This window comes from Peromyscus eremicus, unplaced genomic scaffold (genome assembly GCF_949786415.1).
Source record: "Peromyscus eremicus unplaced genomic scaffold, PerEre_H2_v1 PerEre#2#chrX_unloc_2, whole genome shotgun sequence".
Lineage (NCBI taxonomy): Eukaryota > Metazoa > Chordata > Mammalia > Rodentia > Cricetidae > Peromyscus > Peromyscus eremicus.
In genome coordinates, this window is record NW_026734289.1 from 2,159,534 (window position 1) to 2,303,712 (window position 144,179).

Here is a 144,179-nt window from a genome sequence, read left to right on the forward strand (position 1 = left end):
ATTGGGTGAGATTGAGTTAACTCTCAGAATCATGAGGAAATTCAAGGGCTTCAAAGCCCAACAGAAGATCCCCCATAAGACTAGGACAGGAAAATTTTCTCCAGCATAAGGCAAACTAAGAATTAAACCCTCATGGACAATCCAACCCCAAGAGAGAAGCTTGGAGAACTACAGGTAAATTTGCTAGTATCAACCTTGTTAGTGAGTACAAAAATAAAGCCTCAGAATTCATAACCACAAACAGGTACATATGAGTAAGTCTAATTCACACTAACTTAATTGTGCCACAAAACCTCAAATCAAGAATTTAATTCATATAAATTCCAGACTCACAGAAGAAAACTCAAATCTTTTAGAGGAATGTCCTTTCTCTCAGCTCTCAAACATTCCATTCAATTTTTTCTGAGAAATGATCATGTTATATATACAAAAATTCTTACCTAATTTAGAAAACAAGACTGAAAAAGACAATAGAAAATTTAGGCTAGTGGATCATTATACATTAGAATTATTAGATATAAAACATAAAACGTAGTTAAATATAGCTTATTGAAAACAAAACGTTTAAACATAAGAATAAATACCAGGCAAATAGGAAAAAGTATATACTTTCTGGAAAATTAAGATGATTTAAATAACCTCAACATTTTAAAGATAGTAGAACACATAGTGAGTACTTATGATATTTTGTTGAATGAATACATGATTATAAAAAAGTATTACCCTAATCACAAAAACACTTGAAATGATATGAAAATGTTGTGTTTTGCTAAATGGGTCCATTACCAATGAAAACTCGAGGATCAGATATTGGGTAAAACCTTAGGGATCAAAGAAGCACAGGAGGAGTGAACAGCTGACCTTCCCTTTCTTACCAGAGACCCACCCAGCACACCTTCTATCCACATGTCCCAGGTCAAAGAGAGCTCTTTAACTCCAAGTCCCTCCCTCCTCCTTCCTGTCCAACTTCCCTATCTGTACTCCTGGCTTCTCTATGGCTAATTCCAGTCAGTTAGCCACTGGTTCCACCCCCTCATTCAACATTAACACTATTAACATAGTCTAAGAGTGTCACAGTGTGATCCAATATCCTGCAACAAGAGAAGATATATAGATATCTCTGGCTCCAGAGAACAAGCATAGACAAAAGGACAAATAGATTGCTATCTACACCTTGTCCATAACAAGTCTAGAGTATGCAACACATCCAGTGAAGACTTCCTAAGTTTAATAAATATCAGAGAGTAGCTGAGATTATGAAATAGTGAGGAGAGAATTTCTAAAGAGAAGGAAAGCTTAAAGCAGATGACAGTATTCCTGAAGAGAGTGAGTGAGAGAGGGAGAGAGTTGTTTCAAATGGCTGATTCACTGAAGTAGAATAGTTAGGTGAGAATTTGAATGTTGCCTCTCTAAAAGCTAAACATTTAAGTCAATACTAAGAAAATTAAATACTTCTGCTTTCTGTTTACTTTGTATGTCTCCTGTCTTATTAACAAAATGTCAACTACATTGGAAATGCTTTTTCTTGAATATTACTAAGGACCAGCCTTAATAATCGTCTTCCCAGGGGCCCATAAGAGAAGCTACAAATGGCGAGAATTATTTTGGGGCAAAGAATCTAAGTACACCGAGCTCTTTTGTCTGTCTACCTTATTCCTCTGGGATAAAATTCTGTCTACACAGCTTCAGTTCTGCTCTCATGCCTAGCTCCTTTCTTGCCTGATTTCTCTCTACATTTACCTGCTGTCCTCTAAGCTCTCTCTTAATTCTCTCATCTTAGTTCCGCCCCATCTAGGCCCTCATCCATCTAGTTCTTCCCCATTTCAGCTCCTCTCCCATCTCCTTCTTTCTCATCTTGTTCCTCCTCATCTTGTTCTTCCCCATCTGGCTCTTCCTCATCTTCCATCTCTTCCTCTATTACTCTCTTCTAGCCCTTCAATCCAGTTCTTTCCCATCTCAATCCATCCCTCTCCAGTTCTTACCCATCTAGTTCTTCCATTCTCTTTTCTCTTTTAAATCTAGTCCTTCTCTGAAAATAAAACTGCCCTTTTATCCCTTTGACTTTTATCTCTTCAAGATATCTCTGCTCCCACAGTTTCTGGCAAGTATGCTCGGTCGATAGGCAACTTGACTAGGCAACTTTCATCACAGTTAGATGTACCTGTAAGTTGGAACCCTTTAGTTCTGAGTTAATTGTTAAGGGTGGATCTAAAACTAGAGGTAAGATTTTGGAAAGGAGAAGGTTAAACTTAATTAGCACATCTGTGACGCCTTCTCAAACAGATAGTCTAGATGCTTAATTCTGTTCTTAAAGAGTACAGAGGTATGTCTGATAAGACTTTCATCCATCTGGGGATGGTCCTGGCCAGATGCTGCTTATGACAATAAGTACAGAAAGGCCTGAAATTAGGAATCCTGGCTGTTACTGCCCAGAAGGTTCTCTAAATATCCCTTTAGTAGAGGGGAAATTGTGCTAAAAGAATGATGGAAAAGCTACAATAGCACATGAGATATTCATAGTAGGAAACAGCAAATAATCAAAAGCCAATATCACCAAGACTCTTGAGCCTCAGCTTGACCTCTGGAAGGCCCTTGGCTTCTTCCAGGTATTAGCTTGTCATAATCAGCTGAAATCCTACTTCATGTATTTTTGCGGTTTGCAGCAGCTCTTCCAACCTTCCAGTCTCTTCAATATAGAGAGACAAGAAATAGACAAGAAAGAGGAGAAAGATGCTGTGTACTAGAAGGCAGTTAAGCACACACCCTGACACAAAAGGCTGGTACTCTATAGGTTTCCATTCTGAGTCCAGAGAATTCTGCTGGCTTAGAGTTCTATCCTGGCCTCTGTTCCCTGTATATTCACACAGATAACTGGTCTAGGAAGAGCTACTCTAAAGAATTTAAAAGGAACCAATGCATATGCACATATGCTACAAGTGGAAACAAAGGCAAGAAAGGGGGAAATAAATAGCATGATGGATAGGACCTACTCAAAGAAACAAATTGCACTGCAATAAAGTCAAATAATGAGTGAACACAGTGCTAATAATTTTTAAAAGTTAATGGGGAAAATCCATTTCCATAAATTGTGCACGCACGCGCACATACTCACACACACACACACACACACACACACACACACACACACACACACACACTCTCAGAACAAAATTAAATTGCTCAAGAAATGTTAAAACAATAGAAAATTTTGTAATGATTTCAGAGAGCTCAGGAAAAAATGAAAAGGAGAAAAACAGAAACAGATATTAATGAAGATAGAATAAAGGAGAAAAGACATAACTAAGATCATGAGAGGTAGATTGGATTATAGAAGGAGAGAAGGAGAAAGGGGAAGATTGGTTGGAGAAAAGCAATATAAAAATTAAAGAAAAATATAAAAGAGGTAGGAACTTAATTTTGTAAGATAGACATTGGAGATCCAATACATATTGATTTTCCAGAAAAAGGGACAAGGACAAAATGGAACAAAAATTATTCAAATCTGTGTTAGACAGTTTCCTTAGTTTCAACATGTTTGATTATTTGAACCGAATATCAAATTGGATCAAAGGATATATGATTCATTTGATGTTTTAAAACACTTGATCAAAAAACACATGGCATGCTATGAAAAATGATATTGAACAATAAATTTATTGATTTACAAGGCACAAAAAGATATATATTGAAACCGACCAAAATCATACATGTAGAAGGAGATCATATTGACTTCAAATCTTCATCTAGAAGCACTAATCATCAATGAACAAGGCAATCTTTAAAAGACAATATGTTGCAAGTGTTGCTTACATAGAAAGCCAAATATTTTAGATATAGATGAATCCAAAGAATATCCTTCTTTTTCCCCATAAATATATGTATATATTTCCCATTTATTGACAATGGATCTTTTTCTCACATAATATATCCTGATTAAGGTTTCTCTTCCCTCTAATCCTGTAGTGATATTTTATTTGTGCTGAAATGTGGTGATATTTTATTTGCATGTTAATAAAGTTTGCCTGGAGATCACAGGAAATAGCATGAAGTTTTAAGTAGACACAAAAGTCAGGCAGAGGTAGCACACTCCCTTAAGCTGATCACTTGGCAGGCAGGGTCTCTATTTGTTCAAGGTCACGCTAGGGAACAGAGCCAAGCATGGTGACACACACCTTTAATCTCAGTACCAACCACAGAGATCCTGGAGGTCTGTACAGATAGGTAGTAACAAGCAAGTGAGCTAGCTGGGCTAATAGTCAATGAGAGGGCAGAAGAGCAGGGCAATAAAAGCCTGGGTTGACAGGAAGTCATGGCATTTTGGAAGCTACAGAGCTGGTGAGGTAAGGTGGTTGGTGGCTCTCACTATTTCCCTGATCTCTAAGGCTTTCACCCTTATATTTGGCTCCATGTTCTTTATTTAATAAGACCACTTAGAAATTCGTCTACATAATCCTCCCAGTTTCTTTCCACCTCCTTCTCATCCGATCCACCCCCTTTTTGTCTCTCATTAGAAAACAAACAGACATCTAGGGGATAATAATAAAATGAAATATAAAAAAACAACTAACACATCAGAATAAGACCAACAAACAAAGGGGAAAGCATCCCCAAAAGAGCAAACAGACACACAGAAAACTACTTGAGCAGAACATTATTTGACACATAGACTTGGAGGATAGGAGACTTGACCTCCCAATCCGGTGCTGCTGTAGGGTTGCCTTGCTGCTCTGTAACATTCTGGGATACATCATGAGGACAGAAAGGCCAGGTGAGGGGGCAAGAGCAGGAAGGGAGGAGCGAGGGAAGTTTCCCTATCTGCAGTTCCACATGTCAGCGCCATCACAGTAGCAATCACTTTGAACTCAAGCTTCCTAAGGGACGTTCAGTTTCAGACAAGTACCTCTGTTTTCTTTTCTGAAGTAGTTAAATGTTGAAGGATCCACTGGGAAAGGCCAACTTACAACTACAATCCATTTTTAAGAATCCATACAGTACTGGAGACAGACGTTAAAGTGATTAGGATTCATTAGAGGAACATCGCCTCTTTAGTGTTTCAGCCCATCTGTGGGTATTGTCTTTTTTTCTTTTTTCATTCCTTTATTTTATTGAAAATATTTTTCTCATATATTATATCCTGATTAAGATTTCCCCTCCCCTACTTCTCCTATTTTTCTCCCAACCTCCCTCCCATCCTGATCCACTCACTTTCTGTCTCTCATTAAAACGCAATTCCTTCTTAAAGTACGTGAAGAGGATTCATTTAACAAATTAAAGGGATTTATAAATAAGAGCAAATTTCTGGTAAGCTTTAGCTCTACTGAAACAAAAGTTTAAAAATAAGATACTTGTGAAAATAATGATGATAAAATACAGCATAAACGTTAGAAAAAGTGGCAAACTAAAATTAATGTCTTCTCAAAATAAAGCCATAAAATTGAAACCAAGTATAACTACATACTTTCTAAGAATTGGTTTTTGTTTATTTATTTGTTTGTTTGTTTGTTTGTTTTGAGAAAGAACTTAAAGTTGGATAAGTAGGGAAGGGTAGAGGATTTGGAAGGACTTGTGGGATGGGAAAATCATGATCAAAGTATAAATTTAAATATTGTTTTAAATAATAAAACGTATAACAAGAAAACAAAATGCCAATCCAGAGCCTGGAGAACAGAGGCAAAATGGTTCCCTGGTGTGGTAGCTTCTTTCTCTACTGCTGTGACAAAGCACAGACCAAAACAATTCTGGGAAAGGGTTTATTTGGCTTACAGGTGACAGTCCACTGTGGAAGGAAGTCAAGGCAGGAACTTGAGCACAGAAATCTGGAGGCCGAATCTGAAGCAGAAATCATGAATGGATGTTGCTTGCTGGCTTCTGCTCTGCCTTACTATGCTACCTTTCTTATATAACCTATGGCCACCTACCTAGGCAAGGGACCACTCACAGTGGGCTAGACCTTTCCTCTATCAATCAGCAGTCAAGAAGATGTCCCACACACATGCCCAAAGGCTAGCTAATAAAGGCAGTTCTTAAACAAATGTTCCTTCTTCCCAACTTGACAAACAAAACCAAAAATCAGACAGTATATCTGGCATATACAAGCGTCTGGTCTTGAATTCCAGTACTAGGACACAAAAATGAAAAGAAATGGTCATATTTTTTAAAAATTGTATCAGTTGCTTGTTAAGACACATAGCAACAGGGACACACAACCATTTCTAATAGAAATTCAAAATAAGAATGCCACTTTAGAAATGGTGTGACAACCACTTACCATGCCAAACATTGACATACCTTTCTCCAAAGTATTGACCCCCCAACACACATACCTACAAGGATGGAGGTATGCCAAAGGAAGAAAAAATGTCTCTATCAAATTGCAGCAATATACACAATAAAATGAATATAGACATATTGAATGATAATACAAAGTATAGAATAAACATGTATGCATCCACACTGATATAAATAAATGTGAATGCTGGAACTTGGATTTAAGTTGCTTCCGACAGGCTCATATGTTTAAGAACTTGGTTCCCATATAGTACTGCTGTGGAGTATTTGGAAGACGGGTCTCCTAGCTGGTGGATATGGATCACTAGGGGTGGGTTAAAGGACAGAGCCTATGCAGATTCTGGTCCTCTTTCTGCTTTCTGATACGTTAAGACCTTAACACGTCTGTCACATCTTCTCCCACCATACCATTCTACCTAGTCTTTTCTGTCATGGTCTGAGTGCTGACTCTGAAACCAGGAGCCCCAGAGTGAAATTCAATCAGATGCTTTCTAAGGCAGGGATGGTCTTTGAGGTTTTCTTCTAACATCAAGAGGGGTTTTCTCAGCTGCTTGATGCTCTTGTTTGTAAAGAGGAACTATCCATTGTTTTCACTTGCTACCAGCACTATTGTGGCTAATCTTCTCTTGATTGCTTGCCAGCAAGATCTACATTTTAATAGGTCCTTGCATTTGAGTCTTCTCATTCTTGCTTCAGAATAGTTAGTCCCCTTAGGAAGCATTATAGAGCTCTCTGTTCTAACAGCCTAACTCCCAGCATTGGCAGGCATTGTTTATTACTGCTCTGTGGATGGAGGCAGAAGTCTATTATTCTCCCACCTGTACCTTTTAGTGTCAGGACAAAGTCATCCCTAGACCCCTGGCTCCTCTTTACCTCTCAGTATGAAGTATTTTCCTTATAAACCAGCTTAGGTAAGGTTTAGGAGGACCATCGTTCTTGGCCAGTTTATGGAGAAAGTTGCCCAGTTGCAATGGGCCAAGTATCCCAACCATCAGCTCCCTTGGACCTCACATTCATTCTCTTCCTGCTCTCTGCAGTTCTCAGAGCCCCCTAACCTCATAGGCCCTCAAGTGCCACCACCAGCCCTAAGCGCCGCCTTGTGGTTTTTACACAGAAACTCTTCCCCAAACTTCCCATCACCCTTACATGGATCCTAGGAAACGATCTAATGATCAACTTACAGTTAAAATGTGAACTTTTTATGGTTAACTATCTTGATCTTTGTATAAATATTTTCTGTATAAACAAAAATGAAAAGAATTTATACTAACTTATGGTGCCTTCTATCACCAGTAACTATTATTCTAAATAATGGTATTTGGGTTTACAAATCAGGTTTAGCAGTTTTTCTCCTTTAAGAAATGATCAGCCACAATGAAAGTCACAATTATGGTACCCCTCCTCTCCATTAAATGACCTCAGCAACTATCATTCTATAACAATTAGATATCAGTACTTTAATACTGAGTACGTACATGAATCCCTGAAGAATGATGTTCAAATGTAAACTGCTTGGTAGGTCTGCAGTAGAGAATTCTAACTTGTTCCCAGGGGAAACTTTACTTAGAATAACACTGCATAAAAATTAATCTAAAGGAGACTTGATCCTTGACTGAAAATTGGTAGTCTTTAGTTCCATTTGTCTACTACACCAAGGATGCTAAGTTATTTACCTTTGGGATGGACTTTTAAAATATTACTAAATTCAAAAATGATCCCTGACCTGTATTTCCCCTCTTGAAAACCCCTGACCCACACAAACCATAACACTGACAAAAACGAAGATACAGAAGGCAACAGAAAGCTTAGCAAGTAAAGGAGTTTGCTGTGCTAGCCCAACAACCATAGTGTAAGCGCCAAGTCCCAGGGTGGAAGGACAGAACTGACTCTTGAAAGTTGTCCTTGAACCTCTACATGAGGTCCTACACACGTGTGCGTGCACACACACAGATACACACACACATACAGACACAGACACAGACAGACAGACAGACAGACAGACACACACACACACACACACACACACACATGCACACACAAATAGCACGTTGCAGAAATCCAGCAGCAGTCTACAAGACTCCACCTACCAGGGTGAGCAGTACAGCTCCCAGGATGGACTTAGATCTGCTGACCCAAGCTTCCAGGTCAAGGCAGCGAGCAAAGAAGGGCCTCCCAGGTTGACCCCGGACCTGCTAGAGCAGTGGGATGGTGGTGTCCCAGAACCAAGAGCACACGGGAAGTTGTGACACCAAGTGAGACTATCGCCCAACTCAATGGCACCCTAGTCCCAGCACCGGGTTCCCACCTGGCAGAAGACTGCTCCCGGATGGACACAAGGGAAAGGAACAGGCAGCTGTGTACACTGATCAGGACTCCAGGGTGGGGGGCCAGAGCTTCCTGTCCCATGCTCCGATGGTCTAATATTGAGATGGGAGTGGAGAAGGGCTTCCTTCCAAAACCTTGGCCTCCTTGGTGAAGTGCATTCAAGTGGATGCTGCCCCACATCATCCAAAGCAGGGAACACTGGGGCCAGGACATCCACAACCTCGCCTCAACAGGCAGGCCGTCCAGGTACCTGAGGTGGAGACAAGGACACATCAAAAGAAGAAACATTGCACCCACCTGCCCTCTTGCCTACCAAAACTTGGGACCGGTCCCTACCTTAACCGTCTCCTAGGCAGCACCAGGCAACCATTCTGACTTACCTCTAGCTCTGTCACAATCTCTCTCCTCTGCACAGCCCTCCACCTCCCACCCCTATGATCCCACCTCCTGACCCTACCCTACACCAACTACCAGGCACCACTCAGGAAACTTCTTTTCCTGTTCTGTAACTTCCCCAAAACCTGTCAGGCAAGGAACTCTCTGTATCCTCTGTGGACAACCACCTACCTGTGGCAGGGCCTAGGAACACACAGGACTCGGCTCTCTCAACAGATTCCAAGTGGACCGAGGACAGGTAACATAGAATCTGAGGGACAAGAAGCAATTCTCACTCTTAACACCAGGATGCCTACAGCACACACCCACCGTGTGTGTCCTTATGGATTTCCCTAAACATTCCAGGTGTCCTCACACAAATTTCTCTCCACGGGCTCAGACCTATGGAACACAAAAAAGTGTCCACAGACAGAGTGGGTCTGCCCACCAGCCTGCATGAAAAAAAAAAACACCAACAAACTAGAGAACACCCAACACCCCACAGGCAGATTCTCATTTGCTCTCGCCTTACTTTCTCTCTCTCTCATTTATCTATCCTCCTCTACCTCCACCTCCACCTCTATATCTGTCTCCCTATATCCCTCGCTCCAATGTACAATCCCATCCCTGGTATCCATGGTAGCTAGGCCATGTTCAGGTGGTGGAGTGGAGGCCATGAGTTCCTAGACCTGCCTGGCAGGCCACTCCAAACGACAGTCCTGCCACCTTCCTGATGGTTCCTACACAGTGCACTCATCCACCATGCCCCGGCATGCCCCTGAGCCCTAAGCCACAAATGATGAACCACTCCAAACCTAGTGCTCACCTGAACTGGAGCTGAAGGATGGAGCCCTAAAAGGCTCCCCTACATGCAAACCTGTCATTCCCCTACATCCCAGAGCTGACCACCATAACTCTTACATACTGTGCCTCTCAGGGACTGCTATGTCTTCTCTCAGGACTAGGCCACAATAATCCCAGGTACACACACACACACACACACACACACACACACACACACACACACACAAAAGCGCTCCAGCATGCTTAGCAGTTGTAGGACTCCAGATAGTGCCCTCTGTTAATTTCAGAGCCTTCTCTAAGTATTCTTCCTGCTGAGATGATGTCTGGACATGTGAGTTCAGAACAAGAGGTTTTCGACTTTCACTCTGGGGGTTCTCCCCGGGTATAAGATAAGTCCAGCTAGGCAGGAGAAGACAGGACTATGTGTGTCCTGCATGAAACAGAGGAGGCTTGTCAGGGGAGGCAGGGGCCATAAAACCTGGCCACTATGGTACCTAAGTCCTGCCTGACCTCTTTGTGAGCTAACCTGAGTCCAAACCCTGTTCTGCCTGCTTCTACTGGAATTCACCTTGAGCCACCACACAGCCATACTGGGTACGAACAATCAGGTTGGATAGGATGATGATGGGGGGTTGAGGGGTCCAGACCCCTTACAGGGATCTGGTGATGTGTCTCTGGAGCTGGAACTTTTCTAACAGGTCCCATTCCCTGAATTCCACCTGTAGCACAGCTCAAGAGAAAAGCCAGTTGTAAAAGAAACAAAAGGCAAGGCAGATAGAAGGCCTGGCAGCCAGAGAGGAGAGGGGATGGCAGGAAGAGATAAATGGATGACAGACATTTGGCCAAGGTGGCTAGCAACCAGGCCTGAGACCCTGAGCACCTCCCAGAGATGCAGGGCAGAGTTTGTGTGGTCTCCGGAAGTGAGCTGTGGATACTGCTAGGGAGGCTCAGACAAAAGCTAGAGGGTCCCAGGGTGGCCTTGTGCACCACGGTAAGGGCAGGCCGCCTGGCAAGCAGGCAGGAAAAGTTCAACACACCGACCATGATGCAGCCCAGGCTGCACAATCCCCTGCAGAGAGGTCCTCTCCTGCTGCCATACATGGCTGCCACAGGACCTGGAGGCTGTGCTTCCATGACCTGCAAGCCAAGTCTTGTGGCCCCCACCCGGAGCCGGTCACCTGGACCCTGCTTCCTCCTCAGCTCTTCTGGGTCATGGAGTGGGCAAGAGAACCGCTTTGGTCCTGGGGGACCCAGGCAGGAGCCCTTCCTTACCCAGCCATCCTCCATTTCCAGGAAAGCACAGGGACCTGCTGGTGGAATTGGCAAACTGAATCCGCGGGATGGCAGCAGGGCACCGAGAATGCCAAGGGCCAAGGGCGAAGGGTGCTCTCTCTCCGCCCTTCACAAAGCGAAAAAAAAAAAAAAAAAAGCCAAAGCTCCAAAATGGAGGACAACCATCTAGGCTAGGACTGGACAGACATGCCACTCTAGGGCTGCTGCTAGGGATTCAGTGGTGAGCAGAAGGTGAGGGTGTGGTGTGTAGATGGGGGTAACAGACTTTAACTGGTTCCTCCATTGTAACCTCCATGCACTGCACTTCCCTGACACACTCGGCTTTGTGCCAGCCCCTGAAGGCCCTGCCTGAGGGTATGGTGGGGTGCAGGGAGAGAGGGCAGGTGGTGGAGGGTGTCATGGAGAGGGCCAAGTGGGGAGTGTGTGGATGTGGGGGCAGGCTCACTTGAGAGTCTGAGCCACACCCTAAGGAAGTCCTCCACAAACCACATCTGGACTATAGGGGAGGAGCCAAACAAACATAATAATGGGGTTGGGGTTCAGGGGAAGAGCATCGCCCCCTAGCTGCCAAACCAGGGTATTCTAACAGCTGCATCCCTGCCCTAGCCCAGCCTTCACCCCAGACACACAGACACACACACACACAAACACACACACAGACACACACATACACACACACACACACACACACACACACACAGCAGCTTTCAGAGATCCAGTGGCTGTGTACATGACTCCACCCACCAGGGTGACCAGTACAGCTTCCAGCATGGCCTTGGGTCTGCTGACCCAAGCTTCCAGGTCAAGGTGGCCCGGCAAGAGGGGCCTCCAAGGCTGTACCCGGTACTTCTAAGGCAGTGGATTGGAAGGTGTTACACCAAGGGAGACGACCACCCAACTCAATGGGACCCTCGACGCAGCTCGGGCTTCCCACCTTGAAGAAGGCCGCTCCAGGATGGACACAAGGCAAAAGGGCAGGCAGCTTTGTATGCTTGTAAGGGATGCAGAGTCAGCGGCCTTAGTCCCGTGTCCCAAATCCGATGGTCTAATACTAAGATGGGAGAAGAAGGACTTCCTTCCAAAACTTTGGCATTGGTAGTGATGAGCGTTCAGATGGATGCTGCCCCACATCATGCGAAGCAGGGACCATAAGGCCCGGGACATCCACAACCTTGCCTCAACAGGCAGGGCGTCCAGGTCCCTGAGGTGAAGACAAGAACACATCAAAAGAAGAAACATTGCACCCACCTGCCCTCTTGCCCTACCAAACCCTGGGCCCAGGCCCCCACCTTAACCGTCTCCTAGGCAGCACCAGGCAACCATTCTGACCTACATCCACCTCTGTCACAATCTCTCTCCTCTGCACAGCCCTCCACCTCCCACCCCTAACCTCCCACCTTCCAACCCTACCCTAAACCAACTACCAGGCACCACTCAGGAAACTTCTCTTTCCGTTCTCTAACTTCCTCAAGACCCTGTCAGGCATGGAACTCTCTGTATCCTCTGTGGACAACCACCTACCTGTGGCAGGGCCTAGGAACACACAGGACTCGGCTCTCTCAACAGATTCCAAGTGGACCGAGGACAGGTAACATAGAATCTGAGGGACAAGAAGCAATTCTCACTCTTAACACCAGGATGCCTACAGCACACACCCACCCTGTGTGTCCTTATGGATTTTCCTAAACATTCCAGGTGTCCTCACACAAATTTCTCTCCACGGGCCCAGACCAATGGAACAGAAAAAAGTGTCCACAGACAGAGTGGGTCTGCCCACCAGCCTGCATGAAAAAAAAAAAAAACACCAACAAACTAGAGAACACCCAACACCCCACAGGCAGATTCTCATTTGCTCTCACCTTACTTTCTCTCTCTTTCATTTATCTATCCTCCTCTACCTCCACCTCCACCTCTATCTCTGTCTTTCTCTGTCCCTCGCTCCTATGTACAGTCCCATCCCTGGTATCCAGGTTAGCTAGGCCATGTTCAGTAGGGAAATGCTTTTCACTCCTCAACAGGAAGCCTTCCTTCAATGAGCACTGAAAGTCTCCAGAGGCTCTCCTCCACACTGCTGACATCTTCCATGATGAAGCCTAGAAGAAAATCACTCTCCCTGCCACCTGGAGACAAGCCTGTCTATGCTCTTCCAAATCTCCCTCTCTACAAAGCTTCCTGGAGACTTTTGCTGTGGCTAAAAAGGGAGCTTCCTGGTGATGGGGGTGGGTGTGGAGGACCTGACTTCATGGACCTGCCTGTCAGGCCACTTTAAAGGACGGTACTGCCACCTTCCCAATGGTTCCTACACAATGCTCTTACCAACCACACTCTGGCATGCCCCTGAGCCCTAATCCACACACAGGAAGCACCACTTCAAACCTTGTACTCACCTGAGCTGGATCTGAAGGATGGAGCCCTAAAAGGCTTCCCTACATGCAAACCTGTCCTTCCTCTACATCCCAGAGCTGACCACCATAACTCGTACATACTGTGCCTCTCAGGCACTGCTATGACTTATCACAGTACTGGGCAACAATAATCCCAGGTATACACACACACACACACACACACACACACACACACACACACACATACACAAAAGCGCTCCTGCATGCTTAGCAGTTGTAGGACTCCAGATAGTTCCCTCTGTTAATTTCAGAGCCTTCTCTAAGTATTCTTCCTGCTGAGATGATGTCTGGATATGAGAATGCAGGACAAGGGGCTTTTGGACCTTTGATGGTGGGAGTTCTTCCTGGGTTTAATGCAAATGAAGCTAGGCAGGAGAAGACAGGACTATGTGTGTCCTGAATGACACAGAGGAGGCTTGTCAGGGGAAGCACGGGCTGTGAAACCTGGCCACTATGGTACCTAAGTCCTGCCTGGCCTCTTTGTGAGCACCCCTGAGTCCAAACCCTGTTCTGGATGCTTCTACTGGAATTCACCTTGAGCCACCACACTGCAATACTGGGTACGAACAATCAGGTTGGATAGGATGATGATTGGGGAGTTCAGGGTTCCAGATCCCTTACAGGGATCTGGGGATGTGGCTCTGGAGCTGGAACCTTTTCTAACAGGTCCCATTGCCTAAATTCAACCTGTAGCACAACTCAAGAGAAAATCCAATTGTAAAAGAAACAAAGAGCAAGCCAGAGAGAAGTCCAGGCAGCCAGAGAGGAGAGGGGATGGCAGGAGGAGATAAATGGATGACAGACATTTGGCCAAGGTGGCTAGCAACCAGGCCTGAGACCCTGAGCACCTCCCAGAGATGCAGGGCAGAGTTTGTGTGGTCTCCGGAAGTGAGCTGTGGATACTGCTAGGGAGGCTCAGACAAAAGCTAGGGGGTCCCGGGGTGGCCTTGTGCACCACCATAAGGGCAGGCAGGTTGGCAAGGAGGCAGGAAAAGTTCCACACAACCACCCCCATGCAGCCCAGGCTGCACAATCCCCTGCGGAGAGGTCCTCTCCTGCTCCCAGACATGGCGGCCACAGGACCCGGGAGGCTGTGCTTCCGTGAACCCCAAGCCAGCCACGTGTCGCCGGCCCGGAGCCGGTCATCTGGACCCTGCTTCCTCCTCCAGCTCTCCTGGGTCATGGAGCTGGACAGAGAACCGCTTTGGTCCTGGGGGACCCAGGCAGGAGCCCTTCCCTAGGCGGCACGCCTCCATTTCCAGGGTAGCACAGGGACCTGCTGGTGGAATTGGCAAACTGAATCCGCGGGGATGGCAGCAGGGCACCGAGAATGCCAAGGGCCAAGGGAGAAGGGTGCTCTCTCTCCGCCCTTCATGAAGCAAATAAAAAAAAAAGCCAAAGCTCCAAGATGGAGGACAACCATCTAGGCTAGGACTGGACAGACATGCCACTCTAGGGCTGCTGCTAGGGATTCAGTGGTGTGCAGAAGGTGAGGGTGTGGTGTGTAGATGGGGGTAACAGACTTTAACTGGTTCCTCCATTGTAACCTCCATGCACTGCACTTCCCTGACACACTCGGCTTTGTGCCAGCCCCTGAAGGCCCTGCCTGAGGGTATGGTGGGGTGCAGGGAGAGAGGGCAGGTGGTGGAGGATGTCATGGAGGGGGCCAAGTGGGGAGTGTGTGGATGTGGGGGCAGGCTCACTTGAGAGTCTGAGCCACACCCTAAGGAAATCCTCCACAAACCACATCTGGACTATAGGGGAGGAGCCAAAGAAACATAATAATGGGGTTGGGGTTCAGGGGCAGAGCTTCCCCCCCCAGCTGCCAAACCAGGGTATTCTAACAGCTGCATCCCTGCCCTAGCCCAGCCTTCACCCCAGACACACACACACACACAGACACACACACACACACACACACACACACACACACACACACACAGCAGCAGCTTTCAGAGATCCAGTGGCTGTGTACATGACTCCACCCACCAGGGTGACCAGTACAGCTTCCAGCATGGCCTTGGGTCTGCTGACCCAAGCTTCCAGGTCAAGGTGGCCCGGCAAGAGGGGCCTCCAAGGCTGTACCCGGTTCTTCTAAGGCAGTGGGATGGAAGGTGTTACACCAAGGGAGACGACCACCCAACTCAATGGGACCCTCGACCCAGCTCGGGCTTCCCACCTTGCAGAAGGCCGCTCCAGGATGGACAGAAGGCAAAAGGGCAGGCAGCTGTGTATGCTTGTAAGGGATGCAGAGTCAGCGGCCTTAGTCCCGTGTCCCAAATCCGATGGTCTAATAGTAAGATGGGAGAAGAAGGACTTCTTTCCAAAACCTTGGCCTTGGTAGTGATGAGCGTTCAGATGGATGCTGCCCCACATCATGCGAAGCAGGGACCATAAGGCCCAGGACATCCACAACCTTGCCTCAACAGGCAGGGCGTCCAGGTCCCTGAGGTGAAGACAAGAACACATCAAAAGAAGAAACATTGCACCCACCTGCCCTCTTGCCCTACCAAACCCTGGGCCCAGGCCCCCACCTTAACCATCTGCTAGGCAGCACCAGGCAATCATTCTGACCTACGTCCACCTCACCTCACCTGAGGTGAGCACAAGGTTTGGTGCCTCATGTGTAGTGTTTGGGGCTCAGGGCTTGCCGGGACATAGTGGATGAGAGCATTGTGTAGGAACCACTGGAAAGTTTTTGAGACCCTCCTTTGGAGTGGCCTGCCAGGCAGGTCTTTGAAGTCATGGCCTCCCCCCTCACCCAGGCACCAGGAAGGTCCCTTTTTAGCCTTAGCAAATGTCTCCAGGAGGCTTTGTAGATAGAGAGATTGGGAAGAGCATAGACAGGCATGTCTCCAGGTAGCAGGAAGAGTGATTTTCTTCTAGGCTCCGTCATGGAAGATGTCAGCAGTGTGGAAGAGGGCCTGTGGAAATTTTCAGTGCTCATGGAAGGAAGACTTCCTGTTGGGGAGTGCAAAGCATTTCCCAACTGAACATGGCCTAGCTACCGTGGATACCATGGATGGGACTTTACATAGGAGGGAGGTCTAGAGAAAGACAGAGATAGAGGTGAAGGTGGAGGTAGAGGAGGATAGAAACTGAGAGAGAGAGAAAGTGAGGCGAGAGCAAATGAGAATCTGCCTGTGGGGTGTTGGGTGTTTTCGTGATTGTTGGTGTTTTTTTTCATGTAGGCTGGTGGGCAGACCCACTCTGTCTATGGACACATTTTTCTGTTCAATAGGTATGGGCCCCTGGAGGGAATTTTGTGTGAGGACACCTGGAATGTTGTTGGAAATTCATAAGGAGACAGGGTGTGTGTGTGCTGCAGGCATCCTGGTGTTTAGAAGTTCTTGTCCCTCAGCTCTAGTTGCTGTCATCGTCACTCGGTCTGATCTGATTGAGAGAGCTGAATCTATGTGGTGCATCGACCTGCAAGGAGTAGGTGTAGATGTCACAGAAGATACAGAAAGTTCATGTCTTACAGGGTCATGGGGGAGTTATGAGAAGAGAGTTGTCTGAGATAGTTGCCTGGTAGTGTGGTGTAGGGTAGGGTAGGTGGGTGTGGAGGTGTGAGGTTAGGGGAGGTGGGAGGTGGAGGGCTGTGCAGAGGAGAGAGATTGTGACAGAGGTGGAGGTAGGGTCAGAATGGTTGCCTGGTGCTGTCTAAGAGACAGTTAAGGTGGGAGCCTGAGCCCAGGGTTTGGTAGGCAACAGGGCAGGTGGGTGCAATGTTTCTTCTTTTGATGTGTCCTTGTCTTCCACCTAAGGGCCCTGGACGGCACTGCCTGTTAGGCAGAGGATGTGGATGTCCCTGGCCCCAGTGTTCCCTGTTTTAGATGATGTGGGGCAGCATCCACCTGAACGCACTTCACCATGGCGGCCAAGGTTTTGGAAGGAAGCCCTTCTCCCTCTCCTATCTCAAGGTTAGACCCTCGAACCATGGGACACGAGTCTCAGGCCCCCAACTTGGAGCCCTGACCAGTGCACACAGCTGCCTGCCTTTTTCCTTGTGTCGGTCCAGGAGCATCCTTCTGCAAGTGCGAAGCCCATGCTGGGCCTAGGGACCTATTGATTTGGGTGGTTGTGTCCCTTGTTGTCACACCTCCCCATGTGCTCTCGGTTCTGGGACACCACCATCCCACTGCCCTAGAAGAACCGGGTACAGCCTTGGAGGCCCCTCTGGCCAGGCCCCTTGACCTGAAAGCTTGAGTCAGCAGACTCAAGGCTATCCTGGCAGCTGTACTGGTCACACCTGGTGGGTGGAGTCATGTAGACAGCTGCTGGATCTCTGAAAGCTGCTCTGTGTATCTGTGTGTGTGTGTGTGTGTGTGTGTGTGTGTGTGTGTGTGTGTCTGTGTGTCTGTGTCTGTGTGTCTGTGGTGTTGGGGTGAGGGCGGGGCGAGGGCAGGGATGCAGCTGTGATAATACCCTGGTTTGGCAACTAGGGTGCGACGATCACCTCCTGATCCCCAAATCCATGAGTATGTTTCTGAGGCTCCTCCCCTATAGTCCAGATTGGCATGTGGTTTTGTGGAGGATTCCCTTAGGGTCTGGTGCGGGCTCTAAAGAGCTTCTATGCCCACATCCACATACTCCCCACTTGGCTCCCTCCATCACACCATCCACCACACCGCCCCCCTCTCCAGGTACCACATGATACCCTCAGGGGGGGCCTTCATGACCTGGCATGCGCCCAAAGCCCAGTGTCTCAGGGCAGTGCAGGGCATGGAGGAACCTGTTATGGTCGGTAACCTCCATTGCCCACCACACCCCCACTCCACTGAACACCCTGGGATCCCTAGCAGCAGCCCTAGAGCCTCATGTCTGTCCAGTCCTGATCTACATGGTTGGCCTCCATCTTGGAGCTTGGCAGGAGAATGCTGACTTTTTTTTTTTAATTTTTTAATTTTTTTTTTTTTTTGCTTTGCGAAGGGCAGAGGGAGAGCACCCTTCGCCCTTGGCCTTTGGCATTCTCGGTGCACTGCTGCCACCACGCGGATTAAGTTTGCCGATTCCGCCGCAGCAAGTCCCTGTGCATCCCAGGAAATGGAGTTGGGCTTGCCAGGGAAGGGCTCCCGCCTGGGTCCCCCAGGACCAAAGAGGTTCTCTGGCCCGCTCCATGACAAGGGGAGAGCTGGAGGAGGAAGCAGGGTCCAGGTGACCGGCTCCAGGCAGGCGACACGAGGCTTGGCTTGCAGGTCACGGAAGCACAGCCTCCCGGATCCTACCGCCGCCATGTCTGGCAGCAGCAGAGGACCTCTCCGCAGGGGATTGTTCAGCCTGGGCTGCATTGGTGTCCTTGTGGGGAAATTTCGCCGCAGAGTGCCAACCCGCCTGCCCTTACCTTGGTGCACAAGGCCACCCAGGGAGCCCCTAACTTTTTTTGAGCCTCCCTAGCAGTATCCACAGCTCACTTCTGGAGACCACACAAACTCTGCCCTGCCTCTTTGGGAGGTTTTCAGGGTCTCAGGCCTGGTTGCTGGTAGCCACTGTGGCCAAATGTCTGTCATCCATTTATCTCCTCCTGCCATCCCCTCTCCTCTCTGGCTGCCAGGCCTTCTCTCTGGCTTGCCTTTTGTTCCTTTTACAAATGGCCTTCCACTTGAGGTGTGCTACAGGTGGAATTCAGGGACTGGGACCTGTCAGAAAAGGTTCCTGCTCCAGAGCCACATCCCCAGAATCCAACAATTGGTCCGGGATCCCCCCACCCCATCATCATCCTATGCAAGCTGGTTGTGTGTACCCAGTGATCCCAGAGCTCAAGGCAGTGTGGTGGCTCAAGGTGAATCCCAGTAGAAGCATCCAGAGCAGGGTTTGGTCTCAGGGGTGCTCACAAACAGGCCAGGCAGGACTTAGGTACCATGGAGGCCAGGTTTCACGGCCCTTGCCTCCCCTGAGAAGCTTCTTCTGTGTCATGCAGGACACACATGCAGGCCGAATACTCCTTCCTGTGTTCTCCTGCTTAGCTCACCTTTGCCCTAAACCAGGTAGAACCCCCAGGGTCAAAGGTTGGAAAGCCCCTTGTCCTGCACTGCCCTGTCCAGACACCATCTCAACAGGAAGAATACTTGGAGAAGGCTCTGAAATTAACAGAGGTCAGTATGTGGAGTCCTAGACCTGCTGTGTGCGGGCGTGTGTGTGTGTGTGTGTGTGTGTGTGTGTGTGTGTGTGTGTGTTTGGGGTTCCGGCGGGGCGAGGGCAGGGATGCAGCTGTGAGAATACCCTAGCTTGGCCGCTAGGGGCGACGCTCAGCCTCTGGTCCCCAAATCCATGAGCATGTTTCTGAGGCTCCTCCCCTATACTCCAGATTAACATGTGGTTTGTGGAAGACTCCCTTAGGGTCTGGTGCGGGCCTAAAGAGCTTCTGTGCCCACATCCACACACTCCCCACTTGGCCCCCTCCATCACACCCTCCACCACCCTCTCCAGGTACCACATGATACTCTCAGGCGGGGCCTTCTGGGCTGGTAAGCGCCCAAAGCTGAGTGTCTCAGGGCAGTGCAGGGCATAGAGGAACCTGTTAAGGTCGGTAACCTCTATCTGCCCACCGAACCCACACCCGGTGAACACACTGGGATCTCTAGCAGCAGCCCTAGAGCCTCATGTGTGTCCAATCCCTGACTACATGGTTGGCCTCAACCTTGGAACTTGGGAGGAAATCTCTGGCTTTTTTATTTTTTATTTTTATTTTTTATTTTTTTTTTTGCTTTGGGAAGGACGTTAGGAGAGCACCCTTCGCCCTTGTCCATTGGCATTCTCAGTGCACTGCTGCCATCACCCGGATTCAGTTTGCGGATTCCGCCAACAAGTCCCTGTGCTTCCTTGGAAATGGAGGCAGGCCGGCTACAGAAGGGCTCTTGTGTGGGTCCCCCAGGACTAAAGCATTTTTCTTGCCTGCTCCATGACCCAGGAGAGCTGGAGGAAGAAGCAGGGTCCAGGTGACCAGCTCCAGGCGGGCGCCAAGAGGCTTGGCTTGCAGGTCACGGAAGCACAGCCTCCCGGGTCCTGTGGCCGCCATGTCTGGCAGCACAGAGGACCTCTCCGCAGGGGATTGTCCAGCCTGGACTGCATCATAGTGTTTTTGAGGAAATTTCCTCCGAGATGGCCAGCGCACCTGCATTTACTGTGGTGCACAAGGCCACCCAGGGACCCCCTAGCTTTTGTCCGAACCTCCCCAGCAGTACCCACAGCTCACTTCCGGAGACCACACAAAGTCTGCCCTGCATCTCTGGGAGGTGCTCAGGGTCTCAGGCCTGGTTGCTAACCACCTTGGCCAAATGTCTGTCATCCATTTAACTCCTCCTGGCATCTCTCTCCTCTCTGGCTGCCAGGCCTTCTCTCTGGCTTGCCTTTTGTTCCTTTGACAGGGTTTCCCTTTGAGCTGTGCTACAGGTGGAATTCAGGGACTGGGACCTGTCCAAAAAGGTTCCTGCTGCAGAGCCCCATCCCCAGATCCCTACATGTGGTTTGCCAGCCCCGCCCCCCCATCCTCATCCTATGCAAAATGGTTGTGTGTACCCAGTAAGGCAGTGTGCTGGCTCAAAGTGAATCCCAGTAGAAGCATCCACATTGGTGTGCTCACAAAGAGGCCAGGCAGAACTTAGGTACCATGGTGGCCAGGTTTCATGGTCGCTGCCTCCCCTGACAAGCCTCCTCTGGGTCATTCAGGACAACCATGCAGACAGCATACTCCTTCCTGTGTTCTCCTGCCTAGCTCACTTTCCTTAAACCACGGAGAACTCCCAGGGTCAGAAGTCGGAAAGCCCCTTGTCCTGCACTTCCCTGTCCAGACATCATCTCAGCAGGAAGAGTACTTGGAGAAGGCTCTGAAATTAACAGAGGGTACTATCTGGAGTCTTAGAATTGCTGTGTGTGTGTGTGTGTGTGTGTGTGTGTGTGTGTGTGGTGTGTGTGTGTGTGTGTGTGTGTGTGTGTGTGTGTGTGTCTTTTGAATGTTTCTGAGTGCCTGGGTTAATGTGGTGTAGTCCAGTTTGGATCCATAAGAGGTGGCTGAGAGGCACAGTATATAAGAGTTATGGTGGTCAGATCCAGGTTGATGGGGAAGGACAGGTTGGCATGTAGGGAAGCCTTTTAGGGCGCCATCCTTCAGCTCCAGCTCAGGTGAGCACAAGGTTTGGAGTGGTGCATCCTGTGTTAGGTTTGGGTCTCAGGCGCATGTTGTGGCATGGTGGATGAGAGCATTGTGTAGGAATCATCAAAGGTGTCAGGACAGTCCTTTGGAGTGGCGTGGCAAGCATGTATGGGAAGTCAGGGCCTCCACCCAAACCCCCAGCAACAGGAAGCTCCCCTTTTAGCCTCAGGACATATCTTCAGGAAGCTTTGTAGAGAGGGAGAGTTGGAAGAGCATAGACAGGCTTGTATCCAGGTGCTAGGGAGGGTTATTTTCTTCTAGGCTCAATGATGGAAGATGTCAGCCATGAACAGGAGGTCCTCTGGAGACTTTCAGTGCTCATGGAAGGAAGGCTTCCTGTTGGGGAGTGCAAAGCATTTCCCAACTCATCATGGCCTAGCTACCCTGGATACCAGGGATGGGACTGTACATAGGAGTGAGGCCTAGAAAAAGACAGAGATAGAGGTAGAGGTGGAGGTAGAGGAGGATAGATAAATGAGAGAGAGAGAAAGTGAGGCGAGAACAAATGAGAATCTTTTGTTGTGTTGTTGGTGTTTTTTTCATGCAGGCTGTTGGGAGGACCCACTGTCTATGGACACTTTTTTCTGTTCTATGGATCTGTGCCCCTGGAGGGAATTTTGTGTGATGACACCAGGAATGTTGTGGGAAATCCATAAGGACAGACAGGGTGGGTGTGCTGCAGGCATCCTGGTGTTAAGAGTGAGAATTGCTTCTTGTCCCTCAGCTTCTATGTTACCTGTCCTCAGTCCACTTGAATCTCTTGAGAGAGCTGAATTCTGTGTGTGCCTAGGCCCTGCCACAGGTAGGTGGGTGTCCACAGAGAATACAGAGAGTTCCATGCCTGATAGGGTCTTGAGGAAGTTAGAGAACAGAAAGAGAAGTTTCCTGAGTAGTGCCTGGTAGTTGGTGTAGGGTAGGGTTGGGAGGTGGGAGGTTAGGGGTGGGAGGTGGAGGTCTGTGCAGAGCAGAGGGATTGTGACAGAGCTGGAGGTAGGTCAGAATGGTTGCCTGGTGCTGCCTAGGAGACGGTTAAGGTGGGGGCCTGGGCCCAAGGTTTTGTAGGCAAGAGGGCAGGTGGGTGAATGTTTCTTCTTTTGATGTGTCCTTGTCTCCACCTCAGGGACCTAGATGATCTGCCTTTTGAGACAAGGTTGTTGATGTCCTGTGCCCCCGGTGGACCCTGCTTCTGGTGATGTGGGGCAGCATCCACCTGAATGCTCTTCACCACGAAGCCCAAGATTTTGGAAGGAAGCCCTTCTCCTCTCCTATCTCAATATGAGACCATCAGTCTATGGGCAGTAGTCTCCTCTGGTGTCACAACTTCCCGTGTGCTCTTGGTTCTGGGACACCACCAACCCACTGCTCTAGCAGGTCCCGGGTCAGCCTTGCAGGCCCCTTCTTTGCTAGCCGCCTTGACCTGGAAGCTTGGGTCAGCAGACCTAAGGCCATCCTGGCAGCTGTACTGCTCACCCTGGTAGGTGGAATCCTGTAGACTGCTGCTGGATCTCTGAAACGTGCTATTTGTGTGTGTGTGTGCGCGTGTGTGTGTGTGTGTGTGTGTGTGTGTGTGTGTGTGTGTTTGTGTATGTGTGTGTGTATCTGTGTTTGTGTGCACATGTGTGAAGGACCTCATGTAGAGGTTCAAGGACAACTTTCAAGAGTCAGTTCTGTCCTTGTACCCTGCGACTTGGCGCTTACACTATGGTTGTTGGGCTAGCACAGCAAACTCCTTTACTTGCTAAGCTTTTTGTTGCCTTGTGTTTCTTCATTTTTGTCAGTGTTATGGGTTGTGTGGGTCAGGGGTTTTCAAGAGGGGACATACAGGTCAGGGATCATTTCTGAATTTAATATTTTAAAAGTCCATCCCAAAGGTAAATAACTTAGCATCCTTGGTGTAGTAGACGAATGGAATTAAAGACTCCAATTTTCAGTCAAGGATCAAGTCTCCTTTAGATTAATTTTTATGCAGTGTTATTCTAAGTAAAGTTTCCCCTGGGAGCAAGTTAGAATTCTCTACTGCAGACCTACCCAGCAGTTTACATTTGAACATCATTCTTCAGGGATTCATGTACGTACTCAGTATTAAAGTACTGATATCTAATTGTTATAGAATGATAGTTACTGAGGTCACTTAATGAGAGGAGGGGTACCATAATTGTGACTTTCATTGTGGCTGATCATCTCTTAAAGGAGAAAAACTGCTAAACCTGACTTGTAAACCCAAATACCATTGTTTAGAATAATTGTTACCGATGATAGAAGGCACCATAAGTTAGTATAAATTCTTTTCGTTTTTGTTTATACAGAAAATATTTATACAAAGATCAAGATCGTTATCCATTAAAAGTTCACATTTTAAGTGTAAGTTGATCATTAGATCTTTTCCTAGGATCCATGTAAGGGTGACTGGAAGTTTGGGGAAGAGTTTCTGTGTAAAAACCACAAGGCGGTGCTTAGGGCTGGTGGTGGGACTTGAAGGCCTATGAGGTTAGGGGGCTCTGAGAACTGCAGAGAGCAGGAAGAGAATGAATGTGAGGTCCAAGGGAGCTGATGGTTGGGATGCTTGGCCCTTTGCAACTGGGCAACTTTCTCCATAAACTGGCCAAGAACGATGGTCCTCCTAAACCTTACCTAAGCTGGTTTATAAGAAAAAGACTTCATACTGAGAGGTAAAGAGGAGCCAGGGAGTTTAGGGATGACTTTGTCCTGACACTAAAAGGTACAGGTGGGAGAATAATAGACTTCTGCCTCCATCTATAGAGCAGTAATAAACAATGCCTGCCAATGCTGGGAGTTAGGCTGTTAGAACAGAGGCTCTATAATGCTTCCTAAGGGGACTAACTATTCTGAAGCAAGAATGAGAAGACTCAAATGCAAGGACCTATTAAAATGTAGATCTTGCTGGCAAGCAATCAAGAGAAGATTAGTCACAATAGTGCAGGTAGCAAGTGAAAACAATGGATAGTTCCTCTTTACAAACAAGAGCATCAAGCAGCTGAGAAAACCCCTCTTGATGTTAGGAGAAAACCTCAAAGACCGTCCCTGCCTTAGAAAGCATCTGATTGAATTTCACTCTGGGGCTCCTGGTTTCAGAGTCAGCATTCAGACCATGACAGAAAAGACTAGGTAGAACAGTATGGTGGGAGAAGATGTGACAGATGTTTTCCGGGCTTAACATATCAGAAAGCAGAGAGGGGTCCAGAATCTGCGTAGGCTCTATCCTTCAAAACCCACCTCTAGTGATCTATATCCACCAGCTAGGAGACCCTGTCTTCCAAATATTCCACAGCCTCCCAAACAGCAGTACTATATGGGAACCAAGTTCTTAAACATATGAACCTGTCGGAAGCAACTTACATCCAAGTCGCAGCATTCACATTTATTTATATCAGTGTGGATGCATACATGTTTATTCTATACTTTGTGTTATCATTCAATATGTCTATATTCGTTTTATTGTGTATATTGCTGCAATTTCATAGAGACTTTTTTTTCTTCCTTTGGCATACCTCCATCCTTGTAGGTGTGTGTGTTGGGGGGGTCAATATTTTGGAGAATAGTATGTCAATGTTTGGCATGGTATGTTGTTGTCACACCATTTCTAAAGTGGCATTCTTATTTTGCATTTCTATTAGAAATGGTTGTGTGTCCCTGTTGCTATGTGTCTTAACAAGCAACTGACACAATATTTTAAAAAAGATGACCATTTCTTTTCATTTTTGTGTCCTAGTACTGGAATTCAAGACCAGACGCTTGTATATGCCAGATATACTGTCTGATTTTTGGTTTTGTTTGTCAAGTTGGAAAGAAGGAACATTTGTTTAAGAACTGCCTTGATTAGCTAGCCTTTAGGCATGTGTGTGGGACATCTTCTTGACTGCTGATTGATAGAGGAAAGGTCTAGCCCACTGTGAGTGGTCCCTTGCTTAGGTAGGTGGACATAGGCTATATAAGAAAGGTAGCATAGTAAGGCAGAGCAGAAGCCAGCAAGCAACATTCATTCATATTCTCTGCTTCAGATTCGGCCTCCAGATTTCTGTCCTCAAATTCCTGCCTTGACTTCCTTCCACAGTGGACTGTCACCTGTAAGCCAAATAAACCCTTTCCCAGAATTGTTTTGGTCTGTGCTTTGTCACAGCAGTAGAGAAACAAGCTACCACACCAGGGAACCATTTTGCCACTGTTCTCCAGGCTCTGCATTGGCATTTTGTTTTCTTGTTATACATTTTATTCTTTAAGACAATATTTAAATTCATATTTTGATCATGATTTCCCCATCCCACAAGTCCTTCCAAATCCTCTACCCTTCCCTACCCATCCAACTTTAAATTCTTTCTCAAAACAAACAAACAAACAAACAAATAAATAAACAAAAAACAATTCTTAGAAAGTATGTAGTTATACTTGGTTTCAATTTTATGGCTTTATTTTGAGAAGATACTAATTTTAGATTGCCACTTTTTCTAACATAATGTATTTTATCATCATTATTTCCACAAGTATCTTATTTTTAAACTTTTGTTTCAGTAGAGCTAAAGCTTATCAGAAATTTGCTCTTATTTATAAATCCCTTTAATTTGTTAAATGAGTCCTCTTTATGTACTTTAAGAAGGAATTGCGTTTTAATGAGAGACAGAAAGTGAGTGGAATAGGATGGGATGGAGGTTGGGAGAAAAATGGGAGAAGAGAAGGTGGGGAAATCTTAATCAGGATATATTATATGAAAAAATGGTTTCAATAAAATAAAGGACGAAAAAAAGGAAAAAAAAGACAACATACACAGATGGGCTGAAACACTGAAGAGGTGATGTTCCTAAAATGAATCCTAATCACTTTATCGTCTGTCTCCAGTACTGTATGGATTCTTAAAAATGGATTGTAGTTGTAAGTTGGCCTTTCCCAGTGGATCCTTCAACATTTAACTACTTCAGAGAAGAAAACAGAGGTACTTGTCTGAAACTGAAGGTCCCTTAGGAAGCCTGAGTTCAAAGTGATTGCTACTGTGATGGCGCTGACATGTGGAACTGCAGATAGGGAAACTTCCCTCGCTCCTCCCTTCCTGCTCTTGCCCCCTCACCTGGCCTTTCTGTCCTCATGATGTATCCCAGAATGTTACAGAGCAGCAAGGCAGCGCTACAGCAGCCCGGATTGGGAGGTCAAGTCTCCTATCCTCCAAGTCTATGTGTCAATTAATCTTCTGCTCAAGTAGTTTTCTGTGTGTCTGTTTGTTCTTTTGGGGATGCTTTCCCCTTTGTTTGTTGGTCCTATTCTGATGTGTTAGTTGTTTTTTTATATTTCATTTTATTATTATCCCCTAGATGTCTGTTTGTTTTCTAATGAGAGACAAAAAGGGGGTGGATTGAATGAGAAAGAGGTGGGAAGAAACTGGGAGGATTATGTAGACGAATTTCTAAGGGGTCTTATTAAAAAAGAACAGGGAGCCAAATATAGGGGTGAAAGCCTCAGGGATCAGAGAAATAGTGAAAGCCACCAACCGCCTTACCTCACCAGCTCTGTAGCTTTCAAAATGCCATGACTTCCTGTCTACCCAGGCTTTTATTGCCCTGCTCTTCTGCCCTCTCATTGACTCTTAGCCCAGCTAGCTCACTTGCTTGTTACTGTCTACGTGTACAGACCTCCAGGGTCTCTATGGTTGGTACTGGAATTAAAGGTGTGAGCCACCACGCTTGTATCTGTTCCCTAGCGTGACCTTGAACACACAGAGACCCTGCCTGCCAAGTGATCGGATTAAGGGCGTGTGCTACCACTGCCTGACTTTTGTGTTTACTTAAAACGGCTTGCTATTTCCTGTGATCTCCAGGCAAACTTTATTAACATGCAAATAAAATATCACCACATTTCAGCACAAATAAAATATCACGACAGGATTAGAGGGAAGAGAAACATTAATCAGGATATATTATGTGAGAAAAAGATCCAATTTCAATAAATGGGAAATATATACATATATTTATGGGGAAAAAGAAGGATATTCTTTGGATTCATGTATATCTAAAAATATTTGGCTTTCTATTTAAGCAACACTTGCAACATATTGTGTTTTAAAGATTGCCTTGTTCATTCATGATTAGTGCTTCTAGATGAAGATTTGAGGTTAATATGATCTCCTTCTACATGTATGATTTTGGTCGGTTTCAATATATATCTTTTTGTGCCTTGTAAATCAATAAATTTATTGTTCAATATCATTTTTCATAGCATGCCATGTGTTTTTTGATCAAGTGTTTTAAAACATCAAATAAATCATATATCCTTTGATCCAATTTGATATTCGGTTCAAATAATCAAACATGTTGAAACTAAGGAAACTGTCTAACACAGATTTGAGTAATTTTTGTTCCATTTTGCCCTGTCCCTTTTTCTGGAAAATCAATATGTATTGGATCTCCTATTTCTATCTTACAACATTAAGTTCCAATGTCTTTTATATTTTTCTTTCATTTTTATATTGCTTTTCTCCAACCAATCTCCCCTTTCTCCTTCTCTCTTTCTATAATCCAATCTACCTCTCATGATCTTAGTTATGTCTTTTCTCCTTAATGCTATCTTCATTAATATCTGTTTCTGTTTGTCTGTCTCCTTTTCATTTTTTCCTGAGCTCTCTGATATCATTTCAAAATTTTCTATTGTTTTAACATTTCTTGAGCAATTTAATTTTGTTCTGAGTGTGTGTGTGTGTGTGTGTGTGTGTGTGTGTGTGTGTGTAATTTATGTCAATGCATTTTTCCCATGAACTTTAAAAATTATTAGCAATGTGTTTGGTCATTATTTGACTTTATTGCAGTGCAATTTGTTTCTTTGAGTAGGTCCTATCCATCATGCTATTTATTTCCCCTTTCTTGCCTTTGTTTCCACTTGTAGCATATGTGCATATGCATTGGTTCTGTTTAAATTCTTTAGAGTAGCTCTTCCTAGACCAGTTATCTGTGTGAATACACAGGGTACAGAGGCCAGGATAGAGCTCTAAGCCAGCAGAATTCTCTGGACTCAGAGTGAAGACCTATAGAGTACCAGCCTTTTGTGTCAGGGTGTGTGCTTAACTGCCTTCTAGTACATAGCATCTTTCTCCTCTTTCTTGTCTATTTCTTGTCTCTCTCTATTGAAGAGACTGGAAAGTTGGAAGAGCTGCTGCAAGCCGCAAAAATACATGAAGAAGGATTTCAGCTGATTATGACAAGCTAATACCTGGAAGAAGCCAAGGGCCTTCCAGAGGTCAAGCTGAGGCTCAAGGAGTCTTGGTGACACTGGCTTTTGATTGTAAGCCATTTCCTGCTATGAATTTCTCGTGTGCTATTGTAGCTTTTCCATCATTCTTTGGGCACAATTTCCCCTCTATTAAAGGGATATTTAGATAACCTTCTGGGCAGTAACAGCCAGGATTCCTAATTTCAGGCCTTTCTGTACTTATTGTCATAAGCAGCATCTGGCCAGGACCATCCCCAGATGGATGAAAATATCTTATCCTAGATACCTCTGTACTCTTTAAGAACAGAATTAAGCATCTAGACTATCTGTTTGAGAAGGCCTGGCAGATGTGCTAATTAAGTTTAACCTTCTCCTTTCCAAAATCTTACCTCTAGTTTTAGATCCACCCTTAAGAATTAACTCAGAACTAAAGGGTTCCAACTTACAGGTACATCTAGCTGTGATGAAAGTTGCCTAGTCAATTTGCCTAGTGACCGAGCATACTTGCCAGAAACTGTGGGAGCAGAGACATCTTGGAGAGATAAGGGTCAAAGGGATAAAAGGGCAGTTTTATTTTCAGAGAAGGACTAGATTTAAAAGAGAAAAGAGAATGGAAGAACTAGATGGGTAAGAACTGGAGAGGAACAAATTGAGATGGGAAAGAACTGGATTGAAGGGCTAGAAGAGAGTAATAGAGGAACAAGACGGAAGATGAGGAAGAGCCAGATGGGGAAGAACAAGATGAGGAGGTACAAGATGAGAAAGGAGGAGATGGGAGAGGAGCTGAAATGGGGAAGAACTAGATGGATGAGGACATAGATGGGGCGGAACTAAGATGAGAGAGTTAAGAGAGAGCTTAGAGGTCAGCAGGTAAATGTAGAGAGAAATCAGGCAAGAAAGGAACTAGGCATGAGAGCAGAACTGAAGCTGTGTAGACAGAATTTTATCCCAGAGGAATAAGGTAGACAGACAAAAGAGCTCGATGTACTTAGATTCTTTGCCCCAAAATAATTCTCGCCATTCATAGCTTCTTTTATGGGCCCCTGGGAAGACGATTATTAAGGCTGGTCCTTAGTAATATTCAAGAAAAAGCATTTCCAATCTCGTTGACATTTTGTTAATAAGACAGGAGACATACAAAGTAAACAGAAAGCAGAAGTATTTAATTTTTCTTAGTATTGACTGAAATGTTTAGCTTTTAGAGAGGCAACATTCAAATTCTCACATGACTATTCTACTTCAGTGATTCAGCCATTAAAACAACTCTCTCCCTCTCTCCCGCTCACTCTTTCTGGGAATACTGTCATCTGCTTTAAGCTTTCCATCTCTTTAGAAATTCTCTCTTCACTATTTCATAATCTCAGCTACTCTCTGATATTTATTAAACTTAGGAAGTCTTCACTGGATGTGTTGCATACTCTAGACTTGTTATGGACAAGGTGTAGATAGCAATCTATTTGTCCTTTTGTCTATGCTTGTTCTCTGGAGCCAGAGATATCTATATATCTTCTCTTGTTGCAGGATATTTGATCACACTGTGACACTCTTAGACTATGTTAATAGTGCTAACGTTGAATGAGGGGGTGGAACCAGTGGCTAACTGACTGGAATTAGCCATAGAGAAGCCAGGAGTACAGATAGGGAAGTTGGACAGGAAGGAGGAGGGAGGGACTTGGAATTCAAGAGCTCTCTTTGACCTGGGACATGTGGATAGGTGTACTGGGTGGGTCTCTGGTAAGAAAGAGAAGGTCAGCTGGTCACTCCTCCTGTGCTTCTTTGATCCATAAGGTTTTGACCCAATATCTGATCCTCGAGTTTTCATTGGTAATGGACCCATTTAGCAAAACACAACATTCTCTTATCATTTCAAGATTTTTTGTGCTTATGGTAATACATTTTTTATAATCATTTATTCCTTCAACAAAATATCGTAAGTACTCACTATGTGTTCTACTATCTTTAAAATGTTGAGGTTATTTAAATCATCTTAATTTTCCAGAAAGTATATACTTTTCTCTATTTGCCTGGTCTTTACTCGTATGTTTAAACATTTTGTTTTCATTAAGCTATATTTAACTACGTTTTATGTTTTATATCTAATAATTCTAATGTATAATGATCCACTAGCCTAAATTTTCTATTGTCTTTTTCAGTCTTGTTTCCTAAATTAGGTAAGAATTTTTGTATATATAACATTATCATTTCTCAGAAAAAATTCAATGGAATGTTTGAGAGCTGAGAGAAAGGACATTCCTCTAAATGATTTTAGTTTTCTTCTGTGAGTCTGGAATCTATATGAATTAAATTCTTGGTTTGAGGTTTTGTGGCACAATTAAGTTAGTGTGAATTAGACTTACTCATATGTACCTCTTTGTGGTTATGAATTCTGAGGCTTTATTTTTGTACTCACTAAAAAGGTTGATACTAGCAAATTTACCTGTAGTTCTCCAGGCTTCTCTCTTGGGGTTGGATTGTCCATGAGGGTTTACTTCTTAGTTTGCCTTATGCTGGAGTAAATTTTCCTGTCCTAGTCTTATGGGGGATCTTCTGTTGGGCTTTGAAGCCCTTGAATTTCCCCATGATTCTGAGAGTTAACTCAATCTCACCCAATTCTCTTGGAAGCAAGTCAGTTGAAGTTCTCAGAGATTTTACCATCATTTATTGCTTAGACTAAATATTCTTTTGTTTTGTCAGTAAGCAGGTATCGGTGGAGACTTTAGGTTATTTTTTAGTATTTTTATGTTTTGCATTTGAAGGTTTATCCAGGTCATCTAATTCTCTATCAAGACCATTGTTCCTTTTTAATCCATCAGGACACTGTTGGTTTTAGACTGCATCACCATAAGATTCACCTTGTTTGAAGTCTCACTCTGAAATATCCACCATTAATATGTTCATGAAGAAAGATCTCATTAAAGGGAGATTGATTTAACTCATCCTGTTCTCTGACAAGAGTAATTCAATAGACACAAGTACATTAATAAGTTTTTATTTATTGGCTAAATATCAAATTACCTGACATTGTTGTTCAGCGAACAGGAGTATCATAAACTCATATTAGCAAAGTTTTTTATAGACTCAAAAGAAGACAAATATCAGATTTCAGAAGCTTTCTGGTTGTAGCGACGCCCAAGTTACTACCCATTCACCATGTCCGAGCGAGAGGCTGAGGATTAAAAAGAGAGACAAGACAGAGGGTCATTCCTCTCAGTAGAATGCCCCCTATTGAAGGAGGGGGGAGGCCTTAAATACAGACTTACAGTACAGTGGAAGAACCTGGGAGGGCAAAAGTAGGCTACAGGTGTTTTATATTCTAGCATTCCACCAATATGCAGGAATGAAACCGGCAGGGAATTAGCATAGGGAGGACATCTGATCAAGGTCAGCAAGCAAGGTAACAGCTCCCCAAAAACGGGGGCCAGGGCCCAACATCTGGTTACTGTGTTCCAAATTAATTTCTGTCTTTTCTAGGTAAAACAAAACAAAACAAACAAAAGCCCCCTATAAAAAACCCAAACCCAAAACAAAACAAAAAATAAGGTCAATGTTGGAAAAATCAGTCTGATTTCTAATCAATGAAAGTATCTGAACTCAACTCTGAACTCTGGATTCCTATTCCATTGTTTATACTACTTTGCATCTGAGGCAGTCTGTGGGAATTGCTTCATCCGCCATGTGGGTCCCAGGGATTGAACTCAGGTCATGAGGCTTGGCAGCAGGTGGGGGATTTGTAGCTTAAGTTTTTCTGCCTGGCCCACAGTCAGGGCAAATCTCTCTCACCTGCCAGTCCCACAGCCACTCAGACCCGACCAAATAAACACAGAGACTTATATTGGTTACAAACTGTATGGCCGTGGCAGGCTTCTTGCTAACTGTTCTTAAGCTTAAATTAATCCATTTCTATAAGTCTATACCTTTCCACATGGCTCGTGGCTTACCGGCATCTTCACATGCTATTTGTCATCATGGTGGCTGGCAGTGTCTCTCTGACTCAGCCTTCCACTTCCCAGCTTTATTCTCCTCCTTGTCCCGCCTACACTTCCTGCCTAGCCAATGGCCAATCAGTGTTTTATTTATTGACTAATTAGCAACACACTTGACAAACAGACCATCCCACAGCAGGGATTGTGTGCCCAGCTCCCACTTCCATGCTGGGATTTGGTCTGCCTTGGGCTTGCACAGGTTTGTTTTCTTTTTCATGGTGTTGCAGTTTGTGTGAGTTCATATGTGCATCTGCCCTACTGTGTCCAGATGTTCCTTGTATTCCTCCACCACCTCAGATTATTATACTCTTTCTTTGTCCTCTTCCTCAATGATCTCTGAACTTTGTAAGGGTAGGATGAGGAACATAGGTTCCCTTTAGGGCTGAGCATTCTTCTGTCTCTTATTCTCTGCACCTTGGCCAGTTGTGGGCCACGATGTTAACCACCATTTACTGTAAATCAAAGCTCCTTAGATGAGGGATAAGAGATACATTGATCTATGGCTGTAATGATGATTCACTTTAATACTATGTCCATTTAGCAGCATGATAGTGGTAAGTTCTCCCCTAGGGCCTATGACTGCTAGCTGTATGTTCTTGGTCTGATAACTGTGCTAGTATGGGTTTCATCTTGTGGAGAGGAACTCAAATCCAATCAAAAATGGTTGGTTACACCAATACTGTTTGAGCTACTATTACACCAATGACCATGTGTCAGGCTGATCATTGTTGTGGCTCATAGGTTTCATAGATAGGTGTGACTGATGATTACTGCTCTCCTTTGGTAGCTTGCATAGCACCTTCCAGCACATGAAAAGTAGCCAGCAGGGATGAAACATTTAGGTCATTACCAACTTGATTCTGCCATGTTCTATGACTCAAATATGGGTATCTTCAGCAATAGGGTTAGTGAAAATAAAAGACCACATTGTTATGACATTACGATTTTTTCCTATTATATAAATTAATTTTAATTCATTTTACATTTTCAATATTTTAAATAAATATTTTATAAGCTTGTATTTTAAGGTACTTTAATTTTTCACTAGTGAAATTTATTAGAATATTATGATTTTTTGCTATTATATAAATTAATTTTAAAAATTCATTTTACATTTGCCTCTATTGTGCGATTAATCTTTCTTAGATGCATCACCTAGAAGTCTAATGGCTTTCAAACGTCATTTCCATTTCTAATGATGATGTTGCTGCCTGTGGCTGGAGCAATACAGTAATGCTGAAACAGCCTCTATGCAGTCCTGTTAGTGTTGTAAAGAACCTAAAAGCTGGGACCAGTAAAATCCACAGAAATTCACTCTTGCCTTTAAGAACTTCTGAAACTGTTTTTTGTTTTAAAAAAGGGGGAGGGGAGAATAAAAAGAAAAACAACAGGGCAGGAACCTAAATTCTGAGACCAAATATGAAAGTCAAATTTGCTGGTTCTCAGTGACAATGGGGAACTTCCCAGGGAAGCGGAGGGGAGGGAGGGTGGTCAGAGATGTGTTCTCTTGTTGGCTTTATTGTGTCTCACTGATTTTCACCTTCCACATACTGCAGCACTTCTTTATTCTGCTCTTCACCATCGCCCTGCATGTCTGAGGTCCAGAGCGTCAGGTTATCAGGTAGCAGCTGCATGAAAAGCGTAGAGTCCTTAGAGCTTTCTTCACTCAGTGTGTCCAGTTCTGCAATGGCGTCATCAAAAGCTGCTTTTGCCAACCTACAGGCATGGTCGGGGGAATTAAGAATTTTATAGTGGAACATGAAAAAGTTGAGAGCAAGACCTAAACAAATGGGGTGCTTTGGAGGGGGTTCTGTCATGGTGATGGCACTAGCAGCTTAGTAACCCACGAGGGTGTTTTCTGCAGCCTCCTTCCTGTCATTTCCTGTGGCAAACTCGGCCAGATACCTGTGGTAGGCCCCTTTCATTTATAATAGAAAACCTTGGACTCGCCAGTTTTAACTGCTGGAATGAGGTGTTTGTCCAGTACATCCAGGATGTCACAACAGATTAACTTGATCTCAGTTTTAACCAATTGCTGGTACTTTCGAATCATCTTTAGTTAGTCCTCTCCTCCCTTGTTTTCTTCCTTCTCTTCAATGCTGCTAATTATTCTCCAGGTTGCTCTTCTGGCTCCAATCACATTTTATATGCAACAGATATAAGGTTTCATTCTTCAACTGTCAGCTCCAGGTCCATCCCTGCTGCTTTCTTCATTGATTCCATCATTTCATCATTTCGCCAGGCCTGCTCTGCCAGCTTTGCCTGATACACCAGATCCTCCAAATCATCCATAGTGGCAGCAGCTCCAGCAGGGTATGCACAAAGGATGGAAGCAGATAACTTCAACTCTCAGCTTCTCGCTCCTAGACCGAGCAGTAAAAATGGCGGTGCTTCGTATATTTATGTCTTACTTAATTTTTTAAAATTTTAGAAGTGAAAATACAATCACATCCTTTCCTTTTCTGTTTAATTTCATTCCATATCCTCTCCTCCTGGGTGCCTCTCAAATTTATGATCTCTATTCATTAATTTTCACACACACACACACACACACACACACACACACACACACACACACGCGCGCGCGCGCGCAAATATATAAATACAATCTTCTGAGTCTATTTAATGTTGCTTGTATATGTATATGATTTCAGAACTCACCACTTGATATTGGGAACCAGTTAAAAGGATCATCCCTGGGGAAGACTAATTCTTTAGCAGCTGTGGTTCTTTTTTTTTCTTTGTTTACAGGGGGTTTTTTTTGGTTTATTTTTACTTTTTTTTTTTTTTTTTTTGGTTTTTTGAGACAGGGTTTCTCTGTGTAGCTTTGCGCCTTTCCTGGAACTTACTTTGCAGACCAGGCTGGCCTGGAACTCACAGAGATCCGCCTGGCTCTGCCTCCCGAGTGCTGGGATTAAAGGCTTGTGCCACCACTGCCCGGCAGCCTGTGGTTCTTTGTTTAGGGTTGGAACCTTGTGAGATTTCCCGCTTTCAACTTAGCATATTGATTGGTATTGTCCCTGTTCAGTTTTTTTTTAGGCAATCATATTGTTGAAATATTGTGAAGCTTCCTTTTCATTTCTGGTTCCTACAATCTTTCCTCCTCCTCTTAATGATGCTCCCTGCACCTTAGGCACAGAAGTTGTAGAATATATATTGGGGCTAGATGCCCCACAAACACTTGTTCTCTGAATTTGAGTGGTTGTGGTTTACTGCAGTGGTCTCTCTCTGTTGCAAAGAAAAGCATTTTTGGTGAGGGGTGAGAGCGACACTTATTTGTAGTAAGTGGAGCCAAAAGGCCACAGGCAAGTGGCTTCTTCATGAATTTGTACCACAAACACTGGGCACCAGATGTAGATGAACAGTCTTATTAAATAAGAAACATAGAGTCAAATGCAGAGTTAAAAGCTTAAGAGGTCAGAGCAGTAGCTGACAGCTGAGACTTAAAACCACCTTCTTACCCTTCCTGCTGCTACTGTCCTTCCCTCAGAAAGAGATCTACTTCCTGTGTATCTGTCTTTTTATTGACTTTCTGTTCTGCCTTCTCATTGGTTGTAAACCCAACCACATGACCTCCTCATCACTGCCTGTCTATACAGACCTCCAGGTCTTCTATGGTTGGTATTGAGATTAAAGACATGTGTCTCCATGCTGGCTGTATCCTTGAACACACAGAGATCTGTCTGTCATGTGATCTGGATTAAGGGTGTCTGCCACCACTGCCGGGCTTCTGCTATGGCTTGCTATTAGCTCTGATCTCCAGGCAACTTTGTTTATTAAATACAAATAAAATCACTTTTCAGTACAAATAAAATATCACCATATTTCTCCTTTTCTATTTTAATAAAAAGAAAAAAGGACAAAAGTTATAACTAATGTAAGAAAAACTATATACAATGTTATGACATTATGATTTTTTCCTGTTACATAAATTAATTTTAATTCATTTTACATTTGTACAATATGTTAAATAAATATTTTATAAGCTTGTATTTTAAGATACTTTATATTTTTCACTAGTGAATTTTATTAGAATATTATGATTTTTTGCTATTACATAAATTAATTTTAAATCATTTTACATTTGTTCACTGTTAAATAAATATTTTATGTGTTTATGTTCTTTTCCTTGTATGTTTTCAATGTTTATTTATATTTTATTCAATTTTTAAATTTTTAAAGATGATAATACAATCACATTCTTTCCTTTTCTATTTCCTTCCCTTCTATATCCTCTCTTCATGGTTACCTTTCAAATTTATGATCTTATTTCCTTAATTATCACACACACACAGACACACACACACACACACACACACACACACACACCCATAAATATATAATTACAGCATTCCCAGTCTATTTAGTGTTTCTTGTATATGTATATGATTCAGAGCAACGACTTGATATTGGTAACCAGTTAAAAGGGTCATCCCTGGGGAAGACTAATTCTTTAGCAGTCTGTAGTTCTTTCTTTAGGGGTGAACTCTATGAGATTTCCCCCTTTCAAGTGAGCATATTGATTGGTATTGTCTTTATTCAGGTCTTGTTCAGGCAGTCATATTGTTGAAATATCATGCTTGAAGCTTCCCTTTGATTTCTGGTTCCTACAAACTTTCCTCTTCCTCTTAATAATGCTCTCTGAGCCTTAGGCAAAGGAGTTGATATATATATATATGTGTGTGTGTGTGTGTGTGTGTGTGTGTGTGTGTGTGTGTGTGTGTGTATCTTGGGGCTAGACACCCCACAATCACTTGTTCTCTGAATTTGAGTGGTTGTGATTTTGTGCAATGGTCTCTATTTTGCAAAGAGAAGCTTTTTTTGGTGAGGGGTGAGAGCTACACTATTTGTAGTAACTGGAATTCACTTAGGAATTATACTGATTTAGTCAAGTAGCAGTACTGCATTCTCCTCTAGGACGCATGACCTCACTAGCCCCAGCTAATTTCCTAGCTTTCAAGCACCTGGCATGATTTCCCTGCTGTTGAGTGGTCCTAAGTCTAATTAGAGAGCTGTTGATGAGGTTTCAGAAGCAGTGGTGGAACGTTCGTGTTATAGAGTTCCAAGGACGAATTTTAAGACAATAACAGATTCTTGAACTGAGCCATGAGTATGGTTGGAAATTGAAAGTGAACAGGAAGGGAAGTACACATTTCTGTTCACAGAAGTCCAGTGGCTTCCACGAGATGAGATGTGGTCTGAAGGATGGTGTGACTACAAGCAACTTCCAGGAAATCAAGCGCAGGGATGCTATGACTACAAGCGACTTCCACGAAAACAAGCGCCTCCTTGTTGCCATTCCAGTGATGGCAACCGTGGATTAATTAACGTGCCGAAGAGACCACCTCTGGGAGACAAGAGACCATCTCTGCTAGCCAGACCCGATGAAGGAGGCTACAGTAGATACTACTGTCACGTTGATTACCAAAAAAGTGATGAAGGCTGCTGTTTTTCTCAGAATCCAAGAAGTGGCCCACCCTACAAAAGAGGCCCTTATGGCTACCGATGGTCAAGAGATGAGTATGCCACAAGCCGACAGCCTCAATACAGGGTCATGATAAACGACTTTAGAAGAAGACGTTTATATTCTTCCCATTATTCAAGACAACGATCTCCCCATAAATGGGGCGCTCCTTTTTTGAGAGAATCACGTGTGGGCAGGAAGGACTCCCTACACAGCAGATTTGGCTCCAGTCTCAGCAGTAGAAGCAGGATGCGCTCCTTCCATCAGTCTCGACATCGATGTAAAGAGAGAGCCATCCAGTTTTTGAAAACATCAAGAGATACTGTGCCTTCAGGTTCTTCATCCAAGGTGTTAAAAAGCCCCAGCCGGCTGACTGAGAAGGAACAGGCTGATGCTGCAAGCAAGGGGGCTAATGAAAATCCCAAGAAGTCAGAAGAAAATAACTTGGCTGAAATGTCCGAGTTTGAGACGGGATCCAAGGCACCGTTATGTATCAACCAGACAGAAGAACCCGAGTCCAACACAAGAGCTGGCCCAGAATTGTGTGAAGACAGGCAGCTTAGCAGTCGCTCAAAAGCGATTGCATCAAAAATCACGGAGATTGAGAAGGTTTACCGACAAGTCTGTGAAACTTTCCGGATGGTGGTGGAAAGGCTGGTTGAAAAGGATCGTTCCTTAGAAAAATCTATACAGTTTGCAATGAAGCAGAGTTTGCATGAAATAGGTGAGCAACATGTTGAAGAACTCAAGCATTTCATTATGGAGTATGATAATTCTACTCCAGATTTTGGAGACCCTTTTTATTAGAATTAGGGCTCAGTTCAAACAAATTTTTAAAGTTTCTAGATTTTTCCCTTTGGACTTTGAAATCCTTACTATTTTGTGATGAAGAGAAATACTTTATGATAACTGACCCCGTTGCTAGTATCAAATAAACAATTACAATAGTTTTTAAAGTCTCTTAATTAGAATGTTTTCCCTATGTGTAGAATCGTCTAATCCATCTTCATACATCTCCTCCCTTCCAAATATAATGTTCAATTAATTTTTTAATGTTTGAAAAGGCAGTTCTGGAGAGCAGCTCTCTGTATTTAACTCATGATCAATGGTCTTCCATGGTGTTCTGGTCTCCGGGGTATAATTTGTAGTTAGAGGTCATTCCAGGTTTCATCATAGGCATTGTTAGCATTTTGAGTTGAGTTTCACTTGTTGCCTGCTTTTTTTCTGCTTTGCAACTTTCAGTGGTGTCAAAATATGCTGTCTTAAGGAAGTAGAACTTAGCTGTCTTGCAATATTTGCTTTGAGAATAATTCTTCTTTTGTATAGGAAAGAAGCACTTAAAAAATCTCTAAAGGACACATTAAAACAAAACCTTCTTCTCAAGTCATTGAACTTAGTTTGTCTCTTCTATGAAGTGAGGCTCTTAACTGTTCTCTCTGAACAACATTATAGATAAGACCGATAGGAGGGGGTAACTTGAGACAAAGATGCATTTTAATTTGAAATTTCTCAGAAACTCTTCTGGTAGTGATAAAAAATTAGACTATACAACAACCTGGAGTTTTGTTTTAGGCCTGTTCTTTATTAAAGAGGGACCTGACAAGGAGCTCATGATTGGGATAAAATGATAGATTTCTTGGTTAGTTTCTGTGATCTTAGTTCTGTAGACTTAGAGAAGGTCCCTCTTCACATGTGTTATCATAGGAACAAGGCAGAATAAGGCATCACACCACAGGGAATGTGCTCTAAAAAGGGAGTTCATGAGCTAGGAAACAAGGAGGACCCTTAGAGGGACACATGGATCACCTTGTGAAGGAGAAACAGAGGATATCTACATGAGTAAACTGGGGGTGAGGGGGGCAGTGGGGGAAGGGTTTGGGGATTGAGAACATGGTTAACCTAGGGAAATTGGAGTGGGAGAGTAATGAAAGAGATGTCTGGATAGAGGGTGCCATTATGGGTCTAGGGAAAAACCTGGTGTTGGAGGAATTTCCAGGAATCCACAAGGATGACCCCAGAATAAACTACTAGCAATAGTGGAGAAGGTGCCTGAACTGGCGTAACCTGGTTATCAGATCGATAAATATCCTGTCATCATAGAGCCTTCATCCAGTAACTGATGGAAGCAGGTAAAGAAATCCACAACCAAGAACCAGGCCGAGCTCCAGGAGCCAGTTGAGAGAGGGAATAAGAATGAGGAAGACGGGGTCAGGCTCATGATGGGGAAATCTACAGAGACAACTGGACCAAGTTCGTGGAAACTCACGAACTTTAGACCAACAGCTGTGGAGCCCTCATGGGACTATACTACCCTCTGCATGCGGGAGAAACTTGGTCTCTTTGAGGGGCCCCTGGCAGTGTGGTCAGGATCTATCCCTGGTGCATGATCTGGCTTTCTGGATTCCATTACCTGTGGTGGGACACCTTGCTCACTCTTGACGCATGGTGGAGGAGCTTGGTCCTGACTCAACTAAATGTACCAGGCTTTCCTGTTCCCCCATGGAAGGACTAACCCTTTTGGAGGAGGGCATGGGTCATTGGGGGGAAAGGAGGGAGGAATTGGAAGAGCGTTGAGAAGGTGATCTGTAGTTGGTATGTAAATTGAATTAAAAAATTAAAAAATAAAGCCATTTCGTGTACCCAGGATAAGACCTGGTCCCATTGCCAGAGGATGAGATGAGGAGAACTTGCGAGGAAGCAGGAGAAGGGGAGGGAGGGAGAACTGGGGTTGGTAAGTAAAATGAAAAAAAAAGTATATAAAAATTAAAATAAAAAAAGAAATGTGGCAGAAGACAGCAAGGCCAGCAGAGGTCCCCTCACTTTGTAAGTGAGTCAGTGAACAAGCGAAGAGAAAATTAGGACGTTCCACTCACTTCTTGATCCTTCCCAGCATAGCACTGAGCCAAAATATACAATTTGGGACAATAGATACATTAAAAATCATGGTTTTAATTACAACCCAATTTCATTATCTCCTTTTTTTGAGTCAAGGTTTTACAGTCTGGACCTAGCTAGATTGGAAACCATTGTGTAGACCAGGCTGGCCTCAAAATCACAGAAATCGCCCTGCCTCTGGCTCCTGCATGCTGGGATTAAGCACATGTGCTACCATCCTCAGTATTCTGTTGGTTATGGTCAAGATGTAAGAGTTATGATGCATACTTATAGGCCTAGTTTTTTTCCTTTGGGCCCTCAGCTCACAATTTTAGAAATGACATGGAGACATACTATTAATTATGAAAGGCTCAGCCTATAGCTTATGCTTGTCCCACTAGCTCCCATAACTTAACCCATTTATATCAATCTATGTTTTGCCTCATGACTTTTTACCTCTTTTCCGTCTTGCAACTCCTGTTTCCTCTCCATGTGCCCTGGTGTCTATCACATGCGTAGATTCATCTCTCTTCCTCACTTTCTGCCTGGAAGTCCTGTCCAACCTCTTTCCACCTAGCTATTGGCCATTCAGCTCTTTATTACAGATATCAGAAGGTGCCTTGACAAAGACACATCTTCACAGTGTACAAAACAATTATTCCACAGTACATACTTAATGATTTTTTGCCAAGCTGGTCTTTGTGGTACTTTGATGTCACAGCTGGTTAGGTGTATTTGTTGTTTCCTTCCCTTGGCTGATTGAACAGCACCCAGTACTGTGAAAACTAGTCCTCAGGGTGCAGACTTTTAGGTCAGTTCCAGCTTGGATCCTTCCAGTCCTGTGTCTGAAGCACATGGTATTTTCAGCAAGAGAGACAGACTTACCTCCAACTTCTGTGAGATGGTCAAGGGCAATGTCAATACCCCATATTGTTTTGGGACTTTCAAACTCCCCTTACCAACAACTCAAAAGGGAGTTTTTCATCCCTGTTACTAGAGATTTTGCTAGACAGTCTATGGCTTTTTGTAGAAACATTGACATCTGAGGTGGGGGAATTGTCATTTAAAGTACAGATGTACACACACACACACACACACACACACACACACACACACAAGTAATTTTAGATAAATAATCATTTTCTTATTTAGGGTTTCTGTTGCTGTGATGAAGCACCATGACTCAAAAATGAGTTGAGGAGGAAAGGGATTATTTGGCTTACATTCCATATCACTGTTCATCAGTCAGGACAGGAACCTGGAGGCAGGAGCTGATGCAAGGGCCATGAAGGAATACTTCTTACTAGCTTGCTCCCCATGCCTTACTCAGCCTGCTTTCGTATAGAACCCAGAACCACCAGCCCAGAGATTGTACCAACCACAGTTTGCTGGGCCATACCCACCAATCACTAACTAAGAAAATGCCCTACAGTCTTGCCTACAGCCCAATCTTTTGGACGCATTTTCTCAGTTGAGTCTCCCTCCACTCAGATGATGCTAGTTTGTGTAAAGTTGACACAAAACTAGCCAGCACAATTGCTGTGGCTTTTTTCAAGCAACCTTACTGTTATTTCCACCTCTTCCCCTCCATCCCCATTTGTATTGACTACCTTCTCTCCACTCCAATGAAAATCGCCCCTGTTTTCACTATTTCCCCTCACATCATTTGTATATTGTTATTCTTCATTCTAGGGCTCCTTCCCATGCCCTCCCCTCTGTGCTATCACTTGACTTTCATAGTTTCTGAATTTACTCAGGTTTAATATTCACATCTGAAGATTTGGAGTTAGGAATCACAGAAGAATGGGAACATGTGCCATTTGACTTTCTGTGTCTGGGTTAATTCACTTAATACAATATTTTCTAGTTCCATCCCTTTGCCTCTAGATTTCATTTTCTTTACAGATAAATAGTATTTCTAAGTGTATATGTACTGCATTCTCATTACCTCTTCATTAGTTGAAAGCTATTTAGCTTATTTCTCTTTCCTAGTCTATGTGAATAGAGTGGTAATGAACAAGACTGAGCAAGTATCTGGGGTAGGATGTCAAGAACTTTGGACACATGCCAAAGAACTTCATAGTTTGCTTATAAGGTATGAGTTTTCCTGCATATATATGCACACTACATGTATGTCATACCCACAGAGATCAGAAGAGGTGTCAGTTCTTCTGGAACTGGAGATAAAGAATGTTGTGAGCCTCTAAGTAGGTTATGGGAATTGAAGCTTGGTCCTCTGCAAGAGAAAAATGCTGTTAACCACTGAGACATGAACCATTTCTTTCTCTTTTTTTTTCATTTTTCTTTATTAAGAAATTGTCTACTCACTCCACATACCACCCACAGATCCCACCTCCTTCCTTCTCCAACCACCAGCCCTCTCTTCCAAGCCACCCGACATCCCCACCTCTCCCAAATCAAGGTCTCCCATGTGGAGTCAGTAGAGCCCAGCACACTAAGCCCGAGCAAGTCCAAGCCCCTTCCCACTGCACCAAGGCTGCACAAGGCATCACACCACAGGCACCAGATTCCCAAAAGCCTGCCCAAATTTTTTTATGAGGCTACAGTTACCCTAATATCCAAACCACACAAAGATGCAACAAAGTAAGAAAATTACAGACCAATCTCCCTCATGAACATTGATGCAAAAATACTCAATGGAATACTGGCCAACCGAATTCAGGAACACATCAAAAAATTTATCCACCATGACCAAGTAGGCTTCATCCCAGGGATGCAAGGATGGTTGAACATATGAAAGTCTGTCAATGTAATACACCATATAAACAAACTGAAAGAAAACAACCGCATGATCATCTCATTAAATGCTGAGAAAGCCTTTGACAAAATCCAACACCCCTTTTTGATAAAAGTTTTAGAGAGTTCAGCAATACAAGGAACATACCTAAACATAATAAAGGCAATTTACAGCAAGCCAAAAGCTTGATGGAGAGAAACTCAAGAGAACTTCAAGTACTATATTGAATAAATATGGAGAGAGTAAACAGCATTGTCTTGTTACTGCTTTTAGTAGAATCTCTTTGAACTTTTTGATGTTGGCTGTTTTCTTGCTGTAAATTATAAATTTACAGTAAATGTAGTATGTTCAACCATCCTTTCATGTCTTGGATGAAGCCTACTTGATTATGGTGGATACTTTTTTTTTATGTGTTCTTGGATTTGGTTTGCCAATATTTTATTGAGTATTTTTGCATCCATGTTAATGAGGGAGATTGGTCTGTAATTCTCTTTTTTTGTTGAATGTTTGTTTGGCTTGGGAATCAGAGTAACTGTAGCCTCATAAAAGGAGTTTGGTAATGTCCCTTCTGTTTCTATTGTGTGGAATAATTTGCAGAGTGTTGGTATTAACTCTTCTTTAAAAATCTGGTAGAATTCTGTGTTGAAACCATCTTGTCCTGGGATTTTTTTGGTTGGGAAATTTTTAATGTCTGTTTCTATTTCTTTAGGGGTTATTGGTCTATTCAAATTGTTTATCTGGTCTTGATTTAACTTTAGTATGTGGTACCTGTCTAGAAAAATTGTGTGTTTCCAATTTTGAAGAGTACAGGTGTTAGAAGTATGACCTGATGATTCTCTGGATTTCCTCATTGTCTGTTGTTATGTCTCCCTTTTCATTTCTGATTTTGTTAATTTGGATTCAGTCTCTCTCTCTGCCTTTTGGTTAGTTTGGATAAGGGCTTGTCTATCTTATTCATTTTCCCAAAGAACCAACTCTTTGTTTCATTGATTCTTTGGTTTGTTCTCTTTGTTTGTATTTCATTGACTCCAACTCTCAATTTGATTATTTCCTGGCATCTCTTCCTCCTGGGTGAGTTTGTTTCTTTTTGTTCTAGAGCTTATAGGTGTGCTATTTAGTCACTAGTGTGAGATTTCTCCAATTTCTTTATGTGGGCATCTAGTGCTATGAATTTTCCTCTTAGCACTGCTTTCATAGTGTCCCATAAGTTTGAGTATGTAGTACATTCATTTTCATTGAATTGTAGGAAGTCTTTAATTTCTTTCTTCATTTCTTCCTTTACCCATTGGTGATTCAGTTGAGCATTATTCAGTTCCCATGAGATTGTAGGCCTTCTGTAATTTTTGTTGTTGTTGAAATCTAACATTAAACCATGGTGGTCTGATAGACTACAGGATGTTATTCTAACTTTTTTGTATCTATTGAGATTTGCTTTGTGACTGAGTATGTGGTTGATTTTAGAGAAAGTTCCATGGGGTGCTACGGATAAGGTATATTCTTTATTGTTATGGTGGGATATTCTGTGGATATCTATTAGGTCCATTTGAGTCATAGCGTCTGTTAGATCCCTTATTTCTCTGTTAAGTTTCAATCTGGCAGATCTGTCCAGTATTGAGAGTGGGATGTTGAAGTCTCCTACTACTAATGTGTGGAGTTTGATGGGCGATTTAAGCTTTATTAATGTTTCTTGTACATATGTTGGTGCCCTTGTATTTGGGGCATAAATATTCAGATTTGAGACTTCATCTTGGTGGATCTTTCTTGTAATGAGTATGTAATGGCCTTCCCAATCTCTTTTGATTGATTTTAGTTTGAAGTCTATGTTGTTAAAATTTAGGATAGCCACACCAGCTTGGTTCTTAAGTCCATTTGATTGGAAATTCTTTTCCCAGCCTTTTACTCTGAGGTAGTGTGTTTCTTTGCAGTTGAGGTGTGTTTCTTGTATGCAGCAGCAGGATGGATCCTGTTTTCATATCCATTCTGTTAGCCTGTGTCTTTTTATGGGCAAATTGAGTCCATTGATAGTAAGAGATATTAATGACCAGTGGTTGTTAATTCCTGTTATTTTTTTGTTGGTGGTGTTTGTGTGTATGCATTTTCCTTCTTTGAGATTTGCTGCTATTTATTGCCTTTTTCTTTTTGTGGGAGCAGCTAACTTCCTTGGGTTGGAGTTTTCCTTCTAGTACTTTCTATAGGGCTGGATTTGTGGATAGGTATTGTTTAATCTGGTTTTATCATGGAATACTTTGCTTTTCTGTCTGTGGTCATTCAAAACTTTACTGGGTATAGTATTCTGGGCTGGCATCTGTGATCCCTTAGTGTTTGCAAAAGGTCTGTCTAGGACCTTCTTGCTTTCAGAATCTCCTTTGAGAAGCTGGGTGTAATACTGATAGGTCTTCCTGCATATGTTACTTGAACTTTTTCCTTTGCAGCTTGTAGATGTAACCATCGAGTTAAATAAGAAACACAGAGTCAATTGCAGAGTTAAAAGCCCAAGAGGTCAGAGCAATAGCTAAGAGCTAAAAACCTTAACCTTCACTGCTGCTGCTGTCCTCCTTAGCGAGTGCCCTACTTCCTGTGTATCTGTCTTTATATTCTTTTTTCTGTTCTGCCTTCTCATTGGTTGTATACCCAACCACATGACCTCTTTGTGACTGCCCATTTATACAGGACTCCAGGTCTTCTATGGTTCCTTTGAGATAAATGGTGAGTGTCTCCATGCTGGCTGTATCCTTGAACACACAGAGATCTACCTAGCTCTGCCTCCCAAGTGCTGGGATTAAAGGCATGCACCACCACCACCAGGCTTCTGCTATGGCTTGCTATTAGCTCTGACCCCCAGGCAAATTTACTTATTAACATAGAAATAAAATCACATTTCAGTACAAATAAAATATCCCCATATTTCCCCTTTTGTATTTTAATAAAACAGATATAATAATATAAGAAAACTATATACAAAAGTACAATAACTATATACCATATATACAAGCAATAGATACCTAAAAAATGTCTAGTGCATTTTTATTTGACTAATTCAGAGAAAATAATTCCATTATCTATCCTATTTTGGTAAGTGCAAAATGTACCTAATTCACTTTCTATCCTAACTAATCTTCAGTTATAACTAACTAAACTTCAACTCCCTCCGAGACCCAAGAAGGAAATAATATTAGCTAACAAAAATAAAAAACAGGAAGTGCATGCAAGCAACTTCCAAAACATGTGAGTTGACAGTAACAGCCAGCTGCCTGGACAGTCACCTGAGGTTTCTCCACAGTGTTGGGACATCATCTTCAGCCTATAGGCTTAGCGTATCTGACAGACTCATTTGTGAACTAGGATGTACACAATGTCAACAGTTCGACCTCACATTTGGTGAGAGCAGTCAACATACCAGAAACACCTGAATTCCAATAGTGTCATGTCATGATTCAGGATTTTAAATTCTGGAGATTGTTGATGTTTTTTTAATTCAGCTGTCCATTCTTCTTGGCTATGTGTGTGTGTGACTTCATCTCAGCATCCCATTCTTCTCCACATCCCTCTATTAAATGCCAGTCTACCACTGAGAGTTGTGATCTTAGTTACTCTTCAAATATAACTGTTTTGTAGGGGGGGAGGGGAGGGGGCAGGATGGGAGAGAACAAGGGAATCCATGGCGGATTTGTAGAATTAAATTATATTGTAAAATAAAATAAAAAGAATAACTGTTTCAGCTGCTGTTCCACTGCACATCAGAAGCCATCGGCCCACTGTCTGTTCAGTTCTCTTTGGAGAAAAGGGCACTGTACCTTTTCCCGATTGCAAAGGCCACTTCAGGGATGGTGCCATATTATCCTGGCTTCAGAAGATGCCTTTTTTTAAAGCCACAACCACACTTGTCTTGGCAAGAATTGGTAGTCCTTTGTTTTGTGTCCTGTCTGTCCATTTTGTCCTATTTGTCAGCAGTTAATTTGAGGACACTTTGTTGTCCAGTGGCTAACTTTTGCCACAATGAAAGTTAACTCCATATGCAGTTTCTTCAATGCCTATATTTTCTCTGAAGTAGATTGGTACTGTCAGGAGCCAATATGTCTCATAGTCATAACAAAAAAGAAAAATTTCCTAAGTTATTAAAACACTTTAAATGCCATATTCTGTAGCTCTCTGATGGGTTTGAAGAGGACCTGTCTATCTAAAATATATCTGCTCAATCTTGAAAACATACCTAATATGACTACAAGTTCTATTGTAATGTCTAACTACTAACTTTCACTTCTTTATATCCTGATAGTTGGTAATAATGACATTCAAGGATCAGCAAATTGCATTACATTGTTAAATGAACAGTATAAGTACAATATCTTGAACAAGATTAGAAATTTACGTATATCATTCTCTAACAATATCAATCTAAATATATATAATTTGTATACAATAAAAAAATCCAATCCAGTGTAAAGTATTTAAAACTAGTAACTGTCTTTTTTTAAACAAGAACCTTAAATCTATTCTCCTTTGTTTAGCCCTTTTCCTAACCCTTAACAACAACTTGTAACCAACCCTCCTAAACAATGAAAATTATCCCAGACACAGAACTCATTAAAAGACCAAAAATCCACCTGCTCCACACCACCTCTTTGGGAATGTGGGCATTGTATTCTTAAAATTGCTTCCTGCTGGGTGTGGGTGAATGTATCTTTGTTCTGAAAAGAAAAATTTTGGGTTAATTGTCAAATTCTAGGAAAGGTAGCTATTTCCTTTGTTGTCCAGTTTGAACATAATGCCAAAGTCAAGGACTTATCTCAAGTCCTATTTAAGTAGTCTTTGAAAGTGGATCATCTCAGCTAGCCCTCTCAAAACTGCTCTTAGCATTTTGTAGTGCAAAGCTGATCTGTAGATGATGTTTGTCAGCTTAGTGGTATTATTATTGTCCATGTGGAATTGTGGTTGCTGTGGGGCCCCATCTTCTTCCTGGAGACTTCAGTTGATGATAGGCCTGGCTGTGATTTCCTGCAAGAAAACTGATAAGAGACTCGAACACAAAGACATGTATAAGCAGCTAATTGAAGCCTTTTTTCTAGAATTAGTACTCTATATGACCATTAATGTCTTAACAAAGTTTAAAATGTACATATATACATAATATATATAAATTCTGTAAACTTTGATATAAAATTCATACTTTAAGAAAAGTTTAAAAATCAGAATAGAATCAAAGAATTGAGATTAGTAGTAATAGAATAGTCCCTTAATTAATTTGGTTTTTCTCCTGTCCCATAGCAGAAGATGGCTCTTTCTTCTGGCATGATACAGGGAGTTTACATTTTCCTTTTAACAACCTGCTTGAGTTTAAAGGAGAGAGCCATTCTCCAACTCCAAAGTCAGCTTTAAATTTTAATTGAACTGGGGGTTCAGGAAGACCAATAGTGTTAAATCTCTTTAGAGAAGAGCAGAAACAAACATTTAGGAAGACTTATAAAATTTTATAAATGATATACCAGTAGGCCATTTTACTCTTTTTCTTGGGACAGATGATTTGTCCTTTTTCTTCAGATGTCTCATTTGTCCAGTGTTCTTCAGATTCCTTAGCCTTCATTCTCCTAAAAGACAAAAACAAAAACCTCTCCCCAAGACTGATTTAGGGCAGGTTCCCTTTCGAGAAGTTATTGTCTGATTAAGTGAAAAAGTATGTGTTAAAGATGTAAGTTAGTTTAAATTGTATAGTCATGTTGGTTGATGAACTATCACCTCCTCTAAGAGGTCTCCCTTGTTCAAATCAAAACTTTATCAATTTTGATGGTATCCACAGCTTATCTTCTGTAGAAACAAAAGCAAAACCTCGTCCCCAACAGAACACATATTCTGGTTTCCATTCTGAGGTCAGCATATCCTTAAAGTATATAGGCTGATTTAATTCTGTAGTTTTTTCTGTTATGCAATGCCTCCCTGCAGCTGTTGTTCCTTTCTCATTAGGACTGAGAAAATTCAAAGTTAATAGAGCATTATGCAGTCTATTTCTGGGGGTTTTTGTTACTCCTTTCTGTTTATTTAGTATATCCTTTAGAGTTCTGTTTGATATTGCTATAACTGCTTGGACTGTAGGATTATGTGGTATACCTGTAATATGCTTTATATTGTAATAAGCAAAAAACTGTTTCATTTTAACATTGACATAGGCTGGAGCATTGTCAGTTTTAATTTGGGCAGGTATACCCATGATGGCCATAACTTCTAGTAAATGAGTGATTACAGAATCAGCTTTTTCAGATCTCAAAGCAGTTGCCCATTGAAATCCTGAATAAGTATCAATGGTATGGTGTACATATTTTAATTTTCCAAATTCTGAAAAGTGAAACACCTCCATCTGCCAGATTTCATTCCTTTGAGTACCTTTTGGGTTACATTGTTCTGGAAATGGTGTCTGTTTGTAAAAGGAAAATGTAGGACATTTCCTTATAATTTCCTTGGCTTGTTGCCAGGTAATGGAAAAATCCTTTTTTAAACCTTTACTATTGACATGATGTTTTTTATGAAATTCTGAGGCCTCCAGCACATTTCCTGTCAATAATTTATCAATCTTATCATTGCCTTGTGCTAGAGTGCCTGGCAGACCAGTATGGGATAGGATTTGAGTTATATATAAAGGATGACTCCTTTTCCTGATTCTATCTTGTAATTGAATAAATATTGAAGTTAGTTCTGAAGCACCAGGGATAAATTCTGCAGTCTCAATAGGTAATACCACTCTTTCAGCATACTGAGAGTCAGCAACTGTGTTGAGAGGTTTTGAAAAATCCATTAATACCAACAGAATAGCATACAATTCCGATTTTTGAACTGAATTATAAGGACTTTGAACCACTTTACTTAAATTTTCTGATTTGTAACCTGCCTTTCCTTGTTTGTTGGCATCTGTATAAAATGTATGAATTCCATATATGGGTATTTCCCATACAATTCAAGGCAAAATCCAATCATCTCTCTTTATTTGATTAATTCTATCGCGTTTTGGATATTTGCTATTAATTTCTCCCAAAAAATTACTGCAAGCTCTTTGCCAAGGTTCACTTTCTGTCCATAATTTTTCAATATCCTCCTTAGTTAAAGGTAGGATAATTTCTACTCAGTCTATTCCTGCTAATGGATGAAGTCTCAATTTTCCTTTCCAAATCAAGTCAGAGATTTTTTTCCACATAAGTTTTTAATTTTTTATTTGGTTTGTTTGGGAAAAATATCCATTCCAACATAATATCTTCCCTCTGCATTAATATTCCTGTAGGAGAATGCCTAGAGATTAAAATAACCAAAATGCAATCCAGCTTTGGATCAATACGATATACATGCCCTTCATGTACTTTCTTTTCTACTAAGGCCAGTTCTTTCTCAGCCTCAGGTGATAATTCTCTTGGACTACTTAAGTCCTTGTCACCTTCTAAGGTTTTGAACAAATTATTCAGTTCATCATTTTTTACCCCAACAATATTTCATAAATGAGAAATGTCTCAAAATAATCTTTGAAAGTCATTAAGAGTCTGTAGTCGATCTCTCCTAATTTGCACCTTTTGGGGTCTAATTTTTTTGTAGACCTATTTTATATCCTAAATAATTAATAGAATCTCCTCTTTGCATCTTTTCAGGAGCAATTTGTAATACCCAGTAAGGCGAAATTTTCTTTTCCTCTTCAAACATTCTTTCTAAAGTATCTGCATTTGAGTCAGCTAGTAAAATATCATCCATATAATGATAAATTAGAGATTTAGGAATTTTTTTACGTGTCACTTCCAAAGGCTGTTGTATAAAATATTGGCACAGGGTTGGGGTATTCAACATTCCCTGTGGGAGGACTCTCCATTGAAACCTCTTAACTGGTTGAGGATTATTGTAAGTAGGTACCATGAAGGCAAATCTTTCTCTGTCTTTTTCTTGTAAGGGTATTGAAAAAAAAAACAGTCTTTTAAATCAATTACTATGAGAGGCCATCCTTTTGGTAACAGAGTAGGCAAAGGAGTTCCAAGTTGTAGAGAGCCCACTGGCTGAATTTCTTTGTTAAATGTTCAAAGGTCTGTTACCATTCTCCATTTACCAGATTTCTTTTTAATATTAATTTTTAATTATTTTAATATTAATATAATAGTTTAATATTATTATGATAATTATAATAATTAAAAATATATTAACTATAATACTAATATTATAATTAATATGATAATTTAATGTAATATAATTAAGAATATTTTAATTCTCCTGTATTTTAATAACAAATACAGGAGAATTCCAAGGGCTGGTTGATTCTGCAATATGCTGAGCATGTAAGTGTTCTTCTACCAGCTCTTCTAAAGCCTGCAGTTTCTCTGTTGTTAAAGGCCATTGATGAACCCATACAGGCTTGTCTGTTAATCATTTTAAAGGTAGAGCTGTTGGTGTCTTTGGAAGCTTTTATCCTGGCACTCAAATTGACTATCTTTTTAAATAGTAAAATAAGGATAAGGAAAGTAATAATGTGCATAATCCCATCAACATTAATCTGCTCATATAGTTGTTCCATTTTCAGACTGCCTAAAATTTTATCAAACAAAGCCCAATTTTCTACCAATGTACACATAAAACCCATTTTTTTTAATGTGGAAAAAATTTTCTCTTTTAAATAGTTTTTTCCTTTAAAATATCTGATACCTTAATTGACTTACCAAGTCTGCATAGAACAGTAGAAATCTGAGGGAATTTCAAAACAGCTACCTAGTGTCCGAGGTGTGATGAGAGAGAGAGAGAGAGAGAGAGAGAGAGAGAGAGAGAGAGAGAGAGAGAACAAGAAAGCATAGCCAAGAGTTCTGTCTAAATGCTTATATCTAGCCATGTGTTCCCACTTGAGTCCAGTCGAGCCTGGGCTCAGGCTTCCTTAAGCTCCGACCAGGTGCTTTGACATTTCAGCCAACAGCAGCTCTATCTGCAGTTGCGTGTAGCTACTGCAATTAGCAGTAGTTCTGGCAGGCCTGAGGTTTTCATAGCACTGGTGTAGCTACATTCACTTGGTCAGCCCTGGGGCCTAGGCCGAGCTGTCCCCAGCTACGGAGTCAGTCAGCTGGCAGGCCACCAAGCTGCCACAACTGGCTATGTGTAACTCAGGTGTTAGCGGGGGCCCGAAAGGCCACAGGCAAGTGGCTTTTTCATGAATTTGTACCACGAACACTGGGCACCAGATGTAGATGAACAGACTTATTTAATAAGAAACATAGAGTCAAATGCAGAGTTAAAAGCTTAAGAGGTCAGAGCAGTAGCTGAGAGCTGAGACTTAAAACCACCTTCTTACCCTTCCTGCTGCTACTGTCCTTCCCCTCAGAAAGAGACCTACTTCCTGTGTATCTGTTTTTTTATTGACTTTCTGTTCTGCCTTCTCATTGGCTGTAAACCCAACCATATGACCTCCTCTTCACTGCCTGTCTATACAGACCTCCAGGACTTCTATGGTTGGTATTGAGATTAAAGATATGTGTCTCCATGCTGCCTGTGTCCTTGAACACACAGAGATCTGTCTGTCATGTGATCTGGATTAAAGGTGTTCACCCCCACTTCCAGGCTTCTGCTATGGCTTGCTATTAGCTCTGACCCCCAGGCAACTTTATTTATTAACATACAAATAAAATCACATATCAGTACAAATAAAATATCACCACAGGTGTAACTATGGAATATTAAATGCATGGTTTTAGCTGATGAGAGAAGAGTACATCAGCCCAGAGTGAGAGGAAACGGCCCCCAGCTGAAGAAACACAGAAAATTTGTATGTGAGAGAAATAATCTGTAGTCAGGTTTTAATTCTTCTAGTCCTTCTTGGCTTGTGAGTGCTGGTGAGTTTTGATCTCCTGAAGTTTATAATAACCTTCTTAAAAAGTCAAAATCTTTAGACATATTAGCAATATGATAACAGTGGTAAATTTTGTCAAAGCAAAATTATGAATCCTTGGAGTCTCAACAAAACAGCAGGATAGCCAGAAAATGGAATCTGAAATGTATCATTTACATATATCAAATTTTGTTTACTATTTGATCAAAATTAATAAAATATATTTAGGCCAGAATTATTATTATTTTTTTTTAGTAGGATTTTTTTATTTTTATTTTGCAATACAATTCAGTTCTACATATCAGCCACGGATTCCCTTGTTCTCCCCCTCCCACTCCCCTCACCTTCCCCCAGCCCGCCCCCATTCCCATCTCCTCCAGGGCAAAGCCTTCCCTGCAGACTGAGATCAACCTGGTAGACTCAGTCCAGGTAAGTCCAGTCCCATCCTCCCAGGCCGAGCCAAGCGATCCTGCATAGGCCCTAGGTTTCAAACAGCCGACTCATGCAATGAGCACAGGCTCTGGTCCCACTGCCTGGATGCCTTCCAAACAGACCAAGCCAATCAACTGTCTCACCCACTCAGAGGACCTGATCCAGTTGGGGACCCCTCAGCCATTGGTTCATATTTCATGTGTTTCCATTCATTTGGCTATTTGTCCCTGTGCTTTATCCAACCTTGGTCTCAACAATTCTCGCTCATATAAACCCTCCTCATTCTTCCTAATTGGATTCCCAGAGATCCACCCGGGGCCTAGCCATGGATCTCTGCATCCAGATCCCTCAGTAGTTGGATGAGGTTTCTAGTACGACAATTAGGGTGTTTGGCCATCCCATCACCAGAGTAGGTCAGTTCGGGCTGTATCTCAACCATTGCCAGCAGTCTGTTGTGGGGGTATCTTTGTGGATTTCTGTGGGCCTCTCTAGCACTTTGCTTCTTCCTATTCTCATGTGGTCTTCTTTTACCATGGTCTCCTATTCCTTGTTCTCCCTCTCTGTTGTTGATCCAGCTGGGATCTCCTGCCCCCCCAAGCTCTCTTTCCCTCGACCCTCACCCTTCACTACCCCCACTCATGTCCAGGCTGTTCATGTAGATCTCATTCCATATCTCTGTCATTGGGTGATCCCTTTGTCTTTCTTGGGGTCCTGTTTTCCAGGTAGCCCCCTTGTGATGTGAGTAGCAGTCTAGTCATCCTTGCAGAATTATTATTTCTAATCATATTTTTATAAGTTTTGATATCAGTGATGAACAGTTCATCAGAAGGATCTGGAATTGTATCACTTTATTCCTAAAGTCAAATCCCAATATTTAAGAATCTAGAGGTAAGTAACAGCCTGTATTCAGACTAAGAGCTTTAGAGCACCTTTGTCCTGCAGCGGCCTGCTCATATGGTGTGACCAGGCAATCCAGGATCCATAAGGCAAGTCAGTGTCCTGTGGAAATATGTAAGCATATCTTCTTCCTGATATTATGAAAAAATCCGGACATTTCCAATTACTAGGGAGAAAGTCCTAGAGACTTAGCTGTACCTTTGTGGAGAAATGACTGAGGAAAGAACTCATATAGTCTTCAGAATGTATTGATTACAAACAGAGCATGAGAAGTAATACACAGATAGCTTGAACATAAAAAAAGGTTATAATTCAAAAGTCTAGAGTTATTTTAAACAGTAAAATATTTTCTCTGTAGAAAATAGTAAAAATGATAACATTTCCCAATAAGCCCATTTAAGTCAATTAATAGCTGAATTATACGTATAAATATTGATTAGATTCTGGGATACAGAAGAAACCTATCTTCATCTGTTCAGAGAGCTATGTTTTATTTAAGTTGTGTAAGTGAGATTCCTATTCATCTTCCCCTTCACTATTTGATTTATGGCAGACATTTTTCTATAGGCTAATCCATAATCTAAAAAGATTTTAGCCTCCCCTCCTGAAAGTATGGCCAGCATTTTCTTTCATCAGCATGATACAGTACAAATTCTCATCCTAATAGTGAAATGTTTCACTAAACCTTGCCCAGTCATTGGGCAAAACCAAAACTTATTATAAGCCACAGTCATCCTAGGGTTCCCCCTGCTAGGCAGCCTCCCTGGATCTGTGGGTTGCAGATGATTTAAGATATGGGGAGATGAATATTTAAGATCTCCGTTTTGGAATAAGGATATTTTGCTTTTTAAAGTATGATGAGATCCTTCCATCATATCTTGACCTGGCAGGTAATAAGGAATGCCTGTAGTGGGAGATATGAAAAGTTGAACACCAGTTCTTAAGAGCTTTTGAAGTATATGTAAGGCCGTTGTCCATTTATGAGCACTAGGCATTCCTAAAATTAAAAAGCAGTGATACAAATGTTGTATTACTTCTCATTTCATAGCCATTAAATCATAAGGACATCGGCCTACTGGGTAAGCTCCCATAGGGAGAGAATTTGTAGTTCTTGGACAGACATATGAAAAAGTGCCAGTATATCCTGTAGAGTTATCTTCCAATCTATGTGCTCACGAATTTCATAGTTAAATATAATATAATATCACCTGTGCAATAAATGTATTGTAATATATGTACATAAATATATATACATATATATGTATACACACATGTATATATATATTATTGGGTTGGGTGACTTTGAGGAAACTATAATTGACAGTTAGTTCTGATTGTTAATCTGTACACATAATGAGGAACTCTGCCTAATAAAATGAATTCTGGATAAACAGAATTTGTATCTCCTGCACTGTATGTCAGCTTTGACATCCATTGTGGCAGGGAGAGATGGCAAGTGAAAAATAAAATGCTGACAATCTTTAGGGTGAGGAGGTATGGTAAAGGAGCAATCTTGTAAGTCTATAACAATTACTATTTTAATTTCTAGGGATGGCCGTGGGAGATGGCAAGTCAGGCTGTGAGATTACCCTTGGCTTCAATAAACTTTATTTAATTTCTTAAGGTCTTTTTTTTTTTTTTTTTGGTTTTTCAAGACAGGGTTTCTCTGTGTAGCTTTGCGCCTTTCCTAGAACTCACTTTGGAGGCCAGGCTGGCCTTGAACTCACAGAGTGCCGCCTGCCTCTGCCTCCTGAGTGCTGGGATTAAAAATGTGAGCCACCACTGCCTGGCTTCTTAAGGTCTTATAACAGTCTATAAGCCTGATTTTTTAAAAAATAACTAATATTTGGGTGATTTAAGGGCATTGTTATTTAAATGAGGGCAGCTGTAACCATGCAGTTTAGAAGGTTTCCAGCTTAAATTAGCACTTAGATTCCAGTGAGTTGTAGCAAAAAGAAAAAAAAAAGCTGTTTGTAGGACAGGATGGGGAAATCCAGTAGGATGAAAAGGGTCCCATGAGCAGGCAAAAAAGTCAGAGACACTCTCCCTCACACTCACACTGTTAGGAGTACAACAAAAACCCCAAGCTAAACACCTACAGCATGTATGCAGAGAACCTAGCACAGACCCATGCAGGCTCTGTGATTGCTGCTTCCATCTCTGTAAACTCCTGTGAGCCCTGCTCATTTGATCCAGTGGGCCTTGCTCTCCTGGTGTTCTTGACCCCATTGGTTCCTACAGTCCTTCCTCCCCTCTTCTGTGGGGTTCGCTGAGCTCCCCCTAATGTTTGTCATTGGACCTCTTTATCTGTTCCTATCAGCTGCTGGAAAATGCCTCGCTGATGATGACTGGGCAAGGCATCAATCTATGAGTATAACAGAATATCACTAGGAATCATTCCATTGACTTTATTTTAGACCAATAGTGTTTGGTTCTATGCTAGGTCTCTGAACCATCCAGCTTAGAGATCCTGGCCATCTAGGAAGTGTCTGGCATGGCCTCCCTCCTGTGTCTTGGGCCTCCAGTTAGACACTCCCACTGGATCTCTTTGCATTCTTCTGCATGCAGATATCCAGTATGACCAGCACCACTTGTTGAAGATGTTTTCTTTTTCCAGTGTATATTTCTGGCTTATTTATTGAAAAGCAGGTGTCCACAGGTATATGGATTTATGTTTGGGTTTTCAATTCAATTCCATAGACTAACATGTCTGATTTTATGCTTATACCATGTGGTTTTTATTCCTATGGCTCTGTAGTACAGCTTAAATCAGGGATGGTGATAGCCCTGGAAGTTCTTTTATGCTATCAGGATTTTTAGCTAGTCTGGCTTTTCTGTTCTCATACAAAATTGATTATTGTCCTTTCAAGGTCTGTAAATTATGGTGTTGGAATTTTTTTTTATGAGACAGGGTTTCTCTGTGTAGTTTTGGTGCCTGTTCTGCATCTTAATCTGTAGACCAGGCTGACCTCGAACTCACAGAGATATGCCTGGCTCTGCCTTCCAAATGTTGGGATTAAAGGCATGTGCCACCACCACCCGGCTTGGTGTTGGAATTTTGATGGGGATTGCATTGAACCTGTAGATTGCTTTTGGTGGGATGGCCATTTTTACTGCCTTAATTCTACCAATTCATGACCATGGGAGATCTTCCCATCCTCTGATACCTTGCTAAATTTCTTTCTTTAAAGGCTTGATATTTTTATCGTACTAGTCTTTCACTTGCTTGGTTAGTATCACTCCAATATGTTTTACATTGTTTGTGGCTATTGTGAAGCTTGTTGTTTCCTTGATTTCTTTCTCAATCAGTTTGTCAGCTGTAAATAGGAGGGCTACTAATTATTTTTCATTAATTTTGTATTATACACATTGCTGAAGGTGATTATCAGCTGTGGGAGTTCCCTGGTAGAATTTTTGGGTTGCTTGAGTATACTATCATATCATCTAGAAATAATACTTTGACTTTTGCATTTCCTATTTCTTTCCCCTTCATCTCCTTTAGCTGTTTTATTGCTATAACAAGAACTTCAAGTACTATATTGAATAGATATAGAGTGGACGACCTTGTGTGTTCCTGGTTTTATTGGGGTTACTTTGAGTTTCTCTGTATTGGACTTGATGTTGGCTAGACACATAGCACTAAATGTCCATATAAAAAAATTGGAGAAATCTCACACTAGTGACTTAACAGCACACCTATAAGCTCTAGAAGAAAAAGAAGCAAAGTCACCCAGGAGGAATAGATGCCAGGAAATAATCAAATTGAGAGCTGAAATCAATAAAATAGAAACAAAGAGAACAAATGAAACAAAGAGTTGGTTCTTTGAGAAAATCAACAAGATACACAAGCCCTTATCCAAACTCACCAAAAGGTAGAGAGAGAGCATCCAAATTATCAAAATGAGAAATGAAAAGGGAAACATAAAAACAAACGAGGAAATCCAGAGAATCATCAGGTCATACTTCAAACACCTGTACTACACAAAAATGGAAAATCTAAAAGAAATGGACAATTTTCTAGATAGGTACCACATAGCAAAGTTAAATCAAGACCAGATAAACTATTTAAATAGACCAATAACCCCTAAGGAAATAGAAAGTCATTAAAAGTCTCCCAACCAAAAAAAGCCCAGGACAAGATGGTTTCAATGCAGAATTCTGCCAAATTTTCAAAGAAGAGTTAATACCAATACTCTGCAAAGAATTCCATACAATAGAAACAGAAGGATCATTACCAAAATCCTTTTAGGAGGCTACAGTTACTCTGATTCCCAAGCCAAACATAGATGTAACAAAGAAAGAGAATTACAGACCAATCTCCCTCATGAACATTGATGCAAAAATACTCAATAAAATATTGGCAAACTGAATCTAAGAACACGTAAAAAAATTATCCACCATGATCAAGTAGGCTTCATCCCAGGAATGCAAGCATGGTCCAACATACTGATGTCTGTCAAAGTAATACACCATATAAACAAACTGAAAGAAAAAATATCACATAATCATCTCATTAGATGCTGAAAAGACCTTTGACAAAATCCAACACCACTTCATGATAAAGTTCTTGGAGCGATCAGGAATACAAGGGACATACCTAAGCATAATAAAGGCCGCCAACAGCCAATATCAAAAAACTCAAAGTGATTTCACTAAAAGCAAGAACAAGACAAGGATGTCCACTCTCCACATATTTATTCAATATAGTAATTGAAGTTCTAGCTCGAGCAATAATCAATCAATTCTCCCCAGTGCTCTCAGAGAACCAGTATATATACCCACACAGTAATTCTTTGGCAAAGCAATGCAAGGCTTGAGGTTTTCAGGGTCACAGAGAGAGGAGATAAGGATCCACACATAAAGCAATAATTGTCAGCTTCCAATTACAACCCAAAATGGGAGTGGCTAAAGGGGAGTTCTCTGGTAGTGTCAACTAAAGGCTAAGATCAATTAGGGAATTTGTGTGCTCAAACTATAATCTAGAAATGGCTAGGTAGAATGTTAGTGGTCAACAAGTCACAAGAAATTAAACTGTCTTTGGTGGCACTTTTCCAGCTCGTCCCAGCTGCAGCTGCTTTCTGATAAGAAGAGGGACATATGCTAGGTGGCTAAGCAACCTATGTCAGAGCATGTAGTATTTGGTTAGTAAAAGCACTTTCACTCAGAGTAATTGCTGAGGAGAAAATCTAGGAATAGCACCTGGTTGAGGAGGAATTCAAACTTATTTTGCACAAAAAAAAGATTGGCACCTATCTCCTCTCTTGCCTTGCAGGCAATCTCCTTGGGTGAGTGGGAAGTAACTGCCTTAACTCAGTAACTAACAAATGGCTAAAACATCATCCCAGGAATGTGAGCAGTAAATCTCTTAAATTAGGGTCTTGTGTAAGTAACCTGGGGTGAAGGTAAGATGTTTAGGATTTAATTGTTAGTGGTTCTTTTCTCTATCTGTGAGTGAGAGGAGCTAATGTTTATTTCTCTGCATTTGTCTTTGGAAAAAGGAACCTTTGCTGAAATACTTTTGTCCAGAAAATGGCCCTGGCCAGATATATATTAATGAAAATAAACACAGCTGAGGACAGTTATCCAATTACCCCAAATATATAGGGAAATTTGTGTCCAAGATTGAGATGCAATCATGAGATTACATGTACACATAACATGGAGATGCACGGTAAATGGGGAGAATCACAGCTGTTATTGCCCAAGAAGTTTATAACAAGTGACAGCCAATTCATTCAAAAGGCAGGAATTTCATAATGCATTGAGTGATGGTTTCCTGTAACAGAACCCTTAGTTTTATAGGTTGACCTTTTCAACTCTACTTGTCAATGCTGTATGCTCTCACGGACTTTTGCTTCCAGTGGCTCTCAATAACAAATGGCTCATGTCTCAGTGATTAATAGCATTTTTACTCTTGCAGAGGACCAAGCTTCAATTCCCATAACCTACTTAGAGGCTGACAACATTCTTTAACTCCAGTTCCAGAAGAACTGACACCTCTTCTGATCTCCGTGGGCATGACATACATGTAGTGTGAACACACATTCAGGCAAACACGTACTTTATAAGCAAACTATGCAGTTCTTTGGCATGTGTCCAAAGTTCTTGACATCCTACCCCAGATACTTGCTCAGTCTTGTTCATTACCACTCTATTCACATAGACTAGGAAAAGGAAATAACCTAAATAGCTTTCAACTAATGAAGAGGTAATGAGAATGCAATACATATACACTGTGGAATACTGTTCATCTGTAAAGAAAATGAAATCTAGAGGCAAAGGGATGGAACTAGAAAATATTGTATTAAGTGAATTAACCCAGACACAGAAAGTCAAATGGCACATGTTCTCATTCTTCTGTGATTCCTACCTCCAAATCTTCAGATGTGAATATGAAACCTGGAGTAAATGCAGAAACTATGAAAGTCAAGTGGTAGCACACAGGGGAGGGCATGGGAAGGAGCCCTAGAATGAAGAATAACAATATACAAATGATGTGAGGGGAAATAGTGAAAACAGGGGAGGTTTTCATTGGAGTGGAGAGAAGGTGGTCAATACAAATGGGGATGGAGGGGAAGAGGTCGAAATAACAGTAAGGATACTTGAAAAAAGCCACAGCGATTGTGCTGGCCAGTTTTGTGTCAACTTTACACAAACTAGCATCATCTGAGTGGAGGGAGCCTCAACTGAGAAAATGCCTCCATAAGATTGGGCTGTAGGCAAGCCTGTAGGGCATTTTCTTAGTTAGTGATTGGTGGGTATAGCCCAGCAAACTGTGGGGGGTACAATCTCTGGTCTGGTGTTTCTGGGTTCTATACGAAAGCAGGGTGAGTAAGCCATGGGGAGCAAGCAAGTAAGCAGTATTCCTTCATTGTCTTTGCATCAGATCTTGCCTCCAGATTCCTCTCCTGACTTCCTTCGATGATGCACAGCGATATGGAAGTGTAAGCCAAATAAACTCTTTCCTCCTCAACTTGTTTTTGGGTCATGGTGCTTCATCACAGCAACAGAAACCCTAAATAAGACAATGATTATTTATCTAAAATCACATGTATGTGTTGATGAGTGTGTGTGTGTGTGTGTGTGTGTGTGTGTATACATCTGTACTGTAAATGAAAATTCACTCAGCTGAGATGTCAATGTTTCTACAAAAAGCCATAGACTGTCTAGCAAAATCCCCAGTACCAGGGATGAAACACTCCCTTTTGCGTTGTTGGTAAGGGGAGTTTGATAGTCCCAAAACAATATGGGGTATTGACATTGCCCTTGACCATCTCTCAGAAGTTGGAGGTAAGTCTCTCTTGCTGAAAATACCATGTGCTTCAGACACCAGACTGGAAGGATCCACCTGGATCTGACCCGAAAGTCTGCACCCTGAGGACTAGTTTTCATAGTACTGGGTGCTGTGCAAGCAGCCAAGGGAAGGAAACAACAAATACACCTAACCAGCTGTGACAACAAAGTACCACAATGAAGAGCTTGGCAAAATATTGCTAAGTATATATTGTGGAATAATTGTTTTGTACACTGTGAAGATGTGTCTTTGCCAAGGCGCCTTCTGATATCTTTAATAAAGAGCTGAATGGCCAAGAGCTAGGCAGAAAGAGGTTAGACAGGACTTCGGGGCAAAAAGTGAGGAAGAGAGATGCATCTAGGTGTGTCACAGACACCAGGGGACATGGAGAGGAAAAAGGAGGTGCAAGAAGGAAGAGAGGTAAAAAGCCATGAGGCAAAACATAGATTGATATAAATGGGTTAATTTAAGTTATAGGAGCTAGTGGGACAAGCATAAGCTATAGGCTGAGCTTTTCATAATTAATAGTATGTCTATATGTCATTTTTTAAATTGTGAGCTGGAGGCCCAATGGAAAAAAAAAGTCTGCCTACAAGTATGCACCATCAACTGTTACATCTTGGCCATAACGAACAGAATACTGAGGATGGTAGCACATGTGTTTAATCCCAGCATGCAGGAGGCAGAGGCAGGGGGATCTCTGTGAGTCTGAGGCCAGCCTGGTCTACACAATGGTTTTCAGTCTAGCTAAGAGTAGACTATAAAACTTTGACTCAAAAAAAGGAGATAAAAAAAATTGGGAAGTAATTAAAACCGTGATTTTAATGTACCTATTGTCACAAATTGTATATTGTGGTTCAGTGCTATGCAGGGAAGGATCAAGAAGTGAGTGGAGTGTCCTAATTTTCTCTTTGCTTGTTCACTGACTCACTTACAAGGTGAGGGGAGCTCTGCTGGCCTTGCTGTCTTCTGCCATGTTTCTTTTTTATTTTAATTTTTTATATACGTTTTAGTATTCATTTTACTTACCAACCCCAGTTCTTCCTCCCTCCCCTTCTCCCGCTTCCCCCAAGTTCTCCTCATCCCATCCCCTAGCAATGGGAACAGATCTTATCCTGGGTACACGAAATGGCTTATTTTTTAATTTTTTAATTCATTTTACATACCAACCTCAGATCCCCCTCTCATCCCTACTGCATCTCCTTCCTCCTTCCCCCGCAATGCCCCATCCTCTCCTCCAAAAGGGTTAGTCCTTCCATGTGGGAACAGGAAAGCCTGGTACATTCAGTTGAGTCAGGACCAAGCTCCTCCACCATGCATCAAGGGTGAGCAAGGTGTCCCACCATAGGTAATGGGATCCAGAAAGCCAGATCATGCACCAGGGATAGATCCCACTGCTAGGGGCCCCTCAAAGAGACCAAGTTTCTCCTGCATGCAGAGGGTAGTAGAGTCCCATGAGGGCTCCACAGCTGTTGGTCTAAAGTTCGTGAGTTTCCACGAACTTGGTCCAGTTGTCTCTGTAGATTTCCCCATCATGATCCTGACCCCATCTTCCTCATTCTTATTCCCTCTCTTCAAGTGGCTCCTGGAGCTCAGCCTGGTGCTTGGTTGTGGATCTCTGTACTTGCTTCCTTCAGTTACTGGATGAAGGCTCTATGACAGGATATTCACCGATCTGATTACCAGGGTAGGCCAGTTCAGCTACCTTCTCCACTATTGCTAGTAGTCTAACCTGGGGTCATTCTTGTGGATTCCTGGGAATTCCCCTAGCACCAGGTTTCTCTCTCACGCCATAATGAGACCCTCTATTGATATATCTCTTTCATTACTCTTCCAATCCAACTGCCCCAGCTTGAACATGTTCTCACTCCGCATCCCCTTCCCCCACTTCCCCCCTCACCCCCAGTTTACTCATGTAGATATCCTCTGTTTCTTTTTCCCAAGGTGATTCATGTGCCCCCCTTAGGGTCTTCCTCGTTTTCTAGCTGATGAACTGCCTCTTTAGAACCCATAACCTGTGGTGTGATGCCTTACTCTGCCTTGTTTCTTTGATAACACTTGTGAAGAGGGAGATTCTCTAAGTCTACAGAACTAAGACCACGGAAATTAACAAAGAAATCTATCATTTTATCCCAATCATGAGCTCCTTGTCAGGTCCCTCTTTGATAAACAACAGGCCTAAAACAAAACTCCAGGTTGTTGTATAGTCTAATTTTTTATCACTACCAGAAGGGTTTCTGAGAAACTTCAAATTAAAATGCATTTTTATCTCAGGTTACCCCCTCCTATCAGTCTTATCTATAATGTTGTTCAGAGAGAGCAGTTAGGAGCCTCACTTCATAGAAGAGACACACTATGTTCAAAGACTTGAGAAGAAGGTTTTGTTTTAATGTATCCTTTAGAGATTTTTTAAGTGCTTCTTTCCTATACAAAAGAAGAATTAGCCGGACAGTGGTGGCGCACGCCTTTAATCCCAGCACTTGGGAGGCAGAGGCAGGCAGATCTCTGTGAGTTGGAGGCCAGCTTGGGCTACCAAGTGAGTTCCAGGAAAGGCACAAAGCTACACAGGGAAACCCTGTCTTGAAAAACCAAAAAAAAAAAAAAAAAAAGAAGAAGAAGAAGAATTATTCTCAAAGCAAATATTGCAAGACAGCTAAGTTCTACTTCCTTAAGATAGCATATTTTGACATCACTGAAAGTTACAAAGCAGAAAAAAAGCAGGCAGCAAGTCAAACTCAACTCAAAATGCTAACAATGCCTATGATGCAACCTGGAATGACCTCTAACTACAAATTATACCCCGGAGACCAGAACACCATGGAAGACTATTGATCATGAGTTAAGTACAGAGAGCTGCTCTCCAGAACTGCATTTTCAAACATTAAAAAATTATTTGAACATTATTTTTGGAAGGGAGGAAATGTCTGAAGATGGATTAGACGATTCTACACATAGGGAAAACATTCTAGTTAAGAGGCTTTAAAAACTATTGTAGATGTTTATTTGATCTTAGCAACGTTGTCAGTTATCATAAAGTATTTCTCTTTATCACAAAATAGTAAGGATTTCAAAAGTCCAAAGGGACAAATCTAGAAGCTTTAAAAATTTGTTTGAACTGAGCCCTAATTCTTCTAAACAGGGTCTCCAAAATCTGGAGTAGAATTATCATACTCCATAATGAAATGCTTGAGTTCTTCAACATGTTGCTCACCTATTTCATGCAAACTCTGCTTCATTGCAAACTGTATAGATTTTTCTAAGGAATGATCCTTTCCAACCAGCCTTTCCACCACCATCCCGAAAGTTTCACAGACTTGTCGGTAAACCTTCTCAATCTCTGTGATTTTTGATGCAATCGCTTTTGAGCGACTGCTAAGCTGGCTGTCTTCACACAATTCTGTGCCAGCTCTTGTGTTGGACTCAGGTTCTTCTGTCTGGTTGATACATAATGGAGCCTTGGATCCCGTCTCAAACTCGGACATTTCAGCCAAGTTATTTTCTTCTGACTTCTTGGGATTTTCATTAGCCCCCTTGCTTGCAGCATCAGCCTGTTCCGTCTCAGTCAGCCGGCTGGGGCTTTTTAACACCTTGGATGAAGAACCTGAAGGCACAGTATCTCTTGATGTTTTCAAAAACTGGATGGCTCTCTCTTTACATTGATGTCGAGACTGATGGAAGGAGCACATCCTGCTTCTACTGCTGAGACTGGAGCCAAATCTGCTGGGTAGGGAGTCGTTCCCGCCCACATGTGATTCTCTCAAAAAAGGAGCGCCCTGTTTATGGGGAGATCGTTGTCTTGAATAATGGGAAGAATAGAAAAGTCTTCTTCTAAAGCCGTTTATCATGGCCCTGTATTCAGGCTGTTGGCTTGTGGCATACTCATTTCTTGACCATCGGTAGCCATAAGGGCCTCTTTTGTAGGGTGGACCACTTCTTGGATTCTGAGAAAAACAGCGGCCCTCATCCCATTTTTGGTAATCCATGTGACAGTAGTATCTACTGTAGCCTCCTTCATCGGGTCTGTCTAGCAGAGATGATCTCTTGTCTCCCAGAGGCGGTCTCTTTGGCACAACCATTGCCATCACTGGGATGGTTCCAAGGAGGCGCTTGTTTTCGTGGAAGTTGCTTGTAGTCATACCATCCCTTTGCTTGATTTCCTGGAAGTGGCTTGTAGTCACACCATCCTTCAGACCACATCTCATCTCATGGAAGCCACCGGACTTCTTCAAACAGAAATGTGTACTTCACTTCCTGTTCACTTTCAATTTCTAACCATACTCATGGCTCAGTTCAAGAATCTGTTATTGTCTAAAAATTCGTCCTTGGAACTCTCCAACACGCACGTTCCACCGCTGCTGCTGAAACCCCACCAGAGCTCTCTAATTAGACTTAGGACCACTCAACAGCAGGGAAATCATGCCAGATGCTTGAAAGCTAGGAAATTAGCAGGGGCTAGTGAAGTCATGCGTCCTAGAGGAAATGCAGTACTACCACTTGACTAAATCAGTACAATTCCTAAGTGAATTCCACTTACTACAAATAAGTGTCGCTCTCACCCCTCACCAAAAATGCTTCTCTTTGCAACAAAGAGAGACCACTGCAGTAAACCACAACCACTCAAATTCAGAGAACAAGTGTTTGTGTGGCATCAAGCCCCAATATATATTCCTCAACTCCTGTGCCTAAGGTGCAGGGAGCATCATTAAGAGGAGGAGGAAAGATTGTAGGAACCAGAAATGAAAGGGAAGCTTCACGATATTTCAACAATATGATTGCCTAAAGAAAAACTGAACAGGGACAATACCAATCAATATGCTAAGTTGAAAGTAGGAAATCTCACAAGGTTCCACCCCTAAACAAAGAACCACAGGCTGCCGGGCAGTGGTGGCACAAGCCTTTAATCCCAGCACTCAGGAGGCAGAGGCAGGCGGATCTCTGTGAGTTCGAGGCCAGCCTGGTCTGCAAAGTAAGTTCCAGGAAAGGCGCAAAGCTACACAGAGAAACCCTGTCTCAAAAAACCAAAAAAAAAAAAAATAATAAATAAATAAAAATAAACAAAAAAAAACCCTGTAAACAAAGAAAAAAAAAAAAGAACCACAGCTGCTAAAGAATTAGTCTTCCCCAGGGATGATCCTTTTAACTGGTTCCCAATATCAAGTGGTCAGTTCTGAAATCATATACATATACAAGCAACATTAAATAGACTCAGAAGATTGTATTTATATATTTGCGCGCGCGCGTGTGTGTGTGTGTGTGTGTGTGTGTGTGTGTGTGTGTGTGTGTGTGTGTGAAAATTAAGGAATAGAGGTCATAAATTTGAGAGGCACCCAGGAGGAGAGGATATGGAATGAAATTAAACAGAAAAGGAAAGGATGTGATTGTATTTTCACTTCTAAAATTTTAAAAATTAAATAAGACATAAATATACAAAGCACCGCCATTTTTACTGCTCGGTCTAGGAGCGAGAAGCTGAGAGTTGAAGTTATCTGCTTCCATCCTTTGTGCATACCCTGCTGGAGCTGCTGCCACTATGGATGATTTGGAGGATCTGGTGTACCAGGCAAAGCTGGCAGAGCAGGCCTGGCGAAATGATGAAATGATGGAATCAATGAAGAAAGCAGCAGGGATGGACCTGGAGCTGACAGTTGAAGAATGAAACCTTATATCTGTTGCATATAAAAATGTGATTGGAGCCAGAAGAGCAACCTGGAGAATAATCAGCAGCATTGAAGAGAAGGAAGAAAACAAGGGAGGAGAGGACTAACTAAAGATGATTCGGAAGTACCAGCAATTGGTTAAAACTGAGATCAAGTTAATCTGTTGTGACATCCTGGATGTACTGGACAAACACCTCATTCCAGCAGCTAAAACTGGCGAGTCCAAGGTTTTCTATTATAAATGAAAGGGGCCTACCACAGGTATCTGGCCGAGTTTGCCACAGGAAATGACAGGAAGGAGGCTGCAGAAAACACCCTCGTGGGTTACTAAGCTGCTAGTGCCATCACCATGACAGAACCCCCTCCAAAGCACCCCATTTGTTTAGGTCTTGCTCTCAACTTTTTCATGTTCCACTATAAAATTCTTAATTCCCCCGACCATGCCTGTAGGTTGGCAAAAGCAGCTTTTGATGACGCCATTGCAGAACTGGACACACTGAGTGAAGAAAGCTCTAAGGACTCTACGCTTTTCATGCAGCTGCTACCTGATAACCTGATGCTCTGGACCTCAGACATGCAGGGCGATGGTGAAGAGCAGAATAAAGAAGTGCTGCAGTATGTGGAAGGTGAAAATCAGTGAGACACAATAAAGCCAACAAGAGAACACATCTCTGACCACCCTCCCTCCCCTCCGCTTCCCTGGGAAGTTCCACATTGTCACTGAGAACCAGCAAATTTGACTTTCATATTTGGTCTCAGAATTTAGGTTCCTGCCCTGTTGTTTTTCTTTTTTTTCCTCCCCTCCCCCTTTTTTAAAACAAAAAACAGTTTTCAGAAGTTCTTAAAGGCAAGAGTGAATTTCTGTGGATTTTACTGGTCCCAGCTTTTAGGTTCTTTACAACACTAACAGGACTGCATAGAGGCTGTTTCAGCATTACTGTATTGCTCCAGCCACAGGCAGCAACATCATCATTAGAAATGGAAATGACGTTTGAAAGCCATTAGACTTCTAGGTTATGCATCTAAGAAAGATTAATCGCACGATAGAGGCAAATGTAAAATGAATTTTTAAAATTATTTTATATAATAGCAAAAAATCATAATATTCTAATAAATTTCACTAGTGCAAAAATTAAAATACCTTAAAATACAAGCTTATAAAATATTTATTTAAAATATTGAAAATGTAAAATGAATTAAAATTAATTTATATAATAGGAAAAAATCGTAATGTCATAACAATGTGGTCTTTTATTTTCACTAACCCTATTGCTGAAGATACCCATATTTGAGTCATAGAACATGGCAGAATCAAGTTGGTAATGACCTAAATGTTTCATCCCTGCTGGCTACTTTTCATGTGCTGGAAGGTGCTATGCAAGCTACCAAAGGAGAGCAGTAATCATCAGTCACACCTATCTATAAAACCTATGAGCCACAACAATGATCAGCCTAACACATGGCCATTGGTGTAATAGTAGCTCAAACAGTATTGGTGTAACCAACCATTTTTGATTGGATTTGAGTTCCTCTCCACAAGATGAAACCTATACTAGCACAGTTATCAGACCAAGAACATACAGCTAGCAGTCATAGGCCCTAGGGGAGAACTTACCACTATCATGCTGCTAAATGGACATCGTATTAAACTGACTTATCATTAGAGCCGTAGAATAATGTATCTCTTATCCCTCATCTAAGGAGCTTTGATTTACAGTAAATGGTGGTTAACATCGTGGCCCACAACTGGCCAAGGTGCAGAGAATAAGAGACAGAAGAATGCTCAGCCCTAAAGGGAACCTATGTACCTCATCCTACCCTCACAAAGTTCAGAGATCATTGAGGAAGAGGACAAAGAAAGAGTATAATAATCTGAGGTGGTGGAGAAATACAAGGAACATCTGGACACAGTAGGGCAGATGCACATATGAACTCACACAAACTGCAACACCATGAAAAAGAAAACAAACCTGTGCAAGCCCAAGGCAGACCAAATCCCAGCATGGAAGTGGGAGCTGAGCACACAATCCCTGCTGTGGGATGGTCTGTTTGTCAAGTGTGTTGCTAATTAGTCAATAAATAAAACACTGATTGGCCATTGGCTAGGCAGGAAGTGTAGGCGGGACAAGGAGGAGAATAAAGCTGGGAAGTGGAAGGCTGAGTCAGAGAGACACAGCCAGCCACCACGATGAAAAATAGCATGTGAAGATGCCGGTAAGCCATGAGCCATGTGGAAAGGTATAGACTTATAGAAATGGATTAATTTAAGCTTAAGAACAGTTAGCAAGAAGCCTGCCACGGCCATACAGTTTGTAACCAATATAAGTCTCTGTGTTTACTTGGTCGGGTCTGAGTGGCTGTGGGACTGGCAGGTGAGAGAGATTTGCCCTGACTGTGGGCCAGGCAGATAAACTTAAGCTACAAATCCCCCACCTGCTGCCAAGCCTCATGACCTGAGTTCAATCCCTGGGACCCACATGGCGGATGAAGCAATTCCCACAGACTGCCTCAGATGCAAAGTAGTATAAAAATGGAATAGGAATCCAGAGTTCAGAGTTCAGATACTTTCATTGATTAGAATTCAGACTGATTTTTCCAACATTGACCTTATTTTTTGTTTTGTTTTGGGTTTGGGTTTTTTATAGGGGGCTTTTGTTTTGTTTTGTTTTGTTTTGTTTTACCTAGAAAAGACAGAAATTAATTTGGAACACAGTAACCAGATGTTGGGCCCTGGCCCCCGTTTTTGGGGAGCTGTTACCTTGCTTGCTGACCTTGATCAGATGTCCTCCCTATGCTAATTCCCTGCCGGTTTCATTCCTGCATATTGGTGGAATGCTAGAATGTAAAACACCTGTAGCCTACTTTTGCCCTCCCAGGTTTCTCCACTGTACTGTAAGTCTGTATTTAAGGCTTCCTCCCTCCTTCAATAGGGGGCATTCTACTGAGAGGAATGACCCTCTGTCTTGTCTCTCTTTTTAATCCTCAGCCTCTCGCTGGGACATGGTGAATGGGTAGTAACGCGGGCGTCGCTACAACCAGAAAGCTTCTGAAATCTGATATTTGTCTTCTTTTGAGTCTATAAAAACTTTGCTGATATGAGTTTATGTTACTCCTGTTTGCTGAATAACAATGTCAGGTAATTTGATATTTAGCCAATAAATCAAAACTTATTAATGTACTTGTGTCTATTGAATTACTCTTGTCAGAGAACAGGATGAGTTAAATCAATCTCCCTTTAATGAGATCTTTCTTGATGAACATATTAAGGGTGGATATTTCAGAGTGAGACTTCAAACAAGGTGAATCTTATGGTGATGCAGTCTAAAACCAACAGTGTCCTGATGGATTAAAAACGAACAATGGTCTTGATAGAGAATTAGATGACCTGGATAAACCTTCAAATGCAAAACATAAAAATACTAAAAAATAACCTAAGTCTCCACCGATACCTGCTTACTGACAAAACAAAAGAATATTTAGGCTAAGCAATGAATGATGGTAAGATCTCTGAGAACTTCAACTGACTTGCTTCCAAGAGAATTGGGTGAGATTGAGTTAACTCTCAGAATCATGGGGAAATTCAAGGGCTTCAAAGCCCAACAGAAGATCCCCCATAAGACTAGGACAGGAAAATTTACTCCAGCATAAGGCAAACTAAGAAGTAAACCCTCATGGACAATCCAACCCCAAGAGAGAAGCCTGGAGAACTACAGGTAAATTTGCTAGTATCAACCTTTTCAGTGAGTACAAAAATAAAGCCTCAGAATTCATAACCACAAAGAGGTACATATGAGTAAGTCTAATTCACACTAACTTAATTGTGCCACAAAACCTCAAACCAAGAATTTAATTCATATAGATTCCAGACTCACAGAAGAAAATTAAAATCATTTAGAGGAATGTCCTTTCTCTCAGCTCTCAAACATTCCATTGAATTTTTTCTGAGAAATGATAATGTTATATATAGAAAAATTCTTACCTAATTTAGGAAACAAGACTGAAAAAGACAATAGAAAATTTAGGCTAGTGGATCATTATACATTAGAATTATTAGATATGAAACATAAACTGTAGTTAAATATAGCTTAATGAAAACAAAATGTTTAAACATACAAGTAAAGACCAGGCAAATAGGGAAAAGTATATACTTTCTGGAAAATTAAGATGATTTAGATAACCTCAACATTTTAAAGATAGTAGAACACATAGTGAGTACTTACGATATTTTGTTGAAGGAATAAATGATTATAAAAAATGTATTACCATAAGCACAAAAAATCTTGAAATGATAAGAGAATGTTGTGTTTTGCTAAATGGGTCCATTGCCAATGAAAACTCGAGGATCAGATATTGGGTAAAAACCTTATGGATCAAAGAAGCACAGGAGGAGTGACCAGCTGACCTTCTCTTTCTTACCAGAGACCCACCCAGTACACCTTCTATCCACATGTCCCAGGTCAAAGAGAGCTCTTTAACTCCAAGTCCCTCCCTCCTCCTTCCTGTCCAACTTCCCTATCTGTACTCCTGGCTTCTCTATGGCTAATTCCAGTCAGTTAGCCACTGGTTCCACCCCCTCATTCAACGTTAACACTATTAACATAGTCTAAGAGTGTCACAGTGTGATCCAATATCCTGCAACAAGAGAAGATATATAGATATCTCTGGCTCCAGAGAACAAGCATAGACAAAAGGACAAATAGATTGCTATCTACACCTTGTCCATAACAAGTCTAGAGTATGCAACACATCCAGTGAAAACTTTCTAAGTTTAATAAATATCAGAGAGTAGCTGAGATTATGAAATAGTGAAGAGAGAATTTCTAAAGAGATGGAAAGCTTAAAGCAGATGACAGTATTCCTGAAGAGAGTGAGTGAGAGAGGGAGAGAGTTGTTTCAATGGCTGATTCACTGAAGTAGAATAGTCATGTGAGAATTTGAATGTTGCCTCTCTAAAAGCTAAACATTTCAGTCAATACTAAGAAAAATTAAATACTTCTGCTTTCTGTTTACTTTGTATGTCTCCTGTCTTATTAACAAAATGTCAACGAGATTGGAAATGCTTTTTCTTGAATATTACTAAGGACCAGCCTTAATAATCGTCTTCCCAGGGGCCCATAAGAGAAGCTATGAATGGCGAGAATTATTTTGGGGCAAAGAATCTAAGTACATCGAGCTCTTTTGTCTGTCTACCTTATTCCTCTGGGATAAAATTCTGTCTACACAGCTTCAGTTCTGCTCTCATGCCTAGCTCCTTTCTTGCCTGATTTCTCTCTACATTTACCTGCTGACCTCTAAGCTCTCTCTTAATTCTCTCATCTTAGTTCCGCCCCATCTAGGTCCTCATCCATCTAGTTCTTCCCCATTTCAGCTCCTCTCCCATCTCCTTTGTTCTCATCTTGTTCCTCCTCATCTTGTTCTTCTCCATCTGGCTCTTCCTCATCTTCCATCTTGTTCCTCTATTACTCTCTTCTAGCCCTTCAATCCAGTTCTTTCCCATCTCAATCCATCCCTCTCCAGTTCTTACCCATCTAGTTCTTCCATTCTCTTTTCTCTTTTAAATCTAGTCCTTCTCTGAAAATAAAACTGCCCTTTTATCCGTTTGACCCTTATCTCTCCAAGATATCTCTGCTCCCACAGTTTCTGGCAAGTATGCTCGGTCGCTAGGCAACTTGACTAGGCAACTTTCATCACAGCTAGATGTACCTGTAAGTTGGAACCCTTTAGTTCTGAGTTAATTCCTAAGGGTGGATCTAAAACTAGAGGTAAGATTTTGGAAAGGAGAAGGTTAAACTTAATTAGCACATCTGCCAGGCCTTCTCAAACAGATAGTATAGATGCTTAATTCTGTTCTTAAAGAGTACAGAGGTATCTCGGATAAGATATTTTCATCCATCTGGGGATGGTCCTGGCCAGATGTTGCTTATGATAATAATTACAGAAAGACCTGAAATTAGGAATCCTGGCTGTTACTGCCCAGAAGGTTATCTAAATATCCCTTTAATAGAGGGGAAATTGTGCCCAAAGAATGATGGAAAAGCTACAATAGCACATGAGAAATTCATAGCAGGAAATGGCTTACAATCAAAAGCCAGTATCACCAAGACTCCTTGAGCCTCAGCTTGACCTCTGGAAGGCCCTTGGCTTCTTCCAGGTATTAGCTTGTCATAATCAGCTGAAATCCTTCTTCATGTATTTTTGCGGCTTGCAGCAGCTCTTCCAACTTTCCAGTCTCTTCAATATAGAGAGACAAGAAATAGACAAGAAAGAGGAGAAAGATGCTATGTACTAGAAGGCAGTTAAGCACACACCCTGACGCAAAAGGCTGGTACTCTATAGGTCTTCACTCTGAGTCCAGAGAATTCTGCTGGCTTAGAGCTCTATCCTGGCCTCTGTACCCTGTGTATTCACACAGATAACTGGTCTAGGAAGAGCTACTCTAAAGAATTTAAAGGGAACCAATGCATATGCACATATGCTACAAGTGGAAGCAAAGGCAAGAAAGGGGGAAATAAATAGCATGATGGATAGGACCTACTCAAAGAAACAAATTGCACTGCAATAAAGTCAAATAATGACCAAACCCATTGCTAATAATTTTTAAAAGTTCATGGGGAAAATGCATTGACATAAATTGCACACACACATACACACACACACACACACACACACACACACACTCAGAACAAAATTAAATTACTCAAGAAATGTTAAAACAATAGAAAATTTTGAAATGATATCAGAGAGCTCAGGAAAAAATGAAAAGGAGACAGACAAACAGAAACAGATATTAATGAAGATAGCATAAAGGAGAAAAGACATAACTAAGATCATGAGAGGTAGATTGGATTATAGAAAGAGAGAAGGAGAAAGGGGAGATTGGTTGAAGAAAAGCAATATAAAAATGAAAGAAAAATATAAAAGACATAGGAACTTAATGTTGTAAGATAGAAATAGGAGATCCAATACATATTGATTTTCCAGAAAAAGGGACAGGGCAAAATGGAACAAAAATTACTCAAATCTGTGTTAGACAGTTTCCTTAGTTTCAACATGTTTGATTATTTGAACCGAATATCAAATTGGATCAAAGGATATATGATTTATTTGATGTTTTAAAACACTTGATCAAAAAACACATGGCATGCTATGAAAAATGATATTGAACAATAAATTTATTGATTTACAAGGCACAAAAAGATGTATATTGAAACTGACCAAAATCATACATGTAGAAGGAGATCATATTAATCTCAAATCTTCATCTAGAAGCACTAATCATGAATGAACAAGGCAATCTTTAAAACACAATATGTTGCAAGTGTTGCTTAAATAGAAAGCCAAATATTTTTAGATATACATGAATCCAAAGAATATCCTTCTTTTTCCCCATAAATATATGTATATATTTCCCATTTATTGAAATTGGATCTTTTTCTCACATAATATATCCTGATTAATGTTTCTCCTCCCTCTAATCCTGTCGTGATATTTTATTTGTGCTGAAATGTGGTGATATTTTATTTGCATGTTAATAAATTTTGCCTGGAGATCACAGGAAATAGCAAGCCGTTTTAAGTAAACACAAAAGTCAGGCAGTGGTAGCACACGCCCTTAATCTGATCACTTGGCAGGCAGCGTCTATGTGTGTTCAAGGTCACGCTAGGGAACAGATACCAGCATGGTGGCTCACATCTTTAATTCCAGTACCAACCATAGAGACCCTGGAGGTCTGTACACGTAGGCAGTAACAAGCAAGTGAGCTAGCTGGGCTAAGAGTCAATGAGGGGGCAGAAGAGCAGGGCAATAAAAGCCTGGGTAGACAGGAAGTCATGGCATTTTGGAAGCTACAGAGCTGGTGAGGTAAGGTGGTTGGTGGCTCTCACTATTTCTCTGATCTCTGAGGCTTTCACCCCTATATTTGGCTCCCTGTTCTTTTTTAATAAGACCCCTTAGAAATTCGTCTACATAATCTTCCCAGTTTCTTCCCACCTCTTTCTCATTCAATCCACCCACTTTCTGTCTCTCATTAGAAAACAGACATCTAGGGGATAATAATAAAATGAAATATAAAAAACTAAAATAAAACAACACATCAGAATAGGACCAACAAACAAAGGGGAAAGCATCCCCAAAAGAGCAAACAGACACAGAAACCTACTTGAGCAGAATATTATTTGACACATAGAATTGGAGGATAGGAGACTTGACCTCCCAATCCGGTGCTGCTGTAGGGTTGCCTTGCTGCTCTGTAACATTCTGGGATACATCATGAGGACACAAAGGCCAGGTGAGGGGGCAAGAGCAGGAAGGGAGGAGTGAGGGAAGTTTCCCTATCTGCAGTTCCACATGTCTGCGCCATCACAGTAGCAATCACTTTGAACTCAAGTTTCCTAAGGGACCTTCAGTTTCAGACAAGTACCTCTGTTTTCTTCTCTGAAGTAGTTAAATGTTGAAGGATCCACTGGGAAAGGCCAACTTACAACTACAATCCATTTTTAAGAATCCATACAGTACTGGAGACAGACGATAAAGTGATTAGGATTCATTTTAGGAACATCACCTCTTCAGTGTTTCAGCCCATCTGTGTGTGTTGTCTTTTTTTTCCTTTTTTTCGTCCTTTATTTTATTGAAAACTTTTTTTCATATAATATATCCTGATTAAGATTTCCCCACCCTCTTCTTCTCCCATTTTTCTCCCAACCTCCATCCCATCCTATTCCACTCACTTTCTGTCTCTCATTAAAATGCAATTCCTTCTTAAAGTACGTAAAGAGGACTCATTTAACAAATTAAAGGGATTTATAAATAAGAGCAAATTTCTGATAAGCTTTAGCTCTACTGAAACAAAAGTTTAAAAATAAGATACTTGTGGAAATAACGATTATAAAATACAGTATGTTAGAAAAAGTGGCAATCTAAAATTAGTATCTTCTCAAAATAAAGCCATAAAATTGAAACCAAGTATAACTACATACTTTCTAAGAATTGGTTTTTGTTTATTTATTTGTTTGTTTGTTTGTTTTGAGAAAGAATTTAAAGTTTGATGGGTAGGGAAGGGTAGAGGATTTGGAAGGACTTGTGGGATGGGGAAATCATGATCAAAATATGAATTTAAATATTGTCTTAAAGAATAAAATGTATAACAAGAAAACAAAATGCCAATGCAGAGCCTGGAGAACAGTGGCAAAATGGTTCCCTGGTGTGGTAGCTTCTTTCTCTACCTCTGTGACAAAGCACAGACCAAAACAATTCTGGGAAAGGGTTTATTTGGCTTACAGGTGACAGTCCACTGTGGAAGGAAGTCAAGGCAGGAATTTGAGGACAGAAATCTGGAGGCCGAATCTGAAGCAGAGAATATGAATGAATGTTGCTTGCTGGCTTCTGCTCTGCCTTACTATGCTACCTTTCTTATATAGCCTATGTCCACATACCTAAGCAAGGGACCACTCACAGTGGGCTAGACCTTTCCTCTATCAATCAGCAGTCAAGAAGATGTCCCACACACATGCCCAAAGGCTAGCTAATAAAGGCAGTTCTTAAACAAATGTTCCTTCTTCCCAACTTGACAAACAAAACCAAAAATCAGACAGTATATCTGGCATATACAAGCGTCTGGTCTTGAATTCCAGTACTAGGACACAAAAATGAAAAGAAATGGTCATCTTTTTTAAAATATTGTGTCAGTTGCTTGTTAAGACACATAGCAACAGGGACACACAACCATTTCTAATAGAAATTCAAAATAAGAATGCCACTTTAGAAATGGTGTGACAACACCTTACCATGCCAAACATTGACATACTATTCTCCAAAATATTGACCCCCCAACACACACACCTACAAGGATGGAGATATGCCAAAGGAAGAAAAAAAGTCTCTATGAAATTACAGCAATATACACAATAAAATGAATATAGACATATTGAATGATAACACAAAGTATAGAATAAATATATATGCATCCACACTGATATAAATAAATGTGAATGCTGCGACTTGGATGTAAGTTGCTTCCGACAGGTTCATATGTTTAAGAACTTGGTTCCTATATAGTACTGCTGTTGGGGAGGCTGTGGAATATTTGGAAGACAGGGTCTCCTAGCTGGTGGATATAGATCACTAGAGGTGGGTTTTGAAGAATAGAGCCTACCCAGATTCTGGTCCCCTTTCTGCTTTCTGATACATTAAGTCCGGAACACGTCTGTCACAACTTCTCCCATCATACTGTTCTATCTAGTCTTTTCTGTCATGGTCTGAGTGCTGACTCTGAAACCAGGAGCCCCAGAGTGAAATTCAATCAGATGCTTTCTAAGGCAGGGACAGTCTTTGAGGTTTTCTCCTAACATCAAGAGGGGTTTTCTCAGCTGCTTGATGCTCTTATTTGTAAAGAGGAACTAGCCATTGTTTTCACTTGCTACCAGCACTATTGTGGCTAATCTTCTCTTGATTGCTTGCCAGCAAGATCTACATTTTAATAGGTCCTTGCATTTGAGTCTTCTCATTCTTGCTTCAGAATAGTTAGTCCCCTTAGGAAGCATTATAGAGCTCTCTGTTCTAACAGCCTAACTCCCAGCATTGGCAGGCATTGTTTATTACTGCTCTGTGGATGGAGGCAGAAATCTATTATTCTCCCACCTGTACCTTTTAGTGTCAGGACAAAGTCATCCCTAGACTCCCTGGCTCCTCTTTACCTCCCAGTATGAAGTCTTTTCCTTATAAACCAGCTTAAGTAAGGTTTAGGAGGACCATCGTTCTTGGCCAGTTTATGGAGAAAGTTGCCCAGTTGCAATGGGCCAAGCATCCCAACCATCAGTTCCCTTGGACCTCACATTCATTCTCTTCCTGCTCTCTGCAGTTCTCAGAGCCCCCTAACCTCATAGGCCCTCAAGTCCCACCACCAGCCCTAAGCACCGCCTTGTGGTTTTTACACAGAAACTCTTCCCCAAACTTCCCATCACCCTTACATGGATCCTAGGAAACGATCTAATGATCAACTTACAGTTAAAATGTGAACTTTTTATGGTTAACGATCTTGATCTTTGTATAAATATTTTCTGTATAAACAAAAACGAAAAGAATTTATACTAACTTATGGTGCCTTCTATCACCAGTAACTATTATTCTAAATAATGGTATTTGGGTTTACAAATCAGGTTTAGCAGTTTTTCTCCTTTAAGAAATGATCAGCCACAATGAAAGTCACAATTATGGTACCCCTCCTCTCCATTAAATGACCTCAGCAGCTATCATTCTATAACAATTAGATATCAGTACTTTAATACTGAGTATGTACATGAATCCCTGAAGAATGATGTTCAAATGTAAACTGCTTGGTAGGTCTGCAGTAGAGAATTCTAACTTGTTCCCAGAAAAAACTTTACTTAGAATAACACTGCATAAAAATTAATCTAAAGGAGACTTGATCCTTGACTGAAAATTGGAGTCTTTAGTTCCATTCGTCTACTACACCAAGGATGCTAAGTTATTTACCTTTGGGATGGACTTTTAAAATATTACTAAATTCAAAAATGATCCCTGACCTGTATGTCCCCTCTTGAAAACCCCTGACCCCTGGGCTGGAGAGATGGCTCAGAGGTTAAGAGCACTGCTTGCTCTTCCAAAGGTCCTGAGTTCAATTCCCAGCAACCACATGGAGGCTCACAACCATCTGTAATGAGAACTGGCGCCCTCTTCTGGTCTGCAGAGATACATGCAGGCAGAATACTGTATACATAATAAATAAATAAATCTTTAAAAAAAAAAAACAAAAAAAAAAAAAAAAAGAAAACCCCTGACCCACACAAACCATAACACTGACAAAAATGAAGATACAGAAGGCAACAGAAAGCTTAGCAAGTAAAGGAGTTTGCTGTGCTAGCCCAACAACCATAGTGTAAGCGCCAAGTCCCAGGGTGGAAGGACAGAACTGACTCTTGAAAGTTGTCCTTGAACCTCTACATGAGGTCCTTCACACGTGTGCGCGCACACACACAGATACACACACACATACAGACACAGACACAGACAGACACACACACACACACACATACACACACAAATAGCACGTTGCAGAAATCCAGCAGCAGTCTACAAGACTCCACCTACCAGGGTGAGCAGTACAGCTGCCAGGATGGCCTTAGGTCTGCTGACCCAAGCTTCCAGGTCAAGGCGGCGAGCAAAGAAGGGCCTCCCAGGTTGACCCCGGACCTGCTAGAGCAGTGGGATGGTGGTGTCCCAGAACCAAGAGCACACGGGAAGTTGTGACACCAAGGGAGACTATCGCCCAACTCAATGGGACCCTAGTCCCAGCACCGGGTTCCCACCTGGCAGAAGACTGCTCCCGGATGGACACAAGGGAAAGGGACAGGCAGCTGTGTACACTGATCAGGACTCCAGGGTGGGGGGCCAGAGCTTCCTGTCCCATGCTCCGATGGTCTAATATTGAGATGGGAGTGGAGAAGGGCTTCCTTCCAAAACCTTGGCCTCCTTGGTGAAGTGCATTCAAGTGATTGCTGAGCCACATCATCCAAAGCAGGGAACACTGGGGCCAGGGACATCCACAACCTCGCCTCAACAGGCAGGCCGTCCAGGTACCTGAGGTGGAGACAAGGACACATCAAAAGAAGAAACATTGCACCCACCTGCCCTCTTGCCTACCAAAACTTGGGACCGGTCCCCACCTTAACCGTCTCCTAGGCAGCACCAGGCAACCATTCTGACCTACCTCCAGCTCTGTCACAATCTCTCTCCTCTGCACAGCCCTCCACCTCCCACCCCTAACCTCCCACCTCCTGACCCTACCCTACACCAACTACCAGGCACCACTCAGGAAACTTCTCTTCCTGTTCTGTAACTTCCCCAAAACCTGTCAGGCAAGGAACTCTCTGTATCCTCTGTGGACACCCACCTACCTGTGGCAGGGCCTAGGAACACACAGGACTCGGCTCTCTCAACAGATTCCAAGTGGACCGAGGACAGGTAACATAGAATCTGAGGGACAAGAAGCAATTCTCACTCTTCACACCAGGATGCCTACAGCACACACCCACTCTGTGTGTTCTTATGGATTTCCCTAAACATTCCAGGTGTCCTCACACAAATTTCTCTCCACGGGCCCAGACCCATGGAACAGAAAAAAGTGTCCACAGATAGAGTGGGTCTGCCCACCAGCCTGCATGAAAAAAACAAAACAAAAAAAAACACCAACAAACTAGAGAACACCCAACACCCCACAGGCAGATTCTCATTCGCTCTCGCCTTACTTTCTCTCTCTCTCATTTATCTATCCTCCTCTACCTCCACCTCCACCTCTATATCTGTCTCCCTATATCCCTCGCTCCTATGTACAGTCTGATCCCTGGTATCCACGGTAGCTAGGCCATGTTCAGGTGGTGGAGTGGAGGCCCTGAGTTCCTAGACCTGCCTGGCAGGCCACTCCAAACGCAGTCCTGCCACCTTTCTGATGGTTCCTACACAGTGCACTCATCCACCATGCCCCGGCATGCCCCTGAGCCCCAAGCCTCAGACGATGAACCACTCCAAACGTTTTGCTCACCTGAACTGGAGCTGAAGGATGGAGCCCTAAAAGGCTCCCCTACATGCAAACCTGTCATTCCCCTACATCCCAGAGCTGACCACCATAACTCTTACATACTGTGCCTCTCAGGGACTGTTATGACTTCTCTCAGGACTAGGCCACAATAATCCCAGGTACACACACACACACACACACACACACACACACACACACACACACACAAAAGCGCTCCTGCATGCTTAGCAGTTCTAGGACTCCAGATAGTGCCCTCTGTTAATTTCAGAGCCTTCTCTAAGTATTCTTCCTGCTGAGATGATGTCTGGACATGTGAGTTCAGAACAAGAGGTTTTTGACTTTCACTCTGGGGGTTCTCCACGGGTATAAGATAAGTCCAGCTAGGCAGGAGAAGACAGGACTATGTGTGTCCTGCATGAAACAGAGGAGGCTTGTCAGGGGAAGCAGGGGCCATAAAACCTGGCCACTATGTTACCTAAAGTCCTGCCTGGCCTCTTTGTGAGCACACCTGAGTCCAAACCCTGTTCTGTCTGCTTCTACTGGAATTCACCTTGAGCCACCACACAGCCATACTGGGTACGAACAATCAGGTTGGATAGGATGATGATGGGGGGTTGAGGGGTCCAGACCCCTTACAGGGATCTGGTGATGTGGCTCTGGAGATGGAACTTTTCTAACAGGTCCCAGTCCCTGAATTCCACCTGTAGCACAGCTCAAGAGAAAAGCCAGTTGTAAAAGAAACAAAATGCAAGCCAGAGAGAAGGTCTGGCAGCCAGAGTGGAGAGGTGATGGCAGGAGGAAATAAATGGATTACAGACATTTGGCCAAGGTGGCTAGCAACCAGGCCTGAGACCCTGAGCACCTCCCAGAGATGCAGGGCAGAGTTTGTGTGGTCTCCGGAAGTGAGCTCTGGATACTGCTAGGGAGGCTCAGACAAAAGCTAGAGGGTCCCGGGGTAGCCTTGTGCACCACAGTAAGGGCAGGTGAGCTGGCAAGCAGTCAGGAAAAGTTCCACACACCGACCATGATGCAGCCCAGGCTGCACAATCCCCTGCGGAGAGGTCCTCTCCTGCTGCCAGACATGGTGGCCACAGGACCTGGAGGCTGTGCTTCCATGACCTGCAAGCCAAGTCTAGTGGCCCCCGACCGGAGCCGGTCACCTGGACCCTGCTTCCTCCTCCAGCTCTCCTGGGTCATGGAGTGGGCAAGAGAACCGCTTTGGTGCTGGGAGACCCAGGCGGGAGCCCTTCCTTAGCCAGCCCTCCTCCATTTCCAGGGTAGCACAGGGACATGCTGGCGGAATTGGCAAACTGAATCCTCGGGATGGCAGCAGGGCACCAAGAATGCCAAGGGCCAAGTGCGAAGGGTGCTCTCTCTCCGCCTTTCACAAAGCAAAAAAAAAAAAAAAAAAAAAAAAAGCCAAAGCTCCAAGATGGAGGACAACCATCTAGGCTAGGACTGGACAGACATGCCACTCTAGGGCTGCTGCTAGGGATTCAGTGGTGTGCAGAAAGTGAGGGTGTGGTGTGTAGATGGGGGTAACAGACTTTAACTGGTTCCTCCATTGTAACCTCCATGCACTGCACTTCCCTGACACACTAGGCTTTGTGCCAGCCCCTGAAGGCCCTGCCTGAGGGTATGGTGGGGTGCAGGGAGAGAGGGCGGGTGGTGGAGGGTGTCATGGAGGGGGCCAAGTGGGGAGTGTGTGGATGTGGGGGCAGGCTCACTTGAGAGTCTGAGCCACACCCTAAGGAAGTCCTCCACAAACCACATCTGGACTATAGGGGAGGAGCCAAAGAAACATAATAATGGGGTTGGGGTTCAGGGGCAGAGCATCACCCCCTAGCTGCCAAACCAGGGTATTCTAACAGCTGCATCCCTGCCCTAGCCCAGCCTTCACCCCAGACACACAGACACACACAGACACACACTCAGACACACACAGACACACACACACACACAGCAGCTTTCAGAGATCCAGTGGCAGTCTACATGACTCCACCCACCTGGGTGACCAGTACAGCTTCCAGCATGGCCTTGGGTCTGCTGACCCAAGCTTCCAGGTCAAGGTGGCCTGGCAAGAGGGGCCTCCAAGGCTGTACCCGGTACTTCTAAGGCAGTGGATTGGAAGGTGTTACACCAAGGGAGACGACCACCCAACTCAATGGGACCCTAGACCCAGCTCGGGCTTCCCACCTTGCAGAAGGCCGCTCCAGGATGGACACAAGGCAAAAGGGCAGGCAGCTATGTATGCTTGTAAGGGATGCAGAGTCAGCGGCCTTAGTCCCGTGTCCCAAATCCGGTGGTCTAATACTAAGATGGGAGAAGAAGGACTTCCTTCCAAAACCTTGGCCTTGGTAGTGATGAGCGTTCAGATGGATGCTGCCCCACATCATGAGAAGCAGGGACCATAAGGCCTGGGATATCCACAACCTTGCCTCAACAGGCAGGGCATCCAGGTCCCTGAGGTGAAGACAAGAACACATCAAAAGAAGAAACATTGCACCCACCTGCCCTCTTGCCCTACCAAACCCTGGGCCCAGGCCCCCAACTTAACCGTCTCCTAGGCAGCACCAGGCAACCATTCTGACCTATGTCCACCTCTGTCACAATCTCTCTCCTCTGCACAGCCCTCCACCTCCCACCCCTAACCTCCCACCTCCCGACCCTATCCTATACCAAACACCAGGCACCACTCAGGAAACTTCTCTTTCCGTTCTCTAACTTCCCCAAGACCCTGTCAGGCATGGAACTCTCTGTATCCTCTGTGGACACCCACCTACCTGTGGCAGGGCCTAGGAACACACAGGACTCGGCTCTCTCAACAGATTCCAAGTGGACCGAGGACAGGTAACATAGAATCTGAGGGACAAGAAGCAATTCTCACTCTTCACACCAGGATGCCTACAGCACACACGCACCCTGTGTGTCCTTATGGATTTCCCTAAACATTCCAGGTGTCCTCACACAAATTTCTCTCCACAGGCCCAGACCCATGGAAGAGAAAAAAGTGTCCACAGACAGAGTGGGTCTGCCCACCAGCCTGCATGAAAAAAAAAAAAAAACACCAACAAACTAGAGAACACCCAACACCCCACAGGCAGATTCTCATTTGCTCTCGCCTTACTTTCTCTCTCTCTCATTTATCTATCCTCCTCTACCTCCACCTCCACCTCTATCTCTGTCTTTCTCTGTCCCTCGCTCCTATGTACAGTCCCATCCCTGGTATCCAGGTTAGCTAGGCCATGTTCAGTAGGGAAATGCTTTTCACTCCTCAACAGGAAGCCTTCCTTCAATGAGCACTGAAAGTCTCCAGAGGCTCTCCTCCACACTGCTGACATCTTCCATGATAAAGCCTAGAAGAAAATCACTCTCCCTGTCACCTGGAGACAAGCCTGTCTATGCTCTTCCAAATCTCCCTCTCTACAAAGCTTCCTGGAGACTTTTGCTGTGGCTAAAAAGGGAGCTTCCTGGTGATGGGGGTGGGTGTGGAGGACCTGACTTCATGGACCTGCCTGTCAGGCCACTTTAAAGGTCGGTACTGCCACCTTCCCAATGGTTCCTACACAATGCTCTTACCAACCACACTCTGGCATGCCCCTGAGCCCTAATCCACACACGCGAAGCACCACTCCAAACCTTGTACTCACCTGAGCTGGATCTGAAGGATGGAGCCCTAAAAGTTCCCTACATGCAAACCTGTCCTTCCTCTACATCCCAGAGCTGACGACCATAACTCGTACATACTGTGCCTCTCAGGCACTGCTATGACTTCTCAAAGTACTGGGCCACAATAATCGCAGGTATACACACACACACACACACACACACACACACACACACAGACACACACACACATACACAAAAGCGCTCCTGCATGCTTAGCAGTTGTAGGACTCCAGATAGTGCCCTCTGTTAATTTCAGAGCCTTCTCTAATTATTCTTCCTTCTGTGATGATGTCTGGACATGAGAATGCAGGACAAAGGGCTTTTGGACCTTTGATGGTGGCAGTTCTTCCCGGGTTTAATGCAAATGAAGCTAGGCAGGAGAAGACAGGACTATGTGTGTCCTGAATGACACAGAGGAGGCTTGTCAGGGGAAGCACAGGCTGTGAAACCTGGCCACAATGGTACCTATGTCCTGCCTGGCCTCTTTGTGAGCATCCCTGAGTCCAAACACTGTTCTGGATTTTTCTACTTGAGCCACCACACTGCCATACTGGGTACGAACAATCAGGTTGGATAGGATGATGATTTGGGAGTTGAGGGTTCCAGATCCATTACAGGGATCTGGGGATGTGGCTCTGGAGCTGGAACCTTTTCTAACAGGTCCCAGTGCCTAAATTCAACCTGTAGCACAACTCAAGAGAAAATCCAGTTGTAAAAGAAACAAAAGGCAAGCCAGAGAGAAGTCCAGGCAGCCAGAGAGGAGAGGGGATGGCAGGAGGAGATAAATGGATGACAGACATTTGGCCAAGGTGGCTAGCAACCAGGCCTGAGACCTTGAGCACCTCCCAGAGATGCAGGGCAGAGTTTGTGTGGTCTCTGGAAGTGAGCTGTGGATACTGCTAGGGAGGCTCAGACAAAAGGTAGGGGGTCCTGGGGTGGCCTTGTGCACCACTGTAAGGGCAGGCGGGCTGGCACGGAGGCAGGAAAAGTTCCACACACCGACCATGATGCAGCCCAGGCTGCACAATCCCCTGCGGAGAGGTCCTCTCCTGCTCCCAGACATGGCGGCCACAGGACCCGGGAGGCTGTGCTTCCGTGAACCCCAAGCCAGCCAAGTGTCGCCCGCCCGGAGCCGGTCACCTGGACCCTGCTTCCTCCTCCAGCTCTCCTGGGTCATGGAGCTGGACAGAGAACCGCTTTGGTCCTGGGGGACCCAGGCGGGAGCCCTTCCCTAGGCGGCATGCCTCCATTTCCAGGGTAGCACAGGGACCTGCTGGCGGAATTGGCAAACTGAATCCGCGGGATGGCAGCAGGGCACCGAGAATGCCAAGGGCCCAGGGCGAAGGGTGCTCTCTCTCTGCCCTTCACAAAGCAAAAAAAAAAAAAAAAAAGCCAAAGCTCCAAGATGGAGGACAACCATCTAGGCTAGGACTGGACAGACATGCCACTCTAGGGCTGCTGCTAGGGATTCAGTGGTGTGCAGAAGGTGAGAGTGTGGTGTGTAGATGGGGGTAACAGACTTTAACTGGTTCCTCCATTGTAACCTCCATGCACTGCACTTCCCTGACACACTCGGCTTTGTGCCAGCCCGTGAAGGCCCTGCCTGAGGGTATGGTGGGGTGCAGGGAGAGAGGGCAGGTGGTGAAGGGTGTCATGGAGGGGGCCAAGTGGAGAGTGTGTGGATGTGGGGGCAGGCTCACTTGAGAGTCTGAGCCACGCCCAAAGGAAGTCCTTCACAAACCACATCTGGATTATAGGGGAGGAGCCAAAGAAACATAATAATGGGGTTGGGGTTCAGGGGCAGAGCATCACCCCCTAGCTGCCAAACCAGGGATTTCTAACAGCTGCATCCCTGCCCTAGCCCAGCCTTCACCCCAGACACACAGACACACACAGACACACACACATACACACACACACACACACACACACACACACACACACACACACACACACAGCAGCTTTCAGAGATCCAGTGGCAGTCTACATGACTCCACCCACCAGGGTGACCAGTACAGCTTCCAGCATGGCCTTGGGTCTGCTGACCCAAGCTTCCAGGTCAAGGTGGCCCGGCAAGTGGGGCCTCCAAGGCTGTACCCGGTTCTTCTAAGGCAGTGGGATGGAAGGTGTTACACCAAGGGAGACGACCACCCAACTCAATGGGACCCTAGACCCAGCTCGGGCTTCCCACCTTGCAGAAGGCCGCTCCAGGATGGACACAAGGCAAAAGGGCAAGCAGATGTGTATGCTTGTAAGGGATGCAGAGTCAGCGGCCTTAGTCCCGTGTCCCAAATCCGATGGTCTAATACTAAGATGGGAGAAGAAGGACTTCCTTCCAAAACCTTGGCCTTGGTAGTGATGAGCATTCAGATGGATGCTGCCCCACATCATGCGAAGCAGGGACCATAAGGCCCGGGACATCCACAACCTTGCCTCAACAGGCAGGGCGTCCAGGTCCCTGAGGTGAAGACAAGAACACATCAAAAGAAGAAACATTGCACCCACCTGCCCTCTTGCCCTACCAAACCCTGGGCCCAGGCCCCCACCTTAACCGTCTCCTAGGCAGCACCAGGCAACCATTCTGACCTACCTCCAGCTCTGTCACAATCCCTCTGCTCTGCACAGACCTCCACCTCCCACCCCTAACCTCCCACCTCCCGACCCTACCCTACACCAAATACCAGGCACTACTCAGGAAACTTCTCTTTCTGTTCTCTAACTTCCTCAAGACCCTGTCAGGCATGGAACTCTCTGTATCCTCTGTGGATACACACCTACCTGTGGCAGGGCCTAGGCACACACAGGACTCAGCTCTCTCAAGAGATTCAAGTGGACCAAGGACAGGCAACATAGAAGCTGAGGGACATGAAACAATTCTCACTCTTAACACCAGGATGCCTTCAGCACACACCCACCCTGTCTGTCTTTATGGATTTCCCACAACATTCCCGGTGTCATCACACAAAATTCCCTCCAGGGGCACAGATCCATGGAACAGAAAAAAGTGTCCATAGACAGTGGGTCCTCCCAACAGCCTGCATGAAAAAAACACCAACAACACAACAAAAGATTCTCATTTGCTCTCGCCTCACTTTCTCTCTCTCTCATTTATCTATCCTCCTCTACCTCCACCTCTACCTCTATCTCTGTCTTTCTCTAGGCCTCACTCCTATGTACAGTCCCATCCCTGGTATCCAGGGTAGCTAGGCCATGATGAGTTGGGAAATGCTTTGCACTCCCCAACAGGAAGCCTTCCTTCCATGAGCACTGAAAGTCTCCAGAGGACCTCCTGTTCATGGCTGACATCTTCCATCATTGAGCCTAGAAGAAAATCACTCTCCCTAGCACCTGGAGACAAGCCTTTCTATGCTATTCAAACTCTCCCTCTCTACAAAGCTTTCTGAAGACATGTCCTGAGGCTAAAAGGGGAGCTTCCTGTTGCTGGGGGTTTGGGTGGAGGCCCTGACTTCCCATACATGCTTGCCACGCCACTCCAAAGGACTGTCCTGCCACCTTTGATGATTCCTACACAATGCTCTCATCCACCATGCCACAACATGCGCCTGAGACCCAAACCTAACACAGGATGCACCACTCCAAACCTTGTGCTCACCTGAGCTGGAGCTGAAGGATGGCACCCTAAAAGGCTTCCCTACATGCCAACCTGTCCTTCCCCATCAACCTGGATCTGACCACCATAACTGTTATATACTGTGCCTCTCAGCCACCTCTTATGGATCCAAACTGGACTACACCACATTAACCCAGGCACTCAGAAACATTCAAAAGACACACACACACACACACACACACACACCACACACACACACACACACACACACACACACACACACACAGCAATTCTAAGACTCCAGATAGTACCCTCTGTTAATTTCAGAGCCTTCTCCAAGTACTCTTCCTGCTGAGATGATGTCTGGACAGGGAAGTGCAGGACAAGGGGCTTTCCGACTTCTGACCCTGGGAGTTCTCCGTGGTTTAAGGAAAGTGAGCTAGGCAGGAGAACACAGGAAGGAGTATGCTGTCTGCATGGTTGTCCTGAATGACCCAGAGGAGGCTTGTCAGGGGAGGCAGCGACCATGAAACCTGGCCACCATGGTACCTAAGTTCTGCCTGGCCTCTTTGTGAGCACACCAATGTGGATGCTTCTACTGGGATTCACTTTGAGCCAGCACACTGCCTTACTGGGTACACACAACCATTTTGCATAGGATGAGGATGGGGGGGCGGGGCTGGCAAACCACATGTAGGGCTCAGGGGATGGGGCTCTGCAGCAGGAACCTTTTTGGACAGGTCCCAGTCCCTGAATTCCACCTGTAGCACAGCTCAAAGGGAAACCCTGTCAAAGGAACAAAAGGCAAGCCAGAGAGAAGGCCTGGCAGCCAGAGAGGAGAGAGATGTCAGGAGGAGTTAAATGGATGACAGACATTTGGCCAAGGTGGCTAGCAACCAGGCCTGAGACCCTGAGCACCTCCCAGAGATGGAGGGCAGAGTTTGTGTGGTCTCCGGAAGTGAGCTGTGGGTACTGCTTGGGAGATTCAGACAAAAGCTAGGGGGTCCCTGGGTGGCCTTGTGAACCACGATAAGGGCAGGCTATCTGGAACACGGGTAGGAAATTTGCCCAAAACGACCATGATGCAGCCCAGACTGCACAATCCCCTGTGGAGAGGTCCTCTCCTGCTCCCAGACATGGTGGCCACAGGACCCGGGAGGCTGTGCTTCCCTGAACCCCAAGCCAGCCACGTGGCGCCGGCCCGGAGCTGGTCCCCTGGACTCTGCTTCCTCCTCCAGCTCTCCTGGGTCATGGAGCGGGCCAGAGAACCACTTTGGTCCTGGGGGACCCAGGCGGGAGTCCTTCCCTAGGTGGCATGCCTCCCTTTCCAGGGAAGCACAGGGACTTGCTGGCGGAATCGGCAAACTGAATCCGCGTGATGGCAGCAGTGCACCGAGAATGCCAAGGGCCAAGGCAGAAGGGTGCACCCCCTCCGCCCTTGGCAAAGCCAATGAAAAAAATAAAAAAGCCAAAGCTAGTCTACAAAGCTCCAAGATGGAGGCCAACCACGTAGGCTAGGACTGGCCAGATGTGCCGCTCTAGGGCTGCTGCTAGGGATCGGAGGGTGTTCAGCAGGTGGGGATGTGGTGTGTAGATGGGCCTCACAGACCTTAACTGGTTCCTCCACTGTTTCCTCCAAGCACTGCACTGCCCTGAGACACTGGCTTTGTGCCAGCCCCTGAAGGCCCTACCTGAGGGTATAGTGGGGTGCGGGGAGAGGGGGCGGGTGGTGGAGGGTGTCATGTAGGGGGCCAAGTGGGGACTGTGTGGATGTGAGAGCCGGTGCACTGGAGAGCCTGAGCCAGACCCTAAGGGAGTCCTCTACAAACCACATGCCAATCTGAACTATAGGGGAGGAGCCTCACAAACATATTCATGGGGTTGGGGTCCAGGGGCTGAGCATCTCCCCCTAGCAGGCAAACCAGGGTATTCTCACAGCTGCATCCCTGGACTCACCCCGCCCTCACCCCAGACACACAAACACACAGAGAAACAAACACACACACATCCACTGGCTGTCTACATGACTCCACCCACCAGGGTGACCAGTACAGCTGCCAGTATGGCCTTGGGTCTGCTGACTCAAGCTTCCAGGTCAAGGTGGCCAGACAAGAGGGTCCTCCCAAGCTGAACCCGGTCCTGCTAGGGCAGTGGAGTGGTGGACCCTGAACCGAGAGCACACGGGGAAGTGTCACAACAAAGGGAGACGACCACCCAACTCAATGGGACCCTAGGCCCAGCGCAGGCTTCTCACCTGGCAGAAGGCTGTTCCCGGATGGACACAAGGAAAAGGCAGGCAGCAGTGTGCACTGGTCAAGGGTCCAGGGACAGGGGCCTGAGTCCCCTCTTCCAGGGTTCCATGGTGTAATCTTGAGATGGGAGAGGAGAAGGGCTTCCTTCCAAAACCTTGGACTTGGTAGTGATGTGCATTCAGATGGAATTGCCCCAAATCATCCGAAGCAGGGACCACTGGGGGCCGGGGACATCCATAAACTCGCCTCAACAGGCAGGCCGTCCACGGCCCTGAGGTGGGGACAAGGACACATCAAAAGAAGAAACATTGCACCCACCTGCCCTCTTGCCCTACCAAACCCTGGGCCCAGGCCCCCACCTTAACCGTCTCCTAGGCAGCACCAGGCAACCATTCTGACCTACGTCCACCTCTGTCACAATCTCTCTCCTCTGCACAGCCCTCCACCTCCCACCCCTAACCTCCCACCTCCCGACCCTACCCTACACCAACTACCAGGCACCACTCAGGAAACTTCTCTTTCTGTTCTCTAACTTCCTCAAGACCCTGTCAGGCATGAAACTCTCTGTATCCTCTGTGGACACCTACCTACCTGTGGCAGAGCCTAGGCACACACAGGACTCAGCTCTCTCAAGAGATTCAAGCTGACCAAGGACAGGCAACATAGAAGCTGAGGGACAAGAAGCAATTCTCACTCTTAACACCAGGATGCCTGCAGCACACACCCACCCCAGCACGCCCCTGAGCTCCAACCCGCAAACAAAATGCACCACTCCAAGCATTGTGCTCACCTGAGCTGGAGCTGAAGGATGGAGCCCTAAAAGGCTTCCCCTACATGCCAACCTGTCCTTCCCCATCAACCTGGACCTGACCACAATAACTCTTATATACTGTGCCTCTCAGCCACCTCTTATGGACCCAAACAGGACTACACCACAATAAACCCAGGCACTCACAAACACCCAATACACACACACACACACACACACACACACACACACACACACACACACAGAGCAGGTCTAGGACTCCACATACTGCCCTCTGTTAATTTCAGAGCCTTCTCCAAGTATTCTTCCTGTTGAGATGGTGTCTGGACAGGGCAGTGCAGGACAAGGGGCTTTTTGACCTTTGATTCTGGGGGTTCTACCTGGTTTAAGGCAAAGGTGAGCTAAGCAGGAGAACACAGGAAGGAGTATTCGGCCTGCATGTGTGTCCTGCACGACAGAGAAGAAGCTTCTCAGGGGAGGCAAGGGCCGTGAAACCTGGCCTCCATGGTACCTAAGTCCTGCCTGGCCTGTTTGTGAGCACCCCTGAGACCAAACCCTGCTCTGGATGCTTCTACTGGGATTCACCCTGAGCCACCACACTGCCTTGAGCTCTGGATCACTAGGTACACACAACCAGCTTGCATAGGATGATGATGGGGGGGGGGGGTCCCAGACCAATTGTTGGATTCTGGGGATGTGGCTCTGGAGTGTCAGGAGCCAAGTAGCCTAACTGATTCTCATGGGAAAAAGCAGTGTACCCAATCTTCCGTTAACAGTTTCAATAGCAACCATTTTTCAACAAAACCACAGTATGTACCTTTTGATCTACTCCCTGAAACATAATGGTTTGCTGTATGGTCCGTTGATCAGGCCCTGGAACAAAGAGACCTTTTCCTGAACCCTACCTTACCCTAACTTCCTCCTAGTAACTTTCCATACCCCTATCTACTTCTCCTAGCTCCTAGCATATATAAACCCGATTCCCCTTGCAATAAACGAGACCTTGACGCAACTCAGACTGACTTTGTCTTCCTTTACGCGCCTGGTCTCCTTTCTCTCTCACCCCCATTGATCTTTCAGGAGGTGCCTCCTCGGGTCTCATCAAATAACGTGGCCCGCGGGACGGGTCAAGTGGCGCCCGAACGTGGGGCTCGAGGCACGGTGACCTACCGGACGACGGATAACAAAAGGGGCCCCGGAGAGAATTAGGGTAGAGACGCCCGGACCGCATCACTCGCGCAACGCGGGAGAGTCTTGAGGTAAGTGTCGTCCAATCGATCAATGGGAAAAAATTTATCTAAAGAGGCATTTTTTAAAGGAGATGAAAGGGAATCTTCGGGAGAGAGGATTAAGAGTTAAAAAAAAAGGATTTAGTAAAGTTCTTTCAATATGTGGAGGAGAAGTGTCCCTGGTTAGTGATTGATGGACCAGGAATTCACCCTTTGACTTGGAACAGGGTTGGAAAAGATATTAACAAATTAATCAGAGACGGGGAAAATGTCCCCGATGCCTTTTTTAGTTTTTATGGTGTGATTAGAGATTTTCTAAAGGAAGCAGAGGGAGATGGGCGTGTTTCACATTTACTAGCCCTTGCAGAGGATTTTCTTTCAAACTCCCCCTGCCTGACACCCAAGTGTCCAGAGGTTTATTAACATCTACCGGTAAGAGCGCTCTCTGTCTTGTCTGTGTCTCTCTGTCTTGTTACTTTTGTTTTGTACTTTGCAGGCTCGACTTGCACTTTGCAGGCTCTCACTGGGACAGACGTGTCCAGACAGTGAACCTGGCGGCGAAGGGAGACGTCCCAGAGCCCTAAAGCCACCTCAGAGGTGACGATTTGGTTTAGGAGCATCTTTGGGTATCTTCCCCCACGGTGGGAGGAAGTGCCACTTTGTATTTTGTCCCGGGAATTTGTCAGAGCCATTTTGTGGGTTTTTTGTATGTTTTGTTGTGATCATTGTTACTTTACTCTCTTCTTCTCTTCCAAAAAAAAAGGTGCATGTCTGACTGACAGGGATGTGGAAGCCCCTGATGTCTGTTTAATTAAGGACAGAGATCCTCCAGTCTGGATTGTTTTTGGTGTGATTGAGCCTGGAGGGTCAAAACCTCTCCCCCCCCCCCAGAGCACATCAGGCTGTCACTGTTCTTGGAGCTTTGTTGGTTGTCTCGTTGGGACAAAGTTTTTTCGTGTGCCCTTGGTCTTGTGTGTAATGTGTTAATTGTTCTCATTGTTGACTGGACTGTGACGGACGCTATGGGACAGTTCCCTTCTTCTCCACTAGACCTTTGCCTAGCCCACTGAAAGGATGTGTGAGCCACAATAAAGGGAACTGGGTCCCCCACTCCCACTCCCCGACTGAACTGAGATAAACAGGTATCCCCTGCCAGGTGGGGCTTGCATACTGCAAGAGGGGCTTGCTGGCTGTGAATGAGGCAGTGCTGATGTTCCGGTTCTTGGATTGTCTGTGTAAATGTTATTTGTTTTTGTCTACTAACCTCCCTTATTTTCCTAGAGGAAGAGGAGGAAAGAGAGGCATAACAAAGGCTACCTCCATCCCTCCCTAGCTCTCTTGCTATCAGGACTGCAGCCAGCTGGCTGCTCTCACGAGGGTGGGGGTGCATGCTCTCGGTACAGGCGGGCAAAGACGGGAACTTTGGACAGGACAATGGGGACTGCCTGCAATTGACAAAAACTGTGTGTACACTGAACAGAGAATCTGACTTTAGTCAGAAGAGTTAACAAAAACTTTTTTTCAGGAACACTGGCAGCCAAGGACATGCTCTATGCCCACTGCTCCCCCTCCCTTCCTTTACTGTGATAACTTTAAGGTCTCTTCTGCCGGCCAGCCACTTCTCTTGTTAACCCTTCTCTGTCCTGGTATTGCTTAAAAAGAAATGTTAAGTTACCAGTTCAAGACACTGGGAAAATTATGCTTTTGTTTCCACAGGAAAAACAAAAATTTACATGGGTTTTGGTCATTTGAGTTCAATGGGTTACAAATACTTGCCATCATTTAAGAGACTTGGTTTCAAATTATTGCTGGTTAAGATAAAAAACAATGTTTTTATAAAAAAAAAAAGACTTGAGATACATATATAAAAAAATGAAACATGTTTCAGATTTCTTTGTCTTGCTATTCTGCTGTTACATTGAGACTCCAAAGGGTCATAGTTGTAAAAATATCTGTCTACTCTACAGGTATGAATGAAAAATGTGGCCACATGTATGTTTGGTTTTGAATGTCTGAGTTTGCATGTCCTTTGTGTTAAGAAATACAAGTTAATACTAGTCATCTGGCTATTCAGATACTAGTTTAAAGCATAAACTGTTCTATTTAAACAAAAAAACTGAGAGGTATATTTGACTAATATATCTATAAGAGAACAATTTGGCCTGGTTATTGTTACCAAATTTAGAGATATTTTTAAGATTGGGCCTAGATTTGTTTGGCTCAGATACATTTAATAGATAATGGTCCTCAAACCTGTCAAAGATCTGATGAATATGGCATTTACATTATTTGATAAAAAACTTACTATAGCAAACAGAGACTCCAAGCTCCCTAGCTCCTAGCAATGACTCCCAAGGAATGGCCAATTCCCCTACGCTATGTCAAAAGTATGTAGCTCAGTCTATAGATCCAGTGAGGGTCCAGTACCCTGAAGTTTATATTATACATTATACGGATGATTTGTTAATAGCAGGAAAATCTGAAGAAAAAACACAAAATGTAGCTCAAAAGATAATTACCACACTTCAGGACCGAGAATTTCATATAGCTCCAGAGAAGATACAAACCCAATACCCCTTCCTGTTTTTAGGGTTCGAGTTACACCCGGACCTCCTCTATACACAAAAAATCCAGATTAGAAAAGATACACTTCGTTGTCTCAATGATTTTCAAAAGCTTTTAGGGGATATCAATTGGCTGCGACCCTATTTAAAAATAACCAAGGGAGAGTTAGGCCCCCTTGAGGATATCCTCAAAGGAGACTCCGACCCTCAATCCCCTAGATACCTTACGGTGGAGGCAGAGAGGGTATTACAAAAGGTTGAAACAGCCATCACTCAACAACACACGGGATATTTTGACCCAACTCTCCCATTGTATTTGATCATTTTTTCTACAGATTTTGCCCCTACAGGCCTGCTTTGGCAAGAGTCCGTACCTTTACTGTGGGTACATCTTCCTGTTACTAAAAGAAAAATCCTTCCTACTTATCCTTCCCTGGTTTGCCAATCAATAATGTTAGGAATAAAAGCCTCCACTCGATACTTTGGGCATGACCCTGATATTATTGTTATGCCATATGATAAAGAGCAACTTGAATGGTTATGCACCCGTAGTCCTGACTGGGCCATTCTTGTCTGCACCTATGAAGGAAACTTAACACACAGATGCCCAGTAACAAAATCCTACAATTCTTCTCCCTCACTTCTTTTGTTTTCCTTAAAAATACCCGAATGGAGCCCATCCCGGACTCCCCTGTGCTTTTCATAGATGGGTCAAGTAATGGTAAAGCTGCTTATGTCCTCAATGGCCAAAAGAATGTTATGACAACCCCTTTCAAGTCAGCTCAGCTGGTGGAGCTATATGCTGCCCTTGCTGTCTTTAAAAATTTTGAAGGTTGCTCCTTTAGTTTGTATTCAGACAGTAGATATGTGGTAGGGGCTTTACAGGCTTTGGAAATGGTCCCAATAATCCAACCCATTACTCCCACCTTTCAAATGTTTTCTGAATTACAAAAATTAATCCGACAAAGGTCGCTACCCTTTTATGTTGGCCATATTCGTACCCACACAGGCCTACCTGGACCCCTAGCTCAGGGAAATGAACTTGCCGATTCTGCTACACGTTCTATCTTGATTTCTCACTTGGAACATGATCAGGTAGCAGCTGCTCGTGAGGCGCACCACCTTCATCACCTCAATGCTCAAACTTTGAGACTAAGGTTCTCAATTACTAGAGAACAGGCTAGGGAAATTGTAAAAAACTGTAAAAATTGCCTGATGCTCTTACCTGAACCTCATTATGGAGTAAACCCCAGAGGGCTTATACCTGGACAACTATGGCAGATGGATGTCACCCATGTTCCTTCTTTTGGCAAATTAAAGTTTATACATGTTACTGTAGATACCTTCAGTGGATTTATTTGTGCCTCTGCTCATAGTGGAGAAGCCACCAAAGATGTTATCAATCATATGTTACATGTCTTCACAGTGCTAGGTCAGCCGAAATGTATAAAAACTGATAATGGTCCAGGATATACTAGTAGCAAATTCAGACAATTTTGTTTACAATTAGGAATTAAACACTTCACTGGAATATCCTATAACCCTCAAGGCAAAGGTATCATGGAGAGAGCTCACCAAACTTTAAAAAATACTCTTAATAAACTTAGCTCACAAGAGACACTATTTCCCCTTAAGGGAAACCACAAAGCTCTGCTTTCTCACACCCTATTCGTATTAAATTTTCTGACATTGGACGCTTTTGGAAAATCTGCAGCTGAGCAATACTGGCACCCAGAAACCAGACAAGGATATGCTCAGGCCCTTTGGAAAGATCCAATAACTGGAATATGGGGTGGTCCTGATCCAGTTATAATCTGGGGGAAGGGGTCTGCATGTATTTATGACTCCAAGGAAAATGGGGCTCGTTGGCTACCAGAAAGACTGATTAAGCCTTACTCTGCACAGATTGCCTCCCTAGACTAAGGAAAAAATAACTGTTATGTCCAGGACACAACCCTGAGACAAAATTCTCTCTTTTTCTTTCAGAAATGCCTCCAGCTTGGAAAATAAAGGGAGCCATGGACATCTCAATAGCAGGACCTGTTCGTCGCGAGCCTTGGAAAACCAACCCCTGCTTCATCGTTTGCTTACTACTCTTCCCCCTTCCCCTCTCCTGCATCTCCAAGGAAAGCCCCCGTGCTATTAAAAAGCTTACCTGGCGAATTTTCACAGTAACAGGGGAGGAGGTCTGGAAGGTTACTACAAACCATGCTCCCTATTCCTGGTGGCCATCACTCACTCCTGACTTCTGTCAGCTGGCTGCAGGATTGGATTCTTGGGATATACCTACTATTGGCCAACACCTGTTAAATGGTACAGGGGGTCAAACGATTCCAAATCAATTTCCTGCAATCAATTTCCTCACAGTCCTAAAACCACTTGGACAAGCCCTTGTGGGACATTCCATGATAATGATCCTGCCTTGATGACTGCCCCAGGCTGTGTTAGTTCTACAGCTCGTTGTAGGTTAGCACAATCTGACTTTTATGTCTGCCCTAAGGATGGTAGAAGCCGAGCCACGGCTGCTAGATGTGGGGGATTCGAGACCTTCTTTTGTGCTCGATGGGGTTGTGAAACTACAGGGGCAGCTTACTGGGAACCAACTTCATCTTGGGACCTTATTTCAGTTACAAGGGGATACAGTAAGCCTAGCACAAATAGACATTTTTGCTTTAGCCCCTATACTGGGACAGCCTATAATCCCGGGCTATCATTACCTTTAAACATAACCTTCACCCCTCAGGGTAGGGCGAATTGAGAATGGCCCTCAGGAAAAACATGGGGACTCCGCTGGTATCTTGATGGTACAGATAAAGGAGTCATTTTCAAGATCTTGCTAACAATAGAAAACCTGTACCCAAAGTCGGTAGGACCCAATGTAGTTCTCTCTGACCAAAAAGTTCCCTCCAATCATGAAAAGGTGCCATCACCTCCTTCCCCCTCACCTCATCCTCGTCCCTTTCCCTACCATACAAGCACCATGACTACCATCGTAGACTCCAGTAATGGCACTCTCCTTACTCCTTTTGGAGGAACAGGAGATAGATTGTTTAATTTGGTCCAGGGAGCTTATCTGGCCCTAAGTGCCACAAATCCAAAAAGAACCTTGGGTTGCTGGCTCTGCCTTACCTCCAGTCCCCCTTATTATGGAGGAATCGCCTTTCAGTCTACTGCCAATAACCTAACTTCCCCGAGCAATAGGTGTCAGACTAAGCCACATAAACTAACACTCCCTGAAGTCTCCGGACAAGGTTCTTGTTTGGGCAAGATTCCATCGACCCATAGTCACCTCTGTAAACAAACTCTGATACCCTATAAAGGGAGCTATTATCTTGAAGCACCCAACGGGTCCTACTGGGCCTGTAACACAGGATTGAACCCTTGCATATCTGCTCAGATATTGGATGATTCCCATGAATTTTGTGTGATGGTCCAGTTATGGCCTCGTGTCACTTATCATCAAGAAAGCACAGTGATGGAATTCTTTGAGCAGAGAGGCAGATACACTCGAGAACCTGTGTCTATGACTATTGCCCTATTGTTAGGTATTGGAGGCATTGCTGCAGGAGTTGGTACAGGAACTGCTGCCCTCATGCAGAGCAACCACCTTATGCAGTTACAAATGGCTATGACTACTGACCTAGAGGCCATAGAAAGATCCATTTCTGCCCTGGAGAAGTCTTTAACCTCGCTCTCTGAGGTTATGTTACAAAATAGAAGAGGTCTGGATTTACTATTTTTAAAGGAGGGGGGTTTATGTGCAGCCTTGAAGGAAGAATGCTGCTTTTATGCTGATCACACTGGGGTAGTTAGAGAATCAATGGAGAAACTAAGAGAAAGATTAGCACAAAGAAAACGTGATTTTGAAAATCAAAACAATTGGTTTGAGGGTTGGCTAAAGGGGTCCCCTTGGCTTTCTACTCTGATCCCCACCCTCCTGGCCCCCTTGATCATTTTCCTTCTCCTCCTCACCTTTGGTCCTTGGGCTTTTCAACGACTAACACAATTCATCAAAAATCAGATCGATTCGGCCCTAGCAAAAACTGTTTCAGTACATTACCATCGGACAGAAACTCGAGAGGAAACTATTGAAACAGGTGAAAGGCTCAGGTTCAGTGGCCTACGAACCTAAAAACCCCTATAACTAAAAGCTAGAGGGTACTCAATGACGGGAATATTATGGGGCCTGTGCTGGGAGCACAACGTACAGAGGTCGCCAGAGACCGGCTCAACATGGCACGTTGCCAGACAGGACTGCACCCCATATAGCCTAAGACAGGGGCCCTCTCGATTTATGACCAAAGCCTGCTTTGGCCATTTTATAGAAAGAAGGGGGAATTGTCAGGAGCCAAGTAGCCTAACTGATTCTCATGGGAAAAAGCAGTGTACCCAATCTTCCGTTAACAGTTTCAATAGCAACCATTTTTCAACAAAACCACAGTATGTACCTTTTGATCTACTCCCTGAAACATAATGGTTTGCTGTATGGTCCGTTGATCAGGCCCTGGAACAAAGAGACCGTTTCCTGAACCCTACCTTACCCTAACTTCCTCCTAGTAACTTTCCATACCCCTATCTACTTCTCCTAGCTCCTAGCATATATAAACCCGATTCCCCTTGCAATAAACGAGACCTTGACGCAACTCAGACTGACTTTGTCTTCCTTTACGCACCTGGTCTCCTTTCTCTCTCACCCCCATTGATCTTTCAGGAGGTGCCTCCTCGGGTCTCATCAAATAACGTGGCCCGCGGGACGGGTCACTGGAGCAGGAATCTTTTCTGACAGGTCCCAGTTTCTGAATTCCACCTGTAGCACACCTCAATGGAAGGCCATTTGTAAAAGAAACAAAAGGCAAGCCAGAGAGAAGGCCTGGCAGCCAGAGAGGAGAGGGGATGGCAGGAGGAGTTAAATGGATGGCAGACATTTGGCCACAGTGGCTACCAGCAACCAGGCCTGAGACCCTCAAAACCTCCCAAAGAGGCAGGGCAGAGTTTGTGTGGTCTCCGGAAGTGATCTGTGGATACTGCTAGGGAGGCTAAAAAAAGTTAGGGGCTCCCTGGGTGGCCTTGTGCACCAAGGTAAGGGCAGGCGGGTTGGCACTCTGGGGCGAAATTTCCCCACAAGGACACCAATGCAGCCCAGGCTGCACAATCCCCTGCGGAGAGGTCCTCTGCTGCTGCCAGACATGGTGGCGGTAGGATCCGGGAGGCTGTGCTTCCATGACCCGCAAGCCAGCCACATGTCGCCTGCCTGGAGCTGGTCACCTGGACCCTGCTTCCTCCTCCAGCTCTCCTGGGTCATGGAGCGGGCCAGAGAACCGCTTTGGTCCTGGGAGACCCAGGCGGGAGCCCTTCCCTAGCCAGCCTGACTCCATTTCCTGGGCCACACAGGGACTTGCTGGCGGAATTGGCAAACTTAATCCGCGTGATGGCAGCAGTGCACTGAGAATGCCAAAGGCCAAGGGCGAAGGGTGCTCTCCCTCTGCCCTTTGCAAAGCAGAAAAAAATTAAAAAATTAAAAAAAAAATGTCAGCATTCTCCTGCCAAGCTCCAAGATGGAGGCCAACCATGTAGACCAGGACTGGACATACATGAGGCTCTAGGGCTGCTGCTAGGGATCCCAGGGTGTTCAGTGAGTGGGGGTGTGGTGGGCAATGGAGGTTACCGACCTTAACAGGTTCCTGCATTGCCCTGAGACACTGGGCTTTGGGCACATGGCAGCCCATGAAGGCCCCCCCTGAGGGTATCATGTGGTACCTGGAGAGGGGCCAGGTGGTGGACAGTGTGATGGAGGGGGCCAAGTGGGGAGTGTGTGGATGTGGGCATAGAAGCTCTTTAGAGCCCTCACCAGACCCTAAGGGAATCCTCCACAAACAACATGCCAATATGGACTATAGGGGAGGAGCCTCAGAAACATACTCATGGAGTTTGGGACCAAGGGCTGAACGTCGCCCCCTAGCAGCTAAACCAGGGTTTTCTAACAGCAGCATCCCTGCCCTTCGCCCAGAATTCACCCCAGACACATAGACACACACAGACAGACAGACAGACAGACAGACACACACACACACACACACACACACACAGAAGCTTTCAGAGATCCACTGGCTATGTACATGACTCCACCCACCAGGGTGACCAGTACAGCTTCCAGCATGGCCTTGGGTCTGCTGATCCAAGCTTCCAGGTCAAGGTGGCCTGGCAAGAGGGGCCTCCAAGGCTGAACCCGGTTCTTCTATGGCAGTGGGATGGAAGATGTTACACCAAGGGAGATGACCACCCAACTCAATGGGACCCTAGACCCAGCTCGGGCTTCCCACCTGGCAGAAGGCCGCTCCAGGATGGACACAAGGCAAAAGGGCAGGCAGCTCTGTGCACTTGTGAGGGATGTAGAGTCAGCGGCCTGAGTCTCATGTCCCAAGGTCCAATGGTCTAATACTGAGATGGGAGAGGAGAAGGGCTTCCTTCCAAAACCTTGGACTTGGTAGTGATATGCGTTCAGATGGATGCTGCCCCACATCATCCGAAGCAGGGACCACAAGGCTCGGGGACATCCACAGTCTCTTCTGAACAGGCAGGGCATCCAGGGCCCTGAGGTAGAGACAAGGACACATCAAAAGAAGAAACATTGCACCCACCTGACCTCTTGCCTACCAAACCCTGGGACCAGGCCCCCACCTTAACCGTCTCCTAGGCAGCACCAGGCAACCATTCTGACCTACCTCCACCTCTGTCACAATCTCTCTCCTCTGCACAGCCCTCCACCTCCCACCCCTAACCTCCCACCTCCCGACCCTACCCTACACCAACTACCAGGCACTACTCAGGAAACTTCTCTTTCTGTTCTCTAACTTCCTCAAGACCCTGTCAGGCATGGAACTCTCTGTATCCTCTGTGGACACCTACCTACCTGTGGCAGGGCCTAGGCACACACAGGACTCAGCTCTCTCAAGAGATTCAAGTGGACCGAGGACAGGCAACATAGAAGCTGAGGGACAAGAAGCAATTCTCACTCTTAACACCAGGATGTCTGCAGCACACACCCACCCTGTCTGTCCTTATGGACTTCCCACAACATTCCAGGTGTCCTACACAAAATTCACTCCAGGGGCCCAGACCCATGGAACAGAAAAATGTGTCCACAGACAGAGTGGATCTGACCACCAAGATGCATTAAAAAAAACAAAAGCAACAACAACAAAAAAACAAAAAACACCAACAATCACGAAAACACCCAACAGCCCACAGGCAGATTCTCATTTGTTCTCGCCTCACTTTCTCTCTGTCTCTCATTTATCTATCCTCCTCTACCTCCACCTCCACCTCTATCTCTGTCTCCCTCAATCCCTCGCTCCTATGTACAGTCCCATCCCTGGTATCCAGGGTAGCTATGCTATGTTAAGTTGGGAAATGCTTTGCACTCCCCAACAGGAAGCCTTCCTTCCATGAGCACTGAAAGTCTCCAGAGGCTCTCCTCCACACTGCTGACATCTTCCATGATGAAGCCTAGAAGAAAATCACTCTCCCTGCCACCTGGAGATAAGCCTGCTATGCTCATCCAACTCGCCCTCCCTACAAAGCCTCCTGGAGACATTTGGTGAGGCTAAAAGGGGAGCTTCCTGGTGCTGGGCGTGGGGGTGGAGGCCCTGAAATCCTAGACCTGCCTGGCAGGCCACTCCAAAGGACAGTACTGCCAATTTCCTGATGGTTCCTACACAATGTTCTCATCCACCATGCCATGACACGCCCCTGAGCCCCAAACCACACACAGGATGCACCACTGAAAACCTTGAGCTCACCAGAGGTGGAGCTGAAGGATGGAGCCTTAGAAGGCTCCACTACATGCCAATCTGTCCTTCCCTCAACCCTGGCCTGACCACCATAACTCTTACATACTGTGCCTCCCAGGCACTGCTGATGGACACTCACAGGATTAGGCCACAACAAAACCGGGAACATACAAACACCGAATACACACACACACACACAAATACACTCACACATACACACACACACACACAGAGAGCAGTTCTAGGTCTACAGATAGTGTCCTGTGTTAATATCAGAGCCTTCTTTAAGTGTTCCTCCTGCTGAAATGATGTCTGGACATGGCAGTGCAGGACAACGGGCTTTTTGAACTTGACCCTGGGAGTTCTCCCTGGGTTTAAGGCAAAGGGAGCTAGGCAGGAGAACACAAGAAGGAGTATGTGGCCTGAATGTATCCTGCATGACACAGAGGAGGCTTGTCAGGGGAGGCAGGGACCATGAAACCTGGCCACCATGGTACCTAAGTTCTTCCTGGCCTCTTTGTGAGCACCCCTGAGTCCAAACCCTGGTCTGGATGCTTCTACTGTGATTTCCCTTGAGCCACCACACTGCCTTGAGCTCCTGGATCACTGGGTACACACAACCAGCTTGCATAGGATGATAATGGGGGGGGGGAGGGACCTCGCAGACCACTTGTAGGATTCTGGGGTTTTGCTTTGGAGCAGGAACCTTTTCTGACAGGTTCCAGTCCCTGAATTCCACCTGTAGCACAGCTCAAGGGCAAACCCTGTCAAAGGAACAAAAGGCAATCCAGAGAGAAGGCCTGGCAGCCAGAAAGGAGAGGGGCTTTCAGGAGAAGTTAAATGGATGACAGACATTTGGCCACAGTGGCTAGCACCAGACCTGAGACCCTGAGCACCTCCCAGAGATGCTGGGCAGAGTTTGTGTGGTTTCTCAAAGTGAGCTGTGGATACTGCTAGGGAGGCTCAGACAAAAGATGGGCGGTCCTGCGTGGCCTGGTGCACCATGGTAAGGGCAGGCAGGCAGGCAGGCACACAGGATGTTTCCCCAAAATGACCATGATACAGCCCAGGCTGCACAATCCCCTGCGGAGAGGTCCTCTGCTGCTGCCAGACATCTCGGCCCCAGGACCTGGGAGGTTGTGCTCTTACCACTGGCAAGCCAAGTCTCGTGGCCCCCGCCCGGCGCTGGTCACCTGGACCCTGCTTCCTCCTCAAGCTCTCCTGGGTCAAGGAGCGGGCAAGAGAACCTCTTTGGTGCTGGGAGACCCAGGAGGGAGCCCTTCCCTAGACAGCCCGCCCCCATTTCCAGGGAAGCACAGGGACTTGATGGCGGAATCGGCAAACTGAATCCGCGTGATGGCAGCAGTGCACCAAGAATGCCAAGGGTCAAGGACGACAGGCGTTCTCCCTCTGCCCTTCGCACAGCAAAAAAAAAAAAATTAAAAATTAAAAAAAGCCAGAGATCTCCTCCGAAGCTCCAAGATGGAGGCCAACCATGTAGGCCGGGACTGGACAGACATGAGGCTCTAGTGCTGCTGCTCGGGACCCCAGGTTGATCAGCAAGTGGGGGTGCGTGGGGCAGATTGCGGTTACAAACCTTAACAGGTTCCTCCATGCCCTGCACTGCCCTGAGACACTCGGCTTTGGGTGCTTACCAGCCCAGAAGGCCCCGTCGGGGAGTATCATGTGGTACCTGGAGAGGGGCCAGGTGGTGGAGGGTGTGATGGAGGGAGCCAAGTGGGGAGTGTGTGGATGTGGGCATAGAAGCTCTTGAGAGCCAGCACCAGACCCTAAGGGAATCCTCCACAAACCACATGCCAATCTGGAGTATAGGGGAGGAGCCTCAGAAACATACTCATGGATTTGGGGACCAAGGGCTGAGCGTTGCCCCCTAGCTGCCAAACCAGGGTATTCTCACAGCTGCATGCCTGCCCTTGCCTGCTCTCACCCCAAACACACATACACACACACACACAAAGACACAGACACAAACACAGACACACACACACACACACACACACACACACACACACACACACACACAGAGTAGCTTTCAGAGATCCAGCCGCTGTCTACATGATTCCACCCACCAGGGTGACCAGTACAGCTGCCAGGATGGCCTTGGGTCGTCTGACCCACCTTTCCAGGTCAAGCCGGCCACCCAAAAAGGGGCCTCCCAGTCTGACTCTGGTCCTGCTAGGGCAGTGCCTTGGTGGTGACCCAGAACCCTGAGCACACAGGAAGATTTCAAACCAAGTGAGACGACCACCCAACTCCATGAGATGCTAGGTCCAGCACAGAAGTCCCACCTGGCAGAAGGCCGCTCCCAGATGGACACAAAGCAAAAGGCCAGGCAGCTGTGTTTACTGGTCAAGAATCCAGGGTCGGGGGCCTGAGTCCCATGTACCATGCTCCGATGGTCTGATATTGAGATACGAGAGGAGAAGGCCTTCCTTCCAAAACCTTGGCCTCCATGGTGAAGTGAATTCAGGTGGATGCTGCCCCATATCACCAGAAGCACGGACTACTGGGGGCCCGGGACATGCACGACCTCGCCTAAACAGGCAGGCCAGCCAGGTACCTGAGGTGGAGACAAGGACACATCAAAAGAAGAAACATTGCACCCACCTGCCCTCTTGCCTACCAAACCCTGGGCTCAGGCCCCCACCTTAACCGTCTCCTAGGCAGCACCAGGCAACCATTCTGACCTACCTCCACCTCTGTCACAATCCCTCTCCCGTGCACAGTCCTCCACCTCCCACCCCTAACCTCCCACCTCCTGACCCTACCCTACCCTACACTATCTACCAGGCACCACTCAGGAAACTTCTCTTTCCATTCTGTAACTTCCCCAAAACCCTGTCAGGCATGGAACACTCTGTATCCTCTATGGACAACCACCTACCTGTGGCAGGGCCTAGGCACACACAGGACTCAGCTCTCTCAACAGATTCAAGTGGACCGAGGACAGGTAACATCAAAGATGAGGGACAAGAAGCAATTCTCACTCTTAACTCCAGGATGCCTGCAGCACCTACCCACCCTGTCTGTCCTTATGGATGTCCCACAACATCTCAGGTGTCCTACACAAAATTCCCTCCAGGGACACAGATCCATGGAACAGAAAAATGTGTCCATAGACAGAGGGGGTCTGCCCACCAGCCTGCATGAAAAACAGCCACAAACTAGAGAACACCCAACACCCCAAAAGCAGATTCTCATTTGCTCTCCTACACTCTCTCATCCTGTCCCTCCCCCCTCTCTCTCCCTGCCACCCCCCCTCTCATTTATCTATCCTCCTCTACCTCCACCTCCACCTCTATCTCTGTCTCCCTCTGTCCCTGTCTCCCATGTACAGTCCCATCCCTGGTATCCAAGGTAGCTAGGCCATGTTCATTTGGGAAATGCTTTGTATTCCCCAACGGGAAGCCTTCCTTCCATGAGCACTCAAAGTCTCCAGAAGCCATCCTCCACACTGCTGACATCTTCTTGATGGAGCCTAGAAGGAAATCACTCTCCCTGCCACCTGGAGACAAGCTTGTCTATGGTCTTCCAACTCTCCATCTCTACAAAGCCTCCTGGAGACATTTGGTGAGGCTAAAAGGGGAGCTTCCTCGTGCAGGGGGTGAGGTTGGAGGCCCTGATATCCTAGACCTGCCTGGCAGGCCACTCCAAAGGACAGTCCTGCCACCTACCCGATGGTTCTGACACAATGCTCTCAGCCACCATGCCCCGGCACACCCCTGAGCCCCAAACCACACACAGGATGCACCACTGAAAACCTTGTGCTCACCAGAACTGGAGCTGAAGGATGGAGCCTTAGAAGGCTCCACTACATGCCAACCTGTCCTTCCCTCAACCCTGGCCTGACCACCATAACTCTTACATACTGTGCCTCTCAGGCACTGCTGATGGACACTCACAGGATTAGGCCACAACAAAACCAGGAACACACAAACACCCAATACACACACACACACACTCTCACACACACACACACACACACACACACACACACAGAGCAGTTCTAGGTCTACAGATAGTGTCCTCTGTTAATATCAGAGCCTTCTTTAAGTGTTCCTCCTGCTGAAATGATGTCTGAACAGGGCAGTGCAGGACAACGGGCTTTTTGAACTTGACCCTGGGAGTTCTCCCTGGGTTTAAGGCAAAGGGAGCTAGGCAGGAGAACACAAGAAGGAGTATGCGGCCTGCATGTATCCTGCATGACAAAGAGGAGGCTTGTCAGGGGAGGCAGGGACCATGAAACCTGGCCACCATGGTACCTAAGTTCTTCCTGGCCTCTTTGTGAGCACCCCTGAGTCCAAACCCTGGTCTGGATGCTTCTACTGGGATTCCCCTTGAGCCACCACACTGCCTTGAGCTCCTGGATCACTGGGTACACACAACCAGCTTGCATAGGATGATGATGGGGAGGGGAAGGGACCTCGCAGACCACTTGTAGGATTCTGGGGTTTTGCTTTGGAGCAGGACACTTTTCTGACAGGTTCCAGTCCCTGAATTCCACCTGTAGCACAGCTCAAGGGCAAACCCTGTCAAAGGAACAAAAGGCAATCCAGAGAGAAGGCCTGGCAGCCAGAAAGGAGAGGGGCTTTCAGGAGAAGTTAAATGGATGACAGACATTTGGCCACAGTGGCTAGCACCAGACTTGAGACCCTGAGCATGTCCCAGAGATGCTGGGCAGAGTTTGTGTGGTTTCTCAAAGTGAGCTGTGGATACTGCTAGGGAGGCTCAGACAAAAAATGGGCGGTCCTGCATGGCCTGGTGCACCATGGTAAGGGCAGGCAGGCAGGCACACAGGATGTTTCCCCAAAACGACCATGATGCAGCCCAGGCTGCACAATCCCCTGCGGAGAGGTCCTCTGCTGCTGCCAGAAATCGCGGCCCCAGGACCTGGGAGGTTGTGCTCTTGCCACTGGCAAGCCAAGTCTCATGGCCCCCGCGCGGAGCTGGTCACCTGGACCCTGCTTCCTCCTCCAGCTCTCCTGGGTCAAGGATCGGGCAAGAGAACCTCTTTGGTGCTGGGAGACCCAGGCAGGAGCCCTTCCCTAGACAGCCCGCCCCCATTTCCAGGGAAGCACAGGGACTTGGTGGCAGAATCGGCAAACTGAATCTGCTGATGGCAGCAGTGCACCAAGAATGCCAAGGGTCAAGGATGACAGGTGTTCTCCCTCAGAGCTTCGCACAGCAAAAAAAAAAAAAAAAAAAAAAAATTTAAAAATGCCAGAGATCTCCTCCCAAGCTCCAAGATGGAGGCCAACCATGTAGGCCGGGACTGGACAGACATGAGGCTCTAGTGCTGCTGCTAGGGACCCCAGGTTGATCAGCAAGTGGGGGTACGTGGGGCAGATTGCGGTTACAAAACTTAACAGGTTCCTCCATGCCCTGCACTGCCCTAAGACACTCAGCTTTGGGCACTTACCAGCCCAGAAGACCCCGTCAGGGAGTATCATGTGTTACCTGGAGAGGGGCCGGGTGGTGGAGGGTGTGATGGAGGGAGCGAAGCAGAGAGTGTGTGGATGTGGGCATAGAAGCTCTTGAGAGCCCGCACCAGACCCTAAGGGAATCCTCCACAAACCACATGCCAATCTGGAGTATAGGGGAGGAGCCTCAGAAACATACTCATGTATTTGGGGACCAAGGGCTGAGCGTCGCCCCCTAGCTGCCAAACCAGGGTATTCTCACAGCTGCATGCCTGCCCTTGCCCCTCTAGAACTCCAAACAGACACATAGACACACACACACACACACACACACACACACACACACACACACACACAGAGTAGCTTTCAGAGATCCAGCTGCTGTCTACATGATTCCACCCACCAGGGTGACCAGTACAGCTGCCAGGATGGCCTTGGGTCTTCTGGCCCACCTTTCCAGGTCAAGCCGGCCACCCAAAAAGGGGCCTCCCAGGCTAACTCTGGTCCTGCTAGGGCAGTGCCTTGGTGGTGACCCAGAACCCTGAGCACACGGGAAGATTTCAAACCAAGTGAGACGACCACCCAACTCCATGAGACGCTAGGTCCAGCACAGAAGTCCCACCAGGCAGAAGGTCGCTCCAGGATGGACACAAGGCAAAAGGGCAGGCAGCTGTGTGCACTGGTCAAGACTCCAGGGTCGGGCGCCTGAGTCCCGTGTCCCATGCTCCGATGGTCTAATATTGAGATATGAGAGGATAAGGGCTTCCTTCCAAAACCTTGGCCTCCATGGTGAAGTGAATTCAGGTGGATGCTGCCCCATATCACCAGAAGCACGGACTACTGGGGGCCCGGGACATGCACGACCTCGCCTAAACAGGCAGGCCAGCCAGGTACCTGAGGTGGAGACAAGGACACATCAAAAGAAGAAACATTGCACCCACCTGCCCTCTTGCCTACCAAACCCTGGGCTCAGGCCCCCACCTTAACCGTCTCCTAGGCAGCACCAGGCAACCATTCTGACCTACCTCCACCTCTGTCACAATCCCTCTCCTGTGCACAGTCCTCCACCTCCCACCCCTAACCTCCCACCTCCTGACCCTACCCTACCCTACACTATCTACCAGGCACCACTCAGGAAACTTCTCTTTCTGTTCTCTAACTTCCCCAAGACCCTGTCAGGCATGGAACTCTCTGTATCCTCTATGGACACCCACCTACCTGTGGCAGGGCCTAGGCACACACAGGACTCAGCTCTCTCAACAGATTCAAGTGGACCGAGGACAGGTAACATAAAAGCTGAGGGACAAGAAGCAATTCTCACTCTTAACTCCAGGATACCTGCAGCACCCACCCACCCTGTCAGTCCTTATGGATGTCCCACAACATTCCAGGTGTCCTACACAAAATTCCCTCCAGGGGCACAGATCCATGGAACAGAAAAAAGTGTCCATAGACAGAGGGGGTCTGCCCACCAGCCTGCATGAAAAACAGCCACAAACTAGAGAACACCCAACACCCCAAAAGCAGATTCTCATTTGCTCTCCCACACTCTCCCATCCTGTCCCTCCCCCCTCTCTCTCCCTGCCGCCCCCCCTCTCATTTATCTATCCTCCTCTACCTCCACCTCCACCTCTATCTCTGTCTCCCACTGTCCCTGTCTCCCATGTACAGTCCCATCCCTGGTATCCAAGGTAGCTAGGCCATGTTCATTTGGGAAATGCTTTGTATTCCCCAACGGGAAGCCTTCCTTCCATGAGCACTCAAAGTCTCCAGAAGCCATCCTCCACACTGCTGACATCTTCTTGATGGAGCCTAGAAGGAAATCACTCTCCCTGCCACCTGGAGACAAGCTTGTCTATGGTCTTCCAACTCTCCATCTCTACAAAGCCTCCTGGAGACATTTGGTGAGGCTAAAAGGGGAGCTTCCTCGTGCAGGGGGTGAGGTTGGAGGCCCTGACATCCTAGACCTGCCTGGCAGGCCACTCCAAAGGACAGTCCTGCCACCTACCCGATGGTTCTGACACAATGCTCTCAGCCACCATGCCCCGGCACACCCCTGAGCCCCAAACCACACACAGGATGCACCACTGAAAACCTTGAGCTCACCAGAACTGGAGCTGAAGGATGGAGCCTTAGAAGGCTCCACTACATGCCAACCTGTCCTTCCCTCAACCCTGGCCTGACCACCATAACTCTTACATACTGTGCCTCTCAGGCACTGCTTATGGACACTCACAGGATTAGGCCACAACAAAACCAGGAACACACAAACACCCAATACACACACACACACACACACACACACACACACACAGAGAGAGAGAGAGAGAGAGAGAGAGAGAGAGAGAGAGAGAGAGAGAGAGCGAGCAGTTCTAGGTCTACAGATAGTGTCCTCTGTTAATATCAGAGCCTTCTTTAAGTGTTCCTCCTGCTGAAATGATGTCTGAACAGGGCAGTGCAGGACAACGGGCTTTTTGAACTTGACCCCGGGAGTTCTCCCTGGGTTTAAGGCAAAGGGAGCTAGGCAGGAGAACACAAGAAGGAGTATGTGGCCTGCATGTATCCTGCATGACACAGAGGAGGCTTGTCAGGGGAGGCAGGGACCATGAAACCTGGCCACCATGGTACCTAAGTTCTTCCTGGCCTCTGTGAGCACCCTTGAGTCCAAACCCTGGTCTGGATGCTTCTACTGGGATTCCCCTTGAGCCACCACACTGCCTTGAGCTCCTGGATCACTGGGTACACACAACCAGCTTGCATAGGATGATGATGGGGAGGGGGAGGGACCTCGCAGACCACTTGTAGGATTCTGGGGTTTTGCTTTGGAGCAGGAACCTTTTCTGACAGGTTCCAGTCCCTGAATTCCACCTGTAGCACAGCTCAAGGGCAAACCCTGTCAAAGGAACAAAAGGCAATCCAGAGAGAAGGCCTGGCAGCCAGAAAGGAGAGGGGCTTTCAGGAGAAGTTAAATGGATGACAGACATTTGGCCACAGTGGCTAGCACCAGACCTGAGACCCTGAGCACCTCCCAGAGATGCTGGGCAGAGTTTGTGTGGTTTCTCAAAGTGAGCTGTGGATACTGCTAGGGAGGCTCAGACAAAAGATGGGCGGTCCTGCGTGGCCTGGTGCACCATGGTAAGGGCAGGCAGGCAGGCACACAGGATGTTTCCCCAAAACGACCATGATGCAGCCCAGGCTGCACAATCCCCTGCGGAGAGGTCCTCTGCTGCTGCCAGACATCGCGTCCCCAGGACCTGGGAAGTTGTGCTTTTGCCACTGGCAAGCCAAGTCTCGTGGCCCCCGCCCGGCGCTGGTCACCTGGACCCTGCTTCCTCCTCAAGCTCTCCTGGGTCAAGGAGCAGGCAAGAGAACCTCTTTGGTGCTGGGAGACCCAGGAGGGAGCCCTTCCCTAGACAGCCCGCCCCCATTTCCAGGGAAACACAGGGACTTGGTGGCGGAATTGGCAAACTGAATCCGCGTGATGGCAGCAGTGCACCAAGAACGCCAAGGGTCAAGGACGACAGGTGTTCTCCCTCTGCCCTTCGCACAGCAAAAAAAAAAAATTAAAAATTAAAAAAAGCCAGAGATCTCCTCCCAAGCTCCAAGATGGAGGCCAAACATGTAGGCTGGGACTGGACAGACATGAGGCTCTAGTGCTGCTGCTCGGGACCCCAGGTTGATCAGCAAGTGGGGGTGCGTGGGGCAGATTGCGGTTACAAACCTTAACAGGTTCCTCCATGCCCTGCACTGCCCTGAGACACTCGGTTTTGGGCGCTTACCAGCCCAGAAGGCACCGTCGGGGAGTATCATGTGGTACTTGGAGAGGGGCCAGGTGGTGGAGGGTGTGATGGAGGGAGCCAAATGGGGAGTGTGTGGATGTGGGCATAGAAGCTCTTGAGAGCCCGCACCAGACCCTAAGGGAATCCTCCACAAACCACATGCCAATCTGGACTATAGGGGAGGAGCCTCAGAAACATACTCATGGATTTGGGGACCAAGGGCTGAGCGTCGCCCCCTAGCTGCCAAACCAGGGTATTCTCACAGCTGAATTTCTGCCCTTGCCTGCTCTCACCCCAAACACACATACACACACACACACACAAAGACACAGATACAGACACAAACACAGACACACACACACACACACACACACACACACACACACACACACAGAGTAGCTTTCAGAGATCCAGCCGCTGTCTACATGATTCCACCCACCAGGGTGACCAGTACAGCTGCCAGGATGGCCTTGGGTCTTCTGGCCCACCCTTCCAGGTCAAGCCGGCCACCCAAAAAGGGGCCTCTCAGGCCGACTCTGGTCCTGCTAGGGCAGTGCCTTGGTGGTGACCCAGAACCCTGAGCACACGGGAAGATTTCAAACCAAGTGAGACGACCACCCAACTCCATGAGACGCTAGGTCCAGCACAGAAGTCCCACCTGGCAGAAGGTCGCTCCAGGATGGACAGAAGGCAAAAGGGCAGGCAGCTGTGTGCACTGGTCAAGACTCCAGGGTCGGGGGCCTGAGTCCCATGTACCATGCTCCAATGGTCTGATATTGAGATACGAGAGGATGAGGGCTTCCTTCCAAAACCTTGGCCTCCATGGTAAAGTGAATTCAGGTGGATGCTGCCCCATATCACCAGAAGCACGGACTACTGGGGGCCCGGGACATGCACGACCTCGCCTAAACAGGCAGGCCAGCCAGGTACCTGAGGTGGAGACAAGGACACATCAAAAGAAGAAACATTGCACCCACCTGCCCTCTTGCCTACCAAACCCTGGACTCAGGCCCCCACCTTAACCGTCTCCTAGGCAGCACCAGGCAACCATTCTGACCTACCTCCACCTCTGTCACAATCCCTCTCCTGTGCACAGTCCTCCACCTCCCACCCCTAACCTCCCACCTCCTGACCCTACCCTACCCTACACTAACTACCAGGCACCACTCAGGAAACTTCTCTTTCCGTTCTCTAACTTCCCCAAGACCCTGTCAGGCATGGAACTCTCTGTATCCTCTATGGACACCCACCTACCTGTGGCAGGGCCTAGGCACACACAGGACTCAGCTCTCTCAACAGATTCAAGTGGACCGAGGACAGGTAACATAAAAGCTGAGGGACAAGAAGCAATTCTCACTCTTAACTCCAGGGTGCCTGCAGCACCCACCCACCCTGTCTGTCCTTATGGATGTCCCACAACATTCCAGGTGTCCTACACAAAATTCCCTCCAGGGGCACAGATCCATGGAACAGAAAAAAGTGTCCATAGACAGAGGGGGTCTGCCCACCAGCCTGCATGAAAAACAGCCACAAACTAGAGAACACCCAACACCCCAAAAGCAGATTCTCATTTGCTCTCCCACACTCTCCCATCCTGTCCCTCCCCCCTCTCTCTCCCTGCCGCCCCCCCTCTCATTTATCTATCCTCCTCTACCTCCACCTCCACCTCTATCTCTGTCTCCCTCTGTCCCTCTGTCTCCCATGTACAGTCCCATCCCTGGTATCCAAGGTAGCTAGGCCATGTTCATTTGGGAAATGCTTTGTATTCCCCAACGGGAAGCCTTCCTTCCATGAGCACTCAAAGTCTCCAGAAGCCATCCTCCACACTGCTGACATCTTCTTGATGGAGCCTAGAAGGAAATCACTCTCCCTGCCACCTGGAGACAAGCTTGTCTATGGTCTTCCAACTCTCCATCTCTACAAAGCCTCCTGGAAACATTTGGTGAGGCTAAAAGGGGAGCTTCCTCGTGCAGGGGGTGAGGTTGGAGGCCCTGACATCCTAGACCTGCCTGGCAGGCCACTCCAAAGGACAGTCCTGCCACCTACCCGATGGTTCTGACACAATGCTCTCAGCCACCATGCCCCAGCACACCCCTGAGCCCCAAACCACACACAGGATGCACCACTGAAAACCTTGTGCTCACCAGAACTGGAGCTGAAGGATGGAGCCTTAGAAGGCTCCACTACATGCCAACCTGTCCTTCCCTCAACCCTGGCCTGACCACCATAACTCTTACATACTGTGCCTCTCAGGCACTGCTTATGGACACTCACAGGATTAGGCCACAACAAAACCAGGAACACACAAACACCCAATACACACACACACACACACACACAGAGAGAGAGAGAGAGAGAGAGAGAGAGAGAGAGAGAGAGAGAGAGAGAGCAGTTCTAGGTCTACAGATAGTGTCCTCTGTTAATATCAGAGCCTTCTTTAAGTGTTCCTCCTGCTGAAATGATGTCTGAACAGGGCAGTGCAGGACAACGGGCTTTTTGAATTTGACCCTGGGAGTTCTCCCTGGGTTTAAGGCAAAGGGAGCTAGGCAGGAGAACACAAGAAGGAGTATGCGGCCTGCGTGTATCCTGCATGACACAGAGGAGGCTTGTCAGGGGAGGCAGGGACCATGAAACCTGGCCACCATGGTACCTAAGTTCTTCCTGACCTCTTTGTGAGCACCCCTGAGTCCAAACCCTGGTCTGGATGCTTCTACTGGGATTCCCCTTGAGCCACCACACTGCCTTGAGCTCCTGATCACTGGGTACACACAACCAGCTTGCATAGGATGATGATGGGGGGGAGGGACCTCACAGACCACTTGTAGGATTCTGGGGTTTTGCTTTGGAGCAGGAACCTTTTCTGACAGGTTCCAGTCCCTGAATTCCACCTGTAGCACAGCTCAAGGGCAAACAATGTCAAAGGAACAAAAGGCAATCCAGAGAGAAGGCCTGGCAGCCAGAAAGGAGAGGGGCTTTCAGGAAAAGTTAAATGGATGACAGACATTTGGCCACAGTGGCTAGCACCAGACCTGAGACCCTGAGCACCTCCCAGAGATGCTGGGATGAGTATGTGTGGTTTCTCAAAGTGAGCTGTGGATACTGCTAGGGAGGCTCAGACAAAAGATGGGCGGTCCTGCGTGGCCTGGTGCACCACGGTAAGGGCAGGCAGGCAGGCACACAGGATGTTTCCCCAAAACGACCATGATGCAGCCCAGGCTGCACAATCCCCTGCGGAGAGGTCCTCTGCTGCTGCCAGACATGGCGTCCCCAGGACCTGGGAAGTTGTGCTTTTGCCACTGGCAAGCCAAGTCTCGTGGCCCCCGCCCGGCGCTGGTCACCTGGACCCTGCTTCCTCCTCAAGCTCTCCTGGGTCAAGGAGCAGGCAAGAGAACCTCTTTGGTGCTGGGAGACCCAGGAGGGAGCCCTTCCCTAGACAGCCCGCCCCCATTTCCAGGGAAGCACAGGGACTTGGTGGCAGAATCGGCAAACTGAATCCGCGTGATGGCAGCAGTGCACCAAGAATGCCAAGGGTCAAGGACGACAGGTGTTCTCCCTCTGCCCTTCGCACAGCAAAAAAAAAAAAGAAAAAGAAAAAATTAAAATTAAAAAAAGCCAGAGATCTCCTCCCAAGCTCCAAGATGGAGGCCAACCATGTAGGCCGGGACTGGACAGACATGAGGCTCTAGTGCTGCTGCTCGGGACCCCAGGTTGATCAGCAAGTGGGGGTGCGTGGGGCAGATTGCGGTTACAAACCTTAACAGGTTCCTCCATGCCCTGCACTGCCCTGAGACACTCGGCTTTGGGCGCTTACCAGCCCAGAAGGCCCCGTTGGGGAGTATCATGTGGTACCTGGAGAGGGGCCAGGTGGTGGAGGGTGTGATGGAGGGAGCCAAGTGGGGAGTGTGTGGATGTGGGCATAGAAGCTCTTGAGAGCCCGCACCAGACCCTAAGGGAATCCTCCACAAACCACATGCCAATCTGGAGTATAGGGGAGGAGCCTCAGAAACATACTCATGGATTTGGGGACCAAGGGCTGAGCGTCGCACCCTAGCTGCCAAACCAGGGTATTCTCACAGCTGAATTTCTGCCCTTGCTCCGCTAGAACCCCAAACACACACATGCACACACACACACACACACACACACACACACACACACAGAGTAGCTTTCAGAGGTCCAGCCGCTGTCTACATGATTCCACCCACCAGGGTGACCAGTACAGCTGCCAGGATGGCCTTGGGTCTGCTGACCCAAGCTTCCAGGTCAAGGCTCCAGCCAAGAGTGGCCTCCCAGGCTTACTCTGTTTCTTCTGGGGGCAGTGGGGTGTTGATGTCCCAGAACCCAGAGCACAGGAGTATGTGTCACACCAAGGGAAACGTCCAACCAACTGAATGGGGCCCTAGGCCCACCCCCGGTCTTCACACCTGGCAAAAGGCTGCTCCCTGATGGACACAGGGCAAAAGGACATGCAGCTATGGGCACTAGTCGGGGATCCAGAATAGGGGGACTGAGACCCGTATCGTCCCATATCCCATGGTCCCATTGACTAATATATAATGGGAGAGGAAAAGTGTGGTTTCTCAAAGTGAGCTGTGGATACTGCTACGGAAAAACCTTGGTCTTGGAAGTGATGTGCATTCAGATGGATGTGCTGCACACCATCCAAAGCAGGGACCACAAGGGGCCAATGACATGCACAACCTCGCCTAAACAGGCAGGCCGTCCAGGTACCTGAGGTGAAGACAAGGACACATCAAAAGAAGAAACATTGCACCCACCTGCCCTCTTGCCTACCAAACCCTGGGCTCAGGCCCCCACATTAACCATCTCCTAGGCAGCACCAGGCAACCATTCTGACCTACCTCCAGCTCTGTCACAATCCCTCTCCTCTGCACAACCCTCCACCTCCCACCTCTAACCTCCCACCTCCCAACTCTACCCTACACCAACTACCAGGCTCCACTCAGGAAACTTCTCTTTCCGTTCTCTAACTTCCCCAAGACCCTGTCAGGCATGGAACTCTCTGTATCCTCTATGGACACCCACCTACCTGTGGCAGGGCCTAGGCACACACAGGACTCAGCTCTCTCAACAGATTCAAGTGGACCGAGGACAGGTAACATCAAAGCTGAGAGACAAGAAGCAATTCTCACTCTTAACTCCAGGATGCCTGCAGCACCCACCCACCCTGTGTGTCCTTATGGTAGTCCCACAACATTCCAGGTGTCCTACACAAAATTCCCTCCAGGGGCACAGATCCATGGAACAGAAAAAAGTGTCCATAGACAGAGGGGGTCTGCCCACCAGCCTGCATGAAAAACAGCCACAAACTAGAGAACACCCAACACCCCACAGGTAGATTCTCATTTGCTCTCCCACACTCTCTCATCCTGTCCCTCCCCCCTCTCTCTCCCTGTCACCCTCAACCCCTCTCATTTATTTATCCTCCTCTACCTCCACCTCCACCTCTATCTCTGTCTCCCTCTGTCCCTCTGTCTCCCATGTACAGTCCCATCCATGTTATCCAAGGTAGCTAGGCCATGTTCATTTGGGAAATGCTTTGTATTCCCCAACGGGAAGCCTTCCTTCCATGAGCACTCAAAGTCTCCAGAAGCCATCCTCCACACTGCTGACATCTTCTTGATGGAGCCTAGAAGGAAATCACTCTCCCTGCCACCTGGAGACAAGCTTGTCTATGGTCTTCCAACTCTCCATCTCTACAAAGCCTCCTGGAGACATTTGGTGAGGCTAAAAGGGGAGCTTCCTGGTGCAGGGGGTGAGGTTGGAGGCCCTGACTTCCTAGACCTGCCTGGTAGGCCACTCCAAAGGACAGTCCTGCCACCTACCCGATGGTTCTGACAAAATGCTTTCAGCCACCATGCCCTGGCACACCCCTGAGCCCCAAACCACACACAGGATGCACCACTGAAAACCTTGTGCTCACCAGAACTGGAGCTGAACGATGGAGCCTTAGAAGGCTCCACTACATGCCATCCTGTCCTTCCCTCAACCCTGGCCTGACCACCATAACTCTTACATACTGTGCCTCTCAGGCACTGCTTATGGACACTCACAGGATTAGGCCACAACAAAACCAGGAACACACAAACACCCAATACACACACACACACAGAGCAGTTCTAGGTCTACAGATAGTGTCCTCTGTTAATATCAGAGCCTTCTTTGAGTGTTCCTCCTGCTGAAATGATGTCTGGACAGGGCAGTGCAGGACAACGGGCTTTTTGAACTTGACCCTGGGAGTTCTCCCTGGAGTTAAGGCAAAGGGAGCTAGGCAGGAGAACACAAGAAGGAGTATGCGGCCTGCATGTATCCTGCATGACACAGAGGAGGCTTGTCAGGGGAGGCAGGGACCATGAAACCTGGCCACCATGGTACCTAAGTTCTTCCTGGCCTCTTTGTGAGCACCCCTGAGTCCAAACCCTGGTCTGGATGCTTCTACTGGGATTCCCCTTGAGCCACCACACTGCCTTGAGCTCCTGGATCACTGGGTACACACAACCAGCTTGCATAGGATGATGATGGGGGGGGAGGGACCTCGCAGACCACTTGTAGGATTCTGGGGTTTTGCTTTGGAGCAGGAACCTTTTCTGACAGGTTCCAGTCCCTGAATTCCACCTGTAGCACAGCTCAAGGGCAAACCCTGTCAAAGGAACAAAAGGCAATCCAGAGAGAAGGTTTGGCAGCCAGAAAGGAGAGGGGCTTTCAGGAGAAGTTAAATGGATGACAGACATTTGGCCACAGTGGCTAGCAACAGACCTGAGACCCTGAGCACCTCCCAGAGATGCTGGGATGAGTATGTGTGGTTTCTCAAAGTGAGCTGTGGATACTGCTAGGGAGGCTCAGACAAAAGATGGGCGGTCCTGCGTGGCCTGGTGCACCACGGTAAGGGCAGGCAGGCAGGCACACAGGATGTTTCCCCAAAACGACCATGATGCAGCCCAGGCTGCACAATCCCCTGCGGAGAGGTCCTCTGCTGCTGCCAGACATGGTGGCCCCAGGACCTGGGAGGCTGTGCTCTTGCCACCGGCAAGCCAAGTCTCATGGCCCCCGCCCTGAGCTGGTCACCTGGACCCTGCTTCCTCCTCCAGCTCTCCTGGGTCAAGGAGCGGGCAAGAGAACCTCTTTGGTGCTGGGAGACCCAGGCGGGAGCCCTTCCCTAGCCAGCCTGCTCCTATTTCCAGGGAAGCACAGGGACTTGATGGCGGAATCGGCAAACTGAATCCGCGTGATGGCAGCAGTGCACCAAGAATGCCAACCGCCAAGGGGAAAGATGCTCCTCCCTCCGCCCTTCGCAAAGCAAAAAAGCAAAAAAAAAAAAAAAAAAAAAAAAAAAAAATTTAGAACAAAAATAGCCAGAGTTCTGCCAAGTTTCAAGATGGAGGCCAACCTTGTATGCAGGGACTGGACAGACATGAGACTCTAGGGCTGCTGCTATTGATCCCAGGGTGTTCAGTGTGTGGGGGTGTGGTGGGCAGATGGAGGTTACTGACCTTAACAGTTTCCTCCACTGCCCTGAGACACTGGGCTATGGACGCATGCCAGCCCATGAAGGCCCTGCCTGAGGGTATCATATGGTACCTGGAGAGGGTGTGGGTGGTAGAGGGTGTGATGGAGGGGGCCAAGTGGGGAAAGTGTGGGTGTGGGTTCAGAGGCACTTGAGAGCCTGCGCCAGACCCTAAGGGAATCCTCCACAAACCACATCTGGATTCTAGGGGAAGGAGCCTCAGAAACTTACTCATGGATTTGGGGACCGGGGCTGAGCGTTGCCCCCTAGCTGCCAAACCAGGGTATTCTCACAGCTGAATCCCTGCCCTTGCTGGCCCTCACCCCTAACACACACACACACACAGACACACACACAGACAGACAGACAGACGGACGGACACACACACACACACACACACACACACACACACAGAGCAGCTTTCAGAGATCTAGTGTTGTCTACGTGACTCCACCCACCAGGGTGACCAGTACAGCTGCCAGGATGGCCTTGGGTCTGCTGACCCAAGCTTTCAAGTCAAGGTGCCAGCCAAGAGGGGCCTCCCAGGCTGACGCCAGTCCTGCTAGGGCAGTGGGCTTTTGGTGTCCCAGAACCCAGAGCACAGGGGAAGGTGTGACCACAAGGGAGACGACCACCCAACTCAATGGGACCCTAGGCCCAGCACAGGCTTCCCACCTGGCAGAAGGACAGGCAGCTGTGGGAACTGGTCAGGACTTCAGGGTCGTGGCCTGAGCCCAATGTCCCTTGGTTCCATGGTCTAATATTGAGATATGAGAAGAGAAGGGCTTCCTTCCAAAACCTTGGCCTCCGTGGTGAAGTGAATTCAGGTGGATGCTGCCCCACATCATCCGAAGCAGGGACCACTAGGGGCCGGGGACATCCACAACCTCAACTCAACAGGCAGGCCGTCCAGGTCACTGAGGTGGAGACAAGGACACATCAAAAGAAGAAACATTGCACTCACCTGCCCTCTTGCCTACCAAACCCTGGGCCCAGGCCCCCACCTTAACCGTCTCCTAGGCAGCACCAGGCAACCATTGTGACCTACTTCCACCTCTGTCACAATCTCTCTCCTCTGCACAGCCCTCCACCTCCCACCCCTAAACTCCCACCTCCCGACCCTACTCTACACAAACTACCAGGCACCAATCAGGAAACTTCTCTTTCCGTTCTCTAACTTCCCCAAGACCCTGTCAGGCATGGAACTCTCTGTATCCTCTGTGGACAGCCACCTACCTACCTGTGACAGGGCCTAGGCACACACAGGACTGGGCTCTCTCAAGAGATTCAAGTGGACCGAGGACAGGCAACATAGAAGCTGAGGGACAAGAAGCAATTCTCACTCTTAACACCAGGATGCCTGCAGCACACACACACCCTGTCTGTCCTTATTGACTTCCCCAACATTCCAGGTGTCCTACACAAAATTCGCTCCAGGGGCCCAGACCCATGGAACAGAAAAAAGTGTCCATAGACAGAGTGGGTCTGCCCACCAGCCTGCATGAAAAAAAAAAAAACAGCCACAAACTAGAGAACACCCAACACCCCACATGCAGTTTCTCATTGGCTCTCCCACCCTCTCTCTCCCTTTTGCCCCCTGCTTCTCATTTATCTATCCTCCTCTACCTCCACCTCCACCTCTATCTCAGTCTTTCTCTATTCTTTGCTCCCATGTACATTCCCATCCCTGGTGTCCATGGAAGATAGGCCATGTTCAGTTGGGAAATGGTTTGCACACCTCAACAGGAAGCCTTCCTTCCATGAGCACTGAAAGACTCCAGAGGCCCTCCTCCACAATGCTGACATCTTCCATGATGGAGCCTAGAAGAAAATCACTCTCCCTGCCACCTGGAGACAAGCCTGTCTATGCTCTTCTAAATCTCCGTCTCTACAAAGCCTCCTGGAGACATTTGCTTAGGCTAAAAAGGGAGCTTCCTTGTGCCTGGGTGAGGGTGGAGGTCCTGACTTCCTAGACCTGCCTGGCAGGCCACTCCAAAGGAGGGTCTCACCACCTTTCCAATGGTTCCTACACAATGCTCTCATTCATCATGCTCCGGCAAGCCCTGACCCCAAACCACACAAATGAGGCACCAAACCTTGTGCTCATCTGAGCTGGTGCTGAAGGATGGAGCCCTAAAAGGCTTCCCTACATGCCAACCTGTCCTTCCCTTACATCCCAGAGCTGACCACCATAACTGTTACATACTGTGCTTCTCCGCCACTGCTTATGCCTTCTCACAGGACTAGGCCACAAAAATCCCAGGTATACACAAACACCCAACACACACACACACACACACACACACACACACACACACAAACACACAGACACACAAGCACTCCTCCATGCTTAGCAGTTCTAGGACTCTAGACAGAGCTTTCTGTTAATTTCAGAGCCTTCTAGAAGTATTCTTCCATCTGAGATGATGCTTGGACAAGGGAGTGCAACACAAGGGGCTTTTGGATCTTTGACCCTGGGTGTTCTTCCTGGGTTTAATGCAAAGGGAGCTAGGCAGATGAACACAGGAAGGAGTATGCAGCCTGCATGTGTATCCTGCATGACACAGAGGAGGCTTGTCAGGGGAGGCAGGGGCTGTGAATCCTGTCCACCATGGTACCTAAGTCCTGCCTGGCCACATTGTGTGCACCCTTGAGTTCAAACCCTGCTCTGGATGCTTCTACTGGGTTTCACTTAGAGCCTCTACACTGCCTTATTGGGTACCCAGAACAAGCTAGCATAGGATGATGATGGGGGGGGGGTTCAGACTTTTTTTAGTGTGGTGGGGATATGGCTGTGGAGCAGGAAATTTTTCGGACAGCTCCGAATTCCTGAATTCCTCTTGTAGAACAGTTCAAGGGGAAAGCCTTGTAAAAGAAACAAAAGGCAAACCAGAGAGAAGGCCTGGCAGACAGAGATTAGAGAGGATGGCAGGGAGTGAGTCAAATGGATGGCAGACGTTTGGCCACACTGACCATATGTCCCTGAGCTTTTGTGAACCACTCTAGATACCTGGTAGTATGTGTGTGGTTTCCAGAAGTGAAGTCTGGGTGCTGTTGGGAAGGCTCCACCATATTTAGTGGGTCATTATGTGGCCTTTTGCATATTGTAAAGTAGGGCATGAGAAATTCCCCACATCAACCCAGATGCAGCCTAGAATGGCATGATTCTCCATGGGACAGTGACAGCAATTCTTCTGAGAGAATATTTAATTTAAATACATGTGATCTTATACAGCATTCATACATATTATATATTTTTTATTTTTAATGTGTATACAATATATATATATATATTTGATTATGTTAATTATTCCATCCTGACCCCTGTAGTTTCAAATGACATTTAATCCCCACTCTGTATCTTTCCTATAAGGATATAAACAAGGAGTAATTTCCTTGACATAATAATATACTTAAAATTGATGTCGACATATAAAAAGGTGTAACAGTCATAAAAGAAGAATTGTAAGATCACAGAGGTGTTTCAGATAAAAGCATTTCCTTGTGTGTGTGCCTGAAAACCTCTGTCTAGATCCTCTGTCAACCATAGCGCCCCTGTTGTTCTACCTTTGTTTAGGTAGACAGAAATTAAAGAAGCGAGGAGAATTAAGCCAAAACTTTTAGGTCCATCATTTTGGAGTGTGTGCTGAAAATGCAAAAATAAGAGAGACCCTGTTTCAGACAAGGTTAACAATGAAAACCAACTGGTTATAATTGTTCTAACCACTGTGTATACGTGCCTCATGCACTACACATACACACTATATATATATATATATATATATATATATATATATATATATATATATACACACACACACACACACTAGCACACACACACACACACACTCACTCACACACACACACACACAGAAATTTAAAAGATAAAGTAAACTTCAAAAATAATTCTGCCGTGCTGAATGTGTTATAAAAGGCCTCTTATCTTAGCCTTGGGTGATGAAAGGAGGAGGATGTTGGGGACAAGACACTTAGTTTAAAAAATAATAGAGGAAGAGAACCTAAAGCTTCTCTGGTATCAAATCACCTTGGAGTATACACAGACTTGAGAAAGACAGATGGCTATGTACAGGAACTTCCTAGTTCCATGCCTGGTTCACTGATAAACCTTGATAAACCTTGATAAACCTTGTAGGGATGAAGAAACTAAATGGAGAGGTAACTTCTTTTGTGTTGTTTTGTGTATTAGGTCATTCCTTTATCATTCTAGACTATAGAGGTGGAAGCTTAAGTATTCCTACATTTGAGTAAAAACACAGCAAAAAAAAAAAAATAGCCCGTGGCTATATGTGAACATAATATTTATCATGGTAAATAAGTAGGAACTATGATATCAATCTCTTCAGTAACTTTAAGTTCTAAATAATGCTGCATTGGAGGCTTATACTTCAGTATGATTAACAACAAATACAAGGATACAGAGGAACACCCACAAATATAGACAATGCTCTCATTTGTACATAATTTGCATTTTGACCTGTTTTTTTAAATAGGACTTGCTCTTCTTAGGCATATTATGTATTATTATAGACTTTGGGATCGAAAGGAATTTTTTCTTAAAAATTTTAAATTTTAAGTTTCATTATTCCTTTAATATTCCAGGGAGCAAGTGGTTGTAGGGCAGAGAGCTTTTCCTCACATGAGCAAGGTATGGGTATCCACAATCAATGCTGTAAAATATTCATAACCATGATTTCATGTCTTCTCCAGTTCACAAAACTCTAGAGTCTAGAGCAGTGAAAATGTGACTGGCCGGTGGTGCATGTCTTTAATCCCAGCATTTGGGAGACTTAGAAGGATTTCTTAGTTGGAGGACAGCCTGGTCTACAGAGCGAGTTCCAGGGCAGCCAGGGCTACACAAAGAAACCTTGTCTTTCTAACAACAACAACAACAAAATGCCCCTGAAATTTTGTGAGAACTCGCCAATGCACACTCAGAAAGGCAGCTGTTTTTGGTGATGTTTTCCCCTCTGAAACATCCACGAAAGTAAACGTTCTTGCAGTAAGTTTGGGGAACCCGCACAGCCTTGCACAGGGCGGCCGCACTTTAGAGATTCCTTAGCTCAAACCACCACAGCACCCGCGCCTAAATGGCGGTGCACAGGCAGAGAGTAGGGGGCCCTGCTTAGTGCTAAGTCCCTGAGCCCTCTTAGGCCTCCCGCAGCCTCCTCTGGACCAGGGAAGTGATTCCGGGTCCCCCACGCGGCCCTTCCACCAGGCTTTCCGGATGCTGCCCAGTGCACAAACTCAAGTGTCCCTAAACTCATGAACAAGGCCATCCCACGTGGTGTCTCCTCCACCTGCCAGAGGGTCCGTCCCAGTGAGCGCCAAGGCCCAAGGCTCCAGGCTCAGGGTCACACACTCAGGGACTGGAGAGGCCCTGGCTCCAGAGAGATCACTCAAGCTACCAGGAAGGTGGGGATAATGCAAGAATCTTACGTGGTCCAGGCAGGGCCATCCTGTGGTCGGATCTCAGGCTTCTGGGGGGCTGCAACCACCAGCAGCGGGCACTTGGGGCCTTCTTCCCACTCTCCCAACTCTTGGTTGAGGGTCAGTCGGAAAGAAAAAAGGAATTCCTGTCCCTTTGAGTGCTGGCCCCGCCCAGCGGATAACTGATCTATCCTAGATCCATCCCAGAGTCTCAAAGAGGCGGGAGCTCTGGACCTGGGAAAGCCACGAGGGTTTCTTTGCTACTTCCTGAGAAAATCTTTGACTCCATTAAGTGAGACACAGGGTGACTGAGGGAACCATATAATGGGAAATTAGCATTTACGGGAGAAACAAACTTAAATATGTTTTAATAAGGATTAAAGTGTTGTGCCACCACACCCCTTTGAATGTTTTGCCTGCATATATGTGTGTGTGTACTGCAAGCATTCCTTGTGCCCACAGAGGACAGAAAGAGGAACTGAGAGGGCACTGGATCCCTTGGAACTGGAGTTATAGACACAGATGGCTGTGAGGTGCCGCAGAAGTGCTGGGAACTGTGCCTGGGTCCTTTGGAAGAGCAGTGGTTGCTTGCTCTTCAGGAGGGGCATGTCCTCAAGTTTTGGCAGGCAACCAAACCAATGGCAACAGCTTATATTGTCTGAGGAAATCTCTTGGACCATCAAACCACAAAACTCAAAGGAGGTTTCACACACCTGGCACCAGAGTTTTTCTCCTAATGTCTGTGCTTCCAGGGGAGGGCATTATTCCCCGGGATGGGATATTTCCAATTAAACTACATGTACATATTTTGTATATGCATTTTAAAGAAAGCCTATGAGAAATAGATCTGCCTATGGATTTTTTCAAACACCCAAAGCATTCTTTATCCATTCACTCTCCTGCTAAGTTTCCCACCCCATACATTACCCTCCCCCCAATCCCACCCCCACCCCCGTCATTGCCCTCCCCACTTATGTTTTTCCCCATTTCCCCTTCCTGTCTTCATGGCACCTGTTCTCTACTACAGAGCCAAGAAACCAAAAGAGATATTCCTTTCTTATGTGTGCTCTGTGCTTGCTAAAGGTTTTAGTTGTTGTTGTTGTTGTTGTTTTTGTTTTATTTTTCTAGAGACAGAGTTTCTCTGTGTAACCCTGGCTGTCCTGGACCGCGCTCTGTAGATTCAGACTGGCCTCAGACTCAGAGATCGACCTGCATCTGCCTAAGTACTGGAACTAAATATTTGTGCTCCCACCTCCCAGTGTTAATTTTTTAAATTAGCAGACAAATTGTTGCCTTTCATTATTGATGAAATGACATTTTTATAGATGTGTTTCATTTTAATTTTTTCATTCCCCCTTCCCCCACTCTACCCTGTACCCCTGATTTCCTCTTTCTATCTGATCGTCCTGTACCTCCACTCAAGTAGTCCTTCTCCTATTTGGTTGAAAGCAGCCCATTCTACTAAAAATTCCTTCCATGAATGTTCCTTATACCATTTTTCACATGACCTCAAGTGTGAAACAAGCTACATGTCCATTGAATGATGAATGTTTAAACAAAATGCTTAAATGTTTTCAGTTTGTTGTTTCTGAAACAAGGACTCACACTGTAGCCTGAGCTGGCTGAACTACATCCCTAGCTCGTTTTAATCAAACATTTGTTTTGAGACAGGGTTTGGCTAAGTTGTGCAAGCCAGCTTTGAACTTCCTACCCTCCTGCTTTTATCTCCAGAGTAGCTGGAGTTACAAGTGTGCACCGCCAGGCCAAGCAAGTGAGGAATAATTTAATTCAAGTATCTTATCCGAGTTGGTCTGTAAGTTATTCTGTTCATTTTCTAAAAATATTGACAACATAATTGTATATCATTAACTATTTGCATCCCATTCTGGGTGACTGTGCTGAGAACTGAACCTCATGATGAATATATACCCCAGTTCCTACATCTCTACATTAGCCCCTATATCTTTACATTTCTTTATTATTTCACTATGTCATTTAAGGAACTACATATGGCTTAGCGTTGGATTAGGGCAGGATGAATACTCTTTTTGCTCCAACGGTTTGACTGCCTGATTCAAAGAAGGATGTGGATAACACATCATGTTTCAGAAAGTTACTAGGAGGACCTGTGTCTGTCTATTGTAGTCAGACTTACATTTTTCACCATCCAGTTCCCCCAAAAAAAACCACAAAGAAACTTCTTATTAATTATAAATGTGCAACCAATTGCTAAGGGTTGATTTTAGCTAGGCCTTGTAACTTAAATTAACCCATTTCTATTAATCTATGTGCTGCCATATGGCTCATGGCTTGTAACCTCATTTCCTACATGTCCTGCTCCCTCTGTATCTTGCCAATGACACTCAGACTCAGCCCTTGTCCCTCCTAGCATTCTGTCTGCCCAAAAAAATCCTGTCTAGGTATTGAACAATTGGGTTTTTATTGACAATGAGAGCAATACATATTTACAGTGCACAGAGATTGTTCCACAGCATTCTATAGCCAGCTAGAAATTACAATTGAGTTCAATGTTCAAGCCGGAGGTTCCTCTGTCAATGTAAAAACAGCTTTTGTGGAGAGATAGCTCATTTGGTAGGTTGCTTATAGAGTATGCAGGAAGTCCTGGCTGGATTTGATTCCCAGCACCACAAAAATCAAGCATGGTGGTGCATGAATATAACCCCAGGAAGAGTTAGGACGATCAGAAATTCACGATCATCCTTGGCTACATAGTGAATTTGGGAATAGCCTGGGCTACTGATGAATCAGCCTTCCTCCATATTAGATTTAAGATCATCTTATATAAAGACAAACTATGTTCATTCCTATTTATGATGAAACCTTTGCTTCTCAAGGACTGGGCTATTTCTCACCTGTAACCTTACCTACACATGGTTCTCTATGGCCTGTTCTGAGAAAAGATAACCACATCTTTGCTTGAAAAAGTTGTTATGACTACCTGTTGTTATAACTAAATTGTTATGCCCATCTTACAACTATATCTTTGTTTGAGGAGACTGTTATGATTAACTTGTTATGCTTTTGTTCTGTTCCTGTAACCCCACCTACTTTGTCTACGAAATCCTCCCTTTTGGAAAGCCCCTACCTCTAAGCTACAAAACCTTTTTCTTCCTCATGTCCATTGTTGGCCTCTTGAACTCCAACTTAGGGGAGGGCAGCCCATGTACACAAATAAAAATAAAAAAATCTTGCTTTAATTAATTTGGCAATGATGACTTGGGTTGGTGGTCTTTCTCCTCTCATCTTTGGTATTAAGTTTAAGTAGCTCTCTCTCTCTCTCTCTGTCTCTCTCTGTCTCTTTCTCTCTCTCTCTCTCTCTCTCTCTCTCTCTCTCTCTCTCTCTGTGTGTGTGTGTGTGTGTGTGTGTGTGTGTGTTTTCAAGTCAGGGTTTCACCATGTAGACCTGACTGTGCTAGAACAAGCTCTGTAGACCAGACTGTCCACAAACACAGAGACTTGCCTGCCTCTGGCTCCCAATTGCTGGGATTAAAGAAGTGAGCCACCACCACCTGGCAAGAAATTCTATTAGAAAAACCAGGAATGATAAAATCCTATGATATACTTGCAATATATTGAATTAGAGTTTTCAAAAACTTTTGGCTCCATTAACAGTATAGGATTATGAATATGTGCTTGTAGCACACCCAGAACAATTGACATAAGATAGAACATAGAAAAAGAATTCCCTGCTTATTGCATAACTATTATTAATGAATTTCTAATGGCATGTGCCACCTCTGCCCTGTGTGCTCTTGCTCTCTCTGCCCCAGTTCTATTGATGGGAGCATCAAGTATGGGAGATTGAAGCTAGCTGGGTAAAATCTATTATAAGCTCAATAATCATTTAATAATATTCTAAGCCTTTAGGTGGGTAGAAAGTAGTGATCTGTTGGTTTATTCCAAGAGAATTTCACTTGATAGTACAGGGATATTAGTTCATACAGAGAGGTGTGTAGTCTGAAGATTTTTTGTGTCCTGCCTGGTCACACAGCTGCTCAGACACAAATAAACTTGCAGAGGCTTATATTAATTATGAACTGTATGGTGATGGCCTATGGTTCAAGCTTCTTACTAGGTAGCTCTTATAACTACAATCAGCCCATTTCTATTAATCAATATGTCACCACGTGTTCCATGGCTTTACCTGTGTGCCACTATGTGCTGCTTCTTAGACTGCAAGATAGTGTCTCTCCTGCCTCTTCTTTTTCATTTCCCTATCTCCCATAGATTTTCCCACCTGGCTCCTTCCGGCCCTGCCATAGGCCAATTCAGCTTTATTTATCAACCAATCAGAGCAACATATATTCACAGCATACAGAAATATACCACAGCTCTTCCCCTTTTCTATCTAATAAAAAGGAAAGTTTTAACTTTCACATAGTAAAATTGCATATAATAGAAGAGAATTACAGTTATAATATCTAGATGATTTGTATTTGGCAAAAATGAATGAAAATATTCTATCTATCCTATATTTGTGAGTCTAAAGATTTGTATTTATCATTTATCATAACTAAGGAAAATTATAATTGTAATTATCTTTTCTTCAACTACATCAACGACTCCAGTAGGATATATTACCTAAGAAAACAGGAAGTGCATTGTAAGCAACTTCCAAAAATCTAAATTATCACAGATAGCGGGCTTCCTGTACATGTTTTTGTGTTTGAGTCTCTATCAGTTTTCTGCAAGGAATCACGACCACACCTAACAGCAAATTTGAAGTCTCTAAAAAGATGATGGGGCCCCACAATAACTATTCCACATGGACAATAACAATACCACTAAGCTGACAAACATCACCCAAAGATCAGCTTTGGACTCCAAACTGCTCAGGACAATTCCAAACTGGCTATCTGCGATGATCCAGCCTCACAGACTCCTTGAACAAGGACTTGAGATAAGCCCTGCACATTTGCATTATGCAGAGACTGGACAACAAATGATATAGCTACCTCCCCCAGGACTTGACAATTAATTCAAAATTTTTCTTTTCAGGATCCCCTAAAGATGCCAGAAGTTCCAACAAACTAATTGGATTCATAGAATCTTTAACATTGCTTTACACACACACACACACACACACACACACACACACACACACACACACACACACTGCCCAAAGCTTGGAACTTCAGTTAACAGGAAACTACCATTTGTAGTCAGCCATAATAAAAGGGTTACATAGTGCAACTACATGGAAGTTGAGAACCTTGCTTTGATATAAGTGTTTCTGGCACATACCCACCCAATTAATGCATTTATAAACGGACCAGTTCATTTCCAGAGAGGCTGATATGTGGCTCTTACACAGCTGTGACTGTGTTCCCACCCCTCACCTGTATTAACACCTGTGCTGCATGGTGAGAGCTCCTTGTTTTCCCTCTGGCCCAGAAAGTGCTGTTGGTCTTTTCCCTCTGGGTCCTGCGTGGTGTTTTGTGTTGTTTGCAGAAGTAGACCTTAGCTCAGTTACTCCAGTGGTGTTCGGTCTGAATCATCTGTGCATACATTCCTATTCTGTTTATTTGTCAGTAAGTAGCTGTCTAGGTGCTTAGTTAAACTTTTAACTATTATCATTTTGATAAATCTATGTGAGGTAGACCTGGTGACCCACATCCATGACCCCAGCACTCAGAAGACAGAGGTAGCAGAAGTCTGCCTATGCTATGTAGCCAGATCTTGTCTCAAAACCAAAGACAAGACACAATCTTTTCAAGAGGCGCATGGGTAACAGGTGTAGCTGGAGTACTAGATTAGCATGCAGGAGGCCCTGGGTTCCATCCCAGCACTGCCAATCAAAGGTAAATGAACACCACCATTATTTGCCTACTAGGTCTGGATGCATGATTTCATTCCTTGACCAGAAGTGAGTAACATTAAAATTTCGTCTTGCTCGATTTCACAGGCCAGAAATATAGAAGGAACAGGACTTCGCTCTTATCTTTTCATTGGCTTCATGACCTTACTGAACTAAAAATAGCCAGCCAAGTTTGGAAGAATGCTTAGCATGTGTAAGGTCCTAGGGCTTGTCCAAGCCTCCCAATCCCAGATAAAGCCACTTTGGTTTGTTTGTTTGTTTGTTTGTTCACCTGAGACAGGGTCTCCTGTAGGTCATGTGTCACCAGTACAAAGCCTCTTCCTTTCTTTCTTTCTTTCTTTCTTTCTTTCTTTCTTTCTTTCTTTCTTTCTTTCTTTCTTTTTCTTTCTTTCTTTCCTTCTCTGTCTCTCTTTCTTTCTTTCTTTCTTTCTTTCTTTCTTTCTTTCTTTCTTTCTTTCTTTCTTTCTTTCTTTCTGACACGGTTTCACCAAGCTGCTGAGGCTGTCTTAGAACTGGCCATGCTTCTGCCTCAGCCTCCCAAGCGTTGTAACAACAGGTGTATGTCATCATGTTTATCCAAACTATTTTATAATGCTGTCATGTAACTAGATTCTAAAAGTACTGGACTTCATGTTATTAATCACGCAAAACCTTAAAAGGGCATCTAACCCTGTGCTTGTCAGCTGAGGTTCATTTTTTTTATCCCAGGGGACAATAGGCCATGATTGAGATATTTTTGGTGGACACAACCAGGAGCATGGTTGTGTAGACAGAGGCTACATGATGCTTCTATACTCCCTGCATTGCTCAGGATGGCCCATCTTACCACCTCTCAGCCATTAAGAGCACAGGCTGCTCTTTCAGATGACTCAAGTTTGGTGGCCTGCACCCTCATCAAGTAGATTGCAACAAACTGAAACTCCAGATCCAGGGAAACCAATGCCCTCTCTGGAGGACATAGGTACCCCTCTACCCAAAACACAATAGGACTAAAAACAAACCTTTAAAACAAAACAAATAAAAAAACTTGAGAGACTAATTACAATGCAAATGCCTTTATTTGGACTACTATGTTGGTACCAGATTACATCACTTTTCAGAGTAAGATTAACATAACACCCTTGAGAACTATAGCAAAAAAGATTGACAAAGGAAGAGAACATCGAGTCTGACATACATACTTTCCCTTTTGTGTGACCAAGTCTCCTTGTTACAGGTGTTACCTTTAAAAATCTATGGTACACTTAGCATACTTTGCTTATTGAATCCCTGTCTAAACTCTGAGCTCACTCTCTCCTCAAAAGTGTCATATTCAACAGCATTTCAGATTGAAAGAGAGTTTTGTGATAAGATTACAAAATTAAAGAAGCATGTGTGGAATGGACTCATTGAAGATCAAATATTTCATCTGATTTAAGCCTGGGTGTGAGGGGGAAATACAACTGTAGGGTTCATTTTTCTGAGTCTATGGTTTATGCTTTTCTTTTCTTTTCTTTTCTTTTTTTTTTTTACTATCTTGAAGTCCCTTTAAATTAAGTCGCAGATCAGCAGTCTTGTTGACTGTAATCAAAATATTCTTAAATGTATAGAAAATAATCATGTAGAAAGAATACTGTAAAAAGTTACTGATTTTAAGAATAAAAGAATGAGAAAACTTCTAGTCCATTCTGCACAGTCAGTTACTTCAGCAGATTTTCAGCACTACAAGTGAACAAGGGACAGTCATCTCCACATGGTGTCTGCCCACAGTTCTCCAGCAAAAACTGGTTGAGCAAGGAAGGCAAAATGGCAAGCTGATACTGTTCCTAATGTGCCTGTCTAAGAAGTCTCAAGAGACGGACACCCTAAGAGTGCAACGGTACTCAGAGAGATATTACACAGCAACAGGAAATGTCAAGGGCAACATTCTAGGAGGAGAGAGCATGTGGTCGGCTGTGAGCATGTTCAGGTGTCCTGAACAGATCCCACTCGAAGGGAAAGAGGATTTGCTTGTTACTAAAAGTCTTTCTCCGAAGGCTGTCATGATGAGCTAGTCTTGTTAATGGAAATAAAAAGTCCTTTAAATGACCAAGAATTCCTTAAGCCATGAGCACTTCCTCTGGGAATAGCTGATTTGCTAATCATGCACCTGTGAGTAAGTTTGGTTCTGTTCAGATTGGTTATTTTACACTCTCTTCATCCCCCGGCCCATCAAACAGGCAAACACGGTCATGACCATCTTGGGTTTTACTTCCACAAGGTCTTCGGGAAGAGCATATACTCTGGCTTTGATTCTTTTTACCCACTGATGCTGCATACCTTCTTTTTGAGGAGACAAAAATTAAGATGAGACTTTACTTTGTCCATGGAACCTTTGAAGTTTTTAAAAAAGATTCATTTTATATAGCATGGAATGGAGGTCAAAGTTTTGACAGATGATTGATGACAAGGAAACATTCTAAACTCCCATTTTTCATGTGGGACACAAAGTGGGAAAATATGAGGCCAGCTTGTGGATAAGAAGATCTGAAGATGCCATGGTAAGAGAGAGTAGGGCCCAGGCTCCCCTCTTGAGATGAACATCAACAGAACTTCAATTTGACAGGCTTGTAAGGACTGAAGCCACCATGGGCAGGAGGTGTATGTCGGGGGTTGGTTAGGGCAGAAATTGAAGTTCTGGAAAACTCTTGATTAGAGGGCACATCACCGAATTCCCTTTGGTCAGAAGGAGAACATCGGAATCTCCTTGTACACCTGAAGATATTTTCTGACAACCTTGTTCTGAGAGAGATAGTACAGTCCTAGATGCAGATGCAGTTGGTCTCAGAGACCCTTGTTCAGATGAAGAAGGTTCCAGAGTTTCCTTAGGAGATATTGATGGTTTCAAAATTTCTTTTTCAGAGACAGAATATCCCACAGAATGTTGGGAGGATATTGAGAGTCCCAGAGACCCTGTGGTAGATGGCAAGGTTTCTGAAGTTCCTGGGGCTTGGTCTGACATATTACAAATCTCTTTGGTAGGGGGAAAAATATCTGATGGGTCTGGCATAAGGGTGGAAGGTTGAGGAGTCTCCACCAAAGGAGGTAGAATTCCTAGAGAATCATGGGAAGGTGGTGAAGTTTCTATAATCCCATGGGTAGAAAATGGTATGTCTGGAGTACTTTGGGTACATGGCAATGTTCCTAGTGTCCCCTTGGTTGATCCAGAAAGTCTAAGATCCCCTGAATCAGATGATGACTGTCCTAAAGATCCTTTGTCCAAACAAGGACCTGGAGACTCTTGGGATGACAAGGGAGTATCTGGAGATGCTTGAGCAGATGATGAATGTCCAAGAGAATTTTGTGCTGATGTGGATAGTCCCAGAGCCCCTTGTATAGACAACGCATTTCCTAAATAGATTTGCTGAGGTGGTGAATCTTGTAGGACTCCTTTCATCCAAAGACACTTCCTATAAAACTTGGTCTGTTAGTGAAGATCTTAGAGGCCCCATTTGAGATGGGGCAGATTTCACAGACCCTTGATCAGATAGAGAAGTTTCCACAGTTTCCTGGGGAATTGTTCGTGATCCCAGTATCACTTTGTCAGATAGAGAAGGGCCCAAAGCACCTTGGTCAGATGGGGAAAGTCTCAGGGTCTCTAGGAGAGAAGGGCCCAAAGCACCTTGGTCAGAAGGGGAAAGTCTCATGGACTCTAGGACAGAGACCAAAGTTTCCAGAGACCTAGAGACAGATTCTAAAGTCTTATAAAGCTCTTGGTAAGATGGCAAAGTTTCTGATGTCTCTAGGGGCAATTGGGAAAAACACAGAGTCCCCTCCAAAGGAGGCTGGATTCCTAAAACACTTTGAGTAGACGATGCAGAGTCTGTATAACATTGAATGGATGGTGGTGTTTCTCTTGCACCTTGGGTAGATGGTGATGTTCCTAGAGAACCTTCTGAAGATTGATAAAGTCCACATTCTCCTGGAGGAGATGAGGAATGTGCTAAAGCCTCTTGGACTGAAGAAGGTCCAAGATAGTCTTGGGAAGATGTGGAAATTTCAGGAGGCTCTTTGGCAGATGAGGTGGTATCCCTAGCAACTCGAGTAGATGGTGATATTCCTAGAGTACCTTCTGAAGACTGAGAAATTCCACAATCTCCTGAAGCCGATGGTGAATGTGCTAAAGCCTCTTGAGCTAAAGAAGGGACTATACCATCTTGGGAAGATGTGGACATTTCTGGAGACTCTTGGGCAGATGATGGTGTTTCCCTAGCACTTTTGGTGGATTGCAATGTTCCTAGAGTACCTTCTGAAGATTGGGAAAGTCCACAATATGCTGAAGCACTTGATGAATATGCTAAAGTCTCTTGGGCTAAAGAAAGGCCAAGATTCTCTTGGGAAGATGTGGAAGTTTCTGGAGACCCTTGATCAGGATTTGAATGTCCTATATACTCTTGTGCTGCTATGGTTATTTCTCAGTGAGCCTTGGTTTGATAGTGAATCTCCTAAACACCCTTTCTGAGATGGTGAAGGTCTTAGAGCTCCTTGGGCAGATCTAGACAATTTCAGACAAAATTGGGTTAATAATAAAGATTCCAAAGTCCCTGGTACAAGTGGAGTAGGTCCAACTGAACCTTCAGAAGATGGAGAAAATTTAAAAGTTTCATGGAGAGATGTTGAAGATGCCTAAATTGGTTGGTCAGAGTCATGTAGGCACACAGCACCTTGGGCAGATACTGAATGTTCCAGAGAACCTGGGAGATGTGACAAGTTTCCTAAAGTCCCTGATGAAGACTAAGAAAATTTAGAAACCATTTGGGGAGATGGCAAACTTTGTGATGTCTTCTGAATATGTTGGGAAAGTCCCACATATCCTGGAAAATGAGGCTGAAGTGGTAGAGCACCGTGCACATCTAATGAAGCCTCTACAGATCTCTGGACATATGATGTGTCTAGACTAATGTGGGAAGATGGGAAAGTTCGCAGTATGCCCTGAGCAGAGGGAGAACGTCCATCTCCTGGGACAGATGGAAACTTTGCTACAGTCCCTTGATCATAAGAAGGGCCTAGCACTTTGTGGGAAGATGTGGAAGTTTCTGGAGACCATTGGGCAAATGGTGAATATCCTAGAGACTCTTTCTCCTGGGAAAATTGGGAAGGTTCCCAAGTTCTCAGGGAAGGAGACTCGAGTCTCAGCTTGTCTTGGGCATATGGCAAAAGTTCTTTATTCCCCTGGCCTGCTGGTGAAAATTTCATAGCCCCTTGGGCACATGTGGATGTTCCTAGAACACCCTGTTCAGAGAGGGGAGGTCTCAGAGACAATGATATCGGTGGAGACATTCCCAAATTTACTTGGGCAGGTGAAGAAGATCCTATAGTCACAGGAGTAGATGGGGAAAACCCCAAATTTCCTATTGAAGAAGTGGATATCCTTAGATCTCCATGTGTACATGTACAAACTTCAGGAGTTCCCTGTGAAGGCAGGCAAGGTCCTCCAGCTTCTTGTCAAGATAACAAAGGTCCTGAACTCACTTGAACAGATAAGGATATTACCAAAGGTCCCAGTGAAGATATTGTAGATCTTAGAGTCTCTTGTCCAGATGAAGAAATTACCATGTGCGCTTTTGAAGAAGGCATAGATCCGAAAGAATCTGCAGCTGATGAATCTGTTTGTTGACCCTTTTGGGCAGACTGCAAAGACTCAAGAGGTCTCTGGGAAGAAACAGAAGGTCCTAGAGTATTTTGTGTATGTGTGGAGAGATTCAAAGTCCCTTCTACAGACAGGGAAGCTTCCCAAAGGCTTTGGGAAGAAAGGAAAGGACTCAAGGTTACCTGGGTAGATAGGGAAAGCTTCAGAGTCCCTTCATCAGATACCACAAATCCTGGCATAGCTGTCAAAGATTTGCCTGCACCTGGTGCAGATGATGAATATCCTGGAGTCTCCCAGGGAGGTGGCAAAGGTTCTAGAGACTCTTGTGCAGTTATAGAAAATCTTGGAGACCCTTGTGCAGTTTTCAAAGTTCCTACCATTTTTGGGGCAAGGTGGGTAGGTTCCCAAGACACTGGCATAGATGGTAAATGTGCTACTCTACCTTATGTGTGAGAGGATGTGCTTGAAAGCCCTTGAGAAGATGGAGGATGTCCTTCAGCCCTTTGTGTAGATGTGGACATTCCTTTAGTCCCTTGTGTAGATAGGCAGGAACCCACAGATCCTTGTGCTCAATGAGAAGTTGCTTGATTCCCTTGTTGTAAAGAGGAAAGTCACAGAGGCTTTGGAGCACAAGGTCGATACACTGAAGTCCCTAGAGAAGATGAAGTTTCCAAAGTACCTCCTACATGGGACAATTGCCCATGACAACTCTGTGTAGATTAGAGTGTTCCTAGGATGTCTCCAGAAGATGACAGGGACTCTAGAGTTACTTTGGTAGATGCTGAAGGACTCAGAGGACCCTGGGCAGATATACTAAGTTCTAGAGGCCAATGATCAGAGAGCAGAAGTGCTGGATCACCAGGAGCACGTAAGGAAAGTCCTCTAGGCATTTTGTTATATAGTGAAGTCTCTCTAGGACCATGGACAGAAGGAGAGGAATGTACTGAAGGTTCCAGAGCCCTTTGGAAGGTTTTCACAGGCAAAGTCTTTTCTGCCATTGTAGTTAGTTCTTTCTTCCCTTTAGAAGACAGCAAATGTTCTAGAGTCCCTGGAACTGATAGAGGATATTCCTGAGCATCTGGTGCAGATGGTGAATGTTCTGCATCCTCTGCTGAGGACAAAAAAGGTCCTTGAATTTCATGGCTATGTAGGAAAGGTCCTATAGCTCTTTTGGAAGTTGCTGAACCTTGAGAAGTACTTTGGGCAGACAGAAAATATCTTGGAACCTCCTGGGAAGAAGTTGGATGTTTCAAAGCCATTTGAGAAGATGGCAGAGTTTCTACAGTTTCTTGTGTAGGTGTGGAGAGTTTTAGAGGCCCTTGGGCAGATAGGGAAGGACCCAGAGCCTCTTGTGCAGATGAACCAAATGCTAGAGTTCCTTGCATAGATAAGGAAATTATCAGAGGTACTTGGGCAGTTGGAAAATCTCCTAGTTCCTTCTGGGCACTTTGATTAGATCCCAGAGTCCACGAGGTAGAAACTGAATGTCCTTCAGTCTCCTGTGCAGATGTGGGCTGTTCTAAAGTGGGTTTTGCATAAAGGGGATCTTGCTCAGGCTCTTGAGTAGATGGTAAAGGATCTAGAGAGCCTTGTGCTGATGTGCTCAGTTCCAGAGATGCTTGTGTATATAGGTGAGATTTATCATCTTTTTTCAAAGATGGGGAAGGGGATGGACTTGTTCATGTTAATGAGGAATGTCCAGGAGCCATTGGGGCAGGTGGCAATGTGTGGCTCACTTAAAATATCTTGGAATATGTTTGGTTATGTTGGGCCCGATGATGAGACAGGATGGCCTTTTTGGCCAGCAGGGGATATTTGAAGCCCTCTTGGTCTGATAGGGACACTATGAAATCCCCTTGTTTAAAGGGAGCATCTCTCCATCTCCTTTGGCTACAGTGGCAGTATGTAGGGTCCCGTTTCATAACAGGAGAAGGTTTGAATCTCCTTTTGTGAGAGAGAATAGGTCTTGGACCCTCTACTCTAGATGTGGACAATCCTAGAGTCCCCTTGACAGATATGGGAGGACTCAGAACCCCTGAGGAAGATGGTGAAGGCGCTAGAGCCCTTTGTGTGTGTTGAGAAGGCCCAAGAGTCCCTTGGGCAGACTTGGGAGTTCCTAACACCTCATGCATATATATGGAACCCTCTAGGACCCCTTCTGAAGATGGCGAAGGTCCTTGAGCTCCTGGTATAGATGTGGATAGTTTTGTTTGTGCTTGGCCAGAGATGGGTGGTGTGAAGCACACTTGGAGAATAGTGTTTGCCGTAAGGCTTTTGGCTGTAAGGGAAGAGCTGAGCTCATTTTTTAGTGGTGCAGGACATTTAAAGCCCTCTTGCTTTAATGGTAAAGTTATGAAATTCCCTTGGTCAGAGGTGGCAGGACTCAAAATCACTTCAGCAGAATTGGGTTGCTTAGGGTCCTTTTGGGGAGAGTGTAAAAGTCCTTGACTGTCTTCATTAGAGGGAGTACCTCTCCAGCCACCTTTGGCAGCTGTCAAAGGTGTGAAAGTCCCCTGGGGAGAGGTGGTGGGACTCAATCCATTTTGGGAAAATGAGAAATAACTGAGGCCCCCTTTTAGAAAAGGCTTGGAAGCATCTTCGTCTGATGGGGCCTGTTGGAGGCCCCCTTGATCAGAAGGGCCTTGTCTAAAACTCTTTGGGAAAGAACTGGAACGATTGGTGACCCCATGGTTAGAGGATGGACTTCTGAAACTCCTTGTGGAAGAGGAGATATGTTTGATTTTCCTTCGAGCACAAGCGGGAGGTCTCTGGAATTCCTGCGCAGATGTGGAATGGCCCATAGCTCCTTGGTCATATTGGAGTCCTCCCAGAACCTCTTGGGTGGAGAGGAATAGTTCCTGAGCATCTTGGGAAGAAGGGGAACATCCCAGAGCTCCATGGGTATGTGGGGAAGTTTGCAGAGATCCTTGAATAAGTGGGGAGAATACCAGTCCACGTTGGTCAGTGGGAGAGTCAACAGAAGATGGTCCAGGCACTGTGTCATCTTTGAACTTTTCACTAGCATCTCCAGCACAGTGTCCTGAAGATGTTGCACTTACTCTGGTGTCCAACTGGTCAATGTCCATAGGCTTTTCAAACACAGTAGACATAGTCATGCTTCTTTTCACCTTCCTAGTTATGGGCCTGGTGGCAGACTGTAAGGCAGATGGTCTGGGTTTCCTGCTCAGTGGGTTACTCCTGCACTCAGGAACCTCCCGCAAAAGTGGAACTTTTCCTCCCTTGTTCTCTTTCAGCTCTTTTATGGGGTCCAGGGTCTTCTTATTGGATGTACTCATTATAGAAGCCCTAAGACTCTGCAGACTATCTGCAGTCCACGAGTCGGGGACTTTGAATGTTTTGTCCTCATATGGCTTCTGGCTCCTGAACTTGTGTCTAGTCAGTCGAACCGCCCTGGATGTGCAAAGTCCCTTGGGTCTTTTATGCTGGTCCAGTGCTTCCCCCAGTGGGGTGAGGTGTCATCATCCCTTTGTGGGACACCTAAGGGGGTCTCAGGTCAGGGAGGCTGGGAAAACCTCGGTCTATGGTCATCATCTGCTGTGGGATGTATGGCAAATGTGTTGCTGATTAATCAATAAAACACTGATTGGCCGTTGGCTAGGCAGGAAGTATAGGTGGGGCAAGGAGGAGAATAAAGCTGGGAAGTGGAAGGCTGAGTCAGAGAGACACTGCCAGCCGCCAAGATGACAAACAGCATGTGAAGATGCCGGTAAGCCACGAGCCATGTGGCAAGGTATAGATTAATAGAAATGGATTAATTTAAGCTGTAAGAACAGTTAGCAAGAAGCCTGCCACAGCCATACAGGTTGTAACCAATATAAGTCTGTGTTTACTTGGTCGGGTCTGAGTGGCTGTGGGACTGGCAGGTGAGAGAGATTTGTCCTGACTGTGGGCCAGGCAGGAAAACTCAAGCTACAAATGGCATCCAACGTGGTGGCAAGGGTTTCCACCTAAAAACTGAGAAAAAAGATTCTAAAACAGAGCTAAAAACAGCTTCCTAATTGTCTCTCTCAAATGAGCGGCAGCTGCTGGTTTCAGCTACTGGTGGGTTCCTGGCATGCATGCTCAACCTGCAGTATGGCAGGAATCAGGCCTCTGCAAGTGGCACATTAAGCTGCGTGGTGGATTTAGCTTTGCAAGTACAAAAAAAAAGATGTTTCTGGGCTACACGCTGCTTGGCTAAAAGCATAGACCCACAAAAGCTCCCAGAGCTGGTGGTAAACCACCGCCATGATGGGAAGCTGAGGTGGGCAGAGCCAGCAGCCACAGCTGCTGCAGTTTAAAGCAATAGATTCACAATAATACAGGTTCAGATGTAATAGTTTATAATGTGTGTAAAATATATGTAGGCTTGAAAGAGATAAAAAAAGGTGATATATACAGTTACAGAAACAAATACATAGTTTTAAAAAATAAAGTCTTTAAAGAGACAGTAAAATTAATATAAAAAATAAGCCACATAAAGATGAATATTACACAGAGAATCTGGATTGTGTTGTCTTTGGAATTTTTAACTGCAGAAAAACATTTGATCGTAAAAGATGTTGAGTTAAACCAATATGTACATTTTAAAAATACCTTGACTTCAAAATTTGGATATAAGGATATGTTGCTTTGGAAAAGAGTCTCTTTTGTTTCCACAGAAAGCCAGAGGCTATGGATTTGTTCAAGATTAAGATACATCAGGTTTGACCAGCCAAGACCCCCTGAAAGGTCTCCGATGACACCATGGCCCAGATGATCCAACATCCAGAACGATTTGAAGGCAACTGACTCAGACGATACAGCCTCATGGACTATTCCATAATTCTAAAATTTTCTTTGTTTCCCCATAAGATACAGCTCCCCTTTCCAGCAGGAAGTAGTAAGAGAAGCTACGCCCAAATTCCCAAATTATATGTAATTTTACTTTGTTAAGGTTAAACCCTTCCTTTTTGAACAAAAAAAAAGGGGGGAAGTGCTGTGGGATGTATGGCAAATGTGTTGCTGATTAATCAATAAAACACTGATTGGCCATTGGCTAGGCAGGAAGTATAGGCGGGGCAAGGAGGAGAATAAAGCTGGGAAGTGGAAGGCTGAGTCAGAGAGACACTGCCAGCCGCCAAGATGACAAACAGCATGTGAAGATGCCGGTAAGCCACGAGCCATGTGGCAAGGTATAGATTAATAGAAATGGATTAATTTAAGCTGTAAGAACAGTTAGCAAGAAGCCTGCCACGGCCATACAGTTTGTAACCAATATAGGTCTCTGTGTTTACTTGGTCAGGTCTGAGTGGCTGTGGGACTGGCAGGTGAGAGAGATTTGTCCTGACTGTGGGCCAGGCAGGAAAACTCTAGCTACTATCATCCTTTTGGGGGACACTGAAGGGCATGGGAGGCTGGGAAAACTGTGGTCTATGGTCACCATCTCTTTGGGGGACAGTGAAGGGGGTCTCAGGCTGGGGAAGCTGGGAAAATTGCAGTCTACGGTCAGAGGGCAACGTCTGGGCTGAGGCTCGCTGGCCTCTCTCCACACGTCTGGCCATTTAGCCAATAAGGTAGTTGAACAAGAAAAAGGGAAATGGGAAATTACCCCTCTCAAGAGGTAGGGAATATACTTGGCAATGGTGACTCACGGCAAGCGGCATCTAAGCAGTATCCTGTCAGAGAGGCTCTCCTTTCCTGAGAACTGCGGACATGTCCGGAAGGAGCACACAGAATTTGAGTGACAGTTGGCCTCAGCAATCCAGCAGCTCTCAGGAGGGGCCCTTGGAATGACTGTCCTCGGTCCTGCACGGGCCAGTCCTGAGCTGCCTCACCTGGCCGTTCTGCATGCAGCTGCAGGGCAAACATCCAAGTTTTCTGAATGAGGAGGGACGCTGAGGACCCTCTCCTCTTCCTTAGGGTCAAGAGTGCTAGCTAGTCTGGTGCCCACTGTTGGCGGCCATGATAAGGACTTTGGAAGGGGCACCATGATTGGGAAAGGCAAGGGGTGCTTAGGAGACTGTGCTCTCGGGTCCCTCTTGCACCAGGACGGTACCTGTTGTCAGGCTACCATCAGTGTTGCAGTGAGATCTGCTTGAGCCTCCTAACTGAGTGAGAAAGGGTGATCCGGACCCTTGCTCCTCAGAGCCTGCGGGCCAGCAAATCACTGCTGATTGTGTTAGGGAAAGAACAAGTAATGTTGTTTAAATAGAACAGAGGATGCCTGGAATTGATATTACAAATGCTACTCTGCATTTTTAGCATGGCCTGTTCTGGGATTTTGTAGCTAAATTTGTGACAACATCTGTGAATGTCTTTCTGTATGCTGAAATAAATCCCTAGATTGCTTAATAATACTTACTGCAATGCTCTTATTATGGAAGTACCTATTATATATAGATATTTAATGTGTAGACAATAAAAAGAAGAAAAATAATCTCCTTAGAGTACAGATGCAAGTTGTTTTTCCAATATTCTTATCTGCTTTTGCTTAAGTTCACAGATTCACTACACAGACACAGCTAGACTCCCGAATGCAGCCTTAAACAATTGTTCTGTTTGTCACGGTTTACATGTTGGGTCCTATAACATTTACATATTTGGATTGCTTTTGGAAGGTCATACAATCATCTGAAGGCACCAAGTGAATAATGGTTGAAATTAGTGGCTCCCCATGGGCCATTCACTTTCATTCTAAAGGTCCAGCTGTGGCAGAGTTGTATAGAATGAGTTTTGAAACCCTTGGTCAAGTTGATTCTTTGAGAGGTCAGATTTATATAGCAATTAATATACTGAGAAAGTGTATTTTTAAGGATATGGATGAAGATGTTATCTTACTGATAGAGAAACTTGGTTTGATTATTGCACATTTTACCAGTTTTCCTTTGAGCAGTTTTGTTGTTGCTGGGTGAAAGGTTTTGTTTAATTATTTCAGTGCTGTATTTGTTTTTGTGAAGGATTTCTGTTTCCCTTTGCCTCCACAGACACTCAGGCTTGCATCATTCAGAAGCACTGGGGCACTTTCCTGTCCTCAAATTATCTTCCTGTGCATTGCCTTAGTGATTTGGCACATGCTTTCTCCTTGGAGTTTCTGAACACTTCACAATGCCTTCCATTGTTTAGCCCCAA

The 144,179-nt window shown here is 45.2% G+C and overlaps 3 protein-coding genes, 3 long non-coding RNA genes and 2 pseudogenes across 19 annotated transcripts; 3 read left to right on the forward strand and 5 right to left on the reverse strand.

Moving 5' to 3' along the window:
• Positions 1-5,736: 5,736 nt before the first annotated feature.
• On the reverse strand, positions 5,737-7,905 carry LOC131901084 (uncharacterized). Its single transcript, XR_009376345.1, has 2 exons — positions 7,470-7,905; positions 5,737-5,829 (listed from the first exon to the last, which is right to left on the reverse strand). It is a non-coding gene; the product is annotated as an uncharacterized LOC131901084 (long non-coding RNA).
• Positions 7,906-12,025: 4,120 nt separating this feature from the next.
• On the reverse strand, positions 12,026-15,974 carry LOC131901081 (uncharacterized). Its single transcript, XR_009376342.1, has 3 exons — positions 15,670-15,974; positions 12,607-12,685; positions 12,026-12,286 (listed from the first exon to the last, which is right to left on the reverse strand). It is a non-coding gene; the product is annotated as an uncharacterized LOC131901081 (long non-coding RNA).
• A 6,758-nt stretch (positions 15,975-22,732) lies between these two features.
• On the forward strand, positions 22,733-26,281 carry LOC131901079 (uncharacterized). 2 transcript variants are annotated; one of them, XM_059252375.1, is made up of 4 exons: positions 22,733-23,116; positions 23,612-23,710; positions 23,949-24,003; positions 25,662-26,281. In XM_059252375.1, the coding sequence occupies exons 1-4, from the start codon at positions 22,857-22,859 to the stop codon at positions 25,878-25,880; spliced, it is 633 nt and encodes a 210-aa protein (XP_059108358.1). In that variant the 5' UTR covers positions 22,733-22,856; the 3' UTR covers positions 25,881-26,281. The 2 variants fall into 2 exon arrangements, with proteins under 2 accessions (XP_059108358.1, XP_059108359.1); XM_059252376.1 differs by lacking the exon at positions 23,612-23,710.
• An 8,018-nt stretch (positions 26,282-34,299) lies between these two features.
• On the reverse strand, positions 34,300-35,123 carry LOC131901075 (14-3-3 protein epsilon-like; annotated as a pseudogene).
• A 2,807-nt stretch (positions 35,124-37,930) lies between these two features.
• LOC131901043 (periphilin-1-like) lies at positions 37,931-39,102 on the forward strand. Its single transcript, XM_059252355.1, has one exon. It carries the CDS (start codon positions 38,023-38,025, stop codon positions 39,100-39,102), a length of 1,080 nt encoding a protein of 359 aa, XP_059108338.1. The 5' UTR covers positions 37,931-38,022.
• A 24,394-nt stretch (positions 39,103-63,496) lies between these two features.
• LOC131901077 (uncharacterized) lies at positions 63,497-102,712 on the reverse strand. 13 transcript variants are annotated; one of them, XM_059252372.1, is made up of 6 exons: positions 102,550-102,671; positions 101,960-102,230; positions 91,669-91,746; positions 91,080-91,348; positions 79,033-79,087; positions 63,497-64,029 (listed from the first exon to the last, which is right to left on the reverse strand). In XM_059252372.1, coding segments are annotated over exons 2-6 (498 nt in total). In that variant the 5' UTR covers positions 102,054-102,230; positions 102,550-102,671; the 3' UTR covers positions 63,497-64,027. The 13 variants fall into 13 exon arrangements, 6 of the variants coding, with proteins under 6 accessions (XP_059108355.1, XP_059108351.1, XP_059108352.1 ...); XM_059252373.1 differs by lacking the exon at positions 63,497-64,029 and adding an exon at positions 70,684-71,371; XM_059252371.1 differs by lacking the exon at positions 63,497-64,029 and adding an exon at positions 75,289-77,375.
• On the forward strand, positions 67,792-68,717 carry LOC131901076 (14-3-3 protein epsilon-like; annotated as a pseudogene).
• On the reverse strand, positions 79,883-80,537 carry LOC131901082 (uncharacterized). The gene is made up of 2 exons (XR_009376343.1): positions 80,357-80,537; positions 79,883-80,240 (listed from the first exon to the last, which is right to left on the reverse strand). It is a non-coding gene; the product is annotated as an uncharacterized LOC131901082 (long non-coding RNA).
• Positions 102,713-144,179: the final 41,467 nt, after the last annotated feature.

Excerpts from the sequence above, each read along its gene's own strand:
- LOC131901077 (XM_059252368.1), bottom strand. The coding sequence starts at position 102,053 with ATGAGACTCAGGCCGCTGACTCTACATCCCTCACAAGTGCACAGAGCT. Across the intron at positions 91,747-101,959 it reads CTGGAGCGGCCTTCTGCCAG|CTTCTATGTTGCCTGTCCTT; the intron begins GTGGGAAGCCCG and ends CTTGTCCCTCAG. Across the intron at positions 91,349-91,668 it reads GTGCCTAGGCTCTGCCACAG|GGCCGTGGACGGCCTGCCTG; the intron begins GTAGGTAGGTGT and ends TCCCCACCTCAG.
- LOC131901043 (XM_059252355.1), top strand. The coding sequence starts at position 38,023 with ATGTGGTCTGAAGGATGGTGTGACTACAAGCAACTTCCAGGAAATCAA.
- LOC131901079 (XM_059252375.1), top strand. The coding sequence starts at position 22,857 with ATGCTCTTCACCACGAAGCCCAAGATTTTGGAAGGAAGCCCTTCTCCT. Across the intron at positions 23,711-23,948 it reads ATCATTCTTCAGGGATTCAT|AAAATATTTATACAAAGATC; the intron begins GTACGTACTCAG and ends TTGTTTATACAG. Across the intron at positions 24,004-25,661 it reads TAAAAGTTCACATTTTAAGT|ATTCGGCCTCCAGATTTCTG; the intron begins GTAAGTTGATCA and ends TCTCTGCTTCAG.